The sequence below is a fragment of the Homo sapiens genome, chromosome X (assembly GCF_000001405.40).
Source record: "Homo sapiens chromosome X, GRCh38.p14 Primary Assembly".
In the NCBI taxonomy this organism is placed as follows: domain Eukaryota; kingdom Metazoa; phylum Chordata; class Mammalia; order Primates; family Hominidae; genus Homo; species Homo sapiens.
The window spans coordinates 103258326-103380221 of NC_000023.11; the positions used below are offsets into that span (position 1 = coordinate 103258326).

Sequence of the window (121896 nt, forward strand, 5' to 3'; positions counted from 1 at the left end):
ACTGAAGTAAAAACTATCTTTTTAAAAAGGAAAGAAAAAGGTGTACACATTAATTTTAACAATAAGGATATGAATTCTGGAGAGTAGAAACCCTGGGCCTCTGAGCCAATCAATGTCCTGTTTTTGTGCACCAAGAGAGCACTAGAGATAGTTCCAAAGTCCAAAGTCCTTCAGGTTATGTGAGAGGAGGAGAAAGCAGTCAGCATTTTACCATTTGAGTATCCAGAAAGCTCTTATATAAGACTATAGTATCCAGAATATTGTTTTCTATGTTCCTTCCATAGTCTTGTGTTCTGATACTCTATATTTAGCAACTCCTCCTGCATTTTTTTTCATTGCTCTTTCAAAGGTCATCCCATAGAACTTGAGCTGACCATTCTTATCTATCACTTCTTTAGCATGATCTGTACGGCTTGAAAGCATCACTCCTTACATAGCAAAGTCTTCCCCAGATCCAAAGTTTTAGCTACCAGATCCTAAGGTGTGCACTCCAGCAGCCTCCATCTGAGATGATTTGCCCCTTCAGAATGAAAGCAGATTCAGCACATTCCATCACTTTGCACAACCAAGGGTAGTCCACCAACGTTTTGGCGCAACTAGTACACACAGAGCCTGGGCTTATATCTACTTAGATTGTTTGTGCTCCAGAAAGAAGAAACTCTTCTGCCATCCTCCGTCACCACATTCCCTGACATAATGGTATGTTTTTCAAGTTTGGCAACAATACATTTCACAACGTATCTGGATATTCTGCAAAATATCCAGAATAGTCACTGGCCACATTTAGGTAAGTGAATATAACTTGAAGCACAGCTTGTATGATACTTATGATCTTTTCCACATGATTCTGTACACTGCCTGAACTCACAGCTAAATGCTGCATACATTGTAGATGATTGTGACGTGAAGTTTCTAGTTATCCAGAACATAATGCTTATGAATTGCTATGAACCTAAAGTGCTGTGTCATAACTACTGCCATTTCAAATGTCCCTGAGTGGGTTTACTTGGACTTATTTTTCTGAGACAGAGTTTCACACTGTTGCCCAAGCTGGAATGCAGTGGCATGATAACAACTCGCTGCAGCCTTAACCTGCTGGGCTCAAGCCATCCTCACGCTTGTCCTCCCAAAGTGCTGGAATCACAGGCCTGACCATCATGCCTGACTGCTTAGACTTTTAATATGCAACAGCATCCTCAAGATCCACCTCAGCAAGATTTTTGAGATTGCTTTTCTTAAGGCTTGAGGTCTGCATCTATGTAGAGGATCATGCTGGGTTGGTGGAGAAGCACATCTCAGCTGGCTGGGCAACTCTTTCCTGTGGCAGAAGCACAGTTGTGGGGGAGAGTGTGCTGTTGCTGCAGATCAGGTGCTTTTAAAAATTCAGTTTATAATGCAAAGAAAGCTTTATCTGACCTCTTGATTCTGCATTAGTTGCCAGTGCTACATGATTCTTTAGTCTCGGTATTTACCCATCCTAATACTTTCACCCTGTTTTGTTGGCTTTCTACTTTGTATCCCTCTCTAGTCTCCAAGTGCTACAAGGACAAAAACTATATCTGGTTCAACTTTGTAAACCATTCCAATGTGGAAATGTCAAGTTGGTGGAAACAATTAAAATTTCCATTAATATGGGAATTGTTAAATAAATTATAGTGTGGAAATTTTTCAGATACAAAAAGGAGTAAAATTATGCACACATAGTGACGTGAAATTGTATTAAAGCTATATTTTTAGTGAAAAAAGTGGCAGAACACTATTTAGAGAATAGTTCCATGCATATATACGTATAACACATACATATCTATGTATGCAACTAGTTTAGTAAATAGTTCCAATTTTTGATATAAATATGGAATTGTTTCATGTTTTTTTAGAAATTGCTGTCAATTGTGATCTGTCAAACCCCCCTTTCTCACTAGATAATAAATTTCTTTAATGACACGTTCACTTATTTCCTCAACTATTAGGTCACTTTCATTCATTAAGAGCTTTATTTTGAATTCTTAAGATTCAGTCTGTACCAAAGGCATCCAAAGAGAAGGAAAAAGAAGTCTGGTCTATTTTTTAAACGTTTCATTTTGAAATAACTTTAGCTATAAGGAATGCCGCAGTTTCCATATACCTTACACCCAACTTTGCCTAGTAATTATGATACATTTATAAAAACTAAGAAGTTACCATTTGTGCACTGCTATTAAATAAAAACGATTCATTCACCAGGTTTTCTACTAATGTCCTTTTTCTGTTCCAGGATTCAATTCAGGAAACAATGTTGCATTTAGCTAACATGTCTATTTAGTCTACCCTGTGCCAGTTTCTTGGTCTTCCCTTGTTTTTCATTACCTTGACACATTTTAAGAGTGAGGTATTTTGTAAAATGTTCCTCAGTTTGGGTTTTCTGATGTTTTCTTATGATTAGATTGGGATTTTTGATTTTGAGAAAGAATGCTACAGAGGTAAAGTGCCCTTGTCTTCTAATGTCAGGATTATATGATATTAGAACGAATTATCACTGATGATGTTAACTTTGTTCATTTGGTTAAGGTTCTCTTCTGGGTTTCTCCACTTGTAAAGTTACTACTTTTCCCTTTTCATACTCTTATTTGTTAGAAGCTGGTTTCTAAATGTAGCCCATACTAAAAAGGTGGGGAATTAAACTCTACCTCCTAGAGAGAGGAGTGTCAATGAATTTGTGAATATATGCTTGAAAACAACTACAGTAATCAATAAATACTTGGGGGCAAATAATTTAACACTATGCAAATATACTATGAATTTTACCTGTAGCAATTACTAACTACTATGATGTGCTGATGGTGATTTTTTAAAATATCCCTCATTGCTTTTACATTTAATATTTCAAATTACCCCGTAAGAAGACTTTCCCATTCTCCCCCACCCTATGTATTTATTGATACAATTATTTGTTTCTGTCAGTATGACTCAAGGATTTTAAAAAATTATTTAGGCTATAATCCAATACTATCATTTGTTATTGCTATTGCTGTTCAAATTGTTCGAGCCTTGGCCATTGGGAGCTCTTTCAGGTGGGCTTTCTTTCATCCTTTTTCTGTCTCCTTGCTTTCTGGCACTACAAGATGTACCAGGTTCATCTTTTATCTTCCTTTTCCCAGCCCTTTGATCAGCCATTTCTCCAGGGAGTCTTGGTTACTTTAATTGGATAATCATATTTAGTAATTAAGATCTGGGCGTTGATTGTGCTGGTTACTATTAGGGTGTCATTGATTCTAGGGCTTCTCAGTTGATAGATAGAACAAGTAGATACATGTGTATATGTATACTAAACTGTTTATACACACATACTTGCATATATATTAATTATATATACACATATATAAGCTCATACTGACACATTGACTCTAATCCATTACCACAAGTATTCATCTAGCTTTCTCATCTCTTGCTTATTTTTACCTTCTATCTCTGGCAGTGAGAAACCTGGTTCTTCTTGTCTATCATTTATTTACTTATTTAATTCTAGTGTATAAAGTAGTTTAAAATGGCTATCATGTACCCCCATGAGAAATAAACTTCCCAACCAGAATACAACATTTATGTAGTTTTTTCTTGAGCTTTACAGTATGCAGTCAAAACAGTGGTTTCCAAAGCAAATTAGGTCAGCCCCTTTTTCCCACACCCTTTTCAGTGAAGTTATGTCATACATCTGTGATACAGTGAGATTCATGTGCCACAGTATGCTTTCCATTTTGGGTTCCCCCTACATTTTTAATTGACATAAAGCAAAGTCACCTTTCATGTTTTGGTGGTTCTGTGGAATTCAACACATTCACAAAGTCATGCATCTACCACCATAGTATCTATACAGAAGAGTTTTAGTATCCTGAAATTTCCCTTGTGTGGTGCTTTTGTAGTCAGCCCATCTTCCCATCTCTACCCCTGGCAGCCTCTGTTTTGCATCCCTATAAATTAGCCTTTTCATAATGTCATGTAAATGAAATTGTACAATACACATCCTTTTGAGTCTGGCTTCTTTCACTTAGCAATATCCATTTGAGATGCATACTTGAATCAGTAGTTTGTTCCTCTTCATTACTGAATAGTATTCCATTGTACAGATGTACCACAATTTGTTTATATTTTCACCAGCTGTAGAACACCTGGGATATTTCCAGTTTGGAGAAATTATGAATAAAGCTGCTATGAACATTTCTGTACAGGTTTTTGTATGAACATATATTTTAATTTCACTTGGGTAAATACCCTGAAGTGGCATTGCTGGATTGTGTGGCAATTGTATGTTTAACTTTATAACAAATTGTCAAAATGATCTTTAAACTGGCTGTAACATTTTGCATTCCAAAGAGCAATGAATGAGAATTTCTTTTGTTCCACAGCCTCGCTAGAATTTGTTATTTTTTCATTTGGGGATTTTCATTTGTTTGTTTACTTTATACCATCCTAAGTTTACAGTATCTGTTTACAGATCTGTTTGTGGTTTTAATATGTATTTCCCTCATTACTCACGATGCTAAGCATCTTTTCACGTGCATATCTGTTGTCTGAATATATACTTTAATGAAGTCTCTGTTCATATCTTTACTTCCCGTAGCCTTTTTTGGGGTTTGCTTTTCTATTATTGGGTTTTAAGAGTCATTTATTTCTTCTGGATAAAAATCTTTTATCAGATATGTGATGTGCAAATATTTTCTTCTAGTGGGTGGCTTGTATTTTCATTCTCATAACAGTGTCTTTCATGAAGCAAAAGTTCTTAATTTTCATGATATCCAGTTTTTAAAGTTGTTAGCTTTTGGTATTATATCTAAAAACTCATCACCACACCTAAGATCATATAGATTTTCTCCAATATTTTCTTCTAGACATGTTATAATTTTACATTTTACATTTAGGTCTTTGATATATTTGATTTAATTTTTGTGCAAGATATTATGTATGAGATAAGGTTCATTTTTTGCAGATAGATGTTTAGTTGTTTCAGTGTCATTTGTTGAAAAGACAATTCTTTCTTCCTTGAATTACCCTTGTGCATTTGTCAAATATTAGTAGACTATATTTGTGTGGGTTTATTTCTGAGCTGTCTTGTTTCATTGATCTATGTACCTACTATTTTTCTGTTACCAAACCATCTTGCTTAATGTAGCTTTATAAAAAGTATTGAAATTGGTTAGTGTGTGTCCTCCAATTTTGTCCTTCTTTTTCTGTATGTTTTGGTTATTCTATTTCCTTTGACATTTCATTTCAATTTTGCAACTAGCTTGTTGATATCTACAAAAATGCTTGCTCTAATTCCATTACTGAGTATATACCCAAAGAAATATAAATCATTCTACTATAAAGACACATGCACACGTATGTTCATTGCAGCACTATTTACAATAGCAAATACATGGAACCAACCCAACTACTCACCGTGATAGACTGGATAAAGAAAATGTGGTGCATATACACCATGGAATACTATGCAGCCATAAAAAAGAATGAAATCATGTCCTTTGCAGGGACATGGATGAAGCTGGAAGCCATCATCCTCAGCAAACTAACACAGGAACAGAAAACCAAACACCACATGCTCTCACTCATAAGTGGGAGTTGAACAACTAGAACACATGGACACAGGGAGGGGAACAACACACACTGGGGCCAATTGTAGGGTGGGGGCAAGGGGAGGGAGATCATTAGGGCAAATAGCTAATGCATGCGGGGCTTGAAAACCTAAATGAAGTATGTTGATAGGTGGTGCAGACCACCATGGCACATGTATACCTATGTAAAAAACCTGCACCTTCTGAACATGTATCCTGGAATTTAAAGTAAAATACAATAAAATAAAATAAATAAAAATTAAAAAAATTTTTAAATTCTTGCTCTGATTTTCATTGGGATATACACCAAATTGAGAAGTACTGACTTCTTAATAATGCTGACTCCTCCAATCTATAAACACAGAATGTTTCCATCTTAAAATGTCTTCTTTAATTTCTTTTTATCAGTGTTTTATTGTTTTCAGTAAACAGGTCCTGCACACACTAAGTTAGATTTACACTTAAGTGATCCATTTTTTGGTGCTATTGTAAATGGCATTTAAAATTTTTTAAATTCTAATTTTTCATTTTTTGTATATAGGGATAAAATTGACAGGTTGACCTTATATCCTGTAACCTTGCTAAACTCACCTAAGAGTTCTAGACTCTTTCAAGAATTCTTTAGGATTTTCTGCATAGATAATCATGTCTGTGAACCCAGTTTTATTTCTTCTTTTCCCATTTGTATGTTTTTTATTTGTTTTTTCTTGCCTTACTTCATGGACTAGGACTTCTACTACTGTACTAAATAAAAGTAGTGGGAAATTAAAAAAATTCCAGATGGGAAAGAAAGGAGAAAAATGATGTCTGTTTGGAAATTATATGGTCTTGTATATAGATAATAATAAGGAATACACTAAATTTATGGATCTATAGGTTCAATGCAGTCCCTATCAGAATCCCAGCTGGAATTTTTTTTAAAGAATTTGACATGCTAATTCTAAAATTCATATGCCATTGCAAGGAACCCTCAATATCAAAAAGTTTTCAAAATAAACAAAACAAGAAGAAACAAAGCAGCAAAGTTGGAAGGAGTCACACTTCTGATTTCAAACTTACTACAAAGCACAATAATCAAGACAATGCAGTACTGGCATAAGGATGGACACTTAGATCAATGGAATAGAATGTAATCTGTAGATCAATGGAAAGTATTAGTATTTTAAAAATATTAAGTCTTCCCATCCTTAAACATAAGTTGCCTTTCCTTTTATTTAGATCTTTAATTTCTTTCAACAGTGTTTTGTAGTTTTCAGGTTACAAATTTTGCACTTCTTTTATGAATTTTATACCTAAGTATTTCATTCTTTTTGATGCTATGGTAAATTGAATTGTATTCTTAATTGCATTTTCAGTCCAATTATTGATTCCATATACAAACACAATTGGTTTCTGTGTGTTGACTTTGTATGCTACAACATGCTAAACGTGTATATTAATTTTAATAGTTTATTAGTTTACTCCTTACTGTCTTCTAAATATTAATACAAGATCATGTTATCTCCAAATAGAAATGTTTTCTTCTTCTTTTCCTATCTGATTGCTTTTTCTTTCCATTTCTTGCCTAATTGCCCTGTCTAGAACCTCCAGTATGATGTTGAAAAGTCGTAAGAGCAGATATTCTTGTCTTTTTCCATATTTTAGGGGGAAACATCCAATGTTTCACCACTAAGTATGATATTAGTAGTGGGATTTTTTAGATGCCCTTAATCAAGTTGAGAAACTTTTCTTCTATTCATAATTTGTTGCATGGTTGTTGCAATCAGGTGTTGGATTTTGTTGAACTATTTTCTGCATTTTTGGAGAACAGTGTGGATTGTTTTTATTCTATTGATATAGTTAGCTTACAGTATTTTTTCAGTGTTCAAATTTTATTTTTAATCTTGTGCTTAGTTTTTCTATTCATTATTCAAAGTAGAATACTGAACTCTCCAATTATTAAGGATAAATTGTCTATTTTTTCTGTAAATTCTGTCACTTTTTGCTTCATTCATTTTGGGACACAGTTGCTAATTGCATATATGTGTAATACTTTTGCATCTTTCTGATGGATTGCATCGTATTTCTGATGAAATACATCTTATCACTATAAAATACCATGCTTTACCTCTAGTAATATTTTTTATTTTAAATTCCATTTTGTCAGATAATAGTGTATCTACTCCAGCTTTATTTTTGTTGTTTACAGTATGTACGTATGTGTGTGTGTGTATATATATGTGTGTGTGTGTGTATATATATCCTTTTATTTTCAACCTACTTGTGTCTTTAAATCTAAAGTGTGTCTTCTGTAGACAGCATATAGTTGGATCTTTTTAAAAATCCAGTCTGACAATCTCTGCCTCTTGTTTGAATTGTTTAATCCTTCACATTTAATGTTATTATTGATACAATTGGATTTATGTCTGCCAACTTACCTTTTGTCTGTCATATATCTTCTGTCTTTCTTGTTCCTCTTTTGCTTTTTTCTTGCATTAAGTGAATATGTTTTGAGGAAGCATTTTAATTTCTTTAATAATTTTTTCATTATATTTTTTGGAATTTTTTTTAGTGGTTTCCCTAGGATTTGGCATATACATATTAACTTATGAGAATCTACTTCAGATTGATACTAATTAATTCTAGTGAGATATAGAAACCTCACTTCTATATAGCTCTATTCCCATTTCCCACTTTTTGTGATATTATTGTTTTCATATTATGTCTATAAATGTTATAATGTATAAATGTTATAAATCCAACCATTGTCATCATTATTACTTTATATAATTTTGTCTTGTATGGAAGATGAAAAAAGAAAAGAAAGCAAGTATGTATTTATAGAATATATTTTCCCCCACACCCCTGCTGTGTAAAGCCTCTTACATCACTCTTCATAGGGCACAGCCTTGAGTTTGTCCACAGTCAATCTGGGTTTTTGCAATTTTGTCTTTCACCACCTCTTTCCCTGGACACACCTGGCTGTTGAGCTACACTAATTGCTGGTTGATTGCTCTATTGTTTTCGACAATGCACTAGGGCATAGAATGCTCCACAGGTTCATGGTATTAAATTTGGACTTCTTTGCAGAGATAGCATTTTTTTTTTTTAAACAGTCTTGCTCTGTCGCCCAGGCTGGAGTGCAATGGTGCGATTTCGGCTCACTGAAATCTCTGCCTCCCGGGTTCAAGCAATTCTTGTGCCTCAGCCTTCCCTGTAGCTGGGATTACAGGTGTGTGCTACGACACCTGGCTAATTTTTGTATTTTTAGTAGAGACAGGGTTTAGCTATGTTGGCCAGGCTGGTCTTGAACTCCTGGCCTCAAGTGATCTGCCCGCCTCGGCCTCCCAAAGGTGCTGGGATTACAGGCATAAGCCACAGTGCCCGGCCTGCAGAGATAGTTTTTGAGGTGAGTGTTTGAGATTTGCTTTGACCTCAAGAGCACTCTACTTAGCTGTGTCTTTCCCTGGTTCTCTCTGGTAAACTAGCTGGTCTAACATTTAGTTTACATCTCTCATGAATCTACCAACTTCCTCTTAATTGCTTTTCACTACAACCTCCATTTTTATAGCACCTTAGCCTTCAGTTTCTCCACACTGTGTGACAAATGAAATCAGTTCTTTTGGAAAGAGATTTAGAGCTCTGAGTTTTAAAGCTTGACTCTCTCCCTGGCCAAAAACTCTTACACAAGGCTCTGGAGCTGGGGATGGGAATGGTGGCACAATTCTCTCTGAATAGAACTTCTGCTTTAGGAGCTGGGCACTTGACTGTGAGTGGGCATTACCTTCATGTCTTCTTAGCTTGCCCCTCCCAGGCAATTGGTGCCCCAGTATTCTCAGCACGTTATGCTGGAAGTAAAGCCACCTTCTAATGAGTGGGGCCTGGGCAGAAGGAAGCCCTCACCTCTCCGCTGCACTCTTCCAGGATTTAGCTTCTGCAATAGATAGCTCAAGGCAGGATGAGAACTTATGTCTGTCTGGGGAAAATACTGTGACCCTCCAAGTATGAGCTGGTTGGAGAGAGTGAGACCTGTGTTTTTGGCTGAACCCTTCTGGAGCGTTTTCATCATGCTGAATTGGAAGTGAGAAGACAAGAAGAGGATCTTGGTTCAAATGCCACAGATTTCATTGTTCTTATTAAGTTTAGTAGATATTCTTGAAGAAATGTTTCTTTATTTGCCCTTAGGACCATTTCCAAAGAGTTTAAATAGTTATATTCTTTCACCAGTTTCACCGAGGAGTATATCCTCAGACCTCATGTTGCCATGGCAGTGGATCATGAATCATAGCTATTTTAAATTATTGGTCTTATTGTTCCAAAATCTGTGTCGTATCCGATTCTAGTTCTGATGATTGATTTATCTATTCAGAATGTTTTATTTTCTTGCCTTTTTGTATTTTTCATAATTTGTACTTGAAAGGTGGGTTATGTGTAAGGCAGTAATCACTGAGGTAAACAGATTTTATGCTTGGGTATGTCTATATCTTTCCTTCTGCTATGTTTTAGGGAGAAGGTTTGCTTAAATCTACTCAGAAGTTAGGCTGAGTTTGCTGAGTTTGACAGTTTGCTTACCATATATATCTAGTTCTTTTCACCTGGCTTTGCATTTTCCCTTTCTACTGCTCCCTAGGAAGGATATGTCCCTTGCTGTCATTCAGTATATTTTTACTCAGTATTTGTTAGCATGGTGCTGGGGAGCAGAAAGGGCATTCTCTGATGTTCTGATCATGTCTTCATCTTTGGTAAGCACTGAGAGCCTGAGTTTTGGTGGTGTAGACTTCACATGTGTTCATGCTTCTCTTCCACATGTAAATGCTGGACCTAGCACACATGCCTGCACCCTCCCCTTCATATAGCTTTTGTTTTCCTGTTTGCTTTCCTCAGCTGCAGTGGATTTCCACCAGTAACTTCATGATATGGGTTTTGTTGTCCTTCTTCCTGCAGATTAAGACTTTTGTTTACTAAGAGAGATGGATCTAGTTGAAATGTCAGCAAGGGACTGCTATTTCCCTCTCTTAGCTGGCACTACAGGGCAAGCTTTTATGGATTCCCACTGATCTTCCCTGGGAACATCTAGTGGAGTTTCTAGAGTTAAGCCTGAAGGAGGGTGCAAGTTCCTTTATGTCTGTGACCCTCAGAGACTTCACATACTCTCATGCTGGTCCTCACTCAGTCTTCAGAAATCCATTGACAATTTCTAGCTCAATTTTTTTTAACTGACCTACGTGGCATTTGATGGTATATATTTCAGGTAAGGAAATGCTTGGTTACTACTATTTCTCTCCCCAAGTGTCTTTCTCTAGATTTGAGGATAATTGTTTGCCCTGTGACCTGAGTTCTCTGGTGGTTTTAAGAAAAAATGTTATATTGCAGTTTATCCAACTTTTTCCCCTATTGTAAATGTGTAAGTTATATTGTTTTCAGCTCTCCATTTGGAGCTGAAACTGGCAATTGTCTTGTTCATTTTACAACTTATATAGTATATTCAATTTAAGGTTCCCTTTGGTTCCCATAAACAACATATACCCTTTTGCTCTAGGAGCTTGTAGCAGACAGGCAGTTGGAGTCTATTCTTAGGAACATTTTTCTCCTTATCCCAAAAACATTTCCTAGGTTTGGGAGAGAAATTAGGGAGAAGAAAGGTTCGTATCCTCTATTACATGGTTGTGCTTAGCATCATTGGCCATTTCCTATTGGCTTGAAAGAACTGGCGATAGATTCAATAGTCTCCAGTGTTAAGAACTGCTTTCATTTTTCTGTCATAAAGCTTCGCATTTTTTCCCTGTCCTCTTTCCTTTTGGGGTATGTAGGAGACTTTTGTAGGAATGGATATAAAACTTCACAGCATAAAAAATTTAAAGCATTTGTCCTTGTCACAGCCAGCTGCAATCTGAATTTGACCAAATAATTTGGGGTTAAGGTAGGAGGGTTGAACTATTCTCTCAGAGTGCAGAGAAACAGCCCCTAGAACAGTTTGGGTAGGTATGTAGTTGGAAAAATAATCCCAACCTATTTTGCTCAGACTCTCAGAAGAGCCTTGACTGTGCCTAGACCTGTTTTGGTGTTTATGTGGTGATTTCAGTTCTGTGTTTCCTTGGAACAATGCTTCTGATGTTTGAATCAACTCAGGCCCCAAAATTTAAGGAACCCCAAGCAAAAAGACCTTGCCTGTAGGAGCATGCGTTCCTACAATTCAAAATAAAAGGGATGTTACCATTTGTCTGAATACCCACATTCACTACAGAAACAGTTTACAATTTCGGGGCCAGTATAGTCAAGCTGTGAATTGGTGTGAAAATGCCTTTCTAAGGCATTGATGATGGAGGCAGCAATGCCATTGTGAGCCTTGTTCTTTAGGTTTGTCATCCAAGGAAACATTATCACTTTTTTGACATCCTAAAGAACTGGTTGGACAATAAAGTGAAAATGAAAATGAAATCCTTGGTTTAGGAAAGGAAACTGGCCGGGCGCAGTGGCTCACGCCTGAAATCACAGCAGTTCGGGAGGCCGAGGTGGGTGGATCACTTGAGGTCAGGAGTTCAAGACCAGCCTGGCCAACATGATGAAACTCCGTCTTTACCAAAAATACAAAAATTAGCCAGGCACAGTGGCATGTGTCTGTAATCCCAGCTACTCAAGAGGCTAAGGCAGGAGAATTGCTTGAACCCAGGAGGCGGAGGTTGTAGTAAGCCGAGATTGCACCGCTCCACTCCAGCCTGGGTGACAGAACAAGACACCGTCTAAAAAAAAAAAAAAAAAAAAAAAGTAAAGGAAAGGAAACTAGTTAAGAATTATTGCATTAGAGCCAGATAAACCTGGATTTCAATCTGGCTCTTCTCTTTGTTGGTATGGAACATCGAATAAATCATTTTCCTCTTTGAGCCTCAGTTCAATCATCTATATAGAGGGCATAAATAACAGCTCTCTCAGAAATCAATCACCTATATAGAGGGCATAAATAACAGCTCTCTGAGAAATCTTGTCAGAATTAAAGGAGCTAGAAATATGAAGAACTGGGCTATGAATAGTGGTGATTTTTGTCACTTCTAGACCACAGTGTAGAAAAGTGACTGTGAGATCCTCATACACTCTCTTTCTTTGCTGCAATGGATCCCTGACAGACTATGAGGAGCAGGGCTTCTCTATCCCCAACCTTCATGAAGTTTGAGAAACCTTTGTTGTGTTAAGCCACTGAGGTTTTGGGACTCTTAGCTACCTCAGCATAAGCTTAGCCTAACCTGACAAACACAAATGGTCCTCAAAGTTAAGCAACAGAGTCACTGGGATGCTTGCTAAAATAAACATTGTATGTGGTAAAGCTATATTGGGGGTAGGCAATAGACAATGGGGGTTATGATGGTAAGAAAGAATTACTCCATTATCATATCAGAAAATCTTAATGACTAAAATAAACAAGTCAAGAAATAGCAGTTGCAAATCATATATCTGATAAGGGACTTATGTTCAGAATAAACAAAGAACTCTCACAACTCATCAATAAGAAAACAGTCCAATTTAGAAAGGGACAAAAGATCTGAATACGTATTTCTCCAAAGAAGAGATGCAAATGGCCAATAAGCACATGAAAAGATGATGAACATCATTAGCAATTAGAAAAATGCCAATTAAAACCACAATATGACGCCACTTCATATCCACTAAGATGGCTTTAATCAAAAATACAGGCAATAACGAGTGTTGTTGAGGATATGGAGAAATTGGAAACTTCCTACACTGCTGGTGGAATTGTCAAATACCATAGTTGCTTTGGAAAACAGTTTTGGAAGTTCCTCAAAATTTAAACATAGAGTTATCATTACTTCGCAATTCCACTCCTAGGTGTATACACAAGAGAATCAAAAACATATCTACACACAAAATATGTATACAAATGTTTAGTAATGATATCTGTTACAACATGAATGAACCTTGAAAATATTATGGCAAGTGAAAGAAGCAAGACACAAGAGGCCACATATCGTATTATTCAATTAATACGAAATGTCCAGGATAGGCAAATCCGTAGAGACAGAAAGGAGGTCAGTGCTTGCCAGATGCTAGGAGAACAGGGGAGTGGGCATGACATTATGTGCTAATGGATATGGGATTTCTTCTGAAGGTGATGAAAATATCCTGGAACCAGATAGTGATAATGACTTCAGAAGTCTGCTAATATACTAAACACCACTGAATTGTATACTGTAAAAGGGTGAATTTTGTGGCATGTGAATTACCTCTTAATAAAGCTGTTAAAAAGGAAATGGCAACATATACATATTATTCAGAAAGATGGAGGTAAATGCCAGAATAAAACGAAAATGTTTATGGTAGTTGCCTATGGTAGTAGCCTCTGGGGAGTGGGAATGTGGAATGGCAAGGAAAACTGCAGGTTTTAATAATTAAAAAAAACTCTTGTGCTATAGGATTTTAAAAATTTGTGTGTGTATTCATTTGATAAAAATGAAAAGGAGCTAAAAGCAAAAGATGCATGCAGACACGCACACACAAACGCACACACACATATTGTGGAGACAAATCAGAAGCGATTCTGACGCATTGGGTCTGAGGTGGGAGCCAGGATCCTGCATTTTCAACAAGATAGTTAGGTGATTTCGATGCAGGAGGTCTGCTAGTAAGTAGCAAACTTTGAAAAACACTACTATATCCAATGTTAAAATCATTTAGCAATGAATTTTGATATAATCCATCTCCCGCTGTGTTCCTTTTGAAGTGGCAAGTTTCAGTAGCTAAAGAATAACATTACAGTTTCAAGGCTATGTATTCAGTCAGGGGCAGAACTGGGCCAAGAACTGAGGCCTTCTGACTCAATAATTAATGTAGTTACTTTTTAAGCTTCTATTATGTTCTATGGAGTAACAAAATGAGTAAGATAAACTCTTTGCTTTAAAGGGCAAGTCTAGTGGGGTAATTATAATGCCTGACAAATATATTAAGATTTTACGAAGCATTTTTCCCACATTTCGTCAGTATTAACATAACTATAAAGAGAGAAGACGGACATTCTCCACAGTTCAGAAGGGAACCTATTGGGGATTCAATTCACCAGGGACTTCAGGTGAATCTAAAGGGCTTTGTTACCTTGAAGACTCTAGCCCACCAGCAACAACTGGGGCCTTAGAGGGTGCAGGACCCTGGAGAGGGGGCACAATGCCCAACAGATGTGGCATTACCCAGGGGAAAGTGGCAACTATCTCTCAGCTTCCTGTACCTATTTTTAGGCACAGGTGAGACCTCCCTCCGCAACACTCCATACCCTCACCAACTGTCTGACTTGGTACTGTTAGTGCAGGGGAGAGGGCAGGAGCCAGCCTAACATAGGTCACAGACTCAAGCGTCACATCTGATCTACTCCACAGCCCTGGGAGGTAAGTTTCAGCCCCATTTCACACAAGGCTGTCTCTTATAGCAATGAATCTGTAGTAACTGCCAGGTTGATTCCTCCAACTTCAAGTCCCAGGGGTAATGTGAGTTTTATCTATCATTTTGTGTTCTAACAAGAATTTTGTCTCCACTGCCTTAATATGATCAATGAATAGTTCTTTTGATTGCCTAGTATTTACTATTTTCCTATTTTGTTTACCTTTTATTACTTCCTTTAAAACAAAAATAGCCTGTGCTTTTTAGATTTAAAAGAAGTACAGATGAGAAAAAGAATAATTTTCAGTCCCACCACACAAAGAAATTCATGATTTCTCTTTGATCTACTCAATTGCATAGTGTCCCCCATGTATGGATATATTATGTAAACATTTTTTTTCAGAAATGGGCTGATACTGTATACATGGTTCTGAAAACTCTTTTTTATTGTTATTTTACAATGTACCATGAACATTTATTCCATGCACATGGGTGAAAATCCTCTACTAAAAGACAGAGCACTGTAGTTGGGTCAAAAGTCTGCTGGTAACAAGAGTGACACCTAAAGGAAAGTATCAGCTTAAGGTTAAAGCACATAGGCCGGCAAATGCCTGCCAGGAAAAGCAGGACTGGCAATATTCCCATCAGAGAAATCAGAATTAAAGGCCAAAGACATTAAACATATGGGACATCTTCTAAGTCTTTCTGGCCCCTACCTCCGCCCCTCACTCCCCTCACACCCCGTTGGCCCCTTGGGGCGAATGGATCCTGTACATCTCTTTGCATCCAATGAAAACCACCCATTTTCTGTTTTTTCCTTAGCTCCTCCTGAGCCCTTGACACATCTCCACATTCTCTCATCATCTCCTCACTGCTCAGATGCCTTTCTTGTAAGTCCTCCTGAGAGTCCTTGGGGGAATCGTCCGTCCCCCTGTCGGTTTTTCTTTTTGCTTTCCGGGGCACATAATCTTCAGCCGGGCGCTTTTCGGCGGCCCGCGGCTGGCTCTCTGGCTTGGCCTGGGAGGCTGGCTTGCCCTCACTTTGTGGCTTGTCCTCACCTTCAGACTTGCCCTGCTTTTCCTGGTTTCCCTCATCTTCCAGTTGTCCCTCATCACCTGGCTCTCCCTCATCCTCTCGCTTTCCCTCGCATTCTGTCTTCCCCTCCATGTCCGGCTTTTCTTCCTCGTCTGACTTTCCTTCATCTTCTGTACTTCCCTCATCCTCTGGCTTTCCCTCACTTTCTAGGTTTCTTTCATTCTCTGGCTTTCCTTCATTTTCTTTGTAGAGCTTTTCCATGTTGAGATGTTCCCTTCTTTGCCTTTCCTAGGAGACAAAAAGAAGACACAGGACACTGAGGGCTTTGGGGGTTGAACACAGGTCCTTATAGTACTTGTCTTTCTTAACTTAGGGTTTTCCTGGCCCTATCCCATCTTCCAGGTGCACTCCCACCCTTACATTCCTTCCTTTCCTTTTCACTTTACACATGTTCACACAAGCCAACCTTACAGAAACTTCCACAGGTGCTTCTCCCTACATTTAAGGAGGATGTGCTGAGAAATGCGTAGGAGCATATTGGCCCTTAAACTTTGCTCTGGCCTTGGCTATGCCTACCCATACCAATTTTAACTGGGTAGTTCCAATTTACACGGACCTGCAGAAATCCTGGGCAGTTTTCTTCTTTTTCCCCTTGCATGCAGTTGTAAGACTTATAAAACTGCAGACAGAACAGAACCATAGCCAGTTCTCAGATTTCAGGGCTACCCTTATGTCCTCAGGGGGCATCACAGATGCTACACCTCCATTCTCTTACTTTCTTATTCTCCCCTCTATCCTCACCAGCCATAGATCACCATATCCCCTTAGGGTCTTGACAGCAGTCATGTATCCCGAAACTGCAAGAGGGAGGATTGGAGGAGGGGTGGCAGGCAGTGGCCTCCCCAACTTCTGCTCTGGCTTAAGTTACTCCTACTCCCAAGGGTCCTGGTGCAGTAGCCCTCTCCCACTGACCTGCACCGATACTGCAGGTCTTTCCTTTTCTTGTCTGGGTTAGTGCCCACAACCACAGACTTGAAGACCTGCAGAAAGACAAGAAACAGGTGGGTGAATGAGAAATTGAGAAAGTGAATGACTGGTAACTTGGACACTGGTTCTTTGGGACCGTATTTGTCAAAACTTTCCGAGCTCCTATCACCTCCTCGCCTTTTCCCTTGCATTCTCTGATTCCCCCTCCGCGCGCAGCTCTTTCTTAAGAGCCTCCATTGTTCTACTTGTGGGAAATAGGCGAGAAAGATTATTTCCAAAGCGTTTCTATGTTTCTGAATCTTCCTCCCAAATTTTTATCTCACTTTTCTGGCACGAAAATGAGTAGGGTTAGAGACAAGGATGTTCTGAAGACAGAGTGTTCTGATGCACTCAGATCTCTACATTCCAAATCCCTCACCCTAGGGTAGCCAAATAGCAGAGCCCACCACTTCTCTGAAAATGGTGATGACAGAGATAGGGGGCAGGGCAGAAATGTCCAAAACACTCCTGCCACCTCCTCCCTCCCCACATACACAGAAAGCCCACATTTTTCTGCAATGCAAGAGACAAATTATTTCCAAACCCGGTAACATTTTTGGTCTTGCTGCTACCTCATCTCAATCCTCCTACTTCAGAAGCCACTCCTCCTGGATAGGGAGCTGATCCCCAGATCAAACCTCTGTCTCCCTTTTTCTACAGCACCTCCTTCCCCTGACCCCCTTAGCCCACCGTTTCCGGCTCCAAAATGGAGGGAGGTTGGAGAAAAGACACAGGGAACTCAGGCCTGGACCCGTTGCAGGGTCCGCCCTCAGCAGCCTGGGGTCACTGACTGTGCCCGCCTCCCGCTGCCTTGCAGGGATCAGGCCGTTTTCTCGCCGTTTCGTCGCTGTTCTCTTCCCTGGTCCTCCTCCTCCTCCATCAGACATCACCCGGTCGCCGGCTTCCTAGGAGTTCCCAACTGGTACCCAATTCTCAACCCTTGACCTCTCTCGAGTTCCGCCCCCCTCCCCCCTCCCCGCCCCGCACCAAGCCCTCCATTTCTTGCACCAAATGAGTGAGCATCGGGAAAGGAGTGGAGAGAATCCAGTCCTGGACCCGCTCTGGTCTTTGCCCTCTGCCATCCCAACCACAGGGATCCACAGGCTGTGGATGGGTTCGTAGCCATCTCGGGGAAATGACTCTTTCTCACATTTCCTTCTGCCAGAAGCCTGCACTTCTCCAGGGAAATAAAAGCTGGTACCCATACCTCTTGCCCAACACAAAAAAATTTCTGCGCCAAAATGAATGGGGGTGGAACAGGGCGGTATCTAGAAAGCAGATCCGATCCTCTGTAGCCTATGTGCATTACCATCCCTACCTCAGGGGTCCCCGGCTTGTACCGACCTGCAGGGCTGTAGGGCAGTTGCCTTCTCTGTCCTTCAGTCTGAAGTCTGCCTTCCTCCACGGAAACAGGGATCTGGTACCTGGAGGAGAGGGACTTCTGCACACGTCGGCTTCAGATCACGTGAGAAAAACGTCACCAGTGGGCTCGGGTCCCTAGTTCCCCTCCCACCCGCAGAAAGTGCGTCAGGAGCCAGCCCACTTCTTCCCTTCACTAGTCTGTCCGTCTGAGCGCCCTCAGCACCCCCAACCCCGGCTTAGCTCTCTCTCTCGCCCCACAGCACGGGGCCCTGTCACTCATTTTGGTCTTTGCTAATCCCACAGGTCAAATGTGGCCCTTTCTCTGTGTAGTATGTATTTATTCTTCCGTGGTTATCAGGGAGGGACCGCACCTTCTTCTAGAGCTATTGGCCATTGGTACATCTCAGAGGAATTTTTTTTCTTTCTCTCCTTTTATCCGAAGGCACCTACTCGATCTAATTCTACACGCAGCCACTGATGTTCATTCTGCCTGTGAACCAGACCTTCTCATAATGGGTACAAGGTGGATTGTCAAGTAGGGACACAAGTAGTTAAAATAGGGGTTTTATTTTTTTAAATTTTTTTGATCTTATTTAATTCACTCTCCTCAGCATGGGTTATTCTTATAAGCACAAAATTAAATAAAGCTATTTCATTTATGAGAAAGTGTTTAAGAGAGAGAAAAACTTAAAAGATTTCAAAATTTTCTACTCAGAAGAGAGACCAAATTAGGTTCATAATATTAACTTTTGCCATATACACAAGGAATTCAATTGGCAACAAGCAAAATATACATTAGAAATTTTTCATAAATAGCTGGTTCTCTCACGTTCTATTTAACACACACACACACACACACACACACACACACACACACACACACACACATTTAATGTTCCCAAACGATTACTGAGTGCTAAATAGACTTGCTGGAATCTGATGGTTGAAAGAAAATTCAAAAATGTCTCTTTAAAAAATTTGGCTCATGGCTATTTTCATTCAAATGTTTAGCTCTAGGGGAAGGGAAGAGCTGTGAGACCAAGGCTGCAGGAGATGTGAAGGATGCAGAAATGGTCCTATCCTCCCTGCCCTGCCAAGATCAGGGGAAGGTGTTCTTCTCCACCCCCTCATATTCTAGAATTTCTCATCCCCTGCATTTCTCATCCCCAGGCACATGACTCTGTTGCTCAAGAGTCATCTGTCCAAGAATATAACTGGACAGGTGACCAAGGTGGTGATATGAGTAAATGCCTTTGGCTCCTTCCCTCCTCCCTCCCCCTAATTCCCACAGGGATAACCCAGCCCCAGCACAGAGTGGAGCATTGTTCATGCCTCTAGAAAACTAGAACAGATCTCTTCTAGACCCTTGCAGCTGAGGGTGTTCATGAGGCCTGAAGTGATTGCTGGGGTAGAGTCCCCTGCAACCTGCCTGCTCTCTGCCCTTATTCACAGTGCCTGAGTGGAAGCCTCCCTAGACCCTGTCTGTTACCTCCCGCCTAGCCTAAAAAGTGCAGTCTGGCGGGCCTCTCACCCCCAAACTCTGTATCTTCAGGGAACCCAGAGGGAGCCTAACCTTGCTGCAGGATTGCTGCCTGCCAGTCCATACTAACCTATGACTGTCTCAGCAAATTTAGGCCAGTGTCTAAGGAGTTCTGCCATGCTGTCCATATTGACCTAGACCAAGTATTCCCAATTGATGAAGTCTGTGGGCCACCTGAAAGGGCATGTAAAATTGCATATGTTTAGGAAGTAGTGGAGTATGCACACTCTTGTGAGAAGAAGATCTGTACCCTAGGAGCCTGAATAGTGTTTTGTTCTATTTGCACACCCCATTCTGTTTATCCATCATATGTTGATGAATATTTAGGCATTTTCATCTTTTAGCTGTTATAAATAATGCTGCCATATACAATCACGTATAAGTTTTTGTGTGGATGTATGTTTTTATTTTATATAAGCAAGTTGACATCATGAAAAAGAGGAAACCATAAAGGACAGAAAGAAGAAGCTACTTGACAAAGAGATAAGAAGGGGAAGACACAAATAGCAGCTGAGCCATGTTAAAGAGAGCTCATCTATTCCTTGGGTTCAGGCATTATTAAACTATGAATCCCCTAAAATTATGTTCAAACTTGTGTGTGTGTGTGTGTGTGTGTGTGTGTGTGTGGTCGTGGTTTCACTCTGTTGTCCAGACTAGAGTCCAGTGGTGCATTTATAGTTCACTGTAGCCTTCAACTCCTGGGCTAAAGGGATCTTCTCACCTCAGCCTTCTGAGTAACTGGGACTACTGGTGCACGCCACAACTCCCAGCTAATTTCTTTAAATTTTTGTACAGACAGTGTCTCCCTACATTGCCCAGGTTGGTCTCCAATTCTTGACCTCAAGTGAGCCCCCTGCCTCAGCCTCCCGAAGCACTGGGATTACAGGCATGAGCTGCCGCACCCAGGCTGGATATATACATTTTTATTGTATGTGCACATTTGCTGAGAATAGGTTCCGTTGCTCTCATTAGATGTTCAAAGGGGTATGTAATATTAAAAAGATGAAGGCCATTGACCCAAAGAATATACTTCTGTATACATTTTTTTCAAATCGTGCTATCTTTATTCTCTATTTAAAAGAGAAATTCACATAACATAGAATTAACCATTTTAAAGTGTACAGTTCAGTGACATGTATAGTACACTCAAAATATTGTGTAACCATCCCCTCTATTTAGTTCCAAAACAGTTTCATCAATCTGAAAAGAGACCCCATACCCATTAAGCAGTCATTCTCAATTCCCTTTTCCCCCTAGTCCCTAGCAATGACTTATCTGCTTTCCATCTTTATGAACTTACCTATTCTAGATATTTCCCATAAATGGAATTGTACAATATGTGACCTTTTGTGTCTGGCTTCTTTCACTTAGCATAATGTTTTCAAGGTTCATCTACATTGTAGCATGTGCAATACTTCATTCCTTTTTATGAATTAATATTTCATTTTATGTGCATACCACACTCTGTTTATCCATTTGTATGTTGATAGATATTTGGATTGTTTTTGCCTTTTGGCTGTTATAAATAATGCTACCATAAACAATTATGTATAAGTTTTTGTGTGGGTGTATGTCTTTACTTCTCTTGCATATATAGCTAGGAGTGTAATCATTGGGTCATATGGTAATTCTATGTTTAAATTTTTGAGAAACCGCCAAACTGTGTTCCACAGTAACTGCAACATTTTGCATTCCTATCAGCAAGACTCCAATTTTACCATATCCTTGCAAACAATTGTTAATTTCTATTTTTTATGTTTATCATCCTAGTGGGAGAGAAGTGGTTTTGATTTGCATTTTCTTAATGACCCATGATGTTGAGTATCTTTTCTTGGGTTTGTTGGATATTCGTATATTTCCTTTGGAGAAATATCTATTCAAGTGCTTTGCCAATTTTTATTTTTTATTTTTTAAATTTTATGTTAGGTTTGGGGACACATGTGCAGGTTTGTTTCATAGGTAAATTGCATGTCACAGGGGCTTGGTATACACTTTATTTCATCAGCCAAATAATAATCATAGTACCTAATATGTAGTTTTTTAATCCTCATCCTCCTCCCATCCTCCACCCTCAAGTAGGTCCCAATATCTATTGTTCCCTTCTTTGTGTTCAGGAGTTCTCATCATTTAGCTCCCACTTGTAAGTGAGAACATCTGGTATTTGGTTTTCTGTTCCTGCATTAGTTTGCTGAGGATAATAGCCTCCAGCTCCATCCATATTCCTGCAAAATACATGATCTTGTTCTTTTTTTATGGTTGCATAGTATTCCGTGATGTATATGTACTATATTTTCTTTATCCAATCTGTCATTGATGGACATTTAGGTTGATTCCATGTCTTTGCTATTGTGAATAGTGCTGCAGTGAACATTCGTGTGTATATGCCTTTATGGTAGAATGATTTACATTCCTCTGGGTGTATACCCAGTAATGGAATTGCTGGGTCAAATGGTAGTTCTGTTTTTAACTCTTACGGGAATCGACACACTGCTTTCCACAGTGATATTGAGCTTGCATGTATGTCTTCTTTTGAAGTGTCTGTTCATGTCCTTTGCCCACTTTTTAATGGGGTTGTTTTTCCTCTTGCAAATTTGTTTAAGTCCCTTATACTTGCTCGATATTAGACCTTTGTCAGATGCATAGTTTGCTAATATTTTCTCCCATTCTGTAGGTTGTCTGTTTATTCTGTTGATAGTTTCTTTTGCCATACACAAGCTCCTATGTTTAATTAAATCTCGTTTGTCAATTTTTGCTCTTGATGCAATTGCTTTTGGTGTCTTTGTCATGACACCTGTGCCCATTTCTATGTCCAGGATGGTGTTGTCTAGGTTGTCTTCCAGGGTTTTTATAGTTTTGGGTTTTACATTTAAGTCTTTAATCCATCTTGAGTTGATTTTTGTATATGTTGTAAGGAAGCAGGGATCCAGTCTCAATCTTCTGCATATCCTTACCCATTTTTTAATTAGGTTGTTTGGCTTTTTGTTGTTGAGTTGTAATAGTTCTTATATATTCTGGATATTAGTTCCTTATTTGATATATGGTTTGTAGATATTTCCTCCCATTCTATAGGTTCTCTTTCACTTTCTTAATAGTGTCCTTTTATGCACAAAAGTTTTTCATTTTGAAGAAGTCCAATTCATCTATTTTTCTTTTGTTGTTCATGGTTTTGGTGTCATATCTAAAAATTTATTGCCAAATCCAAGGTCATGAAGATTTACCCCTTTGCTTTCTTCTAAGGGTTTCATAGTTTTAGCTCTTGCATTTAGGTTTTTGATTCATTTTGAGTTAATTTTTATATGGTGTAATTTAGGGTTGTTTTATAAGATTTTAAGATTATTTTGATGGCAGGACACAACACACGGTCACTTGGAAAAATGAAAGGAAGAACTTTTGTTACTTATGGCTCCAAACTAGAGAAGGCTACCAGGCAAGACCACACAGGGGGTTGCATCTGGGTAACAGCAAATTGGAGCTGTAAGGAGCAGCTTACTTATGGCAAGTGGGGTGGGATTAGCTAGGTTTCACTGGCTCCCTGAGTAATGGCTAACTTGAATAATTTCTCAGGCTCCAGGGTATAAGGGCTGTCCCTAGCTGTCTATACCTGGCCCCTAGGTGGATAGGGCTGGTCTGAAGCGGCCCAAAGCGTGAACACCTGATAAGTGAAGTGGATAGAGTGTGGAGTTGATCAGCAGCCCAAGAAGGGGAACTGACAGGCCTCTAACCAGGGCCTCAACAATAGGCCACGACAGCATTAATATAAAAAATACATTACAATTTACTCCTTGATGTCTTGACATCCATTTTGAGCTCGATTATTTAGAGCATTTGATTGGCCTGAAGTGTAGAGGAGATATTCAGAGACTAGGGCAAAAGTTGCCCTAAACAGCATAAAAAACATTTTATTATGAAAGTAAACAGGAGGAAAATATGTGGAAGTATTAAGAAGTTTTTGTCAGCCAGTCATAACAAAGTTTCCTATTTATATGCCATTAGGCAAGAACATAGATCTGAAATTTTCAGGATCCCTAACAACATCTTTAGTGGCATTGTAAAGTGGGCTTTAAACATAAATTATATATATTTTATTATAATAATATTTTGGTGTATTAATTAGGTCAAGGTGACAGGGCCAGTAATGTTGTTGGAGGATATGAATTAATAGTTTAGTAAAATATATGTAAAGGTTAGTGATATTGTTTGTAAAAGGCATAGATGATCATGGTTGAAAATATAGGGCAAAATATAGTGATAGAAAGTTGGATGGTGGAGGGGTGGAGCCAAGATGGCCGAATAGGAACAGCTCCAGTCTACAGCTCCCAGCATGAGCGACGCAGAAGACAAATAGACAAATGATTTCTGCATTTCCAACTGAGGTACTGGGTGCATCTCACTGGGGATCGTCAGACAGTGGGTGCAGGACAGTGGGTGCAGTGCACCGAGCCTGAGCCAAAGCAGGGCGAGGCATCGCCTCACCAGGGAAGCACAAGGGGTCGGGGAATTCCCTTTCCTAGCCAAGGAAAGGGGTGACAGACAGCACCTGGAAAATCGGGTCACTCCAACCCTAATACTGCCCTTTTCCGATGGTCTTAGCAAACGGCACACCAGGAGATTATATCCCATGCGTGGCTTGGAGTATCCTACGCCCACGGAGCCTCGCTCATTGCTAGCACAGCAGTCTGAGATCGAACTGCAAGGTGGCAGCGAGGCTGGGGGAGGGGCACCCGCCATTGCCAAGGCTTGAGTAGGTAAACAAAGCAGCCAGGAAGCTCGAACTGGGTGGAGCCCACCGCAGCACAAGGAGGCCTGCCTGCCTCTGTAGACTCCACCTCTGGGGGCAGGGCATAGACAAACAAAAGGCAGCAGAAACCTCTGAAGACTTAAATGTCCGTGTCTGACAGCTTTGAAGAGAGTAGGGGGTTCTCCCAGCACACAGCTTGAGACCTGAGAACGGACAGACTGCCTCCTCAAGTGGGTCCCTGACCTTTGAGTAGCCTAACTGGGAGGCACCCCCCAGTAGGCGCGGACTGACATCTCACACCGCCGGGTACTCCTCTGAGACAAAACTTCCAGAGGAATGATCGGGCAGCAACATTTGCTGTTCACCAATATCCACTGTTCTGCAGCCTCCGTGGCTGATACCCAGGCAAACAGGGTCTGGAGTGGACCTCTGGCAAACTCCAACAGACCTGCAGCTGAGGGTCCTGACTGTTAGAAGGAAAACTAACAAACAGAAAGGACATCCACACCAAAACCCCATCTGTACATCACCATCATCAAAGACCAAAGGTAGATAAAACCACAAAGATGGGGAAAAAACAGAGCAGAAAAACTGAAAAATTTAAAAATCAGAGCGCCTCTCCTCCTCCAAAGGAACGCAGCTCCTCACCAGCAACAGAACAAAGCTGGATGGAGCATGACTTTGACGAGTTCAGAGAAGAAGGCTTCAGATGATCAAACTACTCTGAGCTAAAGGAGGAAGTTTGAACCCATGGCAAAGAAGTTAAAAACCTTGAAAAAAGATTAGACGAATGGCTAACTAGAATAACCAATGCAGAGGAGTCCTTAAAGGACCTGATGGAGCTGAAAACCACAGCACAAGAAATACGTGATGAATGCACAAGCCTCAGTAGCAGATTCGATCAACTGGAAGAAAGGGTATCAGTGATGGAAGATCAAATGAATGAAATGAAGCAAGAAGAGAAGTTTAGAGAAGAAAGAATAAAAAGAAATGAACATAGCCTCCAAGAAATATAGGACTATGTGAAAAGACCAAATCTATGTCTGATTGGTGTACCTGAAAGTGACGGGGAGAATGGAACCAAGTTGGAAAACACTCTGCAGGATATTATCCAGGAGAACTTCCCCAATCTAGCAAGGCAGGCCAACATTCAAATTCAGGAAATACAGAGGACGCCACAAAGATACTCCTGGAGAAGAGCAACTCCAAGACACATAATTACCAGATTCACCAAAGTTGAAATGAAGGAAAAAATGTTAAGGGCAACCAGAGAGAAAGGTCGGGTTACCCACAAAGGGAAGCCCATCAGACTAACAGCTGATCTCTCGGCAGAAACTCTACAAGCCAGAAGAGAGTCAGGGCCAATATTCAACATTCTTAAAGAAAAGAATTTTCAACCCAGAATTTCATATCCAGCCAAACTAAGCTTCATAAGTGAAGGAGAAATAAAATACTTTACAGACAAGCAAATGCTGAGAGATTTTGTCACCACCAGGTCTGCCTTAAAGAGCTCCTGAAGGAAGCACTAAACATGGAGAGGAAGAACCTGTACCAGCCACTACAAAAACATGCCAAATTGTAAAGGCCATTGAGGCTAGGAAGAAACTGCATCAACTAACAAGCAAAATAACCAGCTAACATTATAATGACAGGATCAAATTCACACATAACAATACTAACCTTAAATGTAAATGGGCTAAATGCTCCAATTAAAAGACACAGACTGGAAAATTGGATAAAGAGTCAAGACCCATTGGTGTGCTGTGTTCAGGAAACCCATCTCACGTGCAGAGACACACAGAGGCTCAAAATAAAGGGATGGGGGAATATCTAACAAGCAAATGGAAAACAAAAAAAGGCAGGGGTTGCAATCCTAGTCTCTGATAAAACAGACTTTAAACCAACAGAGATCAAAAGAGACAAAGAAGGCCATTACATAATGGTAAAGGGATCAATTCAACAAGAAGAGCTAACTATCCTAAATATATATGCACCCAATACAGGAGCACCCAGATTCATAAAGCAAGTCCTTAGTGACCTACAAAGAGACTTAGACTCTCACACAATAATAATGGGAGACTTTAACACCCCCTGTCAACATTAGACAGATCAACGAGACAGAAAGTTAACAAGGATATCCAGGAATTGAACTCAGCTCTGCACCAAGAAGACCTAATAGACATCTACAGAACTCTCCACCCCAAATCAACAGAATATACATTTTTTTCAGCACCACACCACACCTATTCCAAAATTGACCACATAGTTGGAAGTAAAGCACTCCTCAGCAAATGGAAAAGAACAGAAATTACAGCAAACTGTCTCTCAGACCACAGTGCAATCAAACTAGAACTCAGGATTAAGAAACTCACTCAAAACTGGTCAGCTACATGGAAACTGAACAACCTGCTCCTGAATGACTGCTGGGTACATAAGGAAATGAAAGCAGAAATAAAGATGTTCTTTGAAACCAATGAGAACAAAGACACAACATACCAGAATCTCTGGGACACATTCAAAGCAGTGTGTAGAGGGAAATTTATAGCACTAAATGCCCACAAGAGAAAGCAGGAAAGATCTAAAATTGACACCCTAACATCACAATTAAAAGAACTAGAGAAGCAAGAGCAAACACATTCAAAAGCTAGCAGAAGGCAAGAAATAACTAAGATCAGAGCAGAACAGAAGGAAATAGAGACACAAAAAACCCTTCAAAAAATCAATGAATCCAGGAGCTGGTTTTTTGAAAAGATCAACAAAATTGATAGACCGCTAGCAAGATTAATGAAGAAAAGAGAGAAGAATCAAATAGATGCAATAAAAAATGATAAAGGGGATATCACCACCAATCCCACAGAAATACAAACTACCATCAGAGAATACTATAAACACCTCTATGCAAATAAACTAGAAAATCTGGAAGAAATGGATAAATTCCTCGACACACTCTCCCAAGACTAAACCAGGAAGAAGTTGAATCTCTGACTAGACCAATAACAGGCTCTGAAATTGAGGCAATAATTAATACCTTACCAACCAAAAAAAGTCCAGGACCACATGGATTCACAGCCGAATTCTACCAGAGGTACAAGGAGGAGCTGGTACCATTCCTTCTGAAACTATTCCAATCAATAGAAAAAGAGGGAATCCTCCCTAACTCATTGTATGAGGCCAGCATCATCCTGATACCAAAGCCTGGCAGAGACACAACAAAAAAAGAGAATTTTAGACCAATATCCCTGATGAACATCGACGCAAAAATCCTCAATAAAATACTGGCAAACTGTATCCAGCGGCACATCAAAAAGCTTATCCACCATGAACAAGTGGGCTTCATCCCTGGGATGCAAGGCTGGTTCAACATACACAAATCAATAAATGTAATCCAGCATATAAACAGAACCAATGACAAAAACCACATGATTATCTCAATAGAGGCAGAAAAGGCCTTTGACAAAATTCAACAGCCCTTCATGCTAAAAACTCTCAATAAATTAGGTATTGATGGGACGTATTTCAAAATAATAAGAGCTATCTATGACAAACCCACAGCCAATATCATACTGAATGGGCAAAAACTGGAAGCATTCCCTTTGAAAACTGGCACAAGACAGGGATGCCCTCTCTCACCACTCCTATTCAACATAGTGTTGGAAGTTCTGGCCAGGGCAATCAGGCAGGAGAAAGAAATAAAAGGTATTCGATTAGGAAAGAGGAAGTCAAATTGTCCCTGTTTGCAGATGACATGATTGTATATCTAGAAAACCCCATTGTCTCAGCCCAAAATCTCCTTAAGCTGATAAGCAACTTCAGCAAAGTCTCAGGATACAAAATCAATGTACAAAAATCACAAGCATTCTTATACACCAATAACAGACAAACAGAGAGCCAAATCATGAGTGAACTCCCATTCACAATTGCTTCAAAGAGAATAAAATACCTAGGAATTCAACTTACAAGGGACGTGAAGGACCTCTTCAAGGAGAACTACAAACCACTGCTCAATGAAATAAAAGAGGATACAAACAAATGGAAGAACATTCCATGCTCATGGGTAGGAAGAATCAATATCATGAAAATGGCCATACTGCCCAAGGTAATTTACAGATTCAATGCCATCCCCATCAAGCTACCAATGACTTTCTTCACAGAATTGGAAAAAACTACTTTAAAGTTCATATGGAACCAAAAAAGAGCCCGCATCGCCAAGTCAATCCTAAGCCAAAAGAACAAAGCTGGAGGCATCACGCTACCTGACTTCAAACTATACTACAAGGCTACAGTAACCAAAACAGCATGGTACTGGTACCAAAACAAAGATATAGACCAATGGAACAGAACAGAGCCCTCAGAAATAATGTCACATATCTACAACTATCCGATCTTTGACAAACCTGACAAAAACAAGAAATGGGGAAACAATTCCCTATTTAATAAATGGTGCTGGGAAAACTGGCTAGCCATATGTAGAAAGCTGAAACTAGATCCCTTCCTTACACCTTATACTAAAATTAATTCAAGATGGATTAAAGACTTACATGTTAGACCTAAAACCATAAAAACCCTAGAAGAAAACCTAAGCAATACCATTCAGGACATAGGCATGGGCAAGGACTTCATGTCTAAAACACCAAAAGCAATGGCAACAAAAGCCAAAATTGACCAATGGGATCTAATTAAACTAAAGAGCTTCTGCACAGCAAAGGAAACTACCATCAGAGTGAACAGGCAACCTACAGAATGGGAGAAAATTTTTGCAACCCACTCATCTGACAAAGGGCTACTGTCCAGAATCTACAATGAACTCAAACAAATTTACAAGAAAAAAACAGACAACCCCATCAACAAGTGGGCGAAGGACATGAACAGACACTTCTCAAAAGAAGACATTTATGCAGCCAAAAGACACATGAAAAAATGCTCATCATCACTGGCCATCAGAGAAATGCAAATCAAAACCACAATGAGATACCATCTCACACCAGTTAGAATGGCAATCATTAAAAAGTCAGGAAACAACAGGTGCTGGAGAGGATGTGGAGAAATAGGAACACTTTTACACTGTTGGTGGGACTGTAAACTAGTTCAACCATTGTGGAGGTCAGTGTGGTGATTCCTCAGGGATCTAGAACTAGAAATACCATTTGACCCAGCCATCCCATTACTGGGTATATACCCAAAGGATTATAAATCATGCTGCTATAAAGACACATGCACACGTATGTTTATTGCAGCACTATTCACAATAGCAAAGACTTGGAACCATCCAAAATGTCCAACAATGATAGACTAGATTAAGAAAACGTGGCACATATACACCATGGAATACTATGCAGCCATAAAAAATGATGAGTTCAAGTCCTTTGTAGGGACATGGATGAAGCTGGAAACCCTCATTCTGAGGAAACTATCGCAAGGACAAAAAACCAAACACCGCATGTTCTCACTCATAGGTGGGAATTGAACAATGAGAACACATGGACACAGGAAGGGGAACATCACACACTGGGGCCTGTTGTGGGTTGGGGGGAGGGGAGAGGGATAGCATTAGGAGATACACCTAATGTTAAATGACGAGTTAATGGGTGCAGCACACCAACATGGCACATGTATATATATATGTAACAAACCTGCACGTTGTGCACATGTACCCTAAAACTTAAAGTGTAATTAAAAAAATAAATAAATAAAAATAAATAAAATTTTTGTTTGGATCAAAAAAAAAAAAGTTGGACGGGGGAGGCCCAGTGCTCCTGCCATAATCCCAGCACTTTGGGAGGCCAAGGCAGGAGGATCACTTGAGGCCAGGAGTTCAAGACCAGCCTGAGCAACATAGCAAGACACCATCTCTACAAAAATTTTAAAACTTTACTGAATTCATTTGTCAGTTCCAGGAGCCTTTTGGCAGAGTCTTTTGGGTTTTCTATGTATAGCATCATATAGATGGCAAAAGAGATAGTTTGACTTCTTCTTTTCCTATTCGGATACCTTTTATTTCTTTCTCCTGCCTGATTGCTCTGGCTAGGACTTCCAGTATTATGTTGAATAGGAGTGGTGAAAGTAGGCATACTTATCTTAGTCCAGTACTCAAAGAGAATAGTTCCAGCTTTTGCTCATTCAGTATGATTTTCTTTGCTCATTTTTGAATTAGATTACCTGCTTTTTGTTGTTATTTAGTTGGAGGAGTTCTTAATATATTCTGGATATTAACCCTTTATCAGATATAAGATTTGTAAATATTTTCTTTTATTTTGTGCATTGCCTTTATGCCATGTTGATAGCGTCTTTTAATGCACAAATGTTTTTAATTTTAGAGAAGTCCGATTTATCTATTTTTTGTTGCTGCCTGCGTTTTGGGTGGCATATCCAAGAAATCATTGCCAAATTTAATGCCATGAAGTTTTCTTCCTGTATTTCCTTTAAAGATTTCTACACTTTTAGCTCTTACATTTAGGTCTTTGATCCATTTTGAGTTATTTTTTGTATATGGTGAAAGGCAATGGTCCAACTTCATGTTTTTGCATGTGGATATTTAGAGGTTTTTTTTTTTTAAACCACCGTTTGTTGAAGAGACTGCCCTTTCCTCATTGAATGGTCTTAGCACCTTTGTCAAAAATCATTTGACCATATATGTGAGGGTTAATTTCTGTCCTCTCAGTTCTACTCCATTGGTCTTTATGTTTGTCTTTCTGCCAGTACCACCCACACTGTTTTGATTACTGCAAGTCTTATGGACTGAATGTTTTTGTTCACCCAGAATTCATATATTGAAGCTCTAATCCCCAGTGTGGCTGTATTTGGAGTAAGAAGGCAATTAATTGGAAATTAGGTCATAAGGGTGGGGCCTTGATCCTATAGAATTAGTGCCCTTATAAGAAGAAGCATGAAAGCATTCTCACATGTCCTCTCTCCTCCCCCCAGCCCCATCCAGCATGCACACAAAGAGGAGGTCCTGTGAGCACACAGCAAGAAGGCAGCCATCTGCAGGACAAAGCGAGAACCCTCACCAAACACCAAGTTTGCTTGCACCTTGATGTTGGACTTCCAGTCTTCAGAACTGTAATAAAATAAATTTCTGTTGTTTAGGCCACCCAGTCCATGGTATTTTGCTATGGTAGCCCAAGCAGACAAATACAGTAGCTTTGTAGTAATTTTTGAATTCAGGAAGTGTAAGACTTCCAACTTTGTTCTTTTTCAAGATTATTTTGATTATTCACGCTCTTTTAGATTGATTCTATATTAATTTTAGGAAATATTATTCTATTTCTTAAAAAAGTATTTGATTTTTGGTAAGGATTGCACTGAATCTGTGTATCATTTTGAGTAGTATTTACATCCTAACAGTATTAAAATATTCCTATTAGATCCCACCTCCAACAACACTTGAAATCAAATTTCAACATGAGATTCATTGGGGTCAAACAAACCAAACTACATCACCTAGTATGTTGATTTTTTTAAATCAAGAACGTGTGTTGAATTTTGCCAAATGCTTATCCTGCATGAATTTAGATGATTATGTGTTTTTTCTTCATTCTGTTAATGTGATATATTACATCAATTGGTTTTCATATGTTGAACAATCCTTGAACCACAGAATAAAGCCCACGTTGTCATAGTGTGTAATCCTTTTAATATGCTACTTAATTTGATTTACTAGTATTTTGTTGAGTATTGTTGCATCAATATTCACATGGGATATTGGTATGTATTTTTCTTTTCTCGTTTTGCCTTCACCAGGCTTTGATATCAGGGTAATGCTAGCCTGATAGGGTGAATTAGGAAGTATTCCTTCTTCTTCAATTTTTTGGAAGCATTTGAGAAGGATTGGTGTTAATTATTCTTCAAATGTTTGGTAGAATTTACCAGTGAAGACTTTGGTCCAAATCTTCCTTGTTGGAAGGTTTTTGATTACTGATTCAGTATCTGTATTAGTTATAGATCTATTCACATTTTCTATTTCTTTATGATTTATTCTTGGTAGGCTTTGCATTTCTAGGAATTTTTCATTTCATCCAGGTTATCCAATTTTTTGGTGTACAATTATTCATAGTACTCTTATTATTCTTATCATTTCTATAAATTCAACAGTAATGCTCCACCTTCCATTCTGATTTTAGTAATTTGAATCTTCTTTTTCTTAGTCAACCTAGCTACACATTGTCAATTTTCTTGATCTTTTCTAAGAAGTAACTCTTGGTTTGGTTTATTTTCTCTATTGTTTTTCTAATCTATTTTATTTATATCTGCTCTAATCTTATTTCCTTCTTTATGCTAACTTTGACTTTAGATTATTCTTTTTTTTTTCTATTTCCTTAAGTTGTAAGGTTAGTTTGCTAACTTGAGATCTTGCAGGTATTTTGTAAGTCAGGGGGCTTTGTGGATGCACAAGTAGCAAAAGTGATTCAGTATCCAAAATACTGTTGTAATTGGAGTAAAGTCCTAGAATTTGACTGACACAAATAAAGCCCTAATTGAGGATGGCTAAATCTCAAAGCTCCCAACAGTCCAAGGTTTTGCCCAGATGGTTGATGAGAGAGTTTCTGCTGTAAAAAGACTTTAAATCATATGGCTTGATTTGGGAGCATGTTGTTAATATGGTGTCAGGTTGTTTGCCAATTAAAATATCTTCGGCCAGGGTTGGAATTTTAGCACTAGTCTGTAGTCAGTCCCTACCGTTTAACCAATGACTGTGGAATCTTTGCCTCAGTTGTCAGTTCAGTTGGTGAAGGAAAAGTCAGTGAGGTGTTTGGGCTGTAGGGCTTCTATTAGCCAATCTTGATGGCATGTGGGCCTCAGTATTTGCCAGGTTTAGTTGAAACGATGAATTATTTTCAGGTTTTGGCCTCTGGACTGCAAACCATCAAAAGCATCCAGACCAATAGTAATAAGATCAATATCCAATAAAAAGGTGTGTAGCTGTATATGACAGACTTTTGTTTCTTGATGTTGATTCTCTCCTCCCCTCACGTGCATTATTATCAAGGAGGTGTTGTCTGGTTTTGCCATTATGAGATTTGGTGTTGATTCCATTACCCTCTCCAAATGTGATTTTCATTTGCTAAGAGGAGTTTTCTACCTCCTTTCTTGGTAGTCCACACTGTCTGTGGGACTCTTGAGCAATGTTTGTTGTTAGCTCTTGAGCACTAATTTTAATTTTCTGGATGGGAGCAGAGGTAGATCTCAGATTAATTATCCATGCCTTATAACCCAAATGTTAATAATGGTTTTTGGGTGGTAGAAGTTTAGTCACAAATGGTTCTCATATAAGATGGGCAAGGGCCTGACCTACGAGACAATCTATGGTTAACAGATCTTAGGAGAGCATGCACCCTTGACCTGGCCTCCAGCACTTATGGGATGGTGCAGGATTAAAAATCCATAAAGATAGGAGGAGACAATATTAAAGGGCCGCACATATATAATGAGTTTTCATAAGCATGGAGGTGACACATATCCCTCTTTGAATACACGAAAGGGTGATGAAAAGGTTTTCTTTTTTTAATGTTGTGAGGTATGAGATGGCCAAAGACCTTAAATTAGGAGAGATTAAGGCCTGGAGTAACAGCAAAACCCACTTAGTGGTCCATATACCAGACTGGAGTTTTAAAATGAGTTGTTTGTGGAAACCATTAGATCTCTTCTGATAAAACTGGCTAGCTGGGACCCATCAGGGAGTCAAAAGTTCTATTGAATGCCTTTTCCAAGAGCCCAGCATTATGTATTTTGAGATACAAAATGTGTACTTTGGTTACTATCAGAAATGTCTGAAACTCCAAAGAAGATAAGGAGTGCCCTGGTGAGACCTTGTATTGTGGCCTTAGTATATGTAGAGACATGTGGGATTTTGATGTGTCTATGAGGCTAGAGATTCCCAAAGTTCTTTACCTTTAAGGGAAAACCTCTTGGGCAATGGCCCAAGAGTTTGTAGAAATGTCCTGATCATTTGCTAACCAGGGCATCCAGTGCTAATATGACTGCCTGTAGTTTCACCAATTGTGCTGATCCTTGGTTCACATTCTTTGTCAGGAAATTCCTGGCTAAGGGATGAAAAGCAGACCCATTCCACTGAGCTCCATAACTTATGATAGTGGCAACGCCTCCCCTGTAGTCTATTAACTCCCATTGTTTTTCATTCAGTTAATCCTAAGGGGGTCGCCAGGTAGCTAAGGGGTTTGGAGAGGGGTGACCTCCATGAACATGGCATCTGGCAAGGGACTGAGGACAGGGAATACCATCCCCTCCTGCAGGTGGAATATATCAGAGGACCCAGGTTTGGCTCTGTCCTGTATCAAGGAGGCCTCCATCACTGTGCCAAGCTTGCGATGTGCTGTGTCCATTATCCAGGGCATATTGAGCAACTGGGTACAAAAGATCACAGGCTCAGGGTCTATGAGAGCCTCTGTTTTCAGAGAAGCCTGGTATATGCCCAGCAATTTTTACTCTCATGGTGTCTAGCACAGAGCTGAGAAAGGCAGTTTTTCATATCAGAAGGCTATGGGCAATTTATGGCCATTATAGGTAGTTCAGAGATACCAGGAGGCATGAGAAGAAGTTGAAGTTGGTGAAATCTTTCCAGTGAAGGAGTCTCTGAGGGCATTAATGGAAGTGTCTGTTGATTTCAATCTGGACAAATTTTAGAGCCTTCTGTTAGAGAATATCTCATTTAGATTGGGCTGATTTGTAAGTGGCAGCATCAGTGAGATTAAGTAAAATTTGCAAATGAGGAATATGTTGCTTCCAAAACCCCAAAATAACTTAAGGATGTTGGACTTGTATGTCCTTAATGAGTATGTCAAATGAATCTCCTAGGAAGATGTTATCAATGTAATGCCATGGCTGTATTCCTGGAGAAAGCTGGGTGCAGATAAGATCTTGTCCATAAAAATTGTGCACAATGACAAAGCTATTGAGATACCTCATGAGAAGCTTAATAAAGGTGTATCATATCTCTTTGAAAGGGAAGGCAAACTGCAGCTGAGAGGCTACTGAAACAGTCACTGAATAGAACATACTAGTCAAAGCTATAATGGCAAAATATTTACTGCCTGCTGATTAGATGGAGTTAGTAGTTTTAATAATATCGACTATTGGATTTGGGGGCCTTAATGGATAGGACCACAGCATTAGGGTTATAGTAATCACCATGGGGTACCACTCATTTTTCTTTAGGTTTAAGAACAGGCAAGATTGGGTTACAAATGGAGAAGCAGTGGAGATAATTACCCACTAATTATGTCTTATACAATAAGTTTTAATCCTTGAAGGCCCTGTTTTAATTTATATTGGACCATCTTAGCTATTTTGACCGAGGAGTGCATGGGGTCCCATTTTATCAAGTCACTTTGTAAATACAAAAGATTTAATTTAAATTTAATGTATTATTCATTGTTTCAGAATATCTATGTCCACTATGGGATATATTAGGACAATGGATTTTATTACTATGGGAATTTTTTTGAGGGAGAGTCTCACTCTGTCACCCAGGCTGAACGCAGTGGCACAATCAAGGCTCACTGCAGCCTCAACCTCCTGGGCTCAAGATCCTACCTCAGCCTCCTGAGTAGCTGGGACTACAGGCATGTGCCACTATGCCCAGCTAATTTCTTATTTTATGTGAAGATGGAGTCTTGCTATGTTGCCCAGGCTGGTCTTGAACTCCTGGCCTCAGGTAATCTTCCCATCTCAGTTTCTCAAATTGCTGGGATTACAGGTGTGAGCAACAGCACCTAATGCTGGCCTAGTATGGAAAATTTTGGCAAGGCCATAGTTAAAATGACGCATACCTATTTTTCACTATCTTATATTTAGTTACTTTCATAAGATTATAAGGAATACCATGTTTAAATTTAGTGGGATCCCCAGGAATAACCGTCTTTTGAACACCAGTACTAAGTCCATGAAGTTCTGTCAACTGATGCATTTTACCAAATGTTAAAGTTAATTCAGAATCTATGTTATAAGCACACACACACACAAATACTTGTGATTCCATATTAATTCTAGTACTGGCTTTTCCACTCTAGTTTCTATTTATTTTCTACCTTATATTTATATTTGCTTTCTTTTCTGTTTCTGCAAAAAAAAAAAAAAAGGTGGGCACTGGGATTTTGACAGGAATTACATTGAATTTGTTGATTGATTTGGAAAGCATTGCCATTTTAATGATATTAGGTCTACTAATTCCTAAATATGGGATGTCTTCCCATTTATTTAGGATCTTTTAAATATCTTTCAAGAATCTTTTATAGTTTACAGTATATAAGTCTTACACCTCCTTGGCTAAATTTATTCCTGAGTATTTTATTGTTTTTGATGTTTTTATAAGTGAAGGTGCTTTTAAATTTCCTTTTTAGGTTGTTCATTGCTGGTTTATAGAAACACAACATATTTTGTATATTTACATTTTATCCTGTAATTTTGCTGAATTCATAATTACTGATTCAATCTCTCTACATATTGCAGGTCTATTCAGGTCTTCTATTTTTTTCTAATTATTGTTTTATACATTTGTCTTTTAAGTCATATAGAAAAAAAGAGCAATTCCATACCAAAATTACAATAACACTGATTTTTATATTTGCCCATGTCCTTTCATTTCAACCTGAAAGAGTCTCTTTAGCATTTTCTTGTAGTGTTGATATAGTGTTAATGAACTCCCTCAGGTTTTGTTTCTTTGGAATGTCCTGATTTCTTTCTCATTTTAAAAAATCCTTGGGAACAAAGTCTGCTCTGTTACCTCTAAATCCAGGTATCCACATTAGAAATGTAGGGCCCTATTTTCAAGACCACTACTTCACTAGCAAGTGGGCTGAGGCAGAGCTAAATTAAAATGTCACAAAGCTCTTCTATCATGGTTAAGTTGCCATATTCTTGATTCAACATTTGCTTGATTGCGATAAACCTTTGACTATTTTCCAGAGTCCTGGTAAAATTTATTCTTATTGTTTTTGTTCCCAGTGTTTCCATGAAGGGACAGGCCCTTGGAGTTTTCTACTCTGTCATTTTCATTTTCTTTTGACATTGAAGGTCACGCACAGTTACTGCGAAATATATCTAAACAGTGCACAAATGTATTCATTCATCATCTTAGAAAAATATGTGCTAGCCGTCTAAAAACTGTCAGTGTATACACAACACAAGGGGAAATCCAGACAAATACACACTTTATTAATAAAACATGTCAGGTTTGGTCTCAGAGTCCCTGTGGCTCCCCCGCCTTGGTGAGCTCAGTGAAACAATTACAAAGGAATAGCATTCAGTGTTGAACATGCTCTCATAAAAACTTAATGCTTTTATTGATTAGTCAACCTATAGCAGTCTTCATGCTAACATAAGAAATGTTTATGGCTCACTAGAACTACAAGTTATGAAACCCTTACTCTGTAATCTTTTCTATAAATAAATATTTTCATGGAATCCTGAACAGTACCATATAATGTATGGTCAATAACTATCTTTTTGTCACAGATTAGAAAAATGAGGCACAAATACTTTGAAAGATTTGCCTGGGATCACAGGGTTAGTAAAGGACAGAGAAGGGGTTTGGACCTGGCTACATCTGACAGACTGAACTCTTGCTCTTAGCACATGAGCTATATTGTTTCCCTAAATGTTGGAATTCTCAGCCTCCATCTTCGTTGACTGATCTCACCCACTTCTGTAGTTTTTAACTATCATTCTAGCAATGAGGACTTCCAACCCCTTATCTCCAGCCCATACTTCTTTCTCCAGGACCCCAGACAGTTATCCAGTTCTCTGTTGGACCTCTTGTGGCTGTCACAAGGGTACTTCAACATCAAAAGGTCCAAAATTGGCTTCATCATATCCCTTTTAAAAAATCTCTTCTTTCCCAGCCTCCAGCATGTTCCCTTATCTTACATTTGCTCTACCAGTGAATGGCCCAAGCATCCATTCTGCTGTCAAAATCTAGAAAACTGGGCATGATCCCTTACTCTATTTTACTCCCAACATCCAATCAATTGCCAAAGCCTACTATCAACTCCTTCTTAATATCTCTTCAGTACACTTTTCTCCATTCTTACTATGTCTCCCCAGGTTTAGGTCACCATCATATACTTATCTTCTGTAGTCCCATAATAGCCTGCTTGTTGGTCATCCTGCCTAAAGCTTTGATTTTTTTTTTCACAGAAAATGATCATTTCCACATTATAAAATATGATTATGTAACCACGCTGCATTTTCTCATTTACTTCTCAAAATAGCCCCTATGTATTAGGTACAGCTTAAAGGAAGTTGTTTTTTATTTTTCAGAAACCAAAAACATTTCCAAAATAAAATGATCTTTGTCCTTAACGTGCAGTGTAGGAAGATATAGAAAATCAAATCATCAGGATAATATAGGGAGAAAAGTGAAATGATGGGAAGGACTTGAGTTAGCTCACAGAATGGAGGGGTAATCTGAAGAACTAGACCCAGTAAGGCCAGGAATCCAAGTAGCAGGAACTAACAGAGAACATCTTCCAGCTATCACTCTTGATCTGCATCAGAACCAGTTCTTGTGGTGTTAAGATTTTTAGTTCCCTTAATATTCAGGGAGTAGGATTGTTCTATCCTGGGCTCAGTTTGGGATGATGAAAAACTTCTGGAGATACATAGTGGTGATAATTGTGATGCAGGGCAGGCAATCCCCAAATTGGGGCTTAGACCAGGAGGGTTCTTGGTTTTACCCAGGAAAAAAATTCAAGGGTAAGCAGGTGGTATTAGCAACTTTTATTGAAGTAGCAATGTACAGCAGCAGAAGAGGTACTGCTCCTTGTGGAGCAGCACTACCTGATAGGCAGTGTGCCCAGAGTAGCAGGTCAAAGGCAGTTCTGTAGTCATATTTATACCCACTTTTAAATATGTACAAATTATGGAGTGGATATGCAAAAATTTCTAGAAAAAGTGTGGTAATATCCGAGCTATCAGGTCATTGCCATGAAAAGGGACAGCAGCTTCCGGGTGTTGCCATGGCAATGGTAAACTGACATGGCACACTGGTTGGCATGTCTTATGGAAAGCTGCTTCTACTGTCCCTGTTTTAGCTAGTCCTCAATTTGGTCTTGTGTCTGAGCCCCACCTCTGGAGTTGAGTCTTGCCTCCTACCTCATTCTTCCCTCAGAGATTAGATATTCCTTCTTAATCTTAAAGGGGCTGCAGAAGGACGGAGGCCTATCTTCTGTAACTGCTTCCTGCTGAGTTTATGGGCATATACCTTGCCTAGCGCTGGAGGAGTAAAAATTTCTGGATCCCTGATCCAAGGAGCACAGAGGCAGGACACTTTTATTCTCTAGGTCAGTAGATGGAATGAATTGGAAGCCTCGTGCCAGCATTGTTTCTATCTGGAACTGTTGTAATCTAGAAGACACAAACTTTACACAGAGATTGAACAAGCAACAGCCAAAAATTAGTAACAACATGATAGCTATCAAAGGTCTTAGGAGAGGTAAAACCAGGTGAAACTTGGGAAGGCATTTTTGATAGTCTACCAAATATATTTGGGGTCAGTGCCCTGGTTATATCTATGTAACCAAGTGGCTTGCTTGTATATCTTTTGAATGTTAATGTCGACTTGTCCAGAGTTGTTAATACGTGCAGCAGGTTATTAATAACTGTACAGACACCATCTTGTTCAACTAGTAAATAATCTAATGCTAGTCTGTTATTGAGAATTACATTTGCCAAAGAGTCTAGGGACTCTTCAATTCTCTTTAGTGTCCGATCTCTGTTGGTGGCTGAGGATTCTAGGGCTTGAGTCAAGTTCTTTAGAATTGACTTGTGGTAAGCAAATCTGCCCCACAGTGCTGCTAGTCCTACTGCTGCCCCAATTCCCACCAGACTTAATCCAATTGCTCATTTACTTCTGGTGTTCTTGGGTGTTATGGGGTTATAGACTGTGACCCCTGGAGGGGCAAGGGGGGCCAAAGTACATTTACCTCTGTTTTAAGTTGTTTATATATAAGGGCAAGCTATTCCTAAAAGAACAGATGACTCCCTGGAGAGTCAGTACTAGTTATGAAGTGTGACTTTTCCCCATTTATGACCACAAACAATAAGCCCAGTTGGGACACAGAGGCTCTATGGGGTGTGATGTTTATTCTTGCTGCCAAGTTAGGTCTATAGAGGTATTTTTCCCCTGTTCTAATGGGGATGGTTGAACAATCTTTGTTTTCCAAAAGGGGGCAGTACTCCCGCCTTCCCAGATTAGGCGGTTGTGTTTTGTTTTGTTTTGTTTTTTTCCCCCTGTATGTTCTGATCAGGAGAAGGCACCATATATGGTTTCCTTGTTCGCAAGTGGAATCCCATTACCTTGCTGCAGCCTTAAGAACATGGCAACTAGAGTTGGATCAGATCATTGTAGGGAGACTTCTGCTTTTTTGTCATTAACACAACAGTGAGTGCAAAAGATAGAATCATTACTGCACTGGAGATATAGATAATCAACTTCCCAGGTCCAGGTAATAGTGGTGGGGGTAATTCAGGTGGAACCCATTAAGTGGGGGGAGAGTTCTATTTAACAAGTAGGGATTTGGGCACTTTGGGATCACTATGGTTAGTTAGGAGGTCTGGGGACATGGCTGTGAGATTTTCTGGATAGGCCAGAAGATGGAACTCTCTATCCTGGGGATATTGATGACAAATCTAGCAACCATGAAGATGATTCTCTGATGCTATACTTTTTGAAATATTTACTATAGAGTTTTGTTCCCACCCACACTGGATCAGGGTAATTGGAAGAGCAAACAAGATTAACAATGACAGCTTGGTGTCCGGTTGGACCTTAGAGTGGCCTCTAAACCCAATAAGGACAAAAGAGATGGTTCTCAGGAGAAGGCGGCTGGCTAAAGCCATAGAAAAGAAATGTTATGGTAAAGGAGAGAAAAATTAATGCTCCTGTTCCCATCCACAGCATCATGTTACCACTTCTGGCTGAGTGTTGATTCTGTTAAATTACTAGTGAAGGTCTTCCAAAGGCCTACAGATGTCCTATATATATCCCATTAGTTCTGTCCCTCTAGAGAACCCTGACTAATACAGACAGCAACTTTTATTGAAGCAGCAGTGTACAGCAGCAGCAGAGGAACTGCTCCTTGTGGAGCAGGGCTACCCCGTAGGCAGTGTGCCCAGAGTAGCAGCCCAAAAGCAGTTTCTGTAGTCATATTTATACCCACTTTTACATATATACAAATTAAGGACTGGATTATGCAGAAATTTATAGAGAAAGGGTAGTAACTTCTGGGTCATTGGGTCACTGCCGTAGAAAAGGGTGATAACTTCTGGGTGTTGTGATAAGAATGGTAAACTGACATGGCACACTGGTGAGCATGTCTTATTGAAAGCTGCTTCCACCCTGTCTTTGTTTTAACTGATCTTCAATTTGGTCCAGTGTCTGAGCCATGCCTGCAGAGTTGAGTCCCACCTCCTACTTAGTTGCACAACAATATGAATGTACTTAATGCCACTGAACTATATACTTAAAACTTGCTAAAATGGTAAAAGTTATGTTATGTATATTTTACCAATATAAAAGCAAAACTAAACTAAAAATACCCAACAAAATATGTTGCAAAGGATCTGAATATTCAGCTCTAAGAAAAAAGACATACCAATGATGAATAAGTCCATGAAAAACTGACTTATTGTATGATTCCATGCATATATAATGTCTAGAATTGACAAATCCATAGAGAAAGAAAGTAGATTAGTGGTCAGTTAGGGCTTTAGGGTTGGAAAAGGTAGGGATCATACCTACAGAGCATGGGGTTTATTTTTGATGTGATGAAAATATTTTAAAACTTATCACCGGGCGCGGTGGCTCACCTCTGTAATCCCAGCACTTTGGGAGGCCGAGGCGGGTGGATCATGAGGTCAGGAGATCGCAGACCATCCTGGCCAACATGGTTAAACCCCGTCTCTACTAAAATACAAAAAATTAGCCAGGCATGGTGCCGCATGCCTGTAGTCCCAGCTACTTGAGAGGCTGAGGCAGGGCAATCATTTGAACCCAGGAGGCGGAGGTTGCAGTGAGCCGAAATTGTCCCACTGCACTCCAGCCTGGGCAACAGAGCAAGACTCTGTCTCAAAACTTATTGTGATGTTGGTTGTACATATCTGTGAATATACAAAAAGTATTAAATTATACACCTTATATGGGTAAATATTATAATATATGCATTATATCTTAATAAAGCTATTACTAAACAAAAAGGAATAATATAGAGATAGCCACTGTACCATTTGTCCAGTTTCCCTCAGATGTAACTTTTGCATAGCTATAGTGCAATATCACAACCAGAAAATTCACATAGCTACAATCCATTGACCTTATTCGGATTTCACCACTTTTACATGCATTCATTTGCATGTGTATGTATATATTTAGTTTTATGCAATTTTGTCATGTATTGATTTGTATGACCACCACTACAGGCAAGATACATCACAGACATTCCTGGTCCTACCCTTTTATAACCAAAGTCACCTTCCCTTCCTTCTCTCCTGCTAACTTTTGCCAACCACAAAACTGCTCTCCATCTCTATAATGGTGTCATTTCAAGAATGTTATATAAATGAAATTATACTGTACCATTTGGGATTTTTCTTGACAGCATAAACATATCCAAAAATGTTTTTTGTTAAATAACCTTTTTCTCTGTACTTGGCTAGAGGAAACAGGTTTTTCTTGAAGCTTTTCATGTTCATGACTGTTGGATGCTCCTGATAGGAGGCTTTCCCAGAGTCCTGTTCATTATATGAGACAATAAGGAAATCAAGGGAACTTGCTGCTGTGTTGTTCCTTAAGTTCCAAGGTCCTTAGGCAGTCCGTCTACCTCTTCCTACCTTTCAGTCGTCCTACCTTTCAGAGTCTTCCTATGCATGTTTGTTGTGCTATGACTACGGTTTTTTTAGTTGTAATAGGGAGGGCCTTGGAGGGATGGGGCTGCTCCATCTTGTCCAGAACTAGAAGCATGAAGGTCAGGTTTTTGCTGTACGATAAGTTCTAGTCCAGCTCAGGTCTCACTGTGGACCAGCAGCTTCTCAGCTGTGTGGCTTTCAAGCAAGTCTCTTGTACTCTGGTTGTGTGTGTGTCTTTTTTTTTTTTTTTTTTTTTTTTTGAGAAGGCGTCTCGCTCTGTTGCCCAGGCTAGAGTGCAGTGGCACGATCTCGGCTCACTGCAACCTCTGCCTTCTGAGTTCAAGCAATTCTCCTGCCTCAGCCTCCTGAGTAGCTGGGATTACAGGCACCTGCCACCACACCCAGCTAATTTTTTGTATTTTTTAGTAGAGACGGAGTTTCACCATGTTGGTCAGGCTGGTCTCGAACCCCTGACCTCATAATCCACTCGCCTCAGCCTCCCAAAGTGCTGGGATTACAGGCGTGAGCCACCACACCAGGCCGTGTGTCTTTATTTATTGTTGTAGGGAGGGGCCTTGGGATTCCTACCAATTTGTCTCTATCCTTCTCAGAGAATCAACAGTATCTTTTGAAAAGAAAAAAAAATTAAGGTTTGATAAAATCTGACATATTGATCTGATCTGTTGTTGTTAGAGCCTGTGTTTTTGAGTTCTAATTTAAAATTTCTATGAACTAAAGATCACTGAGAGTTTCTCCTGTTTTCTTCTAGAAGCTTTATGTTTTACTTCTTAAATTTAGGTCTATTATACAGTTTGACCCAACTTTTCCATATGATGTGAGATAAAGTTCTTGTAAGTATTGCTGTTATTGGAAATGGCTATCCAATTGTTCCAACACCAATTGTTGAAAAGATTGTCTGTTCCTCATGGAATTACCTTGGAATCTTTGTCAAAAATCAATTGGAGGGCCAAGCAAAATGGCACACGATTATAATTCCAGAACTTTGGGAGGCTGACCCAGGAGGATCACTTGAGGCTGGGAGTTTGAGACCAGCCTGGGCAACCCCATCTCTTCAAAAATAAAAAAATCAGTCAGCTGTGATGGCATGTATGTGTAATCCTAGCTACTTTGGAGGATGAGGCTGGAGTATAACTTCAGCCCAGGAGTTCAAGGTTACAGTGAGCTATGATTGCATCACTGCACTCCAGCCTGGGCAACAGAGTGAGACTCTGTTTCTATTTTTTTAAAAAATCAACTGGCATATATGTGTGGGTCTATTTCTTCACTCACTATCCCATTCCACTGATCAAGTTGTTTATATTTATGCTGATAAATACTGTAGGATTGCAATGCTCTATGCAAAGTGTTTTGATTACTGTACTTTTATAATAATCTTACAATAAAATAGTGAAAGTCCTCCAAAATGTTTGTCTTTTCAAAGTTGTTTTGACTGTTCTTAGTCTTTTAGACTTTTTAATATAAACATTAGAATCAAGTTGTCAATTTTTATAAAAAACTGCTAGGATTTAATTTATGTCATCAATGTTTGGTACTTTTCAGTGTGCAGGCCTTGTACATCTTTTGTCAAATTTATCCCAAAGTATTTTATATTTTTAGTGCTATTGTAAATTATATTTTTAAAAATTTTAGTCTGGTTATTCACTGTTTGTAATGTTTTGAATATTTTCCCCCAAAATCCATATCCACCCAGAACCTGAGAATGTGACCTTATTTTGAAATAGGGTATTTGCAGATGTAATTAATTAAGGGTTGAAATGAGATTATACTAGATTAGTGTGGGTCCTAAATCCAATGGGTAGATCCTTATAAGAGACAGAAAGAATACACAGAGAGACACAGAGAGGAGAAGCAGAGATGAGAGTCTTGCTGCCACAAAGAAATGCCTGGGGCCACTAGAAGCTGGAAGGGGTAAGGAAGAATTCTTTCTGAGAGCCATCAGAGAGAACATGGCCCTGGTGACACCTTGACTTTGGAGTTCTGGCCTGCAAAACTATGAGATGATAAATTTCTAGGTTTTTCTGAAGCCACCAAGTTTGTGGTAATTTGTTGAGGAAGTCTCAGAAAACTTAATACATTGCTAGTATATAGAGGTACAACTAAATTTGTATATTGTGGATTGTATCCTGCAACTTCTCTAAATTCACATTATTAGCTCTAGTAGCTTTTTGTATACTATTTAGGAGTTTCTTCATAGGCAATTATGTTTTCGATGAATAAAGATTGTTTTACTTCATCCTTTGCAATCGGTAATACTTTTATTTCTTTTTCTTGTCTTAACTGCCCTGGCTAGAACTTCTAATACAATGTTGAGTCAATTTTGTGAGAGTGTCCATTTTTCCCTTGTTTCCCATCTTGGGGGGAAAGCATTTAGTCTTTATGTACACATCATTATGTATGCTTTTGTAGATGCATTTTATTGGGTTGAGGTATTTTATCTATACCTGGCTACTGAGTATTTTAATCAGTAATGAATATTGGAATTCTGGCAACTGTTTTTTTCATTATCCATTGACATGATCATAATATTTTTTTTACTACGTTAATGTGGTAAATTATCATTTTTTTCTAATATCAACCCTACCTTGATTCCCTAGCATAAAACCTACTTTTGGTCATGGTGTATTGTGTTTTTTATATATCATTGGATTCAATTTTACTAACATTTTGTTGAGAATTTTTGCATATATGTTCATGAGGGATATTGGCTTATAGTTATATTTCTTTGTAATATAATTATCTGGTTTAGTTGTCTGGTCAATTATAACCTCATGGGGTGACTTGGAAAGTATTTCCTCATCTTCAATTTTCTGGAAGATTTTGCATAGAATTTGTGTTATGTCATCCTTAGATGTTTGAAAGAATTGCCAGTAAAGCCACCTCAACCTAGAGGTTTTTTTAGAAGGATGATTTTAAATAAAACTTTCATTATTTGATAATTGTAGGGATTTCTTTTATTCTAATATATGAATTTAGTGCTATAAATTTCCCCCTATGTACTTCTTTTACCACATCCTGCAAATTATCATATGTTGAGTTTTCACTTTCACTCAGTTCAGAGTACCTTCTAATTTCCCTTTTGATCTCTTCTTTGGGCCATGGGTTCCTTAGACATGTGTTATTTTGTGTTAATTTAAATATCTGAGGATTTTTCAGAGATCTTTCTGTTACTGGCTTCTCATTTAATTCCATTGTGCTTAGAAAACATAAGTTTTACTATTTGAATCCTGTTAACATTATTGAGATTAATTTTATGGCTCTGAATGTAGACTACCTTGGTAAATGTTCCACGTGCATGTGAAACAAATGTATAAACTACTGTTATTGGTGGCAAGTTCTATGCTGTTGTTCAAGTCTTATAGATACTTGCTGATTTTCCATTTTGTCAAATTTTGAGAGAAGGTTTTGAAATCCTTGTAACTGTGAATTTGTCTATTTCTCCTTGCAGTTCTATGTTTTTGTTTCATGTATTTTGAAGCACTGTAATATAAGAATGCTTAGAATTGTTGTGTCCTCTTGATATATATGCCACTTAAAATTATATAATGACCTCCTTTATTTCTTGTATTATTCTTGGGTCTGAAATTTATTGTATCTGATATCAATACAGTCATTCAAGCATCATTTTGATTTGTAATAAAATTATTCATCTTTTCCATCCTTTTACTTGTAAACAATTTGTATCTTTAAATTTAAAATAAGGTTCCTATAGGCAGCATATATTTGTGAGTTTCTTTTTTTTCACATACTATTTTTTAAATTATTGTTATACTTTAAGTTCTGGGGTACATGTGCAGAATGTGCAGTTTTGTGACATAGGTATACACGAGCTATCGTGGTTTGCTACACCCATCAACCCGTCACCTACATTAGGTATTTCTCCTAATGCTATCCCTCCTCTAGCCCTATAAAGACACATGCACACGTATGTTTATTGTGGCACTATTCACAATAGCAAAGACTTGGAGCCAATCAAAATGTCCATCAATGATAGACTGGATTAAGAAAATGTGGCACATATACACCATGGAATACTATGCAGCCATAAAAAAGGATGAGTTCATGTCCTTTGCAGGGACATGGATGAAGCTGGAAACCATCATTCTCAGCAAACTATCACAAGAACAGAAAACCACATGGACACATGGAGGTGAGTTTCTTTTCTATTCAATCTGACCATCTCTGCTTTATGACTGAGGTGTTTAAACCACTTACATTAATGTGACTATTGATATTTGAGTTTAAGTCAACCATCTTGTTATTTGTTTTCATTTGTCCTGTCTGTTCTTTGTTCTCTTTTTTTGAATTTCTTTCGACTATTTTGAGGATTCCATTTTACCTCATATGTTGGCTTATTAGCTATAACTTTTTTACTGGTTGATTTAAGGTTTATAGTACACATCTGTAATGTATCAGAATCTACCTTCAAGTGACATTAATATATAGAATAAGAACCTTAAAATTGTGTACTTTCATTTCCCTTCTTCTGGCCTTTGTGCTATTATTTCCCCCTCTTCTGGCTTTTGTGCTAAAACATACATTTTAATTTTAATATCCAGTAAGTCAGAGACAATCATAAGACTCATGTTACTTATTTACCCTCTTTCAGATAACTTTGCCCTCCACTCTCTGATAGATGGTAAGTGACTGAAAAGTGTTGTTTTCATATGTTCTGTCCAGGTTTTAGTTGTTTCAGTTAGGGAGGTAAATCCAGTCCCTGTTACTCCATTTTCACTGAAAGCATAAATGTGGATTAGTGTTTTAAATGACAGTTAATCATGAAGGCTTTATTTTACTTCTAACCAAAGTGTACTTCCTATGCTATCTGGAATTCCTGGAAGAGTCCAGTGTCTGTGTCCTTGCCCTACACTGAACTAGAATGTTCAAACTGCCGTGCTTTCTTTGGTCATACAATAGCCTTTAAGTTTACTTTCTACATTTCCTTCAATGGACTTGAATGTTTTAAGGAAAAAAAACGAGTAACTGTTTTGTTAGAAAGTTATGAGATATTATCTACATTATCTCAATTTTGTTAGAAATACGTAAGGATCCAAAAATGTATTAATTGTTACTATTTGCTGAATAGCACTAAATGAATATTTCTCTTGTCCAGTTTTTCATTCATTCATTCAACAAGTATTTACTAGATGTACATGATGTGCTAAACCCAAATGGTCTAATCCATATCTACATCTCAAACATCCATTTTGAACATCGTTTTTCTTTGAGAACCAAGGCACACTCTCTAAGCTCCCTGTCTGCTCTTTGCCAGAATTTGTAGGCTTTTATGGGAAGAATTTACACATTTTGTGAAGAATGGCCACAGTAAAGGAGAAAAGGAGGCTCACCATATAACCTATAGAAATGATATATAGGCAAATGCCTTCAGAATCTTAGCTATAGCTGCTCCCCTTGAGGGAATGTTATGCTCTGCTCTCTATTGCCTTTTGCTCACTGTCTGCTGGTTACTGGTAGTTGCTTGAGCATTTTATATGGAGCCTGACCACTCACATGCTACAGCCTCAGCTGCGCCTTCAGACACAAACACTGTGTTAAGAGCCAAGAGAAACTGGTTAGCAGAAGACTCTCTTCATAGAGTAGAATCTTAAACCCAACTTTCTCTGAGAAACTGACAGGGCAACTTCAATCTGCCTAGACATAGAAGAGATATGCATTTTTATGGGCATATGTGTGTCTCATCTTCTATCATGGGTATGATATCAGTTCACACATGAACTTAATTTCTCCTCATGAACACTTTTTTTTCCATTGAAGCTGGTGCTAACACTGACAATCAAGAGTAAGAAGTCTGGTAGGACATAAGCCTCTCTGTTCATCAATTTTCCTGACCTTTCAACTCTAGCCTCTCTATAATCTTCTGTCTTGTGTCTTAAGTGCCTGCAGGAGGAGAAAGAGCTTTGAAATTACTAAAGCATCTGATTCATGAAGTCTGGGATTTGTGATGTTATGTGACATTTTCACCTGCCTGTCCACTTTTCCCCTTTGGTTTCACAAGTTCTATTGCAATGTTATATTCTAGAACAGGAGTGGCAAACTTTTTCTGTTAGGACCAGAAAAAAAATATGTAGTCATTGTAAGCAAGCTATACTATCTCTTTCACAACTACTCAACTCTGACACTGTAGTACAAAAACAGCCATAGATAACATGTAAATCAATAAGCAGACCATTGTTCCAGTAAAAATTTATGGACACCAAAACTTGAATTTCATAGTTTTGGTGTAATATTCTCAAGTTTTTCAACCTTTAAAAAATGTAAAAATCATTCTTATAGGCCAAATAATAGGCAGTGGGCCAGATTTGGCCCATGGGTTGTTTGCCAACCCCTGTTCTGGAATCCTAACTTTAAGTTTATAAGACTGTCTTCATACATAAAATGTGTGTATTTCATCTAATTAGCACAAACTGAGGGGGATTTTATTTCCCTAGTTCTGCTGGGACACTTAACCCCAATTGTCTTCCCGTAGACTTCTCATAAAGATCTCATTTGTGTATCCATTTATTCACTAAGTGATTTCCTGATGTCCAACTCTGTATAGATAACAAAATTCTGTACATTCATGGATTTCAGGTAAATGTGAGCTGGTATGAGGTGGGACTATCTCAGATTGAAAGTGGGCTGTGTTTCCTCACACATCTTATAGTCTGCTATACTGAGGAGGAGGTTTCCTGGGAGAGAACTACCTGTAAGGAAAGATCTAGACAGACAATGTTTTTCCATGAAACAAAGCAGGGAGAGGGGATTTGTCCACTCTTTTGTAGAGTAGAGCAAGGATTCAATCCACTGGAAATTCCAGAGAAATTGGTGGGACTTTCTCACTTTCAGGATTTCTGAACATCTGCATTGGTAGGAGCCAGTGTAGGGAGCAAAACCTAGCAGAGTAATACCCAGGGGAGATGATGAGAATAGAGCACAGCAGCAGAGGAATGAAAGTACCTACTCCTTAGTCCACTGGACTTGTGAATATAGGGAAGACCTCACCTTGGAAATTTCCTCTAATAACAGAAGGGAATATCTAAAGTGTTGGGTCATGCATGTCAGTAAGAACAAGAACTTGGGAGAAAGCTCACAACCTCATTACCTTATCTGGTCCATACAACAAGCCTGGGAGGTGATTGTCTTCATCTTACTGATAAATATTATTATCTTCAAAGAGATGTGTCTCTTACATTTCTAAAAAGAGAACCCAGAGGCAAGCTAAAATTGAGATTCTGTCACAAGTGTTTAGTAAGTGCTCACATCGCTTTTATAAGGTGGTCACATTGCTTTTTATCAGTAATACGTGTTCCATTTTGAAAAATAAGAAATTATGGGTAAGCAAGAATAAACTCCCTCTTAATTCTACCACAGAGATAAACACTATTTACTATATATATGTGTGTGTGTGTATATATATATATATATATATATATATATATATATATATATATGACTGTTTAGGTGCATGTTTAAGATTTAAAGTAAAAAAGAATGCAGAGAATGCTTTTTAAAACTGTTTTATTAACTTCACAATATATAATGAGCATCTTTCCATGCAATAGGTAAAACTCTCCTGCTGACAGAAACTTACAAACTGGGTCAAAAACAACATTCATTTAGAAGCTGGTAATAGGAGACCCACAAGAAATAGGTAACATCAAAACGTTTACGACAAAGGTACACCACAAATGTGTAAGTTTAGGAAGCAGGGGTCTCCCTATTAACTTCAGGGAAACCATCAGGATTCAGGGCATAAGGCAAAACTCATCGTGATGGTCATGGTGAGGGGGATCAGTGCTGACTGCCCGCAAACTATGACTCAACTGCTTTTCCCTCAGCTTTTCCATCAGCTGTCTCACCTCCTCCCCAATCCTTTCCATATTCTCCTCTCTCATCCTTGCCTGTGGCTCTCCAAGCCTATGCATTATGTCCCATCTATACTGCAGGATGGGCTGCCTAACGCGGAACCGCCTACGGTTTCCTCTAGGCACACAGTATTCACTAACATTCAAAGGTAGGGCCAAGGGCTCCCCTTTATTAGCAACTTGCTCCTTTTCATCTTTTTCATCATTTTCCTGGTTGACATTTTCCACGATGAGATTGTTTAACGCTCGTTCCTCTTTGGACTCCATTACTCCTAGGAGACAGAGAGAAAATGGACTCAATTCTTGGTGAACTGATCAGCACCGAGGACAGAGGCCCGACTACCCACCTTTCAAAATTCAGAGCCCTGGATTTCAAAGGCCTTTTTTAAATTTCATTTTTTTTCCACCAGAGAGGCCCCATGTACCCTCGGGGGGGCGAGGGGAGCCAGTCTGTGCCCTTCTCTCCCGCAAAGCCCACCATCTTCTCTGCAGATCCATCTCCAGGCCTCTGCAGGCACCAAAATGGAGGACGAAGAAGGGGTGGGGGTGGGGGATTGCTAAGTGTGGGGGTGAAGGCACGGATTGGGGTCTCAGACTGGGCTTTCCTCATGTTCTGACCCCCTCCCCACCACCGTCCCTCGCACTGACCTGGGCCTATCCTTGCAGTCTCCTCCTCCCGATTCTCGACGTGAGGTGCGTCGCCGCAACACTTGGCCCCGCAAACCTGCAGACGGCCGGGGTGGGAAGAGTGGGGGCTGCTGCAGCGGAACGCTAGAGAGGACCCGCCGCCACCCGGCCCCTTCCCCACGCCGGGCCCGGGCCCTCCTAGCCGCTCTCGCCCCCCGCCTCAGCCGCCCAGCCCCCCAAGCTGACCACCATTTTCTGCATCAAGAAGGGCGGAGCAGGGGTGTTGGAAAAGCTTGCGCTGGTGACGGAGGCAGGTGCTTCCGAAAGGTCGTAGCCTCAGGATCGCCGGCTCCCGCGGGGCCGGGCACCCCTCCGCTCACACAAGGCTCGCGGTCCCGCGGCGGGGCCCCGGGGCTGCATCGTGGACCGGCTGCGTCTCCGCGCTGCTGCCCGGGGATGGGGCATCCGCAGGCCGGGGCTGCTCCCCCACACCAACCCCAGGGACCCCCTCCGGGTCCCTTACCTGCTCCCCCTCCGCTTCCTACTTTCGGGGCCGTACCTGGCCCGCACGTCCTCAGGGACACCGGGAACAGGTACCACTGCCGAGAAGGGAGCGAGCGACGGCGGTTCTGACGCCACAACGAGGTAAGACTCAGTGTTGGCCGATCACGTGTGGCTGTTGTCATCGCCAGAGGCTCCGCCCCCGTCCCACGCCCCCTCCTGCAGCCCGGAGTCAGGTGGTGCTTTCGGGCCCGCCCCCATCCTCACCGGGAGTCCCTTTTAACATCCCCAGCCTGGGCTCTGCCACTCTTCCTTCTCTGTATATTCTTGAGACTTCCCCTGCTTGCCCAGGAAGGACGGAAGGTATCTTCTCAGGGAGCTGTTGGCCATTCCCACTTCTCTGGGGACTTGCCTCTCTCTGCCCTTGGCTCCCAGGATTCACCTCCTTCTGCCTGTCTACCTCCTTCTGTCCTCCTACCAATATTCTCCGTTTTCTCTCCACTAAAATGAGTGGAAGAGGTGTATCAGGAAAGGAGCACAAGAGAGTAGGCTTTTCTCATTCTTAATACCTTTTCTGTATTATTTCTTTTGTAAAACACAAAAAATTAATATACTTCTTTAAAAAGGAAAAAAAGTTATTTTTACTTGAAAGACGGGATTAAAGTTGGGCAAAATGTCCCAACCACCTGTCCTGTTAAGTCATTATATAAATATAGACTCTACACGCAGCTGCTTTTTTAGAACTTGGAAAAGGACAGGGCAGCTGATGGCTCCCCTTTTGAGGGGCCCCTGGACACATGAGGCCCTTCTATGAAATGAGCTAGTGAGTTGTAGTGCTACAGAACCTTGTTGGGTTTTCATAACTAAAAGGAAAAAAAAGGCCTTTTTCACAAATTTCTGGTTCAAACGATAAGTATGTCTTTATTTAAAGATCAAGTAATCATGTATTTAGGAAATCCAGAGACATCTACGGTAAACCTACTATAGGAGTAAGAATTGATTTTAAGAAGGTTGCAGCTACAAGATAAATATTACAAACGTACTCATAAATTTATTTGAAAATGCAAAGGACCTAGAATAGACAAATAATTTTTTTAAAATATCCTACAAATCTTGAGAGTTACATTATATTATTTCAAGACTTAAGGTGTAATAATAAAGTTAGTGTAGTAGTAAACATAGACCTGTAGATCAATAGAACAGAATAGACTCCAGAAATAGACCCATACGTATGTTGTTAATTAGTTTTTGACAAAGATATCAAAGTAATTCTATATGGAAAGTATAGTCTTTTAAACTAATGGTGCTGAAATAACAGAATTCTTAAAGGAAAAAAAGGAGCCTTGCCTTTTATTTATACTATACACAAATTAATTCAAAATGGATCCTAGGCCTAAATGTAAAAGCTCAAATTAGAAAACTTCTAGAATAAAACATACAGAAAAACTTTACAATCTTTGAGAAAACAATTCCTTAGGACACAAAAAGAACAGATCACAAAAGAAAAAAATAAGAAATTGGATTTATCCAAATTAAAAACTTCTACCATTTAAAACACATGGTTAAGAAAATGAAGTGAGAAGCTGGGAGTAAATATTCACAGTATTTGTATCTGACAATGGTTTTGAATTCAGAGCATATATAAAGAACTTCGAAAACATAAAATAAGAAGGCAAATAATGCAGTAAAAATGATCAAAAGATCTGAATAAACATTTCACAAAACTACACACACAAATTACCAATGAGCTCATGAAAAGATGTTCAACCTCATTAACTATCAGGGAAATGTAAAATAAAGCCAGGATGAAAAATCACTGCACACCCATTATAATTGCTGAACTTAAAGTCTGACAGTCCCAAGCACTTTTGAAAATACTAAACAGCAGAAACTCTCACTGATTGTTGGTGAGAAGTTCAACCACTCTGAGACTTGGTGGCAGTTTCTTGAAAAGTTAGACTTACCATATGTCCTAGAAATTCCACTTTTCGGAATTTTCCCAACAGAATTTAAAACATATTTTCTCAAAAATATTTGCATAGGAATGTTCATAGAAATTTCCTTTATGATAGTCCCAAAGTTGATAAAAACTAAATGTCCAACAAGTGAAGTGATAAACAAATTGTGATGTATTCATACATTTTAACGCTGCTAAGCAATAAAAAAGTGACAAGCTACTGATACAAACAATAACATGGATGAATCTCAAAAAAATGAAAAAAATTTGTATCTATAAAGATACCAGCCACAATTGAGTGTTTTCTGCATGATTGCATTTATATAAGTTCTAAAACAGGCAAAACTAATCTGTACTGATATAAGTTGAATCAAATCAGTTTTTGCCTGGCTTGAAAGTTGAGGTTTTTGTGATTGCAAAGAGGCATAATGGAACTCTCTCAGCTGAGGAAAACATTCTGTATCTTAATGGGGTAGTGACTCCATTGACAAATACATTTGTTGAAATCATTGAACTATACAGTTAAAAGGTGTGTATCTTATTGTAGGTAAAATACAGCCCAATAAGTTTTGCTAAAAATCAAATATATAGAAATAAATCTAATTAAATACTTTCAAGACCTCTACACTGAAAATTATAAAATAGTTTCAAGAACATTAAAGAATAACTAAGTATAGGGATTACCATGATCATAGATGAAAACACTCAATATTTTAAGGATGTCAATTATACCCAAATTCATCTGTAAATTCAGTGCAATCCATATGAAAATCTCAACAGGTCACTTTTTGTTGATAAGCAGACTCCAAATATGTGTATGAAAATACAAAGAGCCGGGCCTGGTGCGGTGGCTCACGCCTGTAATCCCAGCACTTTGGGAGAGTGAGGTGGGCGGATCACGAGGTCAGGAGATCCAGACCATCCTGGCTAACACGGTGAAACCTGGCTCTACTAAAAATACAAAAATTAGCTGGGCGCGATGGCAGGCTTCTATAATCCCAGTTATTTGGCAGGCTGAGGCAGGAGAATCGCTTGAACCCGGGCAGCAGAGGTTGCAGTGAGCGGAGATTGCGCCACTGCACTCCAGCCTGGGCGACAGAGTGAGACTCTGTTTAAAATAAAAAGAAAAAGAAAATACAAAGAGTCAAATATAGCTAAGACAGCCTTTTAGATGGAGAAAGCTCCAAAACGTCCACTATTAGATATCAAAATTTAATACAATTTTATGAGTATGATATTGTCTCAAAGATTAAAATGTGTCTGTGTTTGTGTGTGTGTGTCTATCTTATATGGACCTGTGAAACATACCTACCTATACAGTCACCTAATTTATGATAAAGATGACAGTTCAATGAAGTGGGGGAAAGCATTTTTCTTTTCAAAAGTGGTTTTGAAAAGATTAGTTGGATATCCATATGGGGAAAAGATGTATATTGATTCCACCTTACATAATACATTAAAAACAAAAACGAAAAAAAAAAAAAAAAAAAAAAAACCTCAGTGGATTGCAGACCCAAATGGGAAAGGTAAAAATGTAATCCTAATGTAAAAAAACTCAGGGGATCACCTTCATGACTCTGGAGTAAGCAGTTTTCTTAAACAGGACACAAAAAGCACTAAGCATGAAGGAAAAAGATTATGGATTGCACTTTATTCATATTAAAACAAACAAACAAACAAAAAACTTCTAGGCCTGGCGCAGTGTCTCATGCCTGTAATCCCAGCATTTTGGGAGGCCGAGGCGGGCAGATCACCTGAGGTCAAGAGTTCAACACCAGCCTGGCCAACATGGTGAAACCCTGTCTACAAAAATACAAAAAAATTAGACAGGCATGATGGCGGATGCCTGTAATCCCAGCTACCCGGAAGGCTGAGGCAGGATAATCGCTTGAACCCAGAAAGTGGAGGTTGCAATGAGCCGAGCTTGTGCCACTGAACCCCAGCCTGGGCGACAGAGCGAGACTCTGTCTCAAAAAAGAAAAAAAAATTGTTTATCATACAACACCATTAAAAGAATGAGAAAGCAACCTGCAAACTGGGAGAAGATATTTGCAACAAATATATCTAACAAATGACTCATGTCCATAATGTATTATATAAAGAACTCTTAAAAATAAGTAAGAAAAGGAAAGATAATACAATGGAAAAATGGGAAAATATCTTTAAAAACAACACTTCACAAAACAGAACATTTAATACAATAAATGTTCAATAATTTTTGAAAAGTTGTTCAACTTCATTACTTTTTAAGAGAAATGCAAATTACAGCCAAAATGTGATGTCACTGAACACCACCCAGACTGTCTAAAATAATAAAGACAGAAAGCACCAAGTATTTTACAAGAATGTGGTACAACTAGAACTGGTACTACTGATTTGGAAAACTGGCAGAATATAGTCAAAATCAACATATGTATACTCTAAGACTGAACAATTTCGCTCTAGATATCCCTATGCTAATAATGTGTTCACTGGTCTACCAAACAGCATTTACACATATATCTGTAATAGCATTTTAAAAATTGCCAACAATTATCAAATACCCAAATATTTTTATCAGGAAAATGTATAAATAAATTATGTATTTACAGTGGAATATTATTCAACAATGAAAATGTACAGATTGCAACTACAAGCAATATAGATAGGCCTCACAAGCATAATGTTAATATAAAGAAGTCAGAGAGAAGAAAAGAGTATTTAATGTGTAACTCCATTTATATGAGTTTAAACACAGGCAAAACTAATCTGTGATGTTAGAATTCTCGGTAGTAGCAGTCTTTAGTACTGGAATGAGGATTTTACAGTGTTGGTAATGTTCTATTTTTCTTTGTTGTTTTGTTTTAAATGCTGGTTCAATGGTTTTACTTTGTGAAACTTCATTGAGCTATAAATTTCTAATTTGGGCACATTTACATATGTATTTATACTTTATTGACTAAATGCAAAACAAATAGATATTCTTGTCATAGTAAATTGTTAAATCTAAAACAATTTTCACACTATAGCTGGGAAGGTAATTTGGTACATTCTTTATAGAAGGCAATTTGACAGTAATTATTCAAAATTTTAGAAATATTCGTACTATTTGACATAGTTATTTCACTATTTACATTCTATTCTACAACAAATATCTAAATGTGTGAAAAGGTTTATGCTTAAAGATATTCATGGTAGTAAAACATATAACAGTAAAACAATGGGAAAAACAAAATATGCCAATATTGATTATTTGGCTTAAATAAGTTATTACATATTCATATCGAGTTCCATAAAAAGATAAAAATATGCTATAAAGGGATATTTAATGATAAAGAAAACTTTTCATTATTTATACTTTAAATAATAGCAAATTAGATTAGAAACAGCATGATCAATGGGATTCTAATATTTATACATACATATGTATAAACATGGAATGTAGTAGATAAAATATAATCATTTCTTATTTCTGAACATACTTACATAATAGGATATTAAAACAATTTCTACACATAAAACCACCAGAAACAAAAATATAAGTAAATACAAACTAGGAAAAATGTGCAGAACATATATCATAAATTCATTTTAACCTCATTTTTCCATGTCAGAAAAACGTGATGATCAATTTCTATCACTTCTTTCACAAGTGTGCTTACGATACAGGATAAGCTACTATAATGTAGAGGCCCCAAACATACGATGGTTCAAACAAGAGAGAATTTCTTCTCTCAAACAAAAGTGTAGTTTTCTCACACAAAATAGTCCAGAGATAGAAAGGGAGTTTGGGGCCGGGCGCGGTGGCTCACGCCTGTAATCCCAGCACTTTGGCAGGCCGAGGCGGGCAGATCACGAGGTCAGGAGATCGAGACCAGCTAACATGGTGAAATGCCGTCTCTACTAAAAATACAAAAAATTAGCCGGGCGTGGTGGTGGGCGCCTATAGTTCCAGCTACTCGGGAGTCTGAGGCAGGAGAATGGCGTGAACCCGGGAGGCAGAGCTTGTAGTGAGCCGAGATCGCACCACTGCACTCCAGCCTGGGCGACAGAGCGAGACTCCAAAAAAAAAAAAAAAAAAAAAAGAAAGGGAGTTTGGGGCAAGTGGATTTGTCTACTATATGACTATATGAGGTTAGGTGCCTTCTGTTTTGTTGCTCTACCATCTCCTAGAGTGTTGATTTTGTATTTCTTCTGAGTTTTAGAATGCAGGACGGAGGAAAGAGGAAGTAGAAAGCAAACAATTCTCTTTTGTAGAAATGACACAGAAGTTGTACACTCCACATCTACTCACATTCCATTGCAAAGAATTTGGACAAGTAGACATACTTGGTTTCAAAGGATGCTGGGAAATGTTAGTTTCTAGTTGAGTCATCAAGAGTTTTTCTAGGCGAGGTGGCTCAAGCCTGTAATCCCAGTACTTTGGGAGGCTGAGGCCAGGAGTTTGAGACTAGCCTAGGCAACATAACGGGACGTTGTCTCTACAAAAAATTAGCCAGGTGTAGTGGCGCGCGCCTGTTGACCCAGCTACTAGGGCGACTGGGGTGGGAGAATCGCCTGAGCCTAGGTGGTCGAGGCTGCAGTGACCCATGAGCATGCCACTGCACTCCAGCCTGGGCGACAGAGGGATATCCTCTCTCAAACAGAAACAAACAAAGCCAAGAGCTCTTCTAAAACTTTGGGGAGCAAAGTCCTATTACCTAAAGGAAGGTGGAATACATTGTCTCTGGGGACAACTAGTGCTCTTGGCTAAAATGAGCGATGCAATAAGGTTACAATCAGCAACCAAACTTTGGCAAAGTTGATAATCTGGAATACATCCACACAAAACTCAATATAGTGTAAAACATAAGGTTTTTCTCTATTTTTATCTAAGAATCAGTATAGTATAAAGCCACCCTGATCAACCATATTCACTATAACTTTGTTGTAGTTAAATTTTATAAGTATCATTGATTATGGATATCTAGGAATGGATTTGTGGGCTCAAGGTAGATGTATATTTTTAATGCATTTGTCTAAGTTCTATACAGAAAGATTGAAAAATTCAGATTTCATGACTTGAAAATAAGCAAGAAAGGCCTTACGAAAGTGCAGAACACAGATTTTCTGACTTCATGTCATAAACTGCTTGCAGTGAACCACTTTCAGACAATAGACATCATCCATAGACACTTCCAAAGAAGGAGAAAGTGGACTTCAATCCACAAGCAGCATGAAACAGGCCAAGGCAACTTGCGCCTGGGTCCCTTCAGTCAGGTCTCCTTCCTTCTTCCCATCCTAATTCTACACCCTGCCCATCCTCTGAGACTCAGGTCAAGTACTTTTCCTCCTTGAGGCTTTTTCTATTTGGGGCCAATCTGGCATTGCCTTCCCCTAGAACCTATTGGCCTGACAGTCAACCCCTCCCTTTAGTCCTTTCTCCATATGGCCCCATATGAAGGGTTATTCAGCCCACCCAGAGAGAGTAGATTTCTCACCAGTGTAGACCCTTGCTCTGAGACCCAGCCCTTTTCATCCAAAGTACACAGGGCAGTTCTGGGCATCTGGGGAGCCTCCAAAATAACTATTGACTCATCAGTGAACAAAGGGAAGGAGGTTGAATGAAGAAGATGGGAGAAAACATAGGGATGTATTGAGACAGTCCTCATTCTAAAACTGGATTAATTCCCAGGCTTGGCACTAACCAGCTATGTAACCTTGGATATTTTACTTAAACCTCTCTGAAGGAGAGGCTTGGATATCTTACCTAAAACTCTCTGAAGGAGAGGGGGTGACAATGGAGGGAGAAACACCAGAGAATGGGCTGCCCTAATAGTTCATATGTAAGATGATAAGGGCCTAAACCAGGAGAGTGACAGATTCAGCCATCAGAGTGAAGAAAGACGGACTTGTTGCTTAGGGAAGGGGTAAAAATCAAACAAGGCTCTGAGATTTCAAGACAGAGTGACCAGAAAAATTAATATGACTGGTAGGATTAATTTATATTAAGAGCATTTTGGGTTTTACATTATTTTGGGTTTAATATCCTTCTATTCTCTCACTCAAAGATGACTGTGAATTAGCAACAAGGGACTGAAAAGTAAAGTTAGCACCCATACACTTGTAGTTACCAAATTGTATCATCCAGACAAAGGCAAACTCTTTGTTGTAGTCAATATTTAAAGCTCTGTACCTTGATATCTCTGTGAGTGTGTGTGTCTTAATTAAAAATCTATATATGTACCTATGTATTCATGTATGTATGTATACATATGTATATGTGTGTACATATATAGTTTTAAAATTAAGTCTTTGGTGTTTATAGAAACTGCATTGCAAGAAGTGTGAGGGGGGAACTCATTAGCTGCTTGCTGGAGGCCACCACACTACATTTTCTTAAGCACATTACAACTACAGGCTTTCCTTCGATAGCATTAAACATCAATGGCTGATAAATACTAAAAAGAGCATTTATTTCTTCGTGAAAGAAAACAATACAGCTTATTAATCCAAAGAGATCATATCCAAGTCTAATAAAACCCCTGAATATGATTGCCAATTTTTAGGAAAGAGGATCAGGTTGGACTATACCATTAGTAGACAGCAAAATCCAGTATTGTGGGAAACTGTACAAGTCAAATAGCTCAGGTTATTCCACAAATAATTTGTAAGGAAAAGCAAGAGAAGGACAGAAAATCTGTAGATTAATACTTTAAATAACCATAAAAAATTTAAAATGAGCAAGACTAAACTCTAAACTGTAGTGTCCAGCTATGCAATGCACACTTGGGAGATAAAACCACAAAGAAACCAAAGAAAGTGATTACTATAAACGTCAAAATAGTAGTTGCTTTTTTGGAAAAGGGAAGAGGTACATGGAGGGGCTTCTAAGGTGGCTGGGAAATTTTCATCTTTTTATCTGAGTGATGGTAACAAGAGTGTTCACCTTATACTATTTCACTAACCTACACACTTTTTAACACAATTACTTCCTTATTTTTTATTTTTTAATTTTGTGGGTACATAGTGGGTGTATATATTTATGAGTTATATGAGATATTTCGATGAAGGCATGCAAAATGAAATAATCACATCAGGGAAAATAGGGTATCCATCACCTCAATCACTTATCCTTTGTGTTTCAAACAACCCAATTATATTCTTTTAGTTATTTTAAAATGAACAATCAAATCATTTTTTACTATAGTTTTATTCTTTCTATTTGTCTGTACCCTTTAACTATCCTCCTTTCCCACCCCCCACCCCCAAATACCCTTCCCAGCCTCTGGTAATCATCCTTCTACTCTCTATCTCTATGAGTTCAATTGTTTTAATTTTTAGCTCCCACAAAAGAGAGAGAACATGCAATATTTGACTTTCTGTGCTTGGCTTATTTCACTTAACATAATGACCTCCAGTTCCATCCATGTTGTTGCAAATCAGAGGATTTTATTCTTTTTATGGCTGAATAGTACTCCATTGTGTATACGTACACTTTCTTTATCCACTCATCTGTTGATTGACACTTAGGTTATTTCCAAATCTTGACTATTGGTGAACAGTGCTGCAACAAACATGGGAGTACAGACATCTCTTTGATATACTGATTTCCTTTCTTTTGGGTACATACCCAGCAGAGGAATTGTTGCATTGTATGGTAGCTCAATTTTTAGTTTTTTTGAGGAAACTCCAAAGTGTTCTCCATAGTGGTTGTACTAATTTACATTCCTATCAATGGTGAATGAGGGTTCCCTTTTCTCCACATCCTTGCTACCATTTGGTATTGCCTGTCTTTTGGATGAAAGCCATTTTAGCTGGGGTAAGATTGTATCTCATTGTACTTTCGATTTGCATTTCTCTGATGATCAATGATGTTGAGCACCTTTCAATACACCTGTTTGCTATTTGTATGTCTTCTTTTGAGAAATGTCTATTTAAATCTTTTGCCCATTTTTAAATCAGATTATTAGATTTTTTTCCTTTAGAGTTCTTTGAGCTCCTTATGTAGTCTGGTTATTAATCCCTTGTCATATGGGTAATTTGCAAATATTTTCTCCCATTCAGTGGGTTGTCTCTTCACTTTGTTGATTGTTTCCTTTGCTGTGCAGAAGCTTTTTAATTTGATATGATCCCATTTGTCCATTTTTCCTTTGGCTGTCTGTGCTTGTGGGGTATTACTCAAGAAATCTTTGCCCAGACCAATGTCCTGGAGAGTTTTCCAGAGGTTTTCACAACGAAGTTTCATAATTTGAGGTCTTAGATTTAAGTTTTTAATCCATTTTTATTTGATTTTTATATATGGTGAGAGATAGGAGTCTAGTTTAATTCTTCTACAGATGGATATCCAGTTTTCCTAGAACCATTTATTGAACAGATCATCTTTGCCCCAGTGTAAGCTCTTGGGACCTTTGTCAAAAATGAGTTCACTGTAGGTCTGTGGATTTGTTTTTGGGTTCTCTCTTCTATTTCATTCATCTATGTGTCAGTTTTTATGCCAGTACCACGCTGTTTTGGCTAGTATAGCTCTGTAGTGAAGTTTGAAGTCAGGTAGTGTGATTCCTCGTGTTTTGTTCTTTTTGCTCAGGATGTGGTTCCATATAAATTTTAGGATTGTTATTTCTATTTATGTGAAGAATGTCACTGGTATTTTGGTAAGGATTGCATTGAATCTGTAGATTGCTTTGGGTAATACGGACTTTTTAACAATATTGAATTTTTGGTGTCCTCTTCAATTTCTTTCATCAGTGTTTTATAGTTTTCATTATAGAGATGTTTTACTCCTTTGGTTAAGTTTATTCCTAGGCATTTTATTTTATGTGTGGCTCTTGTAAATGGGATTTTTTTGTATTTTTTTCAGATTGTTTCCTGTTGGCATACAGAAATGCTACAGATTTTTGTGTGTTGATTTTTTATCCTGCAACTTTACTGAGTTTGTTTATCAGCTCTAATAGTTTTCTTGTGGAGTCTTCAGGTTTTTCCAAATATAAGATCATATCATCTGCAAACAAGGATAACCTGACTTCTTCCTTTGCAATTTGGATGTCCTTTATTTGTTTCTCTTGTCCAATCGCTGTAGCTAGAACTTCCAGTACTATGTTGAATAACAGTGGTGAAAGTGGACATGGCATCCTTGTCTTGTTCCAGTTCTTACAGGAAAGGCTTTCAGTTTTTTCCCCATTCAGTAGGATACTAGCTGTAGGTCTGTTGTATATGGCTTTTATTATGTTGAGGTGTGCTCCTTCTATACCCAGTTTTTTGTAGGGCTTTTAACATGAAGGGATGTTTAATTTTATTAAATGCTTTTTCAACATCAATTGAAATGATCACATGGTTTTGTGTTTCATTCTATTAATATGATGTTTCATAATGATTGATTTGTGTATGTCGAACCATTTTTGCACCCCTGGGATAAATCCCACTTGGACATGATGAATGGATCTTTTTAATGTATCGTTGAATATGGTTTGCTAGTATTTTGTTAAAGTTTATTTGTATCAATATTCATCAAAGATATTGGCTTGTAGTTTTCTTTTTTTTTTTTTCTGATGTGTCTTTTGTCTGGTTTTGATACCAAGGTAACACTGACTTTGTAGAATGAGTTTGGAAGTAGTCCCCCCTCTACTTTTGGAATAGTTTCCGTAGGATTTGTATGATGAGGTTTCACCATTATTGGCCAGGCTGGTCTTGAACTCCTGACCTCAAGTGATCTGCCTGCCTCAGCCTCCCAAAGTGCTGGGATTACAGGCATGAGCAACCACGCCCGGCCCTCCTGCTTGGATTTTGATTGTGATTGCATTTAATCTGAAGATCACTTGGGAAAGGAGAACTGACATCTTAACAATATGGTATTAAGTCTCCTCAAAAATATCCATAAATAATGACATATTTCTATATTCATTTGTTTTATTCTATTTACTTTGGGTTTAATATCCTTTTATTCTCTAGCTTTTGTACATAAAAATTTAGATAATCGATGTTAGACCTCTCTTTTTTTCTAATATAAGCATTTAAAATTACAAATTTCTCCCTAAACACCATTTTAACAGCATCTCCAAAATTTGATATGCTATCGTTGAGTTTGAAATATTTCTATTTTGTCTGTAATTTATTTATTTAACCTATGGGTTATTTACAATATTTGTGGCTTTTTCTAGATATTTAATGTTTCTGTTTTTTAATTAAGTACATTTTTGGTATTCAGAGAACATACTCTGTAAGTCCTATTCAAGTGAGTCCAGATAGCATGAAAGCGCACTCTGGTTACAGAGGAAAAAAGCTTTCATGATTAACTTGAATTTAAAACGTTAAGCTAACAAAATAAGTTATCTTTTCCTATTTGTTCCTTTGAAGTGGTAAGCCCTACTATTGGCTGAAACATTATTCTGGATGTTTCTGTGAGGGTGTTTTCTGGATGAGATTAACATTTAAATTTGTGGACTTTGAGTAAAGCAGATTGCTCTGTATAATGTGCGCAGGCCTCATCCAATCAGCTGAAGGCCTTAATAGAACTAAAGACTGACCTCTCCTGAGCAAGAGGGGATTCTGCTGGCAAACAGCCTTCAGACTGGCACTGCAACATCAACACTCCTTGGGTCTGCAGGCTGCCTGCCTACCCTGCAGATTTTGGGCTTGTCAGTCTCCATAATTGCATGAATCTATTCCATGAGCCTATGCACACACACACACCCTATTGGTTTTATTTCTCTGCAGAACCTTGACTAATTCAGACATCTAGTTGTGAAAACCATAGACAAGAGAGCCCCTCTGCCCCCTTCCCCTAATACTCCAAATGGCTTCAGTGGCCACCTTTTAAAAATATTTGTTTTAAATATTCATATTTTAAAAATTGTAAACATTGCATTTCAAATTGTGTCAGTATCCTGCACACTTTGAGTTACCCATGGGTACTAACTCACTCAGCATCTATTTTCTTACATAGTTGATAATCACCAGGAGCTGCTAAGAAGCCCAGGTATAAATCCCACAGGAACTGGTTAATAACTGAGCCAAATGGGCATGGAGGAGACAACACAGGCAGATGATCTGTTGTGTAACCATAGACAAGCATCAGATTTCTCATGTGTTAAATGTAGAAAAGAATCTTTACCTTATAGGCTGATGAGGGGTTACATGGGATAGTGCACTGGCTTACGCACCTAGCCTATGCTTGGCACATAGCAGAAAACCACCAAAGCTGAGGTTTTTCAGAGGTCTCTAGATGGCAAATACCATGTCCTCATGGGTATCCTTCCCACCTACCCATCCACTCAAAACTGACACAGATCAGTGGACATACAATCAATTATTGTGATCGCCTTTCATTGAGTTCCATAGGTGTAAGGACCTATCATTTGTCAAATTTCATTACCCAGGGATAAACATGTTTGACAGGGTAGTACATATTTTTATGTATCTGGTATTATTTTCATATTATTTTATATTCTTTTTACCATGAACAATGTATCTTGGCAATATTTTACATTAGACATGTTAGATATACCTGATCTTTTTAAATGGCTACATAATATTCTATTATATGGTTAACTACATTTTATTGGCTATAGATGAACATTTTGGTTGTTTTTAGTTTTTCTTTTTCCTTTTTTAAAGTAAGCTTGCTTTTCACCAACAAAGCTCGTGCAAAGATCAGGTACTCAATATATTTTTGCCACCTTATACCACTGTATTTTAGGATCTTCCCTATTAGTTCCTTAGGTAAATCCTTAGATGTGCTAGATTTGCTTTCAGAATTATAACATCATTTTCTACCCCCAATAACAGTATAGAGAACTTCCTATTCATCCACACCCACATAAAACTTGTATTTTCATATTCATACATTCTAATTTTTCAATACATTTTCTTGCCTTATCAGTAAGTTAATCTTTCTTTTATTATTTATTCTTAGCTTATTATTGTTTCAAATTTTTAACATCTAAATGTTTAATTCATTCAGATGTCTTTTTAGGATCGGGAAAATTTATATTATCCTAAAGTATTAACCAATTATCTCGACAGCATGTCTTTACTGCTAAATTGTGAGCTGTAACACATCTATTAAAAAATGCAGTAATCATAAATAAATAATTATAAAACAAACATCCAGGTAACATATAACCAAACTCAGGTCAAGAAATAGAACTTTGCAAGCACCTGTAACCCATCAGGTGATTTTTTTTACTAATTACAAAATACTACCTTCTTCCCAGAGGTAACCGTTATCCTAACTTTTACAGTCATTATTTCCTTGTTGTTCTTTAGAGTTTTACCACCTATAAATGCCCTTCCAACCATTTATTTTTGCCTGCAGTTTAACTTTAAGTAAATTTAATCATACTGTTTTTATTTATTTAGTCTTTATAGTACTCAAATTATGTGAGTTATGCCCATCCATGTTTTTATGTATAGATCTAGTTCATTCTCATTGCCATTTACTGTATCATTTCATGAATATAACATATTTATTCATTCTCATCTTTATGGATATTATTTTCAAATTTTTGGTTATTTACAAATAATGTTTCCATTAACATTCATATACATCTCTAATGGGTATTTATTAGAAGTTGGATTGCTGGGTTATAGGTATCCGTATCTTCACTTTTAATAGATAATGCCAAAATGCTTTCCAAAGTGATTGCATCATTTATACTCTCAACAGAACATTTTTTTCTGGATACTAGTTTTTTGTCAGTTATATCTGAAATATATTCAAAAGTAGTTTAGAAAAATAAAACAAAACCTGACTGTATCCACCTTTATGCTGTAACAATTTTCAATTTATGGTCAACCTGTTTTTATTCCCACCCACTTCTTTCCTACCATATTATTTCAAAGCAAATTCCAAATAGCATATATTTTCATCTGTTGATGTATCAGTATGTATATCTAAAAGATAAGCCCTTTTTAAATTTAGCCACAATATCATTATTACACCTAAAAATAACTCCTTAATATCAAATATCTATTCAGTGTTCAAATTTTCACTTGTTCCATAAATTATCATGGTTTCTTTTGTTACATTTGTTTCAGTTAGGATCTAACACACATTACCCTTGCTTGATATGTCTCTTAATTCTCTTTTAATCCAAAGGTTTCCCATTCATTTTTATAAAATATGCTTTTATTGTGGTAAAATATACACAACTTAAAATTTACCATTTTAACCATGTTTAAGTGTATGGTTCAATGGCATTAAGTACACTCAAATTGTTGTGCAACCATCACTACTGTTCATCTCCAGAACTTTTTCATCTTCCCAAACTGAAACTTTGTGCCCGTTAAATAGTAACTCCCCATTTTTTTGCTTCCCCTAGCCTCTGGCAACTGCTGTTCTACTTTCTGTCTCTATGAATTTGACTACTCTAGGTACCTCATATAAGTGGAAACGTAAAATATCAATCCTTTTCTGCCTGGCTTATTTCACTTAACATAATGTCTTCAAGGTTTGTCGATGTTGTAGCATGTATCAGAATTTACTTTCTTTTTAAGGCTGTATAATATCCCATTGTATGTATATACCATGCTTTATTTATTCATTCATCTGTCCATGGACATTTCTTGCTCTGAAATCTACTGTGCTGATATTAATCTAACCATTCCATCTTTCTTATGATTTGTGTTTCCATACTATTTCTTTTTTCATTCTTTTACTATTAACCAATGTGTGTCTGTAAATGTGTTTCTGCATAAAACCAAATACCACACATTCTTGCTTATAAGTAGGAGCTAAACATTGAATACATATGAACACAAAGAAAGGAACAACAGACACCAGGGCCTACTTGAGGGTGGAGGGTGGCAGGAGAGTGAGGATAGAAAAAACTACCTATTGGGTACTATGCTTATTAACCTGGGTGACAAAACAATCTATACACCAAACCCCCATGACATGCAATTTACCTATATAAAAAGCCTGTATGTGGCTGGGTGCGGTGGCTCACGCCTGTAATCCCAGCACTTTGGGAGGCCGAGGCAGGCGGATCATGAGGTCAAGAGATAGAGACCATCCTGGCTAACACGGTGAAGCCCCGTCTCTACTAAAAATACAAAAAATTAGCTGGGCGTGGTGGCGGGAGCCTGTAGTCCCAGCTACTCGAGGGGCTGAGGCAGGAGAATGGCGTGAACCCGGGAGGCGGAGCTTGCAGTGAGCTGAGATCGTGCCACTGCACTCCAGCCTGGGCAACAGAGCGAGACTCCGTCTCAAAACAAAAAACAAAAAACAAACAAAAAAAAAAAACCTGTATGTATACTCATGAACCTAAAATAAAAGTTAAAAAAAGAAAAGAAAAGAAAAGCCTGTTTCTTATAAAAAGCAAACAAGTGGTTTGGCATTTTTACCCAATCTGTCAATCTCTCTGTTTTAGTCAGTGTTCCTCAGAAAGACAGAACTGGTAGAATACATAAAGAAATATATGAAAAGGGATTTATTAGGGGAATTGGCTCACTTAATTATGGAGGCTGAGAAGTCCTACAATAGTCTGTCTGCAAGCCGGAGAGTGAGGAAGGCTGATAGTGTGGCTCAATCCAATTCCAAAGACCTCAGAACCATGGAATCCAATGGTGTAATTATCAGTCTGAGGCCAAAGGTCTGAGAGCCCCAGGTTGGGTGTATGGTGAGGGTTGTGGGGGGTGGCTGCTGGTGTAGTTCCTGGAGTTCAAAGGCCAGAGAACCTGGAGTTATGATGTCCATGGGCAGCAGAAGAAGATTTTCCTAACTCCAGTAGAGAAATGGTGAAAATTCACCTTTCCTCCACCTTTTTGTTCCATTGGTCCTTCAGCCGGTTAGATGGTGCCCACTCACATTGAGGCTGCCCTCTTCCCCCACTCAATCCACCAATTCACATGTAAATCTCCTCTGGAAATACCCTCACAGACACACCTGAGGAAGCCCAATCATTTTAATCGAAAGCAAAATCACCTAGGTTTCCCTTTGAGCAGAAGAGAGACTGGCTCAGTGCCCACTGAAGCACTGAGAATAAATAATGCTTTAACAGCTATCTGAGTAACCCTTAATCTAGTCAAGCTGACACCCAAAGTCAACCACTACACTCTTCTTTTTTAGCGGGCATGCTTAGGCAATTAATGTTTGATGTAATGATTAATACAATTGGATTTAAAACTAGTATTTTGCTATTTGCTTGCAGATGTCCCATCTTATTATTGTTCCTTTTTACCCTTTTTTCATGCCTTATTAAAAATTAATTGAGATGTGAGGAGCTAGATGTCAGCAAAATGGCAGAACAGGACTTTCCTGCACTCATCCTCCCACAGAAACATAATCTGAACAACTATCTGGGCACAAAAATAATTTCGCAAGAGCTAAGGAAACCAGTTGGCAGATTACAGCACCTGGGTATAGAACAGAAATAAGAAAAAAACACATTGAAAAGGATAGGAAGGAAAGTTTTACATTACCCACATCACCCCTTCCTGAACCCCAGGCTGCACAGCTTGGAGGTACCATCCACTTGGGGGAAGGAGAAGGAAGTGAACACCAGACTTTTTCTTGGATCCCAACACTAGGCCCATCCCAGTAATACCCAGCACTGGACCCGCCCCCATGGTCCCAGACTCTAGGCCAGTACCTGCAGACTGAGCCTCCAGGCCTGCTTTAGCACTAGTCTGGATCCCACAGCCCCAGGCTCCAGGCCTGCTCTAAAAACTCAGTGTCTAGGCCTGCCCCACTGCCAAACTGACCCCCTGGGCTGCAGGCTTCAGCTTCACCCACCTCCCCCATCCCTGGTGCCAGACCTGCCCCCACATATTTAGGCTTCAGGCTGCCTTGGTACTTGTCAGTCATGTATTAAATGTTTTACACATATTAAATATGTAATTTAGTCCTGAAAACTCTGTGAGATACTTCAAACTATTAGCCTCATTTTATAGATGAAGCACAGAGAAGTTGCAGTATCCAAGTTTTACATTCAAGTTTATACAAAAGCTAAGTAAGTACAATTAATTCAAACTAGGATTTGTCCAATGCCATTCTTCTTACTAATATGCAAAGTCTTCAACACCCGAATCCTTCAGCCATTTTATAACTCTGAGTCTAACCATCTGCATGAAAAGCTGTTCACAGAGGATTCAGGAATTTTTCTCCCCACAAACGAATTTTTTGCCTCTATCACAACTAGTCATTCCTTAATAACTGTGACAATGATGCTCTACTGTTTTTAAGACTTTTTTCTGACCACTGAACTTTTTTCTGGAGTCATTTATATCAAACTGATTAGTGGTAACTTTATATTCATAATGAGCTGCAATCTTCCTAAAAACAACTTATGAGAAGTTTACACATCTCCCTTTCTATTGCATATATTTCAAGCTAACAAATCAAGAGCAAATCTACTTAGACAAGTACCCAAATCCTTAGCAACAAAAAGTTTAGTGTGTTGGGTGGCTAAATGTGACTAATTTTTGTTAGTACTACAAGTAGCTTTCAATACATCAGTATGGCTAAATAAGGTCATGGAAAACATAAATAGGATGGAGATGTCTAGGGAAAATGAAAAACTATTCTTTTCTGAATGAGAGTGTTGAAAAAAGTTGGGATATTAGGGGTACAGTATTGAAGAAAAAAGGGTTATGTGTATGGTATAAACTGGAAGAAAGAGGGCATGATACTGAGCTCAAACTAGTTAAAATTTGTGACTTACAGTTGCGATCTGGAAATCTAAGGGCAAGGTGCTGTAGGATTATGGTCTCAGTGACTCACCTAATGGAAGGACCTCACATGCCCGGGAGCCCCTCAAAAGAGTAGGTTCCAACTGACCTGTACATCTTAAACTTCAAAAAATATGTCTGCCTAAAGGGTCTATATTTATATTATGACTTCAGCAGCAGAAACAGGTGGCTGGCCTTTTTATCCTCCTATCTGGAATCTTTTTCCAAATGTACATATCTTTATCATATTTCTGATTATTAAAAGTATATAATAAGTTTATGGAAAAATTGGAAAAGAATAAGAAATTATCAAAACAAAAGTAAGAAGCACAATCCAAATCATTACCTCCTTTCCTAATTCACCCCATTCCCTCCAATCTGGTTTCAAGGATTGGACTCCAAGGGAAATGATGGCTATTAGTGGCTGAGAGGCGATTGGATGGAGGAGACTGCCACTTTTCTTTTCTTGTAGCTTAGAAAAGGATAAGTAATCCTCCCTCTCAGCACAACCACAAAAAAAGTAACAATGGTTAATATAACTTTGGGAAAATGCAGCCCCTCCCTGGTAATCAGAGAAAGGCAAATTCTGACCACAGGGAGAAGGCGCCACTTTTGACCTCTGGAATTAGCAAAGACAAAAATGAGTGACAGGGCCTGGTGTGGTGTGGGGTGGGAGGTTGGTAAGCCGGTCCACTTCTGCAGCGCTGCTGGTGGGAGGGGAAAGTGGGGACCAGAGATGGGGGATGACATAATCCTCACGTGATCAGGAGCTGACGTGAACCGAAGTCCTTATATTCCCGGGCTTCTTTCTCCTCTGGGTACCAGCTCCTTACTGCCCTGCAGACAAGCGTGCCGTGCGTGCTTGTGGCCAAGGGAAGGAAGAGGTAAATTCCTTAAATCCCAGCAGGTTGGAGTGAAGGAACCACTGGACCCCCGGGGTCAGTAGTGGGTGAATCTAATGACTGGAATAGGTCCAGACTTGCTTTCCCAAAACCGCTGCAAAATCGTCGGAGATAATTGTATCTTTTGCAGGGGGAAGCAAGGGGGTAGGTCGAAATCTTTTGAGAGACACCTAGAGATTTAGTGACAGCTTTGAAATAATCGGCTTCTCTCACCCTGGCATGCTTTCTTTTTATCCTTCTCCTCATCTTTCTCCAATTTTGTTAAGAGAAAATTTTAGGCCTGGGGTATGTGTTGGTGTGTGGAGAAAGGCTGAAATCCCGGGATGGAGACAACAGAAATTTAGAGATCATTTGAAAATAGTTCACCTCACTCAATGCCGGCCTGTGGTGGTGGGGTGGGGCGCGGGACGGGGCGAAGGAGGGAGACGCGGGCCTTGCAAGGCCCAGGCCTGAGGGTGAGGAGTGGGGAGTGGAAACGGAAATCCTGAAGGAAAGGATACAGACAGGAAGGAGGGGCCAGGAGGTAGAAATCCGGGGGGCGATGACGGTGATGATGAGAATCCCAGGTTCAAAATAATAACGTCTGTCTTGTCTCTGGAGCTGGTTGATCCACAGATAGCTCCTTCCTCCCCGCCCCTTCCTTTTTGTTTGGAGGTCCCAGGATCTGTGTTCACAGACATCTGGGGGAAGAAAAGGAGCAGGAAACTACCCCGCACAGGTCAGTATGAGAGAGGCACTTAGACTGAGATCTCTGAGGATAGGAGTCGGGAAGGGGCAAAAGCTAGGCGAAATTTGCGGCTTCGCAGTCCATCTCCTTTTCTGCTCCGCCTCTCCTGCCTATTGGAGAGGCCATTAGCTTTGTCTGCTGGGGAAACGGTGGGTTCCTGAGGTGGGAGGGGAGAAAAGGGGGAGATGAGAGGGTGGAGGGAACTGCCGCAGACTTATGAGGTCTGGACCTGTGGGGCAGAGATGGGAAAGTATCTTGCCTCAGAGAGAAACTGACAATCGTGATTCAAAAGTAATGAAGCAATTTGTCTTTACATTTTCTCCCTAGAGTTAAGCAGGAAACAACAACAACATCATGCAAAAACCCTGCAAAGAAAACGAAGGAAAGCCAAAGTGCAGCGTGCCAAAGAGGGAGGAAAAACGCCCGTATGGAGAATTTGAACGCCAGCAAACAGAAGGGAATTTTAGACAGAGGCTGCTTCAGTCTCTCGAAGAATTTAAAGAGGACATAGACTATAGGCATTTTAAAGATGAAGAAATGACAAGGGAGGGAGATGAGATGGAAAGGTGTTTGGAAGAGATAAGGGGTCTGAGAAAGAAATTTAGGGCTCTGCATTCTAACCATAGGCATTCTCGGGACCGTCCTTATCCCATTTAATTAATTTCTCTGACAATTCAATTATTTTCTGTTATTAATGTTGCCACTGCTTTCTGTTTGTCTGCACTTTCTTGATAAATATTTGCTATCGTTTTACTCCAGTCATTCGATGTTGCTGAGATTTACATATGACTCTTGTCAACATCTCATCTTTTGACCCAATCTTATTCATTTAATAAGAGGTCTCATTCATTTGCATGGAAAAATGCTCATTGTATATTGCAAAGTGAAAATAACGAGTTGCAAAACAGTGTATACATATATGTGTGTATATATGTACACTTTATTTGTACATTTCTATGTGACATAATGCAAAGGAAAGTGTCTGATTTTATTATACACCAAAGGTTAACAGTGAATCTCTGTGTGATCTCTTTTTTTTTCTTTTTGCCTATCTGCATCTTCTCACTTGCCAAAAAATGAATATATGTTTATGTGTGTATATTACTTGTGTCACAAAAAACCCTAAAGTAGACAGTAAAAGAACTTGTCAATCGCCTTTGGAAGGCAATGAAACACTTAATAAACTCTCAATAACAGAAGCGTAAAAATGAAATGTAAACCTCCAATTACCTCTGGATCTCTTAGCCAGAGTAATAAACTGGTAATTATTACAGATACACACGTTTAAGACTCAGTCTTTTCATAGGGAAAATATTTGCCTCACAGGGCTGCTGTGGGAAGGAAATGAGGCAGTAACCAGCTGTGCTCAGTGGGATCTTGTTCCCCACTGTGCATACAGAATCCCAACCCACTATAGAATACACCAATAACTTCAGAGAGGGCCTGGCATGATTCAACTTGTACTCCGGAACAAGTCCAGTAGGCAGAGGTGGGGGCTTCCCTATCAGTCCTCTGTTATTGAGCCCTGTCTCCTCCCCTGGGTCCTGCCACACCTGCCCAACACTGCTGCCTCTTCTGCTGGGCCCTGTGCTCTCTGCTGGCCCCACTGCTGCTGATGCACTGCAGTCATTCAGGGCCAAAACCCAACCGAATTCCCTGGAGTCGTCAGTGGGTTGAACTCTGACTCTTGTCGTCTAAAGCTTCCTGTGCTTTATAGTGACATTTAACACAGGTGGGACTTCTCTAGGGTTGCTTGGGCCACAATGTCTTTCAGAGCCCTTAGTAAAACAGCCCCATCTGTTTTCAATCACAAGACCCTTCCTCTCCATAGGAGTCAGATGTGATGAGTCCACTTGGGATTTGGACTAGGGTATAAATTTAAGTCAAAGGCATCATGCTGTATTCAGAGTTGCTGCTCTAAGTCTAAGGAATGAGGCTTTGTCCTCTTGTGAGATAATCTCTTCCTGAAGGCTCCTGGCAGGCCTGACTTAGTGTGTTCAGAATAGTCTTGGGAGATGTGTAAATTGCACAATGTGATATAGGAAACAAATCTAAAACCAAATCCCTGCTTTTCATTTTTTCTCCCTGGAAACATGCAAAAATGCTTCATAAGACTAAGATGTGTGTGTGTGTGTGTGTGTGTGTGTGTGTGTATACATGCACATAAATGTGTATGTGCATATACATATATAAATATATATGTGCATATACATATATAAATATATATGCTATGTAAGACATGTATACTAATACATATATATTAAGCTTAATATATATGCTTTGTAAGACTAATATATAAGCATATATATAGTCTTAATATATATTAGTATATATAATATATAAATGTCTATATTACATATTATATGTAAGTATATATAATATATAAATGTCTACATTACATATATAAGTATATATATTAATATGTAGTCTTAATATACATTAGTATATATATATTAGTCTTACAAAGCATATATATGTAAATGTATAGAAATGTAAGCATTATTTCTAAACAGGATTTTTTACATTTTGCATCTCAAAGTAAAGACGACATCATATCTTTTATTATACTTCTATTAATCTATTAATCTTATTAACATACAGTGGGCATTTAATAAATTAACATACAGTGGGTATTTAATAAATGTGTACTTAGAATTATAGTGCCCAGTTTTACTTCTGATTACATTAAGTTGGTAATAACTCCTCTAGAAACTATATTTTTAAAAGGAGCCCAGTAAGAAAGGGATTATTCCCCAAATTCAGCCTATAAAATTATTCAAATGTTAAATAGCTGGCCCCTCTCAAAAAGTCATCTCCTTACATTATAATCATCTGGAGTGCTTCTAAAATGCAAATTTCTAGCCAGGCATGCTGGTGCACACCTGTAGTCCCAGCTACTGGGGAGGCTGAGGCAGAAGGATCACTTGAGCCCAGGAGTTTGAGGCTGTAGTGTGCGATGATCATGCCTGTGAATAGCCACTGCATGTCAGCCTGGGCAACATAGCAACACCTCATCTTTTAAACAAAAATGTAAAATTCTAACACATATCTCTCCATATACACACATACACGTGCAAACACACTGAGATAAAATCTCTGTGCATTTGGCCCTGGAATCTTCATTTTGGGATTCCCATGAAATCATGGTCTCCACTACTTCCTGATAAACATCATAGACTTTGTTTCATCTGGGCTGTACAGAGGGAGTCTTCTTATAATCAAAGACCGTACTGGTTAATAGTTGATAATTAGGGGCTCCTAAAAAGTAAAATGGGGGTATCATACCATAAAAATTCTGCAGAGGACATAAGTAGGGTACCCATATAAATAGGATACCCAAATAAATCTATTTGGAGAATAAACATTATTTAGCTTTCCTAGGAGGCAATAAGACAATTCTAAAAAGAAACAATAAAAATGACAAGATATTACTACCAAATAGGCAAACAAATGTTTACTTATGATAATTTTATTGCAGATGTAGGCATTTTCATACTGAATGAGAGAGTAAATAATGGCATCCATTTTTGTGCTTCTATTCACAATAAGTTGAAATGCTGTCTATTTTTCATATTCTAGGACCTAACTTCTATTGCTTTGAATTTGTCCTAAGAAAGTAATCATAGTTATGAGCAAATGTATAGCTATATGCATATTTGCTTAAGGCTTTTGTGTATTTGCAAAAAAAATTAACCTAAGAATTGAGCGTTATGGACTATTCAATCAAAAGAAAAATGAACATAGATTCCTACTCCCCGCATACACAAAAATGTATCCAAAGTGGATTAAATAAAAAAGTCTGAGAAACAAAAATGAAATAGCACAATAAAAATCAAGAAAACAATTTTTATAATCTCGTGATAGTGATTATCTTCTTAAGCAAAAAGAAACCCGAAGGTTATAAAGGAAAAAATATAAAAGGTACAAGGAGAAGAAATAGGCTGAGAAGAAATATTTGTAATACCACGACAGATAATGGGAAAATATCCCTAATATCCCAATAGCTTTTAGAAATGGAAAAGAAAAAGATAAACCAGTAAAATATGTGCAAACTATACAACCTAGCACTTCCATTACATTGAATTACTGTAGAGATATATTTACAGATATGCACGGGAAAGCAAAAATGATGTTTACTGTGGCATTGTTTGTAAGAGCCAAAATATTAAAAACAGACTAAGGTATCAATCGGAAAATAGTCAAACTGTGGTTCATCCATACCAAGAAAAACTACACAATAGTTAAAAAGAATGACATTCGTATATTGAAGCATCTCCAGGAATATTGCTGAATAAAGGCAATAAGACAGTTGATTCTCTATGATAGCCTTTAGTGAAAATGCAAAACAGAGATATATAAATTTCTGAATGGATATCCATCAAACTGGTTAAGTATTTAATTGTAAAGAAGAGATCCAAACTGGAAGTGTGTTTAAATCAGTATATTAGGATGGACTAGACTATGCTTAGTTAATTTTTTAAAAATGCAATCTGTATTTTAAAAACAGTTGATTATTCTTTCATGTCATAATTTCAGTGAGGGTTATTGTCTCTCATGCATGGCTCTGCTCTATTGCTTTTTTGGGTATCTAACCTGCATTTGTCCTGTAGTCTGGTATTCCAGATGGCATACATGGTTTCCAAAGTTACCAGAAGGATAGCAGAAGGATCACCTGGGGTTGTTTATAAGCCTTAGAAGTGTCTTATGTTACATTCTATAGCTGCAACATATGTGCAAGGGAGGCTAGGAAATGTAAAAGAACACATACTTTTTGACCAAGCAACCTTACTTTCAGGCATCTCATCTATAAAAAGAAAAGTATGTGTACAAGCATGTTCATTGCAGGCAGCATTGCTTTTAGTGGCAAAACATACAAATAATTTCATGTTAATTAATGGGGAATTGATTGAATAATTTAAGGTACATTTATATCATAGAAGGTAGATTCATTTGCATATGTATTTACTGACCTCTGCCAAGTCTTACAAGACTTCCAAGCTGAAATAAAGGGATACAAGATATGTAAGCCAAAGTCATATGAGAAAATAAAGAACAACAGTAAGGTAGCTACACAGGAAAATATAAAAGCAAGTAGTATGGCATATATGGCTTATAACTCCTCTTTTTTTCCTATATGATTTAAAAGACAAATGCATAAAACAATAATTATAAAACTATGTTAATATGCACACTTGGTAAAAATATATTATTTGTAACAATAACAACATAAAGGGGGGATGGAGCTATAAAAAATAGAGTTCTTGTGTTGAAAATAAATTGGTATTGTTATATAAAAGAAAAATGTGCTACGAAGATGTTAATTGTGTTCCCCAGAGGAACCAATAAAGAAAAAAACTTAAAAATATGCAAAAAAGAAATAACAGAATCAAACAAGTACACAAGAAAAAAATTCAATTAACCACAGAAAAGTGCAGTAATGGGGAATTGAACCAAAAAGGTGCAGATACATAGAAAACAAATAGCAAAAAGGCAGAAGTAAATCCTTCCCTGTCAATAATTACTTTAAGTGTAAATGAATTAATGTTTTAAAAGTACCCAGGATTTGTTTTAATCAAATATGGTAAGATATACTGACACAAAAATGACTGTCATGAAGAAAGACTTTTTATAATCACAGATACCTAGAAACAGAAAGTATACCATAACACACAGGGCCACATGAGGAAGCACCAGAGTCAGTCATGGGCAGAGCAAGTGAAGAAAAAAAAAAATGAGGGCAAGAGGCTTTATTGTTTTTTTGTTTTGTTTTGCTTTTGTGTGTGTGTGTGTGTGTGTGTGTGTGTGTGTGAAGAAACAAGTGTGGCAGCATAGGTAGGTTTGGAATTGGCTAATTCGAACCATTTCAATGGCTCAGGGATAAAAGGCTGTTTCTAGCTGTCTGTTACCTGGCCCTATTGTGATTAGTGCTGATAATTAGTGTGATATTAGTGAGAGCCTGATAAAGGAGATATTTGGTGGTATGGGTTCTGGATTGGTTGGTTTGCAAATGAAAGGGGTGCTCACAGCTGAGTTGTTTGCTATAGCTAGGAATTAGCTAACCCTGGGAGGAGCAGTCCCTTTAGGGTCAACAAGTCCCAGATATCACAGTTATCAAATACAGAAACTAGAAAACGTGGTTATTAGAACTAAACTCTCCAATTAGAAGGCAGATAGGCAGAACAGAATTTGAAAAAGCATGATCCAACTCTACACTGTCTAAAACCGACTCTTTTTAGATTCAAAGACCAAATTGTTTGACAGTGAAAGAATGAGAAAAGATATTCCATGTAAATAAAAACCAAAAGAGAGCTGAAGTGGCTATGCTAATACCAGGCAAAATGGACTTTAAATAAAAATTGTTATAGAGATAAAGAAGAACATTATACATTGATAAAGTGTCAATCCATCAAGAGGATATTATAATTTTAAGCATATATGCGCCTAATAACAGAGCCCCAAATTACACGAAACAAAAACTGACAAATTGAAAGGAGAAATGGATGGTTATACAATAATAGTCGGAAATTTCAATATCTTATTCTCTTTTTTATGCTTTTTTTCTTGCTTCAAGTGGGGTTAGATTAATATCCTATTCTCAACAACAGAACAACTAGATAGACATTCAATAAGGAAATAGAGGACTTGAACAACACTATAAACCAACTAGTCCTAACAGGCATATGTAAAACGTCCCACCTAATGACAGAAAAATACACATTCTTCTTAAGGGCAGATGGAACATTATCTAGGATATGGACCATATTGAAGCCACAAAACAAAATTCAATAAATTTAAACACAATAAAATCACACAAGGCATTTTCTCCAACCAAAATGGAATGAAACATGAAGTCAATAACAGACAGAAAACTGGAATTCCACATATGTGAATGGCTCAAAGAAGAAATTGTAAGAGTAGAAAATACTCTGAGATGACGTAAAATTGAAACACAACTTATCAAAACTTATAGGATGTAGCAAAGGCAATGCTCAGAGGGAAATTTATAGCTTTAAACACTTACATTTAAAAAGCATAAAGATTCCAAGTCAGCAACCTAACTTTACATCTAAACGAACTACAAAAAGGGGGAAGCTACATATACAGCTATCAGAAGGAAAGAAATAGTAGAAATTAGAACAAAGATAAATAAAATAGAGGGAGTGTCATCAGCAAGATGGCATTATAGAAAGCTCTCCTAACTTGCCAACAAATACACTGTTTCAGCAACAATTCACAAATTTCCTTTGTGATAAATCAGAAGCTAATTGAAATGCTCCTGCACTCTGAGAGAATGCAAAACCAGACTCACATAAGTTGATAGGGAGATTTGGGACACCCTCTTTTAGATACCCTGCCCCCAGCTCAGTGTCATACAGTCAGAAGGAAACCCCCTAACTTCCAGCTTCATCCAGGGGATAAAAAGGGTTGGTTCACATGTCTAGTACCCCTACTTTACCAAGGGGTTCTCCAGAGGACTGGCTCCTGTCTTGCCAGTCTTGGAGCTCTGATTGCTTCAGCATAGTCTAGACACCCAGGAAAGAACAGAGGTGGTGGTTTGGGCTGGTGATTCCATTGATTCTCACCCCTGCTAAGCACAAAACTAGCAGATGAAAACTTCCAGTTTTCAGCTTTCCCCTAGGGAGGGAAACAGGCGACCAGCACATCCAGCACCCCCAATTTCTCTGAAGCTGACCAAAGAAATAGCATTGTATTGCTAGGCCTGGAGCTCTGACAGGTCCAGCACAGTCCAGATGCCCAAAGGAGAATGAAACAGCAGCTTGGACTGAGAGACACCATTGATCCTCCCCCAATCCCACGGCTCAGCACAGAGTGAGAGAACAAAAACTACCGTTGTCTGTTTCCTCATGGGGAGGGAAAGAGTTAGAAGTCTCCAAAATCTCTGGCTAGGCAGATTGGTGAAGGTCTTCTCCTTCATGAGATCAGTCTGTGAAGACTGGGAGAGGTGCCTGCTTTGTCTAATGCTCAGACACCAATATAGTGAGTCAAAACAATTAGATTTTCCAGTGAAAACATATTGATAAATCTTCATAACCTTGTATTTTTTAACGAATTCTTAGAAATGATACCAAAACCATGATAAAGTGAAAAATAGATAAGTTGAACTTTATCAGAATTTAAAACTTTAGTGCACCACAGGAAACCATCAAGAAAGTGAATAGCCAACCTACAGGTTGGAAGAAAACATTTACAAATCATGTATCTGATAAGATAGGTATATTTATATATTTATTTAATTTATAAATTTATATATTCTAGTATCCGGTATACATAAACAACTTCTACAACTCAACAGCAGAATACAATTTAAATATAAATAATGCAATTTAAAAATTGGCAAAGGATTTTTTTTTCTATTTTTATTTTTTTTAGAGATGGGGTTTCGCCATGTTGCCCAGGCTAGTCTTGAACTCCTTAGCTCAAGTGATCCACCCACCTCGGCCTCCGAAAGTGCTAGAATTACAGGCGTGAGTCATCGCACCTGGCCCCAAAATTGGCAAAGGATTTTAATAGACATGTGCGCGCGCACACACACACACACACACACACACACACTCACAGGTAACTTTGATGCAATCTCAAGTGGTCCACAAACATCTCCAGTTGAGAACGCCTGATCTAGGTTAATCAATGTGGTCAGCAGGTGAGAGCTTCTTAAACACTGACCTAAGCCTGGCTGAGGGGCCCCCAGGGAGATGGACTGGCAGGCAGGAACACTGCAGCAAGGATAGGCACCTCCTAGGGCTCTAGAGATGTGGAATTCAGGGGTGAAAGGCTCAGCAGACTGTGCTCCGCAAGTCAGGTGGGATAAAGTAGACAGGGTCCAAGACAGCTTCCACTTGAGCACTGTAAATAAGGGCAGAGAACAAGTGTGCCTAGGGTTTGTGTGTTGGCTGTGGGGAGTTGGGGCAGAGAGTGCAGAAGACCTTCCCTGGTAATCAAAGAAAAGGCAAACACCAGTCATAGAGTGGTGATACCACTTGTGGCCCCTTGGATTTAAAGATGGTTAAAAAGCCCAGTGAACTAGGGTAGGTTATATGTGAGGGGATAGTATGATACATGTTCCAGGCCAGGTGCATTCATTTTATTTTAAAAACCTGAAAACTTTTATTATGTATGTAGCCAAACACATTTTGTACTTAGTACAAACTTGGACAATTAAGGTAATGTCATATCTCTACTGAAACAAATGATTTTCTTTAGAAAACATGTATTTTTTTCTTACCTTGAATGCTTGCTTTCACTAAATAAAAAAAGCTTTATTAATTCTTTTATTATCAGAATAAGAGAAGCTGGCAAGAAAATACTAAGACAAAAAACCTTACTTCAATTACACTCATCCCATCTCTACATCCTGCTCTGTATTAATTTCATGCATGTTCAAAGCACAGATGAAATGAATATCAGTGACTATGGAAAAAAGAAGTGGACTTAGGAGGTAGATGTTTGGGGAGCATAAGCAACAAAAAGAAAATTTGTCAGAGAAGATGTGTGAATGGCTGCTAACCCAAAGAAAAACTGTAGCCTCTCTTTGGTAACCAAAGAAAGGGAAATGAATGTCCCGGGGTGAAGGTGCCACTTCTGACCTCTCAGACTGCCCAAGGTAAAAATGTGTAATATGATGGGGAAGAATGAAATGAGAAGGTAGAGATGGTGTGAGTAGAAATTGGTGTCTAGAGACCACATAGCCTGATATGGTTTGGCTGTGTCCTCACCCAAATCTCATCTTGAATTCCCACATGTTAGTTTCTCCTACTCTGAGTTTATCAAACTTCTAGAAATACTCACATCTTTCAGTTGTAGTACATTTATTTATTGTACGTTTCTTCTGAAGAATTTTTGTGTGGTTTGTTTTTATAATTTCTCTTTCTAATTTTGTTCACAGATTGTATTCCTGATTTTCTTTATTCTTTGACCATATTTAGCTTTTGAGCATATTTAGAACACTTGCTTTAAAGTATTTTGTGGTAAGGCTCATATCTGGGACATTTCTATCAGTTTATTTTCTTTCTTTGAGTGAGCTATACTTTTCTTTTTTATATGCATGGTAATTTTTTGTTGAAAAGTGAACCTTTGAATAATATAATGTTTTAATTCTGGAAATTAGATGATCTTTCTTCCTCCAAGGTTGTGTGCGTGTGTGTGTGTGTTTGATTGTTGAAGGCTGTAGTTGTTTATTTAGTGACTTTTCTAAACTATTTTTGCAAATACTGTATTCCTTATTGTTTGCAGAAGTCTCTGTTCCTTTAGCTTGTCTTCAGCCAGTGTTTTGACATATATTTCCTTGAATGCCAGGAGCTGAAAAAACAAAACCAAAAATGAACTAACTAACAAAAAATTAGAACACCTCTCCTAGTCTTTGGGCATTAGCTCTGTACTCTCCAAAACTTATTTACAGATAAACTTAGATCAGTGGTATTTTTTCAGCCTTTCTTCTTTTCCAATATATGCATTTGAGGGCATAGAATTTTTTACTAAGCACAGATATAGCTATATTCCCACAAATTTTCATGTGTTGCATTCTCATTTTCATTCATTTAAAGAGAATGGCACATTTGATTGTCATTTCTTCTTTTATTTACAAATCATTAAGAAGTGTATTGTTTAATTTCCAAACACTTTGAGATTTGTTTATCTATTTGTTATTAATTCTTAGCTTTATTTTTCTGTCATCAGAGAACATATTCTGAATTGTTTCAATACTTTGAAATGTGTTGAGACTTGGTTAATGGCCTAGTATAAGGTCAATTTTAGTAAACACTACATTTGCTCCTGAAAAATATTTATATTCAGCACTTGTAGGTTATGTTCTATGTAACATAATGTCACATTTGTTACTCTTATTGCTTAAATCTTCAATACTTCAACTGATAATTTTTATGATTCTATCAGTTACTTAAGGAGGTATGTTTACATGTCCCACAAAGACTTTACATTTCTCTATTTCTCCGTTTATTTCTAATAGCTTTTGTCTTGTATTTTTGAAGTAATGTTAGTAGAAACATACTGGTTCAGAATTTTCATATCTTTCTGTTAGATTAAATATTTTATTACTATCAAATATATCTCTTTTTCTCTAGAAATATTTCTTGTCTTTAAGTCTACGTTGTTGATTTTTTTCATAGCTACACCAGCTTTCCTTTGATTACTGCATGCATGTATTTATTTTGACTTTCAGCCATTCTCTGTTCTTACATCTAAGTGTGCCTCTTATAAACAGCATATAATTCATAATTTTATCCAATCTTATTTGGAGTGTTCAATTCATTTACATTAATTCTAATTATTGGTATATTTGTGTTTATGTCTCTCATCTTACTATTTGTTTTCTATTTGACTCTCCTGTTTTACATTTCTATTGATTAAATTAGGCCATAAAATCTTAACAGAGTAAAACTACGGACTTCCTAAACTTGCGTTCAAAATTGTGTGCCCATCAGATGTGGTGGATCATACGTGTAATCCCAGCACTTTGGGAAGCTGAGGCAGGAGGATTGCTTGAGCCCAGGAGTTCAAGACCAGCCTGAGCAACATGGCGAGACCCGGTCTCTCCAAAAACAGAAAAAAAAAAATTAGCGGGGCATGATGCTGCAGGCCTGTAGTCCCAGCTACTCAGAAGGCTGAGGTGGGAGGATCTCTTGAGCCTGGGAGGTAGAGACTGCAGTGAGCCATGATTGTGCCACCGCACTCCAGCCTGGGTGACAGAGTGAGACCCTGTCTCAAAAAAAAAATGTGCGCCCGTATATGTATGTGGGTGAGTATACCCATTTGTTCAAGGACGGTTATATACATTTGTTCAAGGTGTATGCATGTGCTGAGGAGAGAGCACATGGCTCTCATTAGTTTCTAAAAGGAGTTTATAACGTTTTTTAACTGCTAGAAAAGAACAGAGTTTGGATTTGGTTTTAATGCCTGGACTCTTAGCAACTGAGCCATATTCCTGCCCTAAATGTTGAAAGTCCCATTTCTTATCAGTCTCTATGTTCTCCTTGGCTGATCTCATCCATTTCTGTAGTTGTTGCTACAGTCCTAGGGATAATGACATTGAATTTTACACCTCTAGCCCATACCCCTTTCTGGCCCTACAGACTTTTATCCATTTCTCCAGTGGAACTCTCTTCCTGGATGTTCTAAGAGTATGTCAGTCTCAACAGGTCCAAAATTAGTTGCCCTGTTAGTCAAGATGAACACTATTTCTCTGCCTCAGACTTCCTGATCGGTGATGCACAAACTGCAGTGCTGTTTCTGGTCACAAGGTGGCCCTTTACTTTACTTTTTAAGTTTATCCCAGTTGTGTTAAAAGAGAAAAATCCACTATTATATCGTAAACAAGTTAGGAGATATTCTTTACTGTACAATACCTATTTATTTTTGAAAATGTTTATGGGTCAAAAATTTTGAAGGAATCTATTGGCACATTTCTCCCTCATGAATTCTGCATTCAGGCAGTAAGTATCTACCTTCTGTTTCCACTGCTGAGAAGTGTCTTAATTTTATATTGGATAGCTTTTCTCTGTGTCCTAGCTTCATAGTTTCGACCATTTCTAGCTTCATAGTTTCAAACCATATCTTCATAGTTTCAACTCCTCCTTAATTTCATATTTCTCATAACCTGGATTTATTGTGACCTCTCAAGTCCTTATGCTAGAGAATTTGCCTTTGCTTTTCTTTTTCAGTTCCCAGCATCAATCACCCGATTATCTCCATTATGCCCAGTTTTATCCAATGTGAGGGAAAACATCATTCCCCTTAGAAAAAACAATGGGATTGGGATTGGGATTTGACACTGCTAAAATTTTAAAAATATACATAATTTAAAAATTATATTTAGGAAAACAAGTGGCTGTCTCCATCTGTTCTAGTCATGGTTTTAATGTATTTATTATTTACTTTATTGAGAGACTGAGAGCACTAATTCTGGAGCCAAACAGTTTTGCTTATATCCTGGTTTTAAAACCTATTAGCTGAACAACTTCAGGTAAACTCTGCATCCATTAGTTTCCTCCTACGTAAAGTGGAGTCATTGATAGTATAGCCCTCACTGGTTTCTTTTGAGGAATTAATTGATTAATACCTGTAAATCACTTAGAACACTGGCTCACACTAAAAGTATGTTATGAGTATTGTTATTATTACCATTATTACCATTATATTCTGCATATTTCAAATTAACATGAATACAGAGGTATTCAGAATTTTTAATGGCAATGTGATTGAAACTGTACAAAAACTTTAAAAATAAAAAAACTGACTTTGAAAAAAAAAAGAACGGAAAAATCACCCTTAATCAAATATTCATTCTGATATGGTGACTTATGTTACACTTTTTCTATTGAATATGCACACATGCATGTATACACCTTACTTTCTTAATTATTAAATTACAGCATCTATAACATACATCATGGATTCAGGAACACTTTTTTGAGAAAAAGTAAACCATCACATAATATCTTCACATCTATTGTATGATGTATCCCAATGTGAGAAATATTGAAAGATTTTTAAAATAGAACCCATATTAGTCTGTTCTCACATTGCTATAAATAAATACCTGACACTGGGTAATTTATAAATAAAGAGGTTTAATTGGCTCACAGTTCTTCAGGCTGTACAGGAAGCATAGCACCTTTCTGCTTCTGGAGAGGCCTCAGGAAACTGTATTACAATCATGGCGAAGGCAAAGGGGGAGTGAGACATCTCAAATGGCCAGAGCAGAAGGAAGTGGGGGAGGTGCCACACACTTTTAAACAATCAGATCTCATGAGAACTCACTATCAGGATGACAACACCAAGGGATATGGTACTAAACTATTCATGAGAAACTGACCCCATGATCCAATTGCTTCCCACCAGGCCCCTCCTCCAACACTGGGGATTACAGTTCGACATGAGATTTGGTGGGGACACAGATCCAAACCATATAGGATCCTAACATAAAATAGGATAATTTACATCTTGTGATATATGTATTGCTAGGCTCTTAGGCATTTTGACGTATTTCCTTGCAATCTTTTTCTATGCATATTTGTACTCAATATTATTGTGCTTCCTCTGTACTACCAGTGGTTCTCCAGTGTTAGTGTGCATTAGAATCTTTCAGGGGAGCATGATAATTGTTTTGGCACCCAGTTAGAAGTTGAGTCATGGAACTTTTGGGGGATGCCAAAGTCTGTCCTGTTAGCAAGAAAGATGACAGGGATTCTGAAACAGGCAGTCTGTGTGACATTCTTTTAAAATCATGCTAAATTATATTCATCTTTTAATCTGGCATGTCATCCTTCCCCTAATAGGCTCCTTAGAAATACAAGTCTTGCCAGGCAGGGTGGCTCACGCCTGTAATCCCAGCACTTTGGAAGACCGAGGCAGGCAGATCACGAGGTCAGGAGTTCGAGACCAGCCTGACCAACATGGTGAAACCCCGTCTCTACTAACAATACAAAAATTAGCTGGGTGTGGTGGCACACACCTGTAATCCCAGCTACTCAGGAGGCTGAGGCAGGAAAATCGCTTGAATCCAGGAGGTAAAGGTTGCATTGAGCCAAGATCGCACCACTGCACTCCAGCCTGGGCGACAGAGCGAGACTCCATCTCAAAAAATATATATAATAAATAAATAAAAATTAAAAATAAATAAATGAAAGAAATACAAGTCTTTGCCTCTAGGGAAATGAGGAGACTTATTTCCTGTTCTTTAGTCAAGAGTAGATCTTGGCAAAGGACTTGAGAGTCCCCACAGAGTAATATTGCCCATATTTAACATGTATTAAACATCCACAATATGTTAGACACTATAATAGATACTACGAGTGTACAGGTGATAAAGACTATACTTGCTATGAGAAAGACACAGTTTTGTAGAAGAGTAATTTCTAATATTTTTAATGAATTTTTTATCTTACCGATTATTTTAAATGCTTTTATGTAGGGAGGAGATCAGTCTTGGGGTGTTACTCAGTTTTGATCTAAGGTGAATATTTCTGTAATTTATATGCTTTGGGGTACATCTGTTGCCCTACTGGGTAGATGTGCCCAGAATTTTTTGTATGAAAAGCTATGAATATCCTGAGAGAGAAGTCACCTCTTGCAAGAGCATGGTAGACATAAAAAGCCAATGTTGTCTCACTACTTTTGGAAATTGCCACTACTAACATAGGTGGCAACTTCCAAAAGTAGTGAATATATAAACAACATCTTTTTATTATAATTAAGGTGATAGGTAGCTAGCTTCAGCTGTTCAAGTCTTCGTTTTATTTTATCCATCATTTACTTTTTTAATGAAGTCTCATATGCTTGTATTGATTCAGTATCCTCCAACCAAATGGAATCATGTCTGAGTCCTCTGGAGAGCAGAGGACCTAAAAGTAAAATAAGAAAGACCCATTTTATGAAGAACGTTGTTAAGATACCAATTACTGAGCCACATTTGTGTGGTACTCATCTTCATAAGGGTAACTATAATCCCAGGGAAATCACTGGGGCTTTGAAATCTTGAGGACTTCAACACACCAACAGCTGTCAGCAGAATGAAAAAGACAAAGGAGAAATAGCAGTAATGTCCAGAAGACATGAAAGTATCCAGAAAAGGGTGACACTTATGTCTTGACTGCCTGAACTTGTTCCTGGGCATGGGTTAGACATGGGTTAGCTTTCCTTGAGCGTTTTCAGGGGTCTGGGGTTCTGAAAGAGTAGGATATAGGGTAGGATCTGAACCAACACAACCCACACATTCAGTTCCTCACCTAATCCACTCAGCAGCCCATGGGGGGCAAATAGTATTCCTTTTTCACAGATAGTAAGGGTGACCCATTAAAGTAATATCATGGTAATATATACTTGGGTTATGTTGCTGAATAAGAAATTCTAAAAATTAACTTGAAATTAATTTTTTGTTTTTCTAACAAGTTTTTATTGAAAGGTAACAGTTTTTAAAGCTGATTGGCACATTGGTTACTTAGGGATACAAGTAATACATACTAATTTTGGAAAAATACAGTTACTAAGGAGAAAAAGTAAAACCATTTGTAATTCTGCAATATAACAGCTTCATTTTAGTATATATACTTTCAGACTCTTAATATGTGTAATACATAACTATACTTGACTTAAAATGAAGCAACAATAATTTTGCACACTGCATTATAACTTGTTTTTTCACTTTAAAATACATAATGAGAATATTTCTATTCAAATATATTAAACACTTCTGCTGACAAAGGATTTGTTGATTTGATCAGAATGTAATATTCAAGTAGAAGCTGGCAATACTAAAAGTTTTGAAGCAACTGAATCAACAAAAGTACACCAAAAAAGGCAAAAAAAAAAAAAAACCCAGAAAGCAGAGTTGAGAAGTATTAACCTCAGAGAAAACTTCTATTTTCAAGGTATAAGGCATCATAATGGTGATAATGAATGAGGTGGTCCCCATTAAGGCCATGGACTATACCTTAACTTAAATCCCCTGAGTTTTTGCCTTAACTCTCTCATCTCCTCCATGAACCATTCCATATCATCTTTATCCGCATTTATCATGTGAATGTTATTGATAAGACTACACCTCCCCTAAAATCCTGGACACTGTCTATTATTTCCTTCAGACTCCTGACCTTCACTCCCTCACAAAGGGCGAATTTCCTCTCCATTTTGCACAGGGGCCTGCTCCCCTCCTTCTGTTTCCTTTTTCATTTTTCCTGGAGGAGGTTTTCCGTGTTGAGATTTCTCTCCAGCTTATTCTACTTGGCACTCCGTCACTCCTAGGAGATAAAAAACGAGCGAAAAGGGCAGTGCTTGGTGGACATATCAGCACCGAGGACAGTGGCCCTACTACGCACCTTTCAAAATTCAGAGCCCTGGATATCGACGGTTTTTAAATTTTTATTTTTCCCACCAGAGAGGACTTATGCGCTCTCCAGGAGGCCTCCTGCTGGAGCACCTCCCTCCCGCTATCTCTTCTCTCCTCCCTCCTTCAAAGCCTAGCATTTTTCTTGTAGATCCTTCCCTAGGCCTATGCAGACACCAAAAGGGAGGATCTGGAGTGGGGCCACTAACTGGGCTCTGTCTCCGCCCGTACACACACTCCGCCCCCACCACTGTCCCTAGCATCGATCTGAACCTATCCTTGCAAGTTTTCTCCTCCCGATTCTCGCCTTGAGGTGCACCGCAGCGACACTTAGCCCGCAGACCTGCAGACGGCCAGGGTGGGGCGAGTGGAGGCTGCTGCCGCAGAGCGCTGGCGCAGACCCGCCACCACCCGGCCCCTTCCCCTTCCAGCGTCTTCCAGCTCCATATTTCCCAACTTTGTCCCTTTTTATCCATCCTTTCTCCGAAGCCATACTCAGCCCCTGGCCCTACTTGCTATTTAAACATCCACGATGGTGGAAGGCGATAATGGGGACTGTTTGAAATAGAACTTTCACCTTCCGTGTGTCTGTTTCCCTCTCCTGTGATTCATTTCCACACCTCTATTAACAAAATCTTTTGCACCAAAATGGGTGTAGGACACAGGGAGTGGGGTTCGTATCCCCACCCCCTGTGGGGAAGGCTATATGGGTATAGCATATACCCATATACCCGTATGCATATTCCGCTTGCCCCAAGAACCACCCAAAATGGACCTTGGGTAAGGAAGGAGTATCAAAAACGCAGATCGGGACCCACTTGAGGATTCTGCCCTCAACAGTCATCCATCACAGCCCCGGGGTTCCCCCAGAGTTCACGCCAGAACACAAACCTACAGCGTCTGGGACAGTTGTTTTCCTTATACGTTGACCAGAATTTTCTTCTTCTCCATAATAGGAATAATTAACCAGAAGATACAAAAGGCAGGACAAAAAGGACTTGAGTAGACTCCCGTTATGTGACAGCAACGTCACAGGTGAGTTGAGACTACCAATTTTCCCTCCCACTCACAAGCAGAACAGCAGGAACCAGCATCCCTCCACTCTTCCTTCACCCTGGGCCTGGGATGTCTGTTTTTCCACCTTGGCATTTCAGTTGGCCAGGAATAGTATTTGGTTTCTCTAATCATCAGGAAGAGGCAGCGTTTTTCTTGGGGTTATTGTCAATTTACAATTATTATGGACTTATCTCTTTCCCCTGTTCTAACCTTCCCCAAAATGGCCCTTTCACCCCACCTTCTCTCCCAGTAGTCATTATTTTTCCTTTGAGCCTCTTACCTGCACATAAATGGCCAAGAAGCTGGGTATAAAGAAAGGAGGCTCGGAGTGGAAGTGGAACATTTTCTTCTGTGTATCCTTCTGTTCCAGTGTTTAATTTAAAATGCTTTCTTTTTACGTTGAAGAATACAATATTTAACACATTTTGAAGATGGGGGAAATGGGCATTTATCCCAAGAGCTCTCTTTTCATTGGGGTGCCTTGTTATTTGGCTAAATTGTCATATATCAGATTAAAGTGTTTTTAATCAGCTACAAAAGGAATCACAAATTTTTAAAACATGCCAATTGTTCACAACCTTTAAAATATACTCTTTAGGGAGAAAAGTAATTTACAATAATAAATAAGATTTTCTACTAAATAAAAAATTCTTCATAATTTGGTTGTGTTTATTTTTATCAGTTAGAAAATGTGTCTGATACTTCCCAAATAGCTTAAAAAAAACAAGATAGAGAGTTTGAAATTTAAAACCTACATTTTTCTAAAATTAATCAACATTTTATGTGTTTGATAAATTAATCCCTGGAGAGCCTGTCAACCTTAAATAATGAAATTCAGAAAACATGATTAAGTATAGAGTTTATTCAAGCGCAAAGCTTGAGGATAGCCGCCCTGAAACACCAGCTCCAAACAAATGGAATCAGTGTTCCAAAGTGGAAAAATTAAGGTTTTACTTATATAGGCAGAGACAGAGAAATTTTAGCAGGGTTGCATTTTCCATACAAGACCTATGCAAATGCCACAGCTATTTATTATTCCATGAGGAGGGGTAATGATCTGAGGGAGTCTTATCTCTGGTGGCATTTTGTCTTAATTATTTACAGGGGGAAAAAAAGGCAGAAGTTGCAGCTTCATGCCCTGTGATTCAAGCTGCATAGCCACATTCCTCTCAAGGCTCAGAATAATTTGAAGTTCCAGCAGCTTTAAGTTTAAATTATTTAATTTCACAAGCCTAACAAGTGTCTTGTTTTTATCCGATTATAGAAAAATGATCTCCTATCTTTTCCACTTATGGAAGTGTTTAATTTTCACAACTAACTAGTATTGTTTTCTTCTGCTAAAGGAATGCAGCCTGCTAGGCCTCTCACCTCTGGCCTCCTCCCCTCCAGGAAACTCAGGAGGAGGCTGGCCTTGCGGTAGGGTCACTGCCTGCCAATCTATCCCCACCCAAGTAGCCCCTCAGCCAGGTTTAAGACAATGTCCCAGGAACTCTCACTTTCTGACCATATTACTTAGCCTAGACCAGGAGTTCTCAACTAGGAAAGTCTGTGGACCATTTGAAATTCTATGCAGGTTTGTGCATGTTTAGGGTTGGTGGGGTACACGCACTTTTGTGGAAAGAGGGTTCGTACCTTAGGAAGCTGGGAAAGCCTGATACATGAGCAAGGTGAAATTATGAGGAAGCTGAAGCCATGAGGTCTCCTCGGTGACATAGGAGGAGAAGGATGAATGAGGATAAGAGGAGAGACTGAGAACAACTGAGCCAAGGTAGTGACAGAGCACTACAGTGCTCAGGTCCTGCTCTTAGACATCCATTAGGAATTTACTGTCTATTCTCAGATTCCCTTGAGATCATAATCTTCTCTACTGCCTCATAAATTTTCACCATAAATCCTGCCTCAACTAAACTAGTCTAAATCTGTGTTCCTTACAACTAGTGAGACTATCTAAAAGATTGGTTACCTGTAATAAAATGTTCCTAAAAGTGAACAAACTACTAGTACACATAGTTACAAACAGCATGAAAACTTGTGAAAGGGCTTCAATAGAGACAAAGAAGACACATACATGGGGAATAAGTATAAATTATTCAGCCTCACTAGGAGTCGAAATGGACAAATTGAAACTTCAAGGCACTCGTTCACCTATGAATTTGGTGAATATTTTTTAAAAAATCATGCCATCCATTTTACATGAGTTCATTCACATGGACTGTCAAGTACACGTGTAAATTGGTTAAATTATCTTCCAGGCCTTCTTGATAATACACATAAAAATAAATAAGATGTTTCAGATTTAGACCCAGCAATTTCATTTTTAGAAATTTTTCCTTAGGAAATAATTTTGGTTGTGTGCAAAGATTTTGGTTAAGGCTTGAGTTAAATAGCAAAAACATAGAGGCAGCCTAAATATTAAACAAGCGGTAGATAAGTTACCATTAATTTTAACATGATGAAGTACAGTATTTATTGGCATAGAAATATTTACATTGCATTGTTAGCTAGAAAATATGTATAAAATAGTGTCCTGGTGTAAATAAATTTTATATCTATGTATCTATTTATCTCTATATATTATATCTAAATAATAATGTGTAATATAATATTACTAATAGCTATATAGTATACTATATATAATATGTAATTTATTTATCTCTACACACACACACACACACACACACACACACACACACACAATATCTCCATCCCATTCACAAGCAAAGCAGTGAAAACTGGCCTCCCCTCCTCTCTCCCTTCTTCCTTATTCTGGAATATATACATTTCAATTTTAAAATTGTATATATATATGTGTGTGTGTGTTTTATATGTATTATTTACATAAAAATTGAATGCCCATATATACAGTGAAGAGTGAATAAAGTCTAGGTTATCTCAAAACTATGTATTTCATTGTTCTATGTATGTAATTCAAGTAAACTGTGGAAAATTTGGAAAATACACAAGAATTATAGACATGAAAGTTTTTAGAAATCTATATTCCCATAAAATTAAATGGGAGTTTAATTTTAAGTTTAAATATTTTCATTTTTTCCCCACTAACATTATAACTTATAGTAATATGCTATGAAGTAGGTAAGTTTGACTAGGTAGGATTTTACCTTATATGCTGACTTTAGAATCCATCCTTGGCTTAAGATGCAACTCCACTGCACTAACACATTCAGTGATAATTGAGAGGAAATCTACAGAAAGGACATAAGGGTTTAGACTGACAACATCTAGTGATCGCCTAATTAATATTTGTGAAACCAATAAGTGGATGAAGTGTATATTTGAGAGCCACCAAATAAATGAAATTGAGTGTATATTATTGAGGGTTTCCTTCCTCCTATATGTATTTTTAAGTATAATTAGGATAGTTTTATATACATTATTTATAACCTGCTTTTAAATAATAGTTATTTTCTTTATTTGCAAAAAATAAAACATTTTTACTGGAAAAAAGTAAGGTAACTATAGATACATGCCACATGTCAAGCAGAGCCAGATCCTTTCTGTTTCTATTCATACATATTTTTTAAAGAATTGAATTGGCAACTAAGAATACTATTTTATAATCTGCTTAAACTATTATATTATTGCCATAAGTATTACTTTCTCTAGCAAAAATATTTCCCTAGAAAATATTTTCATCAGGTCAAATTTAAGAAAGAGATGCCTCCTTCCCCATGTTAAAAATGTAGTAGTACACTTTGACCATCTCAAACTTGATTGAAGGGAGGGATAGTCAGAGGAAGGGGAAGAGACCCTCATTTCTAATGCATACTAGTTACAAACATGTAGTCCTTTGAGGAGGTCAGCGGAGCAAGGGAAGGAAATGTGAGGGATTCAACCATCGTAAGGATCTGAAGTCTCAAACAGGTAGTGGAGTCCCTTAATTCAGACCCTGTTCAGCTACAGAGAAGTATGTATATGAAATATGTGCCATAAAATAAAATCATACTATTTGCAGACATTTCCTTACTGTAGAAGTTACATATGCCCCCTGAGAAAATGTAGAAGAGTCTACAATGAAGTAAAAAAATACATATAAATCATCCATAAGCCCACCAACCACCCAATCATACCTAATTCTAATACTGTTACTGTTAATAACCTGCTTTTTCCTTACATAGCAATATACTATAAAAATTTTCATTTCAATAGATACATGGCTGTCTAATATTTGTCAGATATTTTATTTCTTCTTCATTTTTCACTTTTGTCTCAAACATTTTTCTGAATATTAGTAATTAATATATTACTTATTATTTATTTATTTATTATTATATTTTAAGTTCTAGGGTACATGTGCACAATATGCAGGTTTGTTACATAGGTATACATGTGCCATGTTGGTTTGCTGCACCCATCAATTGTCATTTACATTAGGTATTTCTCCTAATGCTATCCCTCCTCCAGGCCCCCAGCCCCCGACAGGCCCCCGTGTGTGATGTTCCCCACCCTGTGTCCAACTGTTCTCATTGTTCAATTCCCACCTATGAGTGAGAACATGCGGTGTTTGGTTTTCTGTCCTTGTGATAGTTTGCTGAGAATGATGGTTTCCAGCTTCATCCATGTCCCTGCAAAGGACATGAACTCATCCTTTTTTTATGGCTGCATAGTATTCCGTGGTGTATATGTGCCACATTTTCTAAATCCAGTCTATCATTGATGGACATTTTGGTTGGTTCCAAGTCTTTGCTATTGTGAATAGTGCCACAATAAACATACGTGTGCATATGTCTTTATAGCAGCATGATTTCTAATCCTTTGGTTATATACCCAGTAATGGAATCACTGGGTCAAATGGTATTTCTAGTTCTAGATACTTGAGGAATCGCCACACTGTCTTCCACAATAGTTGAACTAATTTACACTCCCACCAACAGTATAAAAGCATTCCTGTTTCTCCACATCCTCTCCAGCATGTTGTTTCCTGACTTTTTATTGATCACCATTCTAACTGGCGTGAGATGGTATCTCATTGTGGTTTTGATTTGCATTTCTCTGATGACCAGTGATGATGAGCATTTTTTCATGTGTCTGTTGGCTGCATAAATGTCTTCTTTTGAGAAGCGTCTGTTCATATCCTTTGCCCACTTTTTGATGGGGTGGTTTTTTTCTTGTAAATTTGTTTAAGTTCTTTGTAGATTCTGGATATTAGCCCTTTGTCAGATGGGTAGACTGCAAAAATTTTCTCCCATTCTGTAGGTTACCTGTTTACTCTGATGGAAGTTTCTTTTGCTGTGCAGAAACTCTTTAGTTTAATTAGATCCCATTTGTCTATTTTGGCTTTTGTTGCCATTGCTTTTGGTGTTTTAGTCATGAAGTCCCTGTCCATGCCTATGTCCTGAATGGTATTGCCTAGGTTTTCTTCTAGGGTTTTTATGGTTTTAGGTCTAACATTTAAGTCTTTAATCCATCTTGAATTAATTTGTGTAACTTATTAGTAATTTAAATATATAAATACAACACTTAGAAAATAAAAGTTCTCTTTATATGAAATACACATTCTCAAGTATATCCTATGATGTTCAGGATATATTCATCTGCATTTCTAATGATATAAAAATACAGTAAGACCCTGAAACAACTTGAGTTTGGATATAACATGATTGGTGATAGCAGGTGGGGAGAGAGTAAAATGGATGGATGATATTTAAGTCCAAGTGCTCAGTGAAGAATTGTTTGTGGCAACAAATCACAGCTGAGTCCTTGATGAATTTGGGTTGTGTAGCCAGCTAGCCAAATAGACTCACATCAGTCATTCCATCCATCCATCTCTCAGTAACATAACCTGGAATTTTATAGAATGAATTTCTGGACTTCACTTATCATGTTATCATGTAATTTAATTGTATACTCATATTTTAAATACACAAATATGTATACTGTTACAAAAATGTAATACCACATATAAAATTAACTTTCAATTTGCCTTTTTTTGTTTAACAATATACATTGAACAATTTTTTTCATGTGAGTAAATGTAACTCCACATCATTTTTTCATCACTGTATAATGTGGCTCTATATGAATGATCAAACTTTTCTTAAACCAATTTCCTTTTAGAAACATATAAGTTTTTGGCTCTTTAAAAAAAACACTATTGCCACAACTACTACAATGACCATATTTGGCATAGGAGTATTAATGTATGATAAATCTCTAGAAGAGGAATTGATGTGTCCAAAAGCACATATCTTCTAAAGTTTGATATTGCCAAAATGACTTCCAAAAATGTTGTACTACTTAATAGTCTCACAGTACATGTGAATATTTGTTTTACCATATGCTCATCAACTCTGAATATAATCAATATTTGTCTTTTCTAATTGTACAGATGAAAAATTAACTCTTATTTTTATTTTCAATAGATCTCAATTCTATGAGCATATGCTATTATTCCCTTCTTTCAGATGAGGAAACTCAGGTTCACAATGTGTACCTGACGATTAATTGATGATTCTTCAGGCAGCACAGCTTCCTGGTAACACCACCATGAGGACTCTGGAATGAAACATTACTCTTTTTTAAAAAATTCTGTATCATTTTCCTCACAAAACTTCTAATATCACAACAGCTTTCACTTTAAAAGCACTTACTATATGCCACATGTACAATAAGCACTGTACATGTATTAACTCATGTCATTAAAGTAATTTTTTCTTTGTCTTTTCTGACTATAAAAAGATAAAAGTTGCCCAGTGCAGTGGCTCAGGCCTGTAATTCCAGCCCTTTGGGAGGTTGAGGCAGGAGGATCACTTGAGCCCAGGAGTTCGAGACCAGCTTGGGGAACATAGACCCTGTCTCTACAAAAAAATTAAAAGACTAGCTGGACATGGTGGCACACACCTGTAGTCCCAGATACTTGGGAGTCTGAGGCAAGAGGATCACTCGTTTCGAGGAGTTTGAGGCTGCAGTGAGCTGTGATCGCACCACTGCAACCCAGCCTGGGCAACAGAGTGAGACCCTGTCTCAAAAAAAAAAAAGAGAAAGAAAGACAGAAAAAAGAAGAGAGAGAGAGAGAGAGAGAGAGATTAAAGTTACCTTTTTAAAAAGGATATAGAAGTACGAAAAATAAAAAGTAAAAATTGCATTCAGAAATCTCACTCTTGTTCCAGGGTCTTTTTTTGTTGTTGTTTCACAACTGCTGCCAAGGCCACCCTGCTCTACAACAGCTAAGAACCAGATTGCAGAGGAAATGGAGGCTAGAGGAGGGACGACTGATGGAGGAGTTATCCTGGGAGTGGAAGAATGGAAGAGACAATTCTCGAAAGAAGTAGAAAAGTTCAGTAGCTCCAGAAAAAGAGGTAGCCCCTCCCTAGTAATCAGAGTCAAGCAAATAACATTTTTCCCGCTGGGATAGGAAACAACAGAAAAGACTGACAGGGCCAAATGTATAAGTGGGGGGCGGGGAGGGAGAGAGGGTGGGCCCACTTCTGCCGCGCTTTTGGTGGGAGTGGAAATTAGGGACCCGAGCTCACTGGTGACGTAGATCTCATGTGACCAGGAGTCGACGTGTGCAGAAGTCCTGGTAATCTGGTCCTTGTTCCCGTCTGGATACCAGCTTCCTTCAGCAGCGCAGGCGGTGGTCCCTGAGGCCCGTGGAAGGAGTCAAACTTGCGGGAATTTTGCAGGTTGGTGTCACTGTAGGTGTTGACTGGGGATTTCTAGTGTGGGGGGGTTTAAGGCAGAGACTTGTGGGAGTGCCGGTCAGGTCCGTCCCTCCACCCTCCACCTCCAGGTCTACGGGAACTGATGACCCTTGGGAAAGGGACTAGGGGTCCTAGGAGAAGAACAGGGAGACCTGTGGTAGTTTAAAAATAATCATCCTCTGCTATCTAAGACTGCTTTCCGGACCCCCACCCTCCTCCCGAACCCCGCCTCAGTCTTAAAGATAGTTTGGAAATAATCTGCTTTCTCACTCTTTGTCTGATGGGAAAAACGAACTGACTTGCATGCACTGTGGAGAGGGGGTGAACTAGGGGAAACAAAAGGTGGGAAACTTTCCATATCCGAAACCCTAAAGGAGGAAAGCTACGTGTGTCAGTCTCTGGCGCTGGTCGGCCCACCAAGCGCTCGCCCCACCCCCACCGTCCCCTCCCGTTTCCAGTTTATCTGCAGGGCTGTTGTTTCCAGCAAGACCCAAAGCTAGAAAAGGAGGAGGAAGAAACTGACCCGATCAGTGCCAGGTAGGTGAGAGGAATATTATAAAGTCTCCTGGGGTGGAGACAAAGGTTGTAAGCGCCACCGTTCCTGCCGGCTCCCTTCCACCCCACCCCTTTCCCCTCTTCTTTTCTCTCCCCCTTCTCCTTTCCCCTCTTCCTCTGCCTGCCAGCCACCTTTCTCTTTTCTGGCCTGGTCCCTGTGTTAGGCCCTATGGGGGAAAAAGGTCTGGGGAGGGCTGGACGGCGGAAAGGAGGGCCTTGGAAAAGGTTAGAGGGAAGGACAAGAGAGAAGTGAGGAGGTGGAAAGTGGAGGTAAAAGGAGTGGGGATAGTGAAGCTCTGATTGCTGACTGGGCTTCTTAGGTGGAAGATATTTTATAACAGCTCTGAATAAAAAAAATTAAATGCTAAGGCCTCTGTCCACAGCACCTGTCCACTCACCAAGTCTTTAACTTACTGTCTTCTTTTTGCTTTCTAGAAGTCATTGTATTCAAAGAAGAATAAGCAAGAAAGAAAAGAAGGAAGGAAGAGAGGTAGACAGATACAAGATGAAATCCTGTCAAAAAATGGAAGGAAAACCAGAAAATGAGAGTGAACCAAAGCATGAGGAAGAGCCAAAGCCTGAGGAAAAGCCAGAAGAGGAGGAGAAGCTAGAGGAGGAGGCCAAAGCAAAAGGAACTTTTAGAGAAAGGCTGATTCAATCTCTCCAGGAGTTTAAAGAAGATATACACAACAGGCATTTAAGCAATGAAGATATGTTTAGAGAAGTGGATGAAATAGATGAGATAAGGAGAGTCAGAAACAAACTTATAGTGATGCGTTGGAAGGTTAATCGAAACCATCCTTACCCCTATTTAATGTAGTTTACCTTGATTTTTATCTGATATTAACAATACCATATAGCTTGCTTTTTATTAGCATTTCCTGATATTCCTTTGTCCATATTTCTACTTATAACCTGTTGCTATTAATGGTTTTAGATGTATCTCTTGTTATCTGCATCTCATTGTTTATTGTATTTTGAACCAATCTACAAGTCTCTGTCTTTTAATAAAAGAACTTTACACATTTGTAAAAAAGAGGTTCTTGGTAAGATATAAAATGGAAAAAGGCTAAGTAATATGTGAATATCATATTTTTGAAAGGTAAAAAGTACATTTGTATATTACATATATGGACATAACTTGTGAAGGATGAAAGAAAGTACAGCCTCTCGGTGGTGGGATTATGAATGATTTTTCTCCTTTTGCTTGTTTGTATTTTCTATATTCCTAAAATTAACACACATTATTATTGCTAGAATAATAAAAGTTTTATAAAAAAGAAGCAACAAGCAGCACGTATTAGTTTATTTCTAAAAGTATTGGGGCATTTAATATTTGTTGACAGAATTTTAGAAGAAATGTGAACTTGAAAGTAACTCCAGACCACTTAGCTAGAATAATAAATTTTACATATTTTCTCATCTTTAAAATAAAGAAAATAATCTCACAAGGATCTGGTGAGGGCCAAATAGAGTAATGACTGTGAGCTATGTTTGACAGAGTTTTGTTCCCATCCCAACTCCGTAAGAGATTAATTTCAGCGATTTGGAAGGGTGGAGAAAGTAGTTCTTATCTGTGATTAAGAACAAACCCAAGGCCGGGCGCGGTGGGTCACACCTCTAATCCCAACATTGGGAGGCCAAGGCGGGCAGATGACGAGGTCAGGAGATCAAGACCATCCTGGCTAACATGGTGAAAGCCCGTCTCTACTAAAAATACAAAAAATTAGCCGGGCATGGTGGCAGGCGCCTGTAGTCCCAGCTACTCGGGAGGCTGAGGCAGGAGAATGGTGTGAACCCAGGAGGCAGAGCTTGCAGTGAGCCGAGATCGCACCACTGCACTCCAGCCTGGGTGACAGAGCAAGACTCCGTCTCAAAAAAAAAAAAAAAAGGAACTGTGAGGTGGGTGCCACCTTTATGTTCATTTCCTGATATGCCTACCCAGCTTCTCATGCCCCTGCCCTTCATACTACCATATATACTGCGTTTTCTGCCCCTTCTGCTGGGTCCTGCACCTTCAGGCCCCTACCACTGTGAATGTGCTAGAATTCTCAAGTAGTGAAGCCCAGCATATTTCTTTGGCACCCCCAGTAAGCTTAGTTCCCAGACTGACCTTTAGAGAAGTTAGGAGATTGCCCATCTCTTCAATTTAGATAGACACTTATGCAGTGCCACATGAGTCATGATGTCTTATAGATATCTTGGCAACTTTGGGATTTTAACTTTCTCCCCATAAGGCTCAGACATGATAGGTCCATCTGGGAGTTGGACCAGAAGACAAATCTGAGTAACAGACATTATGTTTTAGTCAGAATTGCTGCCCTGGATCTGAAGACTACCATTTTATCTTCCTGACTCCTATTTCCTTAGGACGAATGATTTCTCCCAGAAGACTGGTGGCAGGCCCTCCTCATCTGTTCAACAGATATCCCTAGACTTGTATAAATTTTGAAGGAAAATTCAAGTCAGATTTTGGAATAATCCCATCCCTGGCTGGAAATATATGAAAGTGCTGTGTAGGCCTTATTGTATGTCTATATCTACATATCTCTGTCTGTCTGTCTGTCTGTCTGTCTGTCTATCTATCTATCTATCTATCTATCTATCTATCTATCTATCTATCTATCTATCTATCTAATCTTTCTTTCTTTATTTTAAGGTGGAGTCTCACTCTGTCTCCCGGGCTGGAGTGCAGCAGCATGATCTCAGCTCACTGCAACCTCCGCCTCCTTGGTTCAAGTGACTCTTGTGTCTTACCTCCCGAGTAGCTGGAATTACAGGTTTGCACCACCACACCCAGCTAATTTTTTTTTTTTTTTGTATTTTTAGTAGAGACGGGATTTCGCCATGTTGTCCAGGCTGGTCTCAAACTCCTGACCTCAAGTGATCCACCCACCTCTGCCTCCCAAAGTGCTGGGATTACAGGCGTGAGCCACCGTGCCCAGCCCTATCTTTCTTTCTTTACAAAAGGCCCACTATTGTGCCTGTCATGTGTCATTTTCCTCTGTGATGCCATTTTGGGAACTCTTCATGTCTCCAGACCATTCTTCAAGGTGATGGCAGCCTAATGGTTGCTGGTAGGGCTGCAATTCATGTTGGAGTGAGATAAGGTTCCAGGCTCACTGCCAGTTTTACAAAACAGGATAAATCCATCCCCTTGGCCCTCAGAGGGGTGGCACTCAGGAAGGATGTGGAAGGGCTCACTCAAGCCACACTCCTGTCTAGGATAGGCCTGACTTTGGCTTCTCTGCTAGGCACAAGGCCCTCCTCAGCTGATAGCTTGCCTGTCCTGAACAGACATACCTGGAGAAAAACAACTATCCTTTTTGCAGATCAGAGCACTAGACTTCCTTTCTCCCTTTTTTTCCTTCACAAGGAGGTTTGATAGGACTTTTTTATAAGGAAGAAGATAAGATCTCAAAATTCACTAATAGAAACTTTGTCCCAGACATGACTGCTCTGCATGTAATCAGATAACTTATGGTTAAAGTAAAAGAGTCTGGTGGTAGGAGGAAATGATTTTAGATAGTACACAAATCTTTTAAATTGTGGTGTCCGTGTATTTATTTGAACATGTATGAATGAATACTTTCTGTTTAAAGCAAATGATGATAGTTTAGATTTAGGGTGGCATTATAAAGTTTGTTTTTCAAAAAAGTATTCAAATAAGTGAGTCAATGTGAAGAAGAACATTAAGTTAGAACACAGTATTAATAGTGTAGGTGGCACATACTTAAGGCAAAAAAACATCCTGGTGGGAAACATTGCCCCAGCATGGGCATAATAACTTTAGGGATAATAACTGGAAACACCTATCAAGAACTGTGAGGGATTTGAGATTTTACCCTACGTATAAGCTAACAACTTAGCCTACTCTCATTTAATGGATGCTGGCAGAAGACTCTAGACTCCTGGGTCAAAATCAAATGACATCATCACAGCAGAAGCAGTAGCCAGAGCTTCATGTTGGTTTGTATTAGTTCCTTATTATTTCCAAGTTTCATGGGGTGGCATAGGACCCGTGATTGATACCTAAACATGCAGGGCATTGCATTATAGGAAGGAAACCCTGAGTTTGGGGTCTTCAATGCTTTCACAGCAGAAACAAGCCTGCTCTTTGTTCAGGGGAAGAGGTTATCTTATCGCTCAAGGTTGCTTGTTGCAAACACAACTATGAAAAATGGTCTGCCTGGGTAAAGAACACTCAGGGTCTTAAATTCTTGGCATACCCAATAAGAATATGCAGGGATGCTCAGGGTTCATGGCAGATTGCCTCTCCCAATAACAGTTTTCTCTGTACAATAAATCTGAATGTGAATAATAAGCATTTCCTAACACCAAAAGCTCTGGTTTATGATTCCAAATTAAATACAGCACACAATGTATATTGTAGAATATAAACATGGTATCTGTAACTATTTCTAGTTTTTAGTTAAGTACAGGGGATTTTAAATAAATCCTAAGATTAAAAAAGAGCATCAAGTAAGAAACTAAAGATAAACAATCTTTGAGGAACTTCAAAATTACAGTAAGACACAGCTATCATGATACCACAAAATAAAAGAGGTAGGAATGCAAAGCCAATGGATTCTTCAGGACGCTAATAACAAGAGTAATCTCATATAAAACTTTTTACTAGGAAACTGACAGGAGAGTGTGTGTTTGAAAATCAGCCCCAGATCCCATCCACACATAATCACCTCAGTCTCTGTAAAAAGCAAAAGCTAACAGAAAAGCTGGTTTGTTCTCTCTGCAAAGAAAGTTCAAGGTAAGGTAAGAAGGAGGAGGCTAACACACATAACAGTATCCAAAAGCAGTTATTTGATATTCTGACGTCAGCCTTTTGCAAGACCCTTAGCAAAAACAGCTGCATCACTTGAATAATTTAGTTGGGCATGGAGCATCTTTTCATGTGCTTATTGGTGATTTGTATTTCACACTTTGAGAAATGTCTATTCAAATCTTTTGTCCACAGTGTAATGTAGGTAGGGAACTATTTAAAGGAATGAAGTAGATCCATATGTACTACATGTTCATCATGTATTGTTAAAAGAAAAATGAAAAACAGAAGGCACAGTATAATATATACACACATACACATACATACCCATATCCACAAATATTCACATATATCAAGATGAAGCCCTTCAGTTTGCTAAAGAGAAGGATTATTTCTTTTTAAGTGGCATTTTGGTATCTCTTATCAGGCCTCCTGCCATCTGGTTAAGAAATAATTATTTTTTTAAAAAAATTCCCAATCGGTAATTATATTATCCTTGCATTATAATTGCCCAAATAATTATTGGACTTACACAGAGTCTTTCTTCCCTTCCATGAACTCTGAGTCCTTTTCTAGATGTTATATCATTAACCTATTATTTTATAGAAAAGGAAAGTGAGGCCTGGCCGAGGTTGCCCAGCTATTAAATGGAATACTTGCCTAAGGTCAATGTCCTTTTTCCTAATCACTGCTCTGGAATGATTGGTATTTAACAAATAGTAACAATACCACTGTGCTGAGTGAATTCCTATTGGTTCCTCAAGGCTCCATGCCCTTTCAAGTCCCAGTCCTGGTTTCACATTTATCCCTGCCTGAAACACTGCCTCAATTACCCCTCACACACTTAGCCTGGATAACTCCTATTCATCCATCCCAGAATAGATATTATTTCTTTTTAATAACAGCTTTATTGAGATATAATTTGCATACCAAACAATTCACCAACCTAAATTATACAATTCAATGGTTTTTAGTATATTCACACATGTGTGCAACCATTACCACAATCAATTTTAGTACCTTTTTGTCAAGTCAAAAAGAAACACCGCACCCCTTAGTTATGACTCTCCTATGCCGTTATCTCCCTATCCCTAAGCAAACACTAACCTATCTTCTGCATCTATAGTTTTCCCTGTCCTGGACATGTAAAATATAGTCTCTTGTGACTGGTTTCTTTCACTTAACATAATATTTTCAAGGTTCATCCATGTTGTAATATATATCAGTACTTCATTCCTTTTTATTGCCAAATATGATTCTGTTGGATGGCTAATTCACATTTTAGAGATGGATACTGGCAAGGATATGAAGCAATAGGATCCCTCATTCATTGCTGGTGAGAATGCAAAATGGTATAGCCACTTCGAAAGGCATTTTGGCAGTTTCTTACAAAACTAAACATACTCTTGCTATACAATCAAGCAATCGTGCTTTTTGCTATTTACCCAAATGAATTGAAAACTTATGTCTACACAAAAACCTGCCCACATTTTATTTATTTATTTATTTATTTATTCATTTATTTTGAGACGGAGTCTTGCTCTGTTGCCCAGGCTGGAGTGCAGTGGCGTGATTTCCGCTCACTGCAACCTCTGCCTCCTGGGTTCAAGCGATTCTCCTGCCTCAGCCTCCCGAATAGCTGGGACTACTGGCACGCGCCACCACACCTGGCTAATTTTTGTATTTTTAGTAGAGACGAAGTTTCACCATGTTGGCCAGGCTGGTATCGAACTCCTGATCTCAAGTGATCCACCTGCCTCTGCCTCCCAAAGTGCTGGGATTATAGGCATGAGCCACCGCACCTGGCCTCCACACATATTTTTATAGCAGTTTTATTCATAATTGGCAAAACTCGGAAGCAACAAAGATGTCTTTCAGTGGGTAAATGGATAAACTTAGGTACGTCAAAACAATGGAATATTATTCAGCACTAAAGAGAAATGAGCTATCAACCCATGAAAAGACAAAGAAGAATCTTAAATGCATATTACTAAGTGAAAAGAGCCAATATGGAAAGGCTACACATTTTTTTGCTTCCATCTATATGACATTCCGGAAAAGGCAAACTATGGGCATGGCAAAAGGGTCAGTGGTTGCCAAGGGTTAGAGGGAGAGTGGAATGAAAAAGTGGAGCATAGAAGATTTTTAAAATCCTCTATGTGTGAAACTCTACATAATATGATACTATTATGGTGGGTACACGTCATTACACACTTGTCAAAACCCATAGGATGTACAACACCAAGAGTAAACCCTATTGTAAACTATGGATTTTGGGTGATAATGATGTGTCAGTGTAGGTTCATCACTTTTAACAAATGTGCTACTCTAGTTCAGGATTTTGATAGTGGGGGAGCCTGTGTGTGTGTGTAGTATCAAAGGTATATGAGAACTCTGTAATTTCTACTCAATTTTGTTGTAAATTTAAAACTGCTCTAAAATTAAAGCCTATTTTTTTAAAAAAAATCCCTGTGTATCTTCAATAACACTTTTTTTGTTTTATAGTCTATTTTGCCCAATATTAGTATACTCACTCAAGTTTCCCTGTGGTTGCTTTTTGCATGATATATTTTTCCCATCTCTTACTTTCAATCTACAGTATTAGAATCTTTGAAACTAAAGTATGTATCCTATAGACAGCATACAATCCAATGTTGTTTTTTATCTAGTGTGACAATCTCTGCCCTTTGATTAGATTGTTAATCTAGTCACAATTAAAAAAGAAATGAGCTATCAACCCATAGTAACAATTAATGTTACTATGAATATAATTGTGTTTAAGTCTTCCATTTTTCATTTTGTTCCCTATGTGTCCTATGTGTCCCATGCCTTCTTTTGTTCTATTCCTCCTGTTCTACTTTCATTTTTATTACTGTATGTTTTCTCGTGAAGCATTTATATATATATATATATATATTTTTTTTTTTTTTTTTTTTTTTTTTTTTGTGAGACGGAGTCTCGCTCTGTCGCCCAGGCTGGAGTGCAATGGCATGATCTCGGCTCACTGCAACCTCCGCCTCTCAGGTTCAAGCGATTCTCTTGCCTCAGTCTCTCGAGTAGCTGGGACTACAGGCGCCTGCCACCACGCCCGGCTAATTTTTGTATTTTTAGTAGAGACGGGGTTTCACCATATTGGCTAGGCTGGTCTCGAACTCCTGACCTTATGATCTGCCCACCTTGGCCTCCCAAAGTGCTGGGATTACAGGCGTGAGCCATCACGCCCGGCCCAGCATTTATATTTCGTTATTGCTTTTTTCACTATGTTTAAGCTTTGTTGTGGTTGTGCTAAAGCTTACTATCTATATAACCTTCACTTATCAGAATCAATTTCAGATTCTTGCTAACTTAATTCTAGTCATATATAGAAATGTTACTTCTATTCCTTCCCCCTCTTTTTGTGGCATTATTGTTACACATGTTACATCTATTAATGTTACAAATCCAATAATGCATTGTTATATTTATTACTTTACCCTCTGCAGTCATTTCCTTAGACCAATACTGCTTTATTCCAACCCACCTTTTTTGTTCTGTTATTGGCAAAAATATTACAATTATACGACATTTGTATGTGGTATAGGCCTAACAATACATTAGGTACACATTATTTTATACAATTGCTTTTTAAGCTAGTTAAGAAGGGAGAAAACTTTATTTTATACTTAGGCATACAATATACTCTCTTTTATAATTACATCTTATCTACGCTATTGCTTTTTGTTTTTTGGTAGAATTTTAATCACCATCTGGAGTTTGTTTGTTTTTTTTTTTTTTTCAGCCTAAAGATCTCCCTTTAGTATTTCTTGTAAGCCAGGTCAGCTAGGTACAACTTTGCTCAGGTTTTGTCTATCTGGGAATGTCTAAATTTCACCTTTAATTTTGAAAGATAGATTTGTTTGATATAAGATTCCTGGTTCACTGTTTTCTTTTTCTTTTCTATTTCCTGTAACTGCTGGTCACTAAGAGACGGTTTTCTTTCTTTTGAGCACTTTCACTGTGTTGTTCCACAGTCTTCTTACCTTCATCAATTTTTTTTTGTTTTGTTTTTTTGCTGAGGAGCCAGCTGTTAATCTTATTGAAGTTCCCTTAAATGTGAAGAGTCGTTTTTCTCTTGCTGCTTTCAAAATTTTCTCCTCGTTTTTGACTTTCCGCATTTTCACTATGATGAATCTACTTGTGAATATCTTTGTGTTTATCTAGTTAGGAGTTTTGTTTTTTCTAACCTTCCTCAATGTGTGCATTGGAGTTTTTCAATAAATTTGGAAAGTCTTCTGCCATTATTTATTTAAGTATTTTTCATTTGCCTTTCTCTCCTGTCATTTTGCTACTCCTTTTACATATATGTTGGTGCACTTCATGGTGACCCACATTTCTTTAAGGCTATCTCATCATTTTTCAACATCTTTTTTTCTGTCTATCCCTCAAATTGCATACATTCAATCTATCTTCAAGTTCACTAATTCTTTTTTCTGTAAATTCAAACCTACTTTTGAGCTCCTCTAGTGAAATTTTTATTTAGGTTGTTGGACTTTTGAACTCCACAATTTCCATGTAGTTCTTTTTTTAAAATAATTTGTATGTCTTTATTGACATTTCTATTTCATGCAACATTGAGATCATATCTTCCTTTACTTATTCAATCATAGTTTCCTTTAATTATCAGAATATATTTATAATGGCTACTTTGAATATCCTACATCTGTGATATCCTGCATCTGGCCACTGTCACAGACAGTTTCTGTTGCCTGTTCCCCCACCACCCCCACGCCCCCAGTGTAGGTATGGGTCATTCTTTCCTGTTTATTGCATGTCTTGTAATTTTTTGTTGGAAACTAGACATTTTAGATAATATGTTGTTGCCACTCTGGTTATTGTGTCCTCCCCTTCTAGGGCTTGTTATTATTTGCCTGTTTGTTTAGTGATTGGCTGGCTTATTTTAGTAAAGTTTATTTCTCTTCCTCCAGCATTAATCTTCTAATGTTACCCCTCAGGGATGCTCATCTTTTGATATGCCCACAGACACCCTAAGATGACAATGGTTTCGATAGAGCTTTCCTAGTGTCTTTCCATGACCATAGTCAGCTGTTAGGCTCCTCTAATTGCTAACTGATTGGTCTATTATTTCCAACAATATTCTTGGCCATTAATTGCTCTGCAGACTAATTTAATCAAATGTGGGTTCTAGTGAAAGAACGGTTCTCTTCATCAGTGTTTGACATTTGTTCTGACCCCAAGAGGGCTCCTCCCAGCCAGCTCCCTCTCTGGTGCTCTCCAACAATCCAGCCAGACAATAGTTAACTGCTAGCTTCACCAAACCCATGAATTACTTTCCAAGTGTCCCCACCACAACTTCCACTATTTTTGGAGCAACATTGGCTTGAACTTCTCCATGCTCTGTTGTAAATGAAGTAAGTTCTACTGGGAAAATATTACAAGATAAATGCTTTATGGCTTGTTTCTCTTCTCAGGCAAAAATATTTGAGCCAGGGCTCTGGATCTGGGGGTGGGAACAATAGCATTCTTCTCTCTGACACTCCTGCTTTAGGAGCTGACATTCAGGTACAGGAGGGAACAACAGCCTGAAGGTCCTCTCAGCTTACTTCTCATGTTGTGAAACCATGCCCAGCAAGCCAGGGCAAGGATGATTAGGGCCTCAGCATTCTCAGCAGTGCCACACCCAGGGGATAGCTTCCATTCCATTAGTGGGGACTGGATGGAAGATGGGAGTCTCAACCTCTTGATTGCACTTACCCAGGACTTAGCCTCAGCAACAGGTAGTTGGGGGCAGGATGAGAAATGCTGACATCCTACTCTTCCTAGGAAGAAAGTCCCTGACCGGCAGCTGGAGGGAGAGGATGCCTTGTGTTCTTGGCCACCAGTTAGGAATGCAGTTTATGTTTCTCTGAGCTGGAAGTGGGGAGGGAGCAGATGTCTAAGTTCAAATGCCACAGATTCTCATCTTTCTTATGGAGTTTTTATGGATTTTCTTGAATAGATGTTTCTCCATTGATTTGACAGTATCCTGTGCCACATTTTATATGGCCCTTAGGAGCATTTCCAGAGGCTTTAAATGGTTGTTTTCTTTTGTTTTATAATTTTTACCAGTTTCACTGGAGAACATGTCTGCAGAGCTCTTCCTGCTGTCATACCAGAAATCAATCTCCTAGACATCATTTTGTTTTTGAAGACTTCACCGGCAACTGCATTAGGTCCTCTTACTCTGTGCTCCAAGTGCCCCTTCAGCATTTACAGCACTAAATTTATGGTTTCCTCCCATTAATTCATGAACTCCATGAATATGAATGTTATATTTACTTTGTTCTCTTTTATATCTCCAGGGCCTTGCCTAGCACATGATAGATAATAAATATTTATTGAATTAAATTTTTATTTTTATATTTTTATCAAATGGAAAGAGCTATGTCTTGGGCATCAGAACTCCTAAATATGGCCCTGAGATTCAGAAGTGGATATGGGCAAGCTGTGCCTAGCACAGAAAAGTGTTCAAACAATATTAAATAAGAAATGGTGAATGAAGAAAAGAATGAATGAGATTTAGATTGGGGACTTACTAATAAATAAAACTGAGTAGTGGTTAAGAACATAAACTTAGGAACTAGACTATATGAGTTTGAATTCTTGCTCTGTCACTTCCTGTCTGTTGTTTAACTTCACTGTCCTGCAATTCTTTTATTTGTAAAACAGAGAATACTACTAGCACCTACCTCATAGGATCTTTGAAATGATAAATGAAATAATGAATATACATATACAACAATGCCTTGCATATATCAGCATTTATATGTGTTATTTTATTTTCATCACTATGTATGTGTAAGAAAACTGGGATAATTCTGTATGTGTTATTTTATAACTCAAATTTTCAAAATACTTAATGCTTTTTTTTCCTTCTCCTTGCCAAAAGGAAACCTTTTCCTCGGAGACGATTTAGAAGATAGAAGTAATGATGGCCAATATCAGAAATGCATCTTTAATCTCAAAGATGAAAACAACCAAATGGAAGAGGATGAGAGAGGGGCAGGGGCACCAAGTCACCAGGCAAGGTTTCTAAGTGTAAAATGTAAGCACAAGATACGTTTATGCTACTACTGCCTGGGTCTCTGAGAGTCATGACAGGAAATATAGCCCCTAACTCAGCAGCTGGGGCAGGAGTGTAGTGAGGGAGGAGGAAGAGAGGTAGGAAAAAAAAGGTGTGTGTGAGAGACAGAGATAAAGAGAAAAAAATGAATATTTATCTTTGGCACTTTAATTAAAGATAGATTAAAATCATCTGTATACCAATACCTAAAATATCAGTTTTAGTAGTATTCTAAAATAATGTGTTGCTTATCCTCATGTCCACCTAATTTACTGTAGAATACTTGAAAAATGTGGAAAGTCATAAATTGGAAGATTTATGATTTGTACGTATCACCCATCACCAAAAGAGCCAAAACTTTGGGTGTTGAGATAGCAGAGACTGAGAACACTAAAGGACAGGCTTATCTGGGTCTGTCAACTAGAGGGTTCACATGTAGCATATCCAACATGGCCATCTCAGGGCTTCAAAAACAAATGTTTCCTGTAAATAGGGGTGAAGCTGTATGGTCTTTTATGATTTGGCCTTGTAACTCACATAGTATCAGTTCTACTCTCTTCTACCCTATTGATTGAAACTGTCATAAGCCCTCTTCTAAGATATAAGAGGAGGGACAGAAGACTAAGATTGACAGGTGGCAATCATAGATAAAATATTCAAATATTTCCTTAGATGTTTATGCACAATATGTATAATCCTAGAAGGTAAATAAATAAATAAAATAGGCCAAGTTCTATGGACTGAATGTTTGTGTCCCCCCAAACTTCATATGTTGAAGCTTAATACCCAGTGTGATGGTATTTGGAGGTGGAGTCTGTGGAATTAGATCATGAGAGTGGAGCCCTCATGAATGGGATTAGTGCTCCTATAAGAAGAGACATGAGAGAGTTTGCTTCCCCTCTTTCTGCTTTCCACTATGTGATGTTACAGAGAAAATCACCATCTGCAAACCAGAAAGTGGGTCCTCATCAGACATCGGATCTACTGACATCTTGATCTTGCACCAGAACTGTGAGAAGTAAATGTTTGTTGTTTAAACCACTCAGCTGCTATTTTGTTATAGCAGCCCAAACTGACTAAGACACTAAGAAAACAAGTGAAAAAGAAAAAGATTTCTTTCCTGGGAGTTAGTAGATCTAACAAAGCTATCTCTACATCTAGTTCTACTACTACCCTCTTGGAAACCTGAGCAAGCCCCTTAATTTTTCTGGGTCTCAGTTTCTCAATTTGAATAATAGGACCCTTGTACTAAAATATTTCTAAGGTTGTTTTGGTTTTCATAGTACACAATCTGTGAAGGCCTAGTACTTGAGATCATAAAACCTACCCTATAAATCCAAAATTAGGCAAAGGCATAGAAAACACAGCTATAAAATCCACTGTTCTATAAGCCTACTAATCCATTTTTCTGGCCTCACAGTTTATTTTATTATCCTATTTCAATGGGCTTGAAGAACATACAATGACCTGGGACATAGTCTGTTGGGTATCCAAAGCAGACAATGGCTTGTGACAAAAGTCTGTCTAGGCATGTTGACAGACTTCAGTCTTTCTTCCTGAGATATGAGTGTAGTTAATGAAAGCTCAGGGAAGGGACTAGAGATAATTGTTTTCTTCTTTAATGAGTCTGGACTTTAGATAAATAAGGGAACTTCAGAAAACAACTTCATCCTGTGCTTTGTGAGAGACAGGATTGAGAGTGAAGAAGTGTGTGGGAAAGGTCAGACGGACCTTGAGGTTCCTCTTCAGTTCAGCATGTCAAAGCACCATATCTTGGGGTATCAGTTTCTAAGCCCCAACATTATCCAATATAATGGAAGGTCTTTGACAACAGGGCCCTTGTCTACGCTGTTTCCTCCTGCATCCTTAGTACCTAAAACAGCAATTTGCACATGATAAATGCTCAACTATTATTTGTTAAAATAATAAATTTTTTTATTGGCCATGTTTGTTTCTTTTGTAAACTACTTATTCATATCCATTGCTCATTTTCCCATTGGTATGTTCATTTTTTTCTTATTAATTTGTAAGAGCTCTTTAAATATAATGGATGTTAACTTTCTTTTTCTTTCACATATTGTTGGTTTCCTAGGATGGCTGTAACAAAGTATCACAAACTGGGTGGCTTAAAACAACAAAAATGTGTCCTTTCATGGCTCTGGAAGCTAGAATTTCAAAATCAAGGAGTCAGCAGAGCCATGTTTCCTCAGAGACTCTGGGTAGATTCTTTTCTTGCCTCTTCCTAGCTTTTAGTCATGGTTGTCAACCCTTGGCATTCTTTGGCTTGAAGCTGCATCACTGTAATCTCTGCCTCTGTCCTTGGATTGGTTTTCCTCTTCTTATAAGGACACCAGTCATATTGTATTAGGGCCCAGCTTAATGACATCACCTTAATTTGAATATATTTTCAAAGGCTCTGTTTCCAAACAAGGTCACAATCAGAGGTTATAAGGCTTAGGACTTCAATATATATCTTGGGGGGATACAATTCAACCCATAGCACATATGGTATAAATATATTTCTCCTGTTTCTTCTCTGTCTTTTAAATTTGTGTGAAAAATCAGGTTCCCTGGCCAGGCGCGGTGGCTCACGCCTGTAATCCCAGCACTCTGGGAGGCCAAGGCGGGTGGATCACAAGATCAGGAGATCGAGACCATCCTGGCTAACACGGTGAAACCCCGTCTCTACTAAAAAATATAAAAAATTAGCCGGGCATGGTGGCAGGCGCCTGTAGTCCTAGCTACTCGGGAGGCTGAGGCAGGAGAATGGTGTGAACCCAGGAGGCGGAGGTGGCAGTGAGCTGAGATTGTGCCACTGCACTCCAGCCTGGGCGACAGAGCGAGACTCCGTCTCAAAAAAAAAAAAAAAATCAGGTTCCCCTTGTTGCACTGTATACTAGCAATGGAACTTACATGGGAGTAGTAACAGTGAAATAAGATAAAGTGACTTCATGAACGTTTATGCATGAGTTTTGTTACTCCTCAAAGTTCATCCCTAAGTCCTGGGAAAAGTAAGAAAGGTGCTCACCTCAGCCTAAAGCTAGAAGGGCCAAAGGAGTTCTCTTGGCCTACACATAGTCCAGCTAATGTCATCAGTTTAGGAGACTGCATAGGGCAGAGCTCCTTTTCCACCAGAGTCCTAAACAACAGGAAAGAGTGGCCACGGGTCTCCGGTGTCTCAAGATATTATCTGCAATCCATGAAATAAAGAAAAGAATACCCCTCAGTTCCCCAATAGATAATGAGGTGCTGAATATTTGCTGCTTTCACGTTCAGACATCTTAGTCTCATAGCCCTTTTATTTTTTCAGACTAGATCTCTTGAATTAAATATATTATCTCCCAAATCATTGAAACTCTTACAGTGACACCCTTAAAATTTCATCAGATTCATTCCACATTTTGGAAATCTTGGCATCAAAGTTATAATGGCCATAGCTTAGAGGAAAGCTGGAGTAGGCATAATTTCCTATATTCTTAACACCTAGTTTCAGTCTGTAATCGGTGCTTAAATTTAGAGAGAAAGAGAGAATCACAATAAAAAAGTATCAGTAAAGCATCAGAGAGGTACATAGAGAACCTATTCTAGGCAGGAACAGAGATACTCATACCCACAGGGCCCACTAGGGCTCAGACTACCTTCTCCCAAGCCTAGCATTTACACAGGAGAGATAATGAGAGGAAAACAGGACAATAACCACAGTCCAACCAGGTGCATTTCAGACAAGTACATGTGAGCCATGTCATGGCAATACACATAAAGATTTCAGCAAAAACGAGCTTCCACTGATGGGATACTAATACAATAGAGGGATCTTCACTAGTTGAGGTCAAATCATGAAACAGTTTTATTTTTCCAATAGCTGTATCAGCAGTGTTCTTTCTATCACTCCCTCCCCCACTTCGCATGGGGCAATGGGCTTCTTTAACTACATTTCTGTCCAGTTCTCCAACTTTTCAGTCACTACTGCTTATTAAAATAGTTTCAGTCAGACTAAAGATTTGGTTCTATTCATTTTCAAATGCCAATCTCACTTTTCATTCTGAGTCCTCCTGGTGCCTCCAGGGCAGATTAGAATTGAGGCTCCTGGGCTTGAAACATGTGTAAAACGTGTGTGTGGGGATAAGAACCATCTAATCAGTTCACCTTCTCTCTGCCTTTTGGGACACATGAATCCCAAATGCAGAATATAGTGTCCTTCTAACTTGGCCTTGAAAAAATTTGTTTTTGTTCTCAACAGTGTGCTGTCTATTTCCAACTCCTCAGAAAACTTCAGGGTCAAGAAAACATCTCAATCAACTCCTATTCACAACATTTTAGTAAAGATAACAGCATTTCCCGGATAATTTTCACCTATCTTTAAAACATTACTTTATTACAACTAATCAATATAGCATAATATCCAATCTGGATGTTACAAACAAATGTCTGTTTTCATCCAAGGAAATTTGATGGTTTTGAACACAGGATTTATCCAAGATGGGTGAAAAGGAAAACAGCAAAGCATTTAGCCACCAAAAGAAATAAAAATCCACTTGCTAAACTTCATATCCAATAGTCACATCACAGTGGCTTCTCAGCTTTCAGGAGATTTTTTTCTAGGTAATTCTTAATTTTCATAAAAGCTTTTCCGTATTGCTCTAAATACAGTCCCCAGAATGAAAAACAACCTATTCGCCTCAGTACTGGATACATTCATTCAACAAGTATTCAGTAATCACCTACTTGGTGCAAGGAACACTATTAGTCACTGGGTACACAAAATAGAACACAGCAAGCATGTTTTGGGCCCTCATGGATTTTAAGAACAAGTGGGTCTAGCTAAGGAAAGAATCATACTCTGCTACTCTTTAAATCATGTTAGAAACCATCGAATAACAATAAAAATAATGTCAACAAAAATTGATGATTTACTAGGCTATGTAGTAAATTATTGTTATGTGTAATTCTAACAATCCTTGTTTCACAGAGGAAGCACACAGACCTTGATAAGTAATTGATCCAAAGTTGAACATCAAGTAAACAGCTGACTGAATTTGAAGCCAGACTTGTCTGATACTACTGTTCATGCTTTGAAACTGCATCATTCCAGCTGATATCATTAATATAGCAATCTGTATAAAAAGTTCTTAACTGTGAGACAGAATCCAGGAATCACTAACATTTCTTTAAAAGACAAATATTGAGTGTGATTTTATAATTTGATGTTTTGGAGCTATGTACTAATATATCCATATACCTCTAGAAGAATATATATGTAATTTTATATGGAATACATATCTCCAAAACGTCTAACTACATACACACTGGGCATATACTCTTCCTTTATTCACTGTGTCATCTGGTTTAGCAGGGTAGGAAATTCTACAGGAGTTTGGGGCCAAAACTAGAGTTAGTAAGCATTTGTCTGGCTTGTCTTGCCTCAGTGCTGCATTTAATGCTTTTGGTTCCTTATCATAAACAACAGATATCAAATATTTTTTATAACAATGCCACTTTTCTAAAGACATCTCTATTTTCTAGCTGTGATAATTTTTTTAAAAATGATTTCAAGTTGGAGAAAGGAACATTTGCACTCAGGATAAGGTTCAGTCTCAAGTTAAGTTGTTTCACACACCCCCTGCTTATTTCTAATATATTTTGAAACATTCGCACCAAAGGGTAGATGGTTTTGAAACTACTTTCTGCATAATATGTACTTAACTTCTGAGCTCATACTAAGAAGATATTTGTAGGGATGGTTTGAAAGGTTTGGAAAGGAAAGCAGGGAATAAAAGACTCCCTTTCTCTGATGACTGTGATATCAAAAACATCAAAGTTACATAAAATGGTGAAGATCTGACGACCAGACTGCTCCCTGAAGATTCACTTTACAGATCATTTCGAAAACACCAACTGTGTTCAGAAAGAGTCCCGCCTTTCAGGCGCCTGTAGTCCCAGCTACTCCGGAGGCTGAAGCAGGAGAATGGCATGAACCCTGGAGGCGGAGCTTGCAGTGAGCCGAGATCGCGCCACTGACTCCAGCCTGGGCGACAGAGCGAGACTCCGTCTCGGGGGAAAAAAAAAAAAGAAAAAGAAAGAGTCCCGCCTTTTTATATATTTTTTTCTTTTCTTTTTTTTTTTTTTGGAGACGGAGTCTCGCTCTGCCGCCTAGACTGAAGTGCAGTGGTGCGACGCGGCTCACTGCAACCTCTGCCTCCCGGGTTCAACGATTCTCCTGCCTCAGCCTCCCGAGTAGCTGGGACTACAGGCACGTGCCACCACGCCTGGCTAATTTTTTTGTATTTTTAGTAGAGACGGAGTTTCACCGTATTAGCCAGGATGGTCTCGATCTCCTGACCTCGTGATCCGCCCGCCTCGGCCTCCCAAAGTGCTGGGATTACAGGCGTGAGCCACCATGCCCGGCCAAAAATAAAATTTTAAACGAGCTAGTATGTATCAAAAGTAATGGCTTGATGTTGTGTGGAGCCCAGAAAAAATATTTTGTGTGGTACAGGTCAACATAAACAATGAGAGATTTCATTGTGCAGGATAAAGCATTTCCTTTTTTTTTTTTTTTTTTTTTTTTTTTTTTGACAGGGTCTTGCTCTGTCGCCCAGGCTGGAGTGCAGTGGTGCGATCCCGGCTCACTGCAACCTCCGCCTCCCAGGTTCAAGCGATTCTCCTGCCTCAGCCCCCCGAGTAGCTGGGATTACAGGCGCACGCCACCACGCCCAGCTAATTTTTGTATTTTTAGTAGAGATGGGGTCTCACCATGTTGGCCAGGCTGGTCTCACACTACTGGCCTCAAGTGATCCACCCGCCTCGGCCTCCCAAAGTGCTGGGATTACAGGTACGCCACCGCGCCCAACCAGCATTTCTTTCAAAATTAAAAACTTATAATTTATAATTTTCTGAAGCATGCAGATTTTTTAAGGAAATAAAAAGAAATATATACAGTCCACTCCACTTCCTTGCCCCGCTTTCTGACAAATGCCCTCCTGCCTCCCCACCTTAGCCCTCACTCTAAATTTTCTAGAAGGGTAGGAATTCAGGGGCTACGTGGGCATTGATGGCTGTGCACACGCAAGGGGTAGAAGTGGGAGTGCAGCGCAAAGCATGTTGCCAGGTAGAAAAGGAGAGAAAGCAGAAAAGGCCAAAGCCAAGGCCTGAAGTGAGAGGGGGCAGTGGTGGAGGATGATGCAGACCCTCCCTGGTAACCAGAGGAGGGCAAACTCCAACCGCAGAGCAGTGATGCCACTTGTGGGCCCTCAGATTGGAGAGGACCGAGAAGAGTGACAGGGCTGTGCGCTCTGGGGCACCTCATGCAGACGGGAGTAGGGAGGCTGTTTTTTGCGCGTGCATATGGCGGTGGCGGGTGGGGGGAAGGGGGAGATCCTGCTGCACTGGCCGCCCAAGTTGGGGGGCGAGCTCGGTGGTGACGCGCGGCCCTCACGTGACCCAGAGCTGCAGAGCGACGCAGCCTTCGGTGCAGTCGTCACTCGCGTCTGGCTACCAGCTCCCCGCTGCCCTGAGCTCGGCGGGCTGGCATTCGGCCCGGGGAAAAGCGGAGCAGGTAAGGGCTCCGGGGCCCGTGAGCCCCGGCCATGCCAGCAGCGGCTGACCGACCTCGGCGACAGGCGCAGAACAGCGCAGGGGGTCCCCGCCAGCTTTCTCCACACCCCAACATGCTTGGGAACACAGAGGCCCCCAGGGATGGGGAAGCAGGGGCGGCTGGGTTTCCAGGGGCGGCAGAGCCACCAAGAGCGATGGAAACCCACCCCCGAGTCCCTGCAGGAAAACAGCGAACACCGCGGGGGGCTGGGCGTTCGAGGGTGGGGTGGGGGTGGGGGGCGGGAGACGCGGGGCGCTGGCAGCGAGGGGAGCCCGGGCTCGGAGCACGGAAAGGGCCGGGCGGCGGCGGGTCTTCGCTAGCGTTCCGCTGCAGCAGCCCCCACCCCCCACAACCCCCACCCCGGCTCGACTGCAGGTCTGCGAGGCTAAGTGTCTCCGCGGCGCACCTCGCGGCGAGAATCCGGAGGAGAAGGAGACTGCAAGGATAGGCCCAGGTCGGTGCGAGGGACGGTGGTGGGGCGGGGGTCGGAACGTAAGGAAAGCCCAGTCTGAGACCCCAACCCCCTCCACCCCATCCCCCACTCCTATACCGGTCCTCCATTTTGGTGCCTGCAAAGCTCTGGGAAAGAATCCCGGGAAACGAAAAATGGTGGGTTTGGGGGAAGGGAGGTAAGGGGAGAAAGCTGGAGGGAGGGGCTTTAATTGGAGGCCCCGTAGAGGACGCGCGGAACTTCTAAGGTGGGAAAAAACGAAATTAAAAAATCCTTTGATATCAGGGCTCTGAATCCTGCTGGTCAGAGCACCAAGCATTCAGTCTCTCTCCTTGCCTTTGTCTTACTTGTGTTCAAAGAAAAACAACCAGAAAAAAAAAATCTCATCATGGCAAATATTCACCAGGAAAACGAAGAGATGGAGCAGCCTATGCAGAATGGAGAGGAAGACCGCCCTTTGGGAGGAGGTGAAGGCCACCAGCCTGCAGGAAATCGACGGGGACAGGCTCGCCGACTTGCCCCTAATTTTCGATGGGCCATACCCAATAGGCAGATCAATGATGGGATGGGTGGAGATGGAGATGATATGGAAATATTCATGGAGGAGATGAGAGAAATCAGAAGAAAACTTAGGGAGCTGCAGTTGAGGAATTGTCTGCGTATCCTTATGGGGGAGCTCTCTAATCACCATGACCATCATGATGAATTTTGCCTTATGCCTTGACTCCTGCCATTTATCATGAGATTAATACTGTGATTCCCGCTGTTTTCTTTTTCCTTGCATTTTCCTAATATGCCTTTACTGATCCGTTTGCTGTGAACCCTATGTTATTTCCATGTGTCAAGTGGGTCTTGTGTTGCCAGCTTCTATTTGAAGATTGCCTTTGCACTCAGTGTAAGTTTCTGTCAGCAGTAGTTTCACCCATTTGCATGGAAAAATTTAAAGCTAATAAAGCAATTTAAAAAGCAATCTATACATTTATTGTCTCATTAAAAATGTATACTTACATATAACAGATGAACTAAAAAAAAATCTGAGATTAAATACACTAGAGTGTTAATTGGTGAACATTTCTGTGTGTTAACTAATCCCAGCACTTTGGGAGGCTAAGGTAGGCAGATCACGAGGTCAGGAGATCGAGACCATCCTGGCTAACACGGTGAAACCCTGTCTCTACTGAAAAAAAAATACAAAAAATTAGCCGGTCGTGATGGCACACGCCTGTAATCCCAGCTACTCGGGAGGCTGAGGCAGGAGAATGGCTTGAACCCGGAAGGCGGAGGTTGCAGTGAGCCGAGATCACGCCACTGCACTCCAGCCTGGACGACAGAGCCAGACAGTCTCAAAAAAAAAAAAGTAATATGTGACATTTTTTTCCTTTTATTATCTGGAGTTTGAGAAGCAATGAAAATTATTTTTCAATGAGATTATGAATGTAGTGCAGATACGTAACAATACTGGCTCAACAAATTTGAAGAGTAAACTCTAACTATCCTTCAGTCTTAACTGGAATAATAAACCTTCCCTTTATTACAGATGCATTCCTTTAAAGAGCCCGTTTTCTGCTCTGTGAAATGGGGAACAATGCTTGTCTTACAGGGCTGCTGAGTGGAACTGATGAAATGTGGAACTGTGTTGGGCTGGCTTCTGTCCCCAACTCCCCAACATTTAACAGGACCGGGACCCCCATCAGGTACTTAGGACTGGAGGAATTATCACTCATGTTTACAAGTCCAGACAGTGAAAATAGGTGGGTTCCCCCATATCATTCTTGTTATTTGCAATCCTCCTGCTCCCCTGATTACTGCCTTCTTGATTGGCCACACTTTCCCTTCTGCTGGATCCTATTTCTGTTGCTGTTGATGAGGTGCTAGGGTCTTCAAGGTAACAAGCCCCACTGATTTCTCTGGAGTCTCTGGTGAGCCAAATCCCCCTTTGACCTCTATAGAATTGTGGAGAATGTCTTTATAACTTGAGAGTTATATTTATCCTGGTGAGTACAACTCTTGTGGTTCTTGGGATTACATTGGTTCTTAGAAAAATAGCCCTTTCTGGTTTTCTTTCATAACTCCTTCAAATAACTCAGACAAGAGTGCACTGCGGCCTAACTGAGAAAATGCATCTGAGTGTGCCCTGAATTGCATTACTGCAAACCTCCACAATACAAACAGGCTGAAGGCTTTATTTGTGCCTGTGTTTCTATCCTTGATACGGATTTTCTCAAAGGAGACTCTTGGCAGGCCTGCCCACCCAGTTTAACAGACTTACCTAGACATGTAAATTACATTGGGAGAACAAATTTTCTTTAAAGCGGAAACACACTCCCTTCTTGTCCATACCTGAACCATGAAACTACTCTGTAAGTTCTTAAAAACTATATTAAGTATTTGGCATTGTTATTTCTTTGTGAGTGTGTGCCCTTTTCTCCAGACAGTTTCTGGTATAGTGCCCGACATAGTAGATATTAAATTATTAATTATTTTGATTGATTAATTAACTAAGAGTTAGAAATCCAGCTCAAAACTGTCCCTAACTCACTATCCTTAACTAAGGGGCCAAAGGCAAGTAACTAGTTATGTGGAAAGCATTATATTATTTCCAAAGGAACATAGCAAGGAAAGTTTCTAACTCAAATTCTGTAAACTTTTTTTTAAACCTTGTATATGTTAGTGTTTAGGGAAACATAGACGCCTTACGTGCATCATAATTACCTAGGGAAAGTGTTAAAAATGTTGACAGTTGGGTGCTCGTCCCACCCCCAACCAGCCACTGTGACCACCTGAATCACCAGAATCAGGAATTACTATTTTGACAGTTTCCCAAGTGATTCTCATGCATCTGAGTTTTGACAACATAGGCATAGAGAAACACTGACAGTAATTACACCATTTTACAAATTTCGTGATCCAAATTACCTTACTTACTTGATTCCACAATGCATATACGTTTCCAAAGTACAGCATTCCAAAATTAGACATTAGGCCATCAATGTATGTTTATACTTAAACCAGTACTGTTTTATCTTCTTTTCAAATATCCTATTAAACTAATGCTTTATCATGAATTTATTATTAATAATAAATGTAATAATTATGAAATTATTAAATAAATTATGCA

At 38.9% G+C, this 121896-nt stretch overlaps 5 protein-coding genes, 1 long non-coding RNA gene and 1 pseudogene across 17 annotated transcripts, besides 4 other annotated features; 3 read left to right on the top strand and 4 right to left on the bottom strand.

Annotated features, from left to right (window-relative positions):
- On the bottom strand, positions 245–993 carry LOC100420653 (guanosine monophosphate reductase pseudogene; annotated as a pseudogene).
- On the bottom strand, positions 15366–18425 carry TCEAL5 (transcription elongation factor A like 5). The gene is made up of 3 exons (NM_001012979.3): positions 18348–18425; positions 16950–17017; positions 15366–16265 (listed from the first exon to the last, which is right to left on the bottom strand). The coding sequence occupies exon 3, from the start codon at positions 16236–16238 to the stop codon at positions 15618–15620; it is 621 nt and encodes a 206-aa protein (NP_001012997.1). The 5' UTR covers positions 16239–16265; positions 16950–17017; positions 18348–18425; the 3' UTR covers positions 15366–15617.
- On the bottom strand, positions 51021–52665 carry BEX2 (brain expressed X-linked 2). Of its 4 annotated transcripts, none has more exons than NM_001168401.2 (3): positions 52571–52665; positions 52033–52108; positions 51021–51656 (listed from the first exon to the last, which is right to left on the bottom strand). In NM_001168401.2, exon 3 carries the CDS (start codon positions 51649–51651, stop codon positions 51265–51267), a length of 387 nt encoding a protein of 128 aa, NP_001161873.1. In that variant the 5' UTR covers positions 51652–51656; positions 52033–52108; positions 52571–52665; the 3' UTR covers positions 51021–51264. The 4 variants fall into 4 exon arrangements, with proteins under 4 accessions (NP_001161873.1, NP_116010.1, NP_001161872.1 ...); NM_032621.4 differs by having other exon boundaries at positions 52535–52665; NM_001168400.2 differs by having other exon boundaries at positions 52261–52665.
- Positions 52401–52490: a silencer, noted in NCBI's record as "silent region_20920". NCBI's record gives its function as "represses an Ori minimal core promoter by ATAC-STARR-seq in GM12878 lymphoblastoid cells {active_cell/tissue: GM12878}" and the evidence as "EXISTENCE:reporter gene assay evidence [ECO:0000049][PMID:35858748]".
- Positions 71914–74001, top strand: TCEAL7 (transcription elongation factor A like 7). 2 transcript variants are annotated; one of them, NM_152278.5, is made up of 3 exons: positions 71914–71979; positions 72598–72715; positions 73052–74001. In NM_152278.5, the coding sequence occupies exon 3, from the start codon at positions 73079–73081 to the stop codon at positions 73379–73381; it is 303 nt and encodes a 100-aa protein (NP_689491.1). In that variant the 5' UTR covers positions 71914–71979; positions 72598–72715; positions 73052–73078; the 3' UTR covers positions 73382–74001. The 2 variants fall into 2 exon arrangements, with proteins under 2 accessions (NP_689491.1, NP_001335187.1); NM_001348258.2 differs by having other exon boundaries at positions 72652–72715.
- Positions 72430–72929: an enhancer, noted in NCBI's record as "H3K4me1 hESC enhancer chrX:102585683-102586182 (GRCh37/hg19 assembly coordinates)". NCBI's record gives its function as "activates a minimal SCP1, AML or CMV promoter by ChIP-STARR-seq in naive H9 embryonic stem cells {active_cell/tissue: H9 hESC(naive)}" and the evidence as "EXISTENCE:reporter gene assay evidence [ECO:0000049][PMID:30033119]".
- Positions 89960–90500: an enhancer, noted in NCBI's record as "H3K4me1 hESC enhancer chrX:102603213-102603753 (GRCh37/hg19 assembly coordinates)". NCBI's record gives its function as "activates a minimal SCP1, AML or CMV promoter by ChIP-STARR-seq in primed H9 embryonic stem cells {active_cell/tissue: H9 hESC(primed)}" and the evidence as "EXISTENCE:reporter gene assay evidence [ECO:0000049][PMID:30033119]".
- Positions 94819–98239, bottom strand: LOC124905204 (uncharacterized). 2 transcript variants are annotated; one of them, XR_007068284.1, is made up of 2 exons: positions 98129–98239; positions 94819–97151 (listed from the first exon to the last, which is right to left on the bottom strand). It is a non-coding gene; the product is annotated as an uncharacterized LOC124905204 (long non-coding RNA). The 2 variants fall into 2 exon arrangements; XR_007068285.1 differs by lacking the exon at positions 98129–98239 and adding an exon at positions 97692–98105 and having other exon boundaries at positions 96476–97151.
- Positions 97634–98833: an enhancer, noted in NCBI's record as "CDK7 strongly-dependent group 2 enhancer chrX:102610887-102612086 (GRCh37/hg19 assembly coordinates)". NCBI's record gives its function as "activates an origin of replication core promoter dependent on BRD2, BRD4, P300/CBP, MED14 and CDK7 cofactors, with strong dependence on CDK7, by STARR-seq in HCT116 cells {active_cell/tissue: HCT116}" and the evidence as "EXISTENCE:reporter gene assay evidence [ECO:0000049][PMID:35650434]".
- On the top strand, positions 98181–100137 carry TCEAL9 (transcription elongation factor A like 9). Of its 4 annotated transcripts, none has more exons than NM_016303.3 (3): positions 98181–98281; positions 98758–98836; positions 99290–100137. In NM_016303.3, exon 3 carries the CDS (start codon positions 99360–99362, stop codon positions 99672–99674), a length of 315 nt encoding a protein of 104 aa, NP_057387.1. In that variant the 5' UTR covers positions 98181–98281; positions 98758–98836; positions 99290–99359; the 3' UTR covers positions 99675–100137. The 4 variants fall into 4 exon arrangements, with proteins under 4 accessions (NP_057387.1, NP_001006613.1, NP_001006614.1 ...); NM_001006612.2 differs by having other exon boundaries at positions 99293–100137; NM_001006613.2 differs by lacking the exon at positions 98758–98836.
- A 17860-nt stretch (positions 100138–117997) lies between these two features.
- BEX3 (brain expressed X-linked 3) lies at positions 117998–119839 on the top strand. 4 transcript variants are annotated; one of them, NM_206915.3, is made up of 3 exons: positions 118213–118288; positions 118703–118781; positions 119138–119839. In NM_206915.3, exon 3 carries the CDS (start codon positions 119167–119169, stop codon positions 119500–119502), a length of 336 nt encoding a protein of 111 aa, NP_996798.1. In that variant the 5' UTR covers positions 118213–118288; positions 118703–118781; positions 119138–119166; the 3' UTR covers positions 119503–119839. The 4 variants fall into 4 exon arrangements, with proteins under 4 accessions (NP_001269603.1, NP_996798.1, NP_996800.1 ...); NM_206917.3 differs by having other exon boundaries at positions 119185–119839; NM_001282674.1 differs by lacking the exon at positions 118703–118781 and having other exon boundaries at positions 117998–118288.
- The last annotated feature ends 2057 nt before the right edge of the window (positions 119840–121896 follow it).

Coding starts and splice junctions, on each gene's coding strand:
- TCEAL9 (NM_016303.3), top strand. CDS start 99,360: ATGAAATCCTGTCAAAAAATGGAAGGAAAACCAGAAAATGAGAGTGAA.
- TCEAL7 (NM_152278.5), top strand. CDS start 73,079: ATGCAAAAACCCTGCAAAGAAAACGAAGGAAAGCCAAAGTGCAGCGTG.
- BEX2 (NM_001168399.2), bottom strand. Junction 51,657..52,032: donor GACTGCAAGGATAGGCCCAG/GTCAGTGCGAGG, acceptor TCTGTCTCCTAG/GAGTAATGGAGTCCAAAGAG.
- BEX3 (NM_001282674.1), top strand. CDS start 118,078: ATGGCGGTGGCGGGTGGGGGGAAGGGGGAGATCCTGCTGCACTGGCCG. Junction 118,289..119,137: donor CCCGGGGAAAAGCGGAGCAG/GTAAGGGCTCCG, acceptor TTGTGTTCAAAG/AAAAACAACCAGAAAAAAAA.
- TCEAL5 (NM_001012979.3), bottom strand. CDS start 16,238: ATGGAAAAGCTCTACAAAGAAAATGAAGGAAAGCCAGAGAATGAAAGA.